The sequence below is a fragment of the Euleptes europaea genome, chromosome 6 (assembly GCF_029931775.1).
Source record: "Euleptes europaea isolate rEulEur1 chromosome 6, rEulEur1.hap1, whole genome shotgun sequence".
Taxonomy (NCBI): domain Eukaryota; kingdom Metazoa; phylum Chordata; class Lepidosauria; order Squamata; family Sphaerodactylidae; genus Euleptes; species Euleptes europaea.
The window spans coordinates 39,427,340-39,571,518 of NC_079317.1; the positions used below are offsets into that span (position 1 = coordinate 39,427,340).

General features: G+C 42.2%; 4 protein-coding genes across 5 annotated transcripts in view; 3 read left to right on the forward strand and 1 right to left on the reverse strand.

Moving 5' to 3' along the window:
• Positions 1-456: 456 nt before the first annotated feature.
• Positions 457-45,087, reverse strand: SRP54 (signal recognition particle 54). 2 transcript variants are annotated; one of them, XM_056851195.1, is made up of 17 exons: positions 45,069-45,087; positions 42,686-42,795; positions 41,577-41,668; positions 40,587-40,671; positions 38,667-38,771; positions 37,983-38,049; positions 37,841-37,898; positions 34,950-35,100; positions 33,081-33,229; positions 31,934-32,034; positions 31,728-31,814; positions 31,519-31,592; positions 31,221-31,329; positions 30,467-30,637; positions 29,214-29,309; positions 7,084-7,181; positions 457-706 (listed from the first exon to the last, which is right to left on the reverse strand). In XM_056851195.1, exons 2-17 carry the CDS (start codon positions 42,761-42,763, stop codon positions 494-496), a joined length of 1,734 nt encoding a protein of 577 aa, XP_056707173.1. In that variant the 5' UTR covers positions 42,764-42,795; positions 45,069-45,087; the 3' UTR covers positions 457-493. The 2 variants fall into 2 exon arrangements, with proteins under 2 accessions (XP_056707173.1, XP_056707172.1); XM_056851194.1 differs by lacking the exons at positions 457-706; positions 7,084-7,181; positions 45,069-45,087 and adding an exon at positions 26,174-26,629.
• A 1,264-nt stretch (positions 45,088-46,351) lies between these two features.
• On the forward strand, positions 46,352-65,004 carry LOC130479460 (uncharacterized). The gene is made up of 8 exons (XM_056851861.1): positions 46,352-46,448; positions 52,353-52,474; positions 54,861-54,999; positions 56,638-56,759; positions 58,387-58,497; positions 59,205-59,311; positions 60,885-60,975; positions 64,856-65,004. Exons 1-8 carry the CDS (start codon positions 46,352-46,354, stop codon positions 64,970-64,972), a joined length of 906 nt encoding a protein of 301 aa, XP_056707839.1. The 3' UTR covers positions 64,973-65,004.
• A 10,812-nt stretch (positions 65,005-75,816) lies between these two features.
• On the forward strand, positions 75,817-127,137 carry BAZ1A (bromodomain adjacent to zinc finger domain 1A). The gene is made up of 27 exons (XM_056850882.1): positions 75,817-75,935; positions 79,143-79,421; positions 82,160-82,303; positions 82,727-82,828; positions 84,595-84,682; positions 85,913-86,047; positions 89,495-89,597; positions 91,505-91,659; positions 92,601-92,696; positions 93,315-93,453; positions 94,586-94,732; positions 99,428-99,523; positions 99,643-99,867; positions 101,904-102,069; positions 103,282-103,392; positions 103,938-104,062; positions 105,638-106,246; positions 108,084-108,247; positions 108,724-108,878; positions 112,917-113,065; positions 114,926-115,006; positions 116,521-116,768; positions 116,847-117,070; positions 119,480-119,958; positions 121,930-122,072; positions 125,436-125,523; positions 126,282-127,137. The coding sequence occupies exons 1-27, from the start codon at positions 75,823-75,825 to the stop codon at positions 126,470-126,472; spliced, it is 4,755 nt and encodes a 1,584-aa protein (XP_056706860.1). The 5' UTR covers positions 75,817-75,822; the 3' UTR covers positions 126,473-127,137.
• A 13,239-nt stretch (positions 127,138-140,376) lies between these two features.
• The window catches only part of CFL2 (cofilin 2), a 4,196-nt gene continuing 393 nt past the window's right edge, over positions 140,377-144,179 (forward strand). Inside the window, exons 1-4 of the mRNA XM_056851679.1 lie at positions 140,377-140,382; positions 143,248-143,555; positions 143,643-143,719; positions 143,924-144,179. The exon at positions 143,924-144,179 is cut by the window's right edge and continues 393 nt beyond it. Coding sequence (XP_056707657.1) covers positions 140,380-140,382; positions 143,248-143,555; positions 143,643-143,719; positions 143,924-144,036 — 501 coding nt within the window. The 5' untranslated portion in view covers positions 140,377-140,379 and the 3' untranslated portion in view covers positions 144,037-144,179. The remainder of the gene's footprint in view (positions 140,383-143,247; positions 143,556-143,642; positions 143,720-143,923) is intronic.

The following is a 144,179-nucleotide window of genomic DNA, read 5'->3' on the forward strand; positions in this document are numbered from 1 at the left end:
GTCATCTAGAAAAGAGTTTAACAGGTATTAAAGACGCATTGCTATAAACTGTATGACTGAACACACATGCAACCGTGCCAATTAAACTGAGTCATAGAGATGCCTTGAGTTAGTTCTATTTAGTCTAGCAGTCTTCCACCAAGGTTTCATTAAGTAACATTCTAAATACAAAATGAACCTGAAAACACAAAGAAGCACAATTATCTGTCCACAACTGTCAACAAGGCACCAGATGTTCAGGAAAAAGACATATGACTTGTTCTGCATAGATAGAAATTAGTTTAGGACCAAAATATTTGCATGTTATATTCTAATAGACAGGTTAAGCAAAATGCCTTAGCCTTTATTAGACAGATATTGACCAAAGGGACCTTATTAATCCTCTTCCCCGGACCATACTTTTCAATAAATTACATCCCACTGAACATACATAAGACGACTTACAAACTCTGACAAATTAAGTAACATGGGATTATTACGCAACATTTTCATTCTAAGCAGACACTGGAGTGACGTCCTGTTTACTTTCCACAACAGGTGGGCAGTCACCTTCACTTTCAAAGTTGAGATTGACAAACGTATTACAAGTTGCAGCCTCTGGTTGATCAGTCTGAACTGCGTTCCCTTCCTGTGTCTGGTTCTGTGCTTCCTGATACCTTCTTTCTGCTTCCTCAGACATTTTGTTCTCCTCTTCCTCCTCTTCCTCCTTCAAAAAAATCCACACAATGTAAAACCCGCACTCGCTGCAGTTTCTCCTACAATATTAGTATTAAATCAAATCCCTCAAAACTTTGCACTCTTATAACTTTATTTTTGCCCATAATGTCATATTGACCCCAAGTCAACTGAAAGAAGGCTTTCTCCACATTACAGAAGTCATTCTATCCAATCCATTACTTCTACATTCTGGTAGAAGATCCTGATATAGCCGTAGCTCAGTAGAAGAGTTGGTTTTTAAATGCTTTCTCTACCACTTAAAGAAGAATCAAACCGGCTTACAATCTCCTTCCCCTCCCCACAACGGACACCCTGTGAAGTAGGTGAGGCTGAGAGAGCTCTAAGAGAGCTGTAACTAGCCCAAGGTCACCCAGCTGGTTTCATGTGGGGAAGTGGGGAAACCAGATTAATCTGGTTCACCAGATTAGAGTCTGCCGCTCATGTAGAGTGGAGAATCAAACCCAGTTTCCCAGATTAGAATCTGCCACTCCAAGCCACCGTTCTTAACCACTATACCACACTGGCTTAACCACTACACATGCTGGTAACATTCTGAGTTTGCTCCCCTCACATAGGGCTGGGCATGTACTGAAAGTCAAATGCCAAAAGACTCTTGGTCTTCAGCCCAGCCAGAAACGAGCCTTGGATACTCACTGTGAAGGCTCCTTCTGCTCTGGAATACGGAGGTCATCTGTAAAGTGGGTGTTTCCGTTCCTCTTGCTTCTGGGAGGCAGGACTAAAACTTTGACTTCCTGTCTCTAAGGAAACACCCCCTCATTTCCAGTTTGAAACTTTCCGAGCTATAGGGCACAAGAACGCCTAAATTCCCTTTTTTTTTTTTTTTTTTTTAAGGACAGGAAGATTTAAATAGAAGGAACAACAGTAACTGTGTGAAGAAAACAACAAGTATTAGTAACAGCAACTCAACTAAGAGCCGTGGCTCCATTGTGGAAAAGGCAGGAAGTTGCTAGATCCCCAAACGAACTAGCTAATCCTGAACAAAATGCTAAATTCCTGAGAGGTGGGCCAGATGACCTCCGTATTCCAGAGCAGAAGGAGCCTTCACAGTGAGTATCCAAGGCTCGTTCTCGCTCTGGAAGAGGAGGTCATCTGTAAAGTGGGACTTACAAGAGCTGTCCCTGGCCCGGGTGGGTTAAGAATTTTGCAGAACGCTCTGAAGGACTCTGCAGCCGAAGGCCGCGTCAGCAGAAGCGAACAGATTCAATTTATAATGACAGACGAAAGTGGAGACGGACGACCAGGTCGCCGCCTTGCAGATTTCCTCTAGGGAAGCCTGTCGATGGAGGGCAGCTGTGGTAGCGGCACTCCTGACAGAATGGGCCGTGATGCCTTGTGGCACGGCCAACTTGTTGGAGCTATAGGCCTGGGAAATGCAAGATCTGATGGTGTGGCTTATTGCCGTGCGAGACATGGGTTGCCTTTATTTGGGGCTGACAAATTGATAAACAAGGATTCAGAGGTCCTGATGCCCTCAGTGCGTGAGATGTAGATCTTGAGTGCCCTCCTGAGGTCTAAAGTGTGCCATTCTCTCTCTTTGGGAGTTGGGGGTTGGGGCAGAAGGAGGGCAGCACTAATTCCTGGTCCCTATGGAATTTGGTGTTAACCTTAGGGAGGAAGGACGGGTCTGGGCGAAGGACCCCCTTATCCCTGTGAAAGGTACATAACTCTTGTCTAACCGAAAGAGCCCCCAACTCTGAGACCCTTCGAGCCGAGGTAACGGCCGTTAGGAACAAAACCTTCATTCTCAGGTGTCTTAGGTCGGTAGAACGTAAAGGTTCGAAAGGTGCCTTGGAGAGGGCGGATAAAACCGTATGGAGACTCCATGTGGGAAATCTATGGGCCACTGCTGGGGAGGAGAGACTGACCCCTCTAAGGAAGGCCCTTACATGAGGATGTTTAGTTATCTGAGATCTTGGGAACTAGTTATCTGAGATCTTGGGAACTAAGGTGGCTATTGTGGCAAGTTGTCGGCGAAGGGTGGCTGGCTTGAGACCCTTGATTCGTCCATCTTGGAGAAAGGACAGCAGGTGAGAAACTCGGGGTTTTAAGGGGTTCACGTGCTTGCGGGTGCACCACCTAATGAAGGTCTTCCAGGTCGTGCCATAGATGCGACGCGTGGATGGACGCCGGGACGCAACGATGGTGTCCGCAATTTCTGGATTGTAGCCTAAGGCTAAGAGCCGTTCCCTTTCAACAGCCATGCGGTCAAGCGGTACCACCCCGGGTCCGGGTGGCATATGGGACCCTGTTTGAGTAGATCGTGTCGCACTGGGAGTCTCCAGGGATCGCAGATTGACATCTCCACGAGGGTTGGAAACCAGGGACGTCTCGGCCAAAATGGTGCGATTAGAATGATTGACGCTTTCAGAATCCTTACCCGTCGCAGGAGTCTGGGGATAAGTGGAAGAGGAGGGAAGGCGTAGAGAAGAACTTTCGGCCACGGAGACAGCAAGGCATCCGTTATTTCCGCCTGAGGATGATAGTAGCGGGTAAAGAATCTTGCGAGCAGGTGGTTTGTAGCTGACGCGAAAAGGTCTACCTGCGGGAAGCCCAGGCGCTGGGAGAGGAGAAGGAAGGTTTCCGGATGTAGGGACCACTCTGACTCGTCCAGATTCCGTCTGCTCAGCCAGTCCGCTTGTGTGTTGACTGTCCCCTGGATATGTTCCGCTGAAATGGAGGCGAGATGAATCTCTGCCCAGGATAGGATGAGCTTGGCCTCTCTGTGCAGGTTCAAGGACCGAGAGCCCCCCTGTGTTTATGTGCGTTTTCGCTGCCACATTGTCGGTCCTAATGAGAACGTATTGGTTTTTTGACCTGAGCATGAAAGTGTTGTAGGGCCATCCGGATGGCTCTGATTTCCAGGGCGTTGATGTTCATAAGTCATTCCTTCGAGTTCCAGAGGCCCTGCGCCGGTTGGTTGAGAAGGGAGGCTCCCCAACCCGAGAGGGATGCGTCGGTGAACAACTGGATAGGAGGAGGAGTGATATATTGAAGACCCTGAGAGAGGTTGCTGGGACAGGCCCACCATCGGAGGCTCGACTTGACAAATTCGGGTATAATCAAGCGTTTGCGAGACCTGAGGGAGATCTCCCTCTGATACGGGCGAAGGAACCACTGCAAGGTCCTGGCAAGAAGTCTGGCCCACCGTACTGCTGGAATGGTGGAGATCATAAGGCCCTGGAGTTTTGCTAGGTTGATGATCTGAGCTGACTTGGAGAGAAGAGTGAACTTGGCTAAGGATGAGATCTTGGTTACCTTGTCCTCTGGCAGTGACAGAGTGTTGGAGACTGTGTCTATGTGGAAGCAGATGCTGGGAAGGGGAAAGATGACTCTTTTCCTTGTTTATCAGGAAACCATGGACTTCCAAAAGCTCCATGACTATCCTGGTGTGGTTGAGGCACAGATCCCTTGATGACGCACAGATCAGAATGTCGTCTAAGTAGGGGTGCAGTCGGATCCCCTTCTCCCGTGCCCGGGCTATCAAGGTTACAAGTACCTTTGTGAAGACCCGGGGGGCGGATGACAAGCCGAATGAAAGTGAAAACGGAGGAATTTTCAATGGAGGGGATGGATCATGACGTGTAGGTAGGCTTCCTTTAAGTCGATGGATGTGAGGAAGTCTTGTGGTCGTAGAGCCTCTGTGATTGAACGCAGAGTTTCCATCCTGAAGCGTCTTCTGAGGATGTGTCTGTTGAGGAACTTGAGGTCGAGGATAGCCCTCCAATCTCCGTTTCTCTTTGGCACTGTGAAGAAATAGGAGCAGACTCCCGATGAGTGCTCCTGTGGATTGACTGGTTCGATGGCTTGGATGTCGAGTAGATGAAGGACGGCTTCTGCTGTTCTGAGTTGCTTTTCTCTGTTTGAGGTGCGAGTCGATGCTACCAGACGGTCTGGAGGAGTGGAAACCAGTTCCAGCTGGTAGCCCTGATGGATGACGTTGAATACCCAGGCATCTGGGTGGGAGGTTTTCCACCGGTGACGGAATTGGGTCAGCCTGCCCCCCACAGGCTGAATGGGAGCGTCATTGGTTTGATGGACGAAAGAATTTGTCGTTCCTTTCTCCCTGGAAGTTGGTAAAGCGTGAGGGTTTGGAAAAGCGGCCCCCCCTCCGAAAGGAACCCCTGGAGGAGCTCCACTGACTTCTTTGTTCCGGTTTGTACCTAGACAGGGTGTGGAAGGTGCGAAAGGAACCCTGGGAGGAAAAGCTTTTTTGTTCTTTACTGAAGACCTTGGGTAAGGCCTTCTTCTTATCCTTGGTTTCGACCAATATCTCTTCCAGCTTTTCCCCGAAAAGCTTCTTTCCCTGAAAGGGGAACCCCATTAAAACTGTTTTGGATCTGTGTTGTACTTGCCAAGGGCGGATCCATAATGCCCTTCTAGCCGCCGCCGTGGTTGCCATGGCTCTAGCCGCGAAGGACATCGTGTCTAAGGAGGAGTCTGCTAGAAAGGACACGGCTTTTAGAATCCTAGAGGCCCCCTCCAAGGCATTCCCGTCGTCCTCTGGGATAAGTTGACTCAGTTTTCTGGTCCAGACTATTGCCGCACGAGAGACAAGGGCTAAAGTGATGGAAGCTTGGATGGCCCAGGCTGCTGCATCGTGGGACTTTTTGCAAGCCAAGTCGGCTTTTCGGTCGACGGGGTCCCTAATAAGGCCCTGGCCCTCCTCTGTGACTAGGTCAGAGGTATGGAGAGCAGTGACTGCGGGTTCCACTAGGGGGACCTTGAATACATCAGCAGAGTTACTGGCTATGTTATAAAGCTTCTTAACCACTGCTGGAGGTTGGCGAGAAGCGAGGGGTTTTTCCCACTCTGCATTGATAAGGGTTAAGAAATAATCAGGGACAGGGGCTACATGTGGAGTAGCGTGGTGCATATGGAAGAACTCTTTGGCCCCTAACTGCTTCTCTTGAGGCTGGGAGTCAGAAGCTGCATTTAAGTCAAGGGCTGCTAGGGTCTTGGAAAGTAGGGATTGATAGTCATCAGGAGTAAATAACCTGAGTTGCTTTTCCTCGGTAGCGAGGTCCTCTCCTTCGGAGGAGAACTCGCCTTCTTCCCTCTCATCGTCAGAAGAGGCAGGGGAAAAAGTGACTGTGGTGGTGACTGATTTGGTCGGAGGAGCCTTAAGGGCTGCTTTGGTAAGCCACTGGCTCCCTCCCTCCCTTTGGGGTGGTTGGGAACTGGGTCCCTCCCCCGGGTCGCTAACAGAGAGTTCGGAGGAATCAAGGACGGAGGAGGTAGGGGAAGCGAGCTGCACCGCTCTGATGCCTTCTGCAAAGGCCTCCTTAATTAGGGCTGAGAGTTCCGCCTTAAGGGACAGCAGTCCCGTCGCCTCTATGGCGGCCAGGAGAGGGAGCGCGTTACCCTCCGAGGAGGGAGTCGGCGCCTTACCGGCTGGAGGGTTCTCCGAGGTTGCGGCTTGTGGCGCAGCTGGAGCCGTCGGGTTCTCCGGCCTCATCACCACGGAGGAGAGCCTGCGCAGCGCAGCCGCGGCAAGAGAGCGGGGGACAGTAGTTGTGCGAGCTCTTTTGTTACTTTTAACATGAGCCGCATCGGTTCCTTTCCTTTTAATGGAACCGTCTCCCCGCTTCTTCTTGCTCTTCCCCTTAGAACCACCGGAGTGGCTGCCAGGGGTTTTTTGTTGGACTTGTGGGGCTGGGACAAGCAAGCCGGGGTCCAAATCTTCCTGCGCAATAAAGGCGTCAGGAGGAGCGTCCGCCATTTTGATTTGGCGGGAAAGCCAAAAACCTGACTAAAAAGGCCTATACTGTGCAGCAGGAAGACAGAAAAAGAAACAGTACAGATTAGAAAATAGACCTCTAAGAGGAGGAAGAAAGAAATTTTAGAAAAGTAGACTTCTAAGAAGAATTAGTAGAGAGCTGCTGATAGAGCCTGCTCTCCCGATGCGAGGCAGGAAAGAACTGGAAATGAGGGGGCGTTTCCTCAGAGACAGGAAGTCAAAGTTTTAGTCCTGCCTCCCAGAAACAAGAGGAACGGAAACACCCACTTTACAGATGACCTCCTCTTCCAGAGCGAGAAGTTGGAGTTTAGAGCTAGGAAGAAGATCAGCTAGCAGAGACAGAAGGCCTGCTGGGCAGAATAAATTGAAAAGTATATATAAATGCAGTTTCTCCTATAGATACCCTGTCTGGGACTACTTTGCTCCAAGTTTCCCATTAAAAAAACTTATCCTGACAAAAGTACTAAGTCAAAGCAACATAACCTAGATTCATCTGCATTGGCAGAATGAGAAGAGAAACCGAAACATGTCCTTTTTAAAATGCACATTAAAAATAAGGCTAACATGTTGATAATGACCATACTAACAAAATGTAGAGAGACACACACCTCTTTCTTCATCCTGTAGTATTCATCTATGGCATACTGGTATTTTGGTGTACTGATTCCCAAGACAGAAGCGATCTTTTCCCCAAGAAAGTCACACACTGAAATTATGCAAGAAAGTCACACACTGAAATTATGCATGTTTAGCAAGACTAAGGAGTGCAGTTTCCTGTAGATCACACCTTAAACACATGCACAAAGGCACAAAACTGTTACCCCTTTAGATTATAAATCTATTTTTAAAAACCAAATTTAAACTACAGCCAGTCAAGCTTTCTTTGTTCAAGAGAGGTTTGTCCAGGCTTTTCCCAGAAGCTGCCATAGAAGTATATTTTAAAAATTACTTTAGAAATGTTCCATTAACGAAACTTAGAATGCAAATGAACCAGGTCATCTTACCTTCATTTTTATATGATAATATTAAACCAAAACCTCTGAAAGTCTCTTTAAAAGGTTCAGAGGCAGTGCATCTCTGAATGCCAGTGCTGGAAGGTAATATCAGGGGAACATCTTGGCCTCTATGGCTGTTTGTTGACCCTCCAGGGCAACTGGTTGACCACAGCATGAAACAGGACTAGATGGTGGGCTGGTCTCATCTAGCAGGGCTCTTATGTTCTTAACTCCCACACCATTATAACACAGTAGGTTCTTTGGACAGTGTATGGGGGCTATCCTGTGTGCTGTGCAGGCAAGGAAGGAAGTCATGCAGACTCAGTTCAAGATAAGAGATAATTCGCAAGGGTGATATAATGCTTATGTAGCCCCTCCCAACACCTTTGGCTAACTTGCCCTTACAATAAAAACGTTTAATACTAAATCTAGCCTATCTTCCTACAAATTAAATTCATGTATACTACATTGTTCTCTTGCACCCTTTTAAAAAGTATTTTATAGTTTCTTTACTATTTTCTCTAACCTATAAATTCTGCACAATTCCTCCCACATTTTCTCCTGAAACTCCCCCAGCGAGGCACTTAAAAAAAAATAAAGTAGGTAGTGGTAAAATAAGGACTAGAAATCTAGTTTGGTATCACAGTGCTCAATCTCATAACCAACTTGTAAAATTAGAAGAAAATTGTAGAAAATAAAGGTTGTACCAAACTGAAATAAACATGGCCCACATACTAAATCAATATTTATTCTGAGATCTGAAGAAGGCCACATTTGCAATTAACTTAAGCCAGAAGAGCGACATGACTAGAGTATGCCCTGAATACCACCCTACCTAGCATGCACAAACAATTATTTAAAACTGTGGCTGCATCCACATGATTTTCCTGGCACTTCTGTCCATAGCACAGGGCCTGAAGTTCACCCATCCTTCAATCTCTCCAGCAGCTGCTGTCTCAAAGTGGGGAGCACCTTACAACAAGCTCCACTGGGCAACAGCCTTGCCCATTTTCCTGAACTGTGGGGCAGGTGCCACATTTGGGCATTGTGTCATGTCAAAGAGCCACATGCAGCTCCCGCTGTATATCACTGTACTAGATTATGTTGTAGGCACTGAACTATGCAGACTGACTGCACAACCAGTCCGGGCACATGAATTTTGAGGAGACTGGTACATGGTACTTTCCACATGGGTTATTTGCCCCAGTGTTGATGCTGTTGCAAAGTGGGTTTTCCCTGCTTTCACAGAGCATCACAGTACATTCCTGAGATTCCACAACCTGTTTTGCTTCTAAGTTTTGTAAAAGATCTCAGCGAAACCTGGATTGATGAAATGTAGGCAGGTAAGTCTGGATTCTCTTGACCCATGTGTCAGCCATTTTCTCTACCCCAGTCCCTGCAGCAGCCACCCACCCCTTCCAGTGCCATCGGGGGCTTTTCAAGAGTTTTTTAAAATGAAAATTGACGTAGCAATAGAACAATATATCACTATTTCAATTACAAGTTGTAATACCTCAAAAACCCTAGTGTTGGGGGTGAGGTAGGGAAGGGAAAAGGTAGAGAAACTCACAATTTGAAAGCCCCGCTGCCACTGCACCACACTGACAGCCTCAGCAACAATGGGGCTTCCAAATGAAAGCATCATGTAGACCAGCCCTAGGTAAGCTGCATTACTTTGCAGAAATGGGAGCTTCCAACCCCCTTACTTCTTTCTGATGGTTAAGGAATTAAATGTGACTGGAGTTTTTTTGCATGCCAATATCCATCACAAGGGGACAGAAAAATGAAATAAAGCCACCACACACACAAATGCATGCACACTCACTTTACGAGATTTGGCTTGACACAATGTTTACATGGGTAGGCTAAATCAGGGTTCCCCAACATGGTGCCCACTGACACCTTACCTGGCACCCACCAAGTGCTTTCAGTAAGTGGGTGGGGCCATGTGGGGCTCCTGTGCAGCACAGCTTCTGACTGACCACTGACTATCTGACTGGATGTGCAGATGAAAACGTTGCTTTGGCGGTGGCTGCCACGACACTGTTGGTTTTAAGTTGGTTTCTCACTCCTTTTTTCCAGTGTATTTCTAAAATTACCCCTCTACTTGAACTTCCTCTGGGCATGAGTGTGGCATAGCCTCTCACAGCAGCTATTCTGTGGCTGGCTCTGCCTCCTGTGACAGCCATTTTGTGGTTGCACCCACCACCCCGTCTGAGAATTCCAAATTCCAGGCTCAAAATTTTTGGGGACCCTGGTCTTAAATATACAAACTGAATAGACCAATACCTGAGAGCGTTGACGTGGCAACTCTTAACATATGAAACCACAAGTAAGGCCCCCATGTAAGTGATGCCTGCAAAAAAAAGTAAACATTTAATTGTGTTTATTTGTGCTATTCATTTGACAATACATACAATATATTAAATGCATAACTTTGTTTTTCATGACTTGAGGAGACTATCCTTTGACAATGTGCTACAGGACTGAGTAGCCAGAGACAGCAGGAATGAAGTTCTAGAATCCTCTCCACCCAATGCAACACACTTATACTTTCATTCAGCAGAATGTACTGCTTGGAGTGCCAGACTAGGATCTGGGAGACCCAGGTTTGAATCCTCATTCTGCCACGGAAGCTCACTCACTGGGTGACCTAAGACAGTCATTCTCTCTCAGCCTAACCTACCTCACAGGGCTGTGAGAGGATAAAATAGAGGCAGGGAGAGCAACATAAGCCTTCCTGAGCTCCTTGGAGGTGGGGTGGGATTCTAACAATGTACAAAATAAAATAAACAATAATTCACAGAGGCACTAGAGTTACTCTGAAAAACTCTTACACATAAATGCAGTCAAACACACCCAATGCTGATAGTCTTGGCATGGCCTACACAGATTTTGGCTTGTAAAACTGAATCTCAACAAGAGACATCTTTCTCCCCAGATAACAAAAGCACAAAAGGCAGGCGCCCCACAAAAACAGAGAAACCACAACATAATTAAAAAACAATAGCTTGTGGAGCGTTTAAGAATGAAAGCAGTTTCTAAATTTCTTATGACTTATCCCAAGGTCCCAAAACATCTTTGCGTGTGCTGTTGACCACAGCACCCACATTACAAGTTCACTAGGTGCTCCACAGTTACACAACTACCTCCTATGCAGGACTCCAAACATCTGTGCCTGAAATAATGACATTATCTGATTATAATAAATTGCAGCCAACTAACCACCAGCACAACACATGCAGTTTTTCATTGCGTTCCCCTCCCTCAACAGTTCCTTTTCAGCCACATGAACAAAAAGCTATAAAGGTTCCCTCACCCATGCAGCTTTTTGTCCACCTGAGTCATGAGAATCCAGGCATAATTTCCCCAGGAATAAAAGAGGATCACTGGGGAAAATCTGCATTTGCAGGCCCATTCTACTGGTGCTTGGTTCAATACTGTCCAAAGAATTGAACCTAAAGCTCGTGTTACTGTATTTACTCAAATGCAAGATTAGGTTTCTTTTTCTGGATATGCTGTCAAAAAAAGGGAGGGGATTGTCTTAAATTTGTATGCAAGTTCCAATTATGTCCAATAATAAAAATATGTTTGAGGATAACATTTTAGGGGAAGGGGTGTCTTACATTCAGGGTCCTCTTCCTTCCAAGTAAGTATGGTACATCTTCACACAAGTTGCACCGAAACAGCAAATCTAAATAATCTTAAAATTACAGCTACAAGTACTTTATTAAGTGTTCTTCTTGAGAACACATAAATAGCCCTCTGTGGCCTTGGACCCTCATATCTGCAGGGCTGCCTCTCTTCCTATACTCTACCATGACAACTTCACTAATCTGAACAGGGCCTTCTAGAGGTGCCACCATGCAAATGGACAAGATCAACAACTGCCAATACTAGTGCATTCTCTGTAGTAGTCCCCACCTTATGGAATGGCCTGTCTCAGGAAGTCAGGGAGGCTCCCACGTTGGAGATTTGTGCAATCCTAGTCCTATTACATGGTTTATTTTATGTCTCCTCATCCTATCGATTGTACTGACTTACATGGTGTAATCTGCCTTAAAGCTCAGTGGACTATAATTAATAAATAAAAGTGGAAATATCAGCATGTATAGTCTGAGCACTGCTCTGGCTTGCACACAAACAGATTCATGCATGTTTAGTTAGCATGTGAAAACCTGAGCTCAGGAAGCAGGCAGACCATGTGTGAGTCTTGGCAGAAGAAAATTTCCTGCCAAGGGAAGCTCATGCAAAGAAAAAGAAAAAAAGAGGAAAAATAACTGCTCTTTTGACACAAAAGCACTCCATGCCTGTTAATTAAGTACAATGTTGGAAATTACTTTAATGGCCACAATTTTTGTGCTTGTTCAGCCTTCAAGAGGTCTGGAACAGATGTTGTTACAGGTGAGAAGAGACAGACTTTTAGAAATCAATGTGTCAAAGTTCAATTTTTAAGGCAGCAAACATTAACATTGGACAGACCAAATGATTTAGCCAAACTGCCAGCAAACAAGTACCGTAGCTACAATCCCAAGATACCATAATGTACCATGCTTCTTAAGTTACAACAATACAACAAGCTCTATGTAAGTGTACACCGGGGTGGCCAGAAATCTAGACGGTAAGTCTAAGATTTAGAATCCATTAACAGATACAAATATAACTGGATCCTTCAGCAGTGAAAGCAGGTGAAACGTGTACCAGTGTAACTAAAAAAACACCACTAAGCAAGTATGCAGAAGCAAATGCCACGCGATTGTAAGTAATTTGCTTTTATTGTTTACATGAGCTTCGCAAGCTACAGCAAAACACACAAAAATATAACAAAACAAACCTTGGAGTTCTATGAGTGCAGAAATCCCAACTTCCTTCCACCATCAACAACATGTTACATTTACCTTTTAGTCAGTTTGATCTATGTGAAGCTGCTTTGGGAGCCAACATTGGCTGAAAGGCAGATTTACACTGTTTTGTACTTTGCACATCATTTGCACTATTTTTAATTAATAAGATTACTGTTGAAGTCCAGTGCCTTCCTTTCACAAAAACCACTTGTACCTTTTGCACAAATGGGTCCTCTTAAATAGAAGCATACTTGCAGAAGCCGGCTTCTACATGTAAAGTGCCTCAGTGGGCATGGAGCATATATACGGTATGTACTATATAAAGAGTTGGTGTCAGAAAGCAATACTGTGAAATTTCCTGGAAGCAAACTGGTATTCATGTCATGTCTGTAGGGAAATAACTGAAACAGAACAGAACTGCAACCCCGCCCCCCACCAAGTGTGGAATACCTAAAAGCCCATTCATGGAAATCTAGATTACAGAAACCAGATGCACCAGTCCTTAGCTCACAGTCTTGTTTGCTCTCTATTATTGAACTACTTTTAAAGACAGTGGATCAAAAATCTACATAGGTAGGTAAAAAGGATAGCTATACAAGAGTTACACAAGACTGCAGTTACAAATAGATATGGGTTAGTACATGCTTCAAATGCTGTGGAATACTGGAGTAAACCTGCATTTACAGTGATAATCAGAGTTTCACAAATTATAATACTGATCAGAAGTAAAACATTTTACTTTAAGTTCTGTACATCTTAGTAGGGGTGCTGTTCATCTTAGTAGGGGTGCTGTAAAGAAGCCAGCTGAGCTCCAAAATGTTAAGATTCTGAATGTTTATTAGAAATATTAATGTGTAAGTATACCAAAGCAAATTTCAGCAGATGCTAGTCTGAATAACACGCCTTTTTATATTTACAACTGGAATAATGAACTGTCACCAAGGCATTATCAGAAAATGGACTATTTGCACATAAATCTTACACTTTTGCCAAGACATCAAAGCTCAGTTGGAGATCTTATTTTTCGGCAATTCATTTATACTGCTGGGATGCACAGAAAACACCCTAGGCAATTACAGTCCTTCTCCAGGTGATGTTATTAAAAGAGAGTTTCTCCTCTCAAAGAAGACCATAACAAAAGCAAGTTTTACAGATTTTAGAGATTTCATTTTATATCTTCATTACAAAGCGTAACAAGCACATTTTAACTTTGGCTCACTGTTTTAAAACGTTCGTGAAGTCTACTACAAAGATGTAGAAGAACAAATCATTTTTCTCCATGTGTTCTGAAAATAGTTGCATAGCAATATACGGTACCTCTCTGTCTACCTTCTTTATGCCACAATGTAGAGCAACAGCACCTCTCCCTGTTTTGAGGGAGAACCGCTATTCAGAGGGATGCCAAGCCGTGGCCTTGCATTTCAGAACACAACTAATGCAAAACTCATTGTATTCAGTAAAATATTTCCCTCCTGAGATTGAATAAACAAATGCATAAGGGTATTGGAAGAGTCCTGAAGACGATGTCCTAGTTTTAAATTTGACTGCTATAAACTCTCTGCATCACAAGTATTTTTGCAGAAGCATCCCCAAAAAAGACCCCTGTTAATAGTCTCCTCTCCATAACAGTTCTATACTCAAAATTCAGATCTTGGAGAACTGAGCAGTTTCACACACGTTATATAGTGGTACTTTTGTCTGTGAGGACACAAAATGCACTACAAAATACCCCTTTTTCTGCACACCAGAAGTTGTGTTTTTGGTCTACCTTTAAAGAATTAACCAAACTGTCATCTCAGCAATCACTAGCAACACTAGATATGTTTAACAGAACCAGAAAACATGTCCAGTAAAAAACTAAATCTAAATTCAGTATAGAATAACCATTTTAACAGTCAGAGTGTGTTATACATCTCTATTTTTATGAATAGTCACATTGGACATTTCAAGTGTTTTAGAAGTAACCTATTCTCTCAGTAATTCCTATCATGGTTTTGCAAAGAAGGAACAAGAGGTAAGGCAGGGTATAAAATGTTGACTGATTTTAATCTTCCCATATTGCTGTTTGTGGCTGAGAGGATACCGTATATACCCATGTATAAGCCGACCCGCGTATAAGCCGAGGTGCCTAATTTCTCCCCAAAAATGGGGAAAAATTAGGCACCCGCGTATAAGCCGAGGGTCGGCTTATAACCCCCCCCCCCCCGCGCGCAGGCTTACCTTCTGGGCTCCTGGCGGCGGGCCCGGCGGGGCCGGCGGAGTGGCCTCCCTGCAGCCGCAGGGGGCCTCTGGAGGCTGCTCCCGGCCTGGGAAAGGCGGCGGGGGCGGCTGGGCGGCCTCTCCGCGGCCGCAGGGGGCCTCTGCAGGCCGCTCCCAGCCGGGAGAAGGTGGCGGGGGCGACGGAGCGGCCTCCCCGCGGCCGCAGGGGGCCTCTGCAGGCCGCTCCCAACCGGGAGAAGGCGGCGGGGCGACGGAGCGGCCTCCCCGCGGCCGCAGGGGGCCTCTGCAGGCCGCTCCCGGCCGGGAGAAGGCAGAGGGGGCGACGGAGTGGCCTCCCCGCAGCCGCAGGGGGCCTCTGCAGGCCGCTCCCAGCCAGGAAAAGACGGTGGCGGTAAGTTCCCCCCTCCCTCCTCCCTCCCCCCTCTACCGTATTGACCCGCGTATAAGCCGAGTTTGGCTTTTTCAGCCCTTTTTTTGGGCTGAAAAACTCGGCTTATACGCGAGTATATACGGTAGTCAGTTGCCTAAGGCTACACAGCAGATTCTAGAAAAAGGTGGAATCTAGAACTCCTTCAAAAACCACTTGTGATACAATATAATAATCATTGCTTCTGTTGTTTGTTAAAATGGAACAAAATCAGAACAGATTACAAAGTAAGAAACAGATCACTCATCATCAAGGAAAATAACCTACTGGATCAATGGAAGGCAAGAGATCTCTTTTCTCCTGCTGCTCATCTTCCTCTTCATCTGTGCTGTATTCTTCCATGGTTTCCCCACTTGCAAAGTGAATGACCCTTCTTGGAATTTTCTTCTTTTTTCCTAAGACTCCAAGTTCCACATTCTCAAAGCCTCTATCGCCATTTGAATGCAACTATAATAGAAAAAGGAACTATCAAATGTAAAGGTACGCATAGGATAAAAAGAATAGGGAGGTTTTTAGGCTTTCCAAAGAAACCACAATTTCTCACACCCAGTACAAATCAGCTTCCTTAACTTTTTTAATTTATCTCACTAAACACAGTTTGAAGGAAGAAATTAAATTCTTTTAAAAGGTGAAGTTCCCATCAGAAGCGCATAGTGTATAAAAATGTATTTTTCAAAACTGCTTATTTTTATAATTAATTTTTAAATGAAGGGTTGATCTAGCATGCAAACTGTTTTACAAGACTTGTTTTAGGCTTCTAAATGATTTATGCTGTTTTTATGCTCTGACGGGTTTTAATTGTTAATTTTAATGAATGTATGCTGTTTTATTAAATTTTAATTTGTAAGGTACCCGAAGCAGATCCCCAAAAGAAGTGGCATATAAATTTTCTATTTAAGTTAGTTACATATGAAACCCCCAACTGAAATAATTTTAATACCGGTCATGCCCAATCCAGGATCTACCGGTAAGCAACTTCACAGAAATACCACTATCACCTTCATACTTGTATTACAGGCAACATTTTCTCTGCATTCATAACAAGGTAGAGGCTATTTAGTAAGCAACTGGTATATGATGAAACCACTAAGAGGTTTACCTGTATCCCCTAATGTGGTTGCTCTTCACTCAAGGGGGAAAGCATTCCACGAAAGTAAAATAGTTACTGATTGCAAAAAATTATGACAACAATAATAAAGCTCAGGATTTCAGAAACATGTAAACAACCAGTTGCCGGACAGGCCTGAGTTTCAAAGGGTACAGAGTTGTGTCAGTGCAGCAGAGTATTGTTGTGTTAAATTACAAGGACTAATTATGGATTTGCCCTGACCTGGATGGCTCAGGCTAGCCTGATCTCGTCAGATCTCAGAAGCTAAGCAGGGTCAGCCCTGGTTAGTATTTGGATGGGAGACCACCAAGGAATACCAGGGTTGCTGTGCAGAGGAAGGCAAATCACCTCTTTTAGTCTCTTGCCATGAAAACACCCAAAAGGGGTCGCCATAAGTCGGCTGCGACTTGAAGGCACTTTACACACACACAATTACGGATTTAATTGGGCCCTCTACTGCATACAAGAACCAACATTACCTGCCCCTCCTGCAGCACTGCCAGATGTAAAGACGTGGCCAGGATACCAACAGTCCCGTAAAGCAGCATTCAGACCCAGGAGGGCTAGTACAAACTTGCATCTAGGCTCTTTTGTACAAAGAGGCCACTATTTATACTAGTTGCACTCACTCTGCAGCTCACAGTAATTGCATCTACAGTTACCATCAGCCAAAAGAGCCAAACTAATTTCCACCCCTGGCATGAGGCCTACATTTCAGGGAGATTCACAGCTTACCTGTTTTTCTGATGATAACTGTTTCAAGGTGGGAACCACCTGTCAACCACAAGCCCCATCAATCAAGGACCTTGCCCACTCTCCTGAAACATGGGGTAAGTGACAGATTGGGGAACAGTGCTCAGAAGAGCCACAGGTGGCTCTGTGCCATTGAACATCACTACCTATTTTAACTGAACAGGATCGGTCCAATGTAACCCTGGCTATTCACAGTTCAGCATCTGAAAGTTGTTTAAACGTATATTAAATTTTAAATTAATCACCTGAAAGACCGTCTCCCAAATTCTGTGTAATTATTTAACATTGAAATTAACGTTGGGCACTTGTTTTGGCCAGAAGAAACAGAAAACTGCAAAAGGTCAAGTAACAACAAACCTGTGAATAGTTGCAAAGGCAGTGACGCAAAATACAATAATGGAACTTTAGCACAATTGAACAGCTCCTGTTTATTACACAAGAGTTCCCAGATTCAAGACAGACAGCAGCATTATATAGAAATGAAGAGAACATGGAGTAATGGCTTCTCTTTGGCTATGTTTGGGAAGGTAATTTGAGACCCAGTGGAAGAGGACATGACATGCGTCAATCCCTGATATCTCCAGTCAAAGAGATCCAGGCAGAGGAGGTATTTCCCAATACTTGCTATACAACACCTTTGAAAGCCACTGCCAGCTGAAGCTGTCAGTACTGAGCTAAGTGAACCAGCGATCTGATTCAGGGTAATAAGAGTTTCCAATATATAATATAAGCTCTACAGCAGGAATTATGCTGGATACACTTCCTTCAGGGTGGGGTTTAATTAAAAAAACAAAAGCTGCCTAAAAAAACCCTACTGTGGATCTGGAAGCCCTTTCCCCTAACCCCAGATTTGTGGGGCTGGTCAGTAGCAATGGAAAGACATTCTTGCTATGTACAACAGGGTCCAATTCTGCCTCCCCAAGATGTTTTAAATAGCAAACATCCTTGGTAGGAAGAAATATTATTCATTCAAAATCAATCCAAGGCCTTGATTTAAGCAAAAGGCTTGGGGAATAAGGATAAAAAATTGATACATTTTGAAGCTGGGGCCAATATATATAAAATTGTTTATCTGCATGGGAGAAAAAACAAATGCGCAACGGCAAATTCTCACTTAAAAAAAAACTGTAGATAGGTGTATTAAAGTTTTAAAAGATAATAGGGGCTATCAAGAAGGAAATCGTAAAGTATTGTAAACCTATCAGACAATATGGAACATAAATTCAAGCAATCAAATAAATTATAAATATGGCAATATAGAAATTTGCTAGTTTACTGTAAGCGATAACCACAAATTTGATCCCAAACCTCATGCATCCTTTATTCTGAAGGTTATGTTTATAATGCAGAGAATATTCCTGAAACTGTTAACAGAAAGTTTAAATGAACACCAGTTATAATTAGTTCCTATTTTGTTTGTGGGGTTCAATTTTTATTCCAACGAGGCCCTGAAGTTTTGTGTGCATAAATCTATATAAGCAAGTTAGCAGTGAAAACATTTGAATTTACTACAAAATATATTTAATTTACTAGCTTTCCAGAAAAAAATAAGTTACTAAAACCAGCTAACCTGCTCCATTAACAGTTTCCTCCAATCTTCTTCTTACCACTATTTTATACCTCAGGTTTTTTTTAAAGGACAAAGAGACCTATACGACTAAGACTTACTCAGAAAGTCTACATTTTTTTCAGACCCAGAAGTCAGAAGAATACAAAACAACTTTACTTCGCAAGCACCTTATAACATAGACTCTTAAGCATTATACAGCATGGTAACAGGCATTTCACAAAATTACAAACATGGGGCCTCTATGTCTGCTCCTAGTGCAATGGAGTGTAAGTTAAATTGCATAATACATTGCAGTTTAAATGTCTTTTCCTATAGCTGTACTAACAATTTCATCTCTCTCCCTCTTCACAATTGTAACTTAAAATATTTATATTATTAAACATCTACCAATGTTCCTGGAGCCAGGAACATCTAAAGTGGTTTAAACAATGTAACTACCTGTGATGGTTCAGCTGATATAATAAACGAGTGCCAGCCTGAGAAGCCCTTTTTAAAGACTTACATCTTGTCGGACAGCTGTATTTCAATAGCCTTGCCAAGTTTTCGCAATTAGCTGACAGTAAAGACCTGCCTTCATTTAATATTGAACAGACTGATTTGTAACAGGTATTTGCTTACAAGATGAGCCAGAAGAAATCAAGACAGAACACATGCATGTAATGCGAAAACATGTATCAGAAGAAGCCTGCATGCCTAGTAATGTGATGAAATAAATGGTAATTGTAAATTCATATTACATGAAAAACTGGGACTTCTAATGAGTTAATTTAAAAAATTTCATCAGAATTTTGTATAAATAATCAGTATTGAAATTTCTAGGTGATGGGATATTGTAAAATAGGTCTTCACCCCAAAATTTGTGAAAAGAACGAACAGCATATAAGGGAGACATTCACTAATTCCTAGTTGACTAATATTTCCTTCACCAATGGCCTAGCTGTTCTGTTGGGCAATAAGCAAAAGCCTATTCATGAAATCTGTCCCACAAAATAAAGAAGCTCCAGGGGTTAAAAAATGAAATAATTACACTTCTGTTAACTGCAATGCTTTGAGATTACATTGCTCCATTGTTAAAATTCAAATCAACCATGCGCATTAACTCCTATGGGCCATCTTCTACCTTTGAAGAGAGGTACCCACCAGCCAACAGGTGAGCAGTCAGAATTACCTGCAGTGTTGCCATAAAACTCCGTCCAAACTGTAGAGGCTGAATCACATCAAAGTACAAACACAGCAAAAGCAAGTGGCAGCTCTGCTGTAACTCAAAGTTGTCTATTAACCACACCCACTGGGAATTATGGGCTGTTAAAAATGCAAGGAAACAGCAGGAGAAAGTTTTTTTTTTCTTCTCCTTATGGTGAAGAATGCTTTTAGAACCCCAACTCTAAACAAGGAATGCCAGGGAACACACACACTTCACATGGATGTGTGTGAGTGAGGGGGGGGGAACAGGTTTTAAGGAATTGTTTAAACAACGGATCGTTTCAGAGGGGCAGCAGTGCTGGTCTACAGTAGAATAGCTAGTAGGATAGCTAGCACCTTAGGGACCAACAAGATTTGCGGGGTATGAGCTTTCGAGAACCAATGCGTATCGAGTCTAGCAGTTTAAACAACAGCATACAAGCAAGACCAGTTATGGTGCAATCCTGGATTAGTGTCACACCTTTCTATGGCCATTGAAATCAAAGGATGTAAGTCAAAGGATTGCTCTTTTGCTGGACAGTGAAGAAAGCTGATAGGAAGAAAATAGATGCCTTTGAAATGTGGTGTTGGAGGAGAATGTTACGGATTCCGTGGACTGCCAAAAAACAAATCAGTGGGTTATAGATCAAATCAAGCCTGAACTGACCCTAGAAGCTAAAATGACTAAACTGAGGCTATCGTTTTTTGGTCACATTATGAGACGACAAGAGTCACTGGAAAAGACAGTCATGTTAGGAAAAGTTGAGGGCAGCAGGAAAAGAGGAAGACCCAACAAGAGACGGACTGACTCAATAAAGGAAGCCACAGCCCTCAATTTCCAAGACCTGGGCAAGGCTGTCAAAGATAGGACATTTTGGAGGACTTTCATTCATAGGGTCACCATGAGTCCGAAGCGACTTGATGGCACTTAACACACACACACACCCAAACCAGGGGGGAAAGTGTTGGAGCCACTGACCTGAGTGGCCGTCCTTCCTCAGGCCCAAGATCTGCCTTCAGTGCCAGGCCTCCCTTGAATGTTTCTGCCTTTTCTCCCTGGCTGTCCCTGGCACCCTCTCTTAGGACACCCTTGAAGTGCTTCCCCCAGCCCTTCTAAAAGCCTACCCCATGATTCTGCTGTAGAGCATCTGATTGGTGTGAAGAAAGTCTGGAGCACCTTTGAAATACCTTTCCTATGAGGAAAAGCTGAAGAGTCTAGGACTTTTCAGGTTAGAAAAGAGATGGCTAAGAGTAAACATGACAGAGTTTATACAATTATGCATGGGGTAGAAAAGAGATGGCTAAGAGGAAACATGACTCCATAAAGGAAGCCCCGGCCTTCAATTTGCAGGATCTGAGCAGGGCTGTCAAAGACAGGACATTTGGGAGGGCTTTCATTCATAGGGTCGCCGTGAGTCGGAAGCGACTTGACGGCACTTCACACACACGCACGCTGACCGGCCCCCAGGCCCCTCCCCGCCCATATGCGACAGACCACCTCGGGACGGGGGCAACGAAAAGCCGCCCTGCGAGCAGCAAAACGCGGCAGAGCGACCCCCGCCCTTCCACCAGGCAAGGGACGGCCGGGGTCCCCAGGCAAGGGTGGACGGGTGGGGCGGAAGGGCGGCTTGCCAGAGGCGCGCAGGAGGAGGAGGAGGCCAGGCACAGGCGCGGGACCCACCTGCTCTTGCTCCATGGCGCAGGCGGCGGTGGCGGCGGCGGCTGGTGCGCAGTAGAGGGTAATGGCAGACAGCCCCTGCTCCATACTCCCCCCCCCCTTACCCACCGTGAGGGGAAACGAGCAGCGTCCCCGACGAGCGCAGCAGGCCCGCACCCTCCCCGCGGGCGGAGGCCCTGGGAAGTGAGCTCACAGCAAGGCCGTCCCGCCGCTCACGCCCCGCCTCAGTGTTGCTAGGATACCGGGGCCGGGCCTGTGCACTGAGGCCCCCTAGAGGTAGGAAAAGGGAACGACGCAGGCCCAGCGTAGCAGCAACGGGCGGCGGCTTCCCTGGAGCCAGGGGGACACAGGAACACAGGATGCTGCCTTATACTGAATCAGACCCTTGGGGCCATCAGAGTCAGTATTGTCTACTCAGACTGGCAGCGGCTCTCCAGGGTCTCAGGCAGGGGTCTTTCCCATCACCTACCTGCCCAGTCCCTTTAACTCAATGGTTCCCAACCTTTTTTTGACCAGGGACCACAAGGACTTTTTTGTTCAGTGCAGGGACCCCAAGGTTCAAAATAAAAATTCCGAGAATTTGAAAATAAACTTTAATCATAACTGTTAGTTAAACATTAAGCTTAGAATATTTGAATATATATTTTTATAATAGAGAACTTTTAATTGAAAATATTAATTTATTATGGGTTTATAACTTTGTTTCGCGGACCTTTAGTTCTCGTGGACCCCTGGGGGTGCACGGACCCCTGGTTGGGAACCAGTGCTTTAACTGGAGATGTCGGGGATTGAACCTGGGACCTTCTGCGTGTCGAACAGATGCTCCACCACTGAGCCACGGCAGTGCAGTTCTGTTCAGAGTTATTGTCGGGCTGGATCAGCCTTGCCGTCTCTGGGCAGTTAGATCTGGGGGAGCCTCGCTTCTTTCTACGCTTGGGCTCGAGGAGGTCGTGATGCGGAGGCAGGCAATGGCAATCCTCCTCCCAACGTCTCTTGCCTTGAAAACTCCACCAGGGGCAAAAAAACCCAAACCCTACGATTCCCAGGGTTCGTTGGGGTAAAGCTTAGTGTACATCCTAGCAGAACCCCTCCCCACTAGGACAAAAAATTGTGTGATATAAAGGGACAAAGGGGCAGCTGGCAAGTAATTAGTGGTTACAGCCTTTGAACGTAGTTGTATTATTGTAGCTGTGCCAGGTACATTTCTTGAAGGTAGCCACTACTCAATTTTTAGAGCTATGTAGACCTCTGAAATTCTCTTGCCTTGAAAATCCTATGGGATTTGCCGTAAATCAGCTGCTACTTGACGGCAAAATATATAAAGAGAAATGATTGACAGCACAATCCTGTACTTGTCTACTCAGACGTGCCATAACATTCAGTGTGCTTTTTTCCAGGTAAGTATGCATAGGCTTGAAACCAGTTAATAGACCTTGTACAAAAACACTGCACTTTAGCAATAGCCTGCTTCATTAAATGCATGCCATGCATGCCTAGCCTCTAGCTCTTTGTAGGTGATGGGATTTTTCTTGCAGTATTTGATCACTAATTATGCAGGGACCCATCTGGTTTCCTCAGATTAACACTTTTACTGTGGGAAAACAGTATTTTATTAGTAACACATACTCCAGTTATGAGTGATGCTAAAATGTCACAAATTAGCAAACAAGGTTTCTGCTTTTCCTGATAAAGAATTTAAGGGAAGGAGGAAAATAAATAAATTGGGCACAATAGAAAAGCCCCTCCCGCTGTCAATAGCAAAGGGCTTCCTTCCTTTGGAGCTTAGGAAGTGTTATGCAACTCCTAGCCACTAGGACACAAACTACAGTTAGTCTCGTCTGAAAAAATAGGGACCAGAAGTAATTGCAATCCCTCTACAGTCCTAGTCCACATTCAATTCCGTTGTATCATCTGTTATTTATTACCTGTTTTGGGGAACAAAAAGCCTTTCGATGCTGTTTTTTAATATGTTGCCTCCCTGGAGACAAACATGAGCCATCTTTTTCTTTCCCTTCACCTACTACAGACTAGCAGCATTCTAGTAGTCTAATGCTTTTAATGTTCTTATGTGGCACCTAGTGACAAAATAAAAGCAGTAGGTTTTATGCATTTAGCCTCCACACAGCTGCTTTTTCGAACACTAGCCTGGTGGAACTCTCTCCCCAGTGAGACCAGGGCCCTGAAGGACAGTCCCACAGGGTGTGCAACACCAAGATGTTCTGCCAGGCCCATGGTTGAGGGCAGCAATGGTTTCCAACATAGCTGCCCCCCTTCTTTCCATTTTATATGAGTCTTCTTCTTACTCTGCTAGGAACCTGACTGCTTTTCCCCGGCCCCACCATGGACCTGTGTGTCAATAATGGGGCACCTATTTGATTTGATTGATTTTATTATCTGGAGTATTTGGTTTTAAACTGTAATGGAATTATTGTATGTTGTATTATGTTTTAACAGATGTTACCTGCTCTGAGCCTTGCTTTGGCTGGGATAAAAATCTAAATAAATAAATAAAAATGCCAGGACAAAGTATCTCGGTTTGGGGGAAGAAACCATGTATATTTTAGGATGTTAGCATGTAACACTGTATTAATATCAATGTTACTTGGTTGTTTTTTTGCCCTGGCTTACTGAAGTTCTGATCAACAGCAAGCATCCACAACAATCATCCTGCAAATACATTACTAAATTAAAGAATGCGAATTTAATCTCCTCTATTACCAGAGGTGCTAGAATTACAAAAAATCTTTTCTACTTTACTTTTTTGGTAATTGGATAGCAGCAGCTCTTCTGTGACATCACCATGAAATTGGGATTGACAGGAAGCAGTTAACACACTCAAAGCAAAAGGTTATACCATCGATCTCCGCCGTAATGCTCACATCCTTCTTCCCTAAAACATCTCTACCTCAAAGCAAAAAGCCAATCCTGTTTTTTTCCACCTCATTACAGCAGGAAGTACTTCAAAACATCCCAGGTGGTAATCATAGTTGTTATGGCAAGGCACACCCATTCAGAAACTGCTGTCTCCCTCACAGGAAGATGCTTGGCTTAGAAACTCCCAACATTGTGTGACTAGCCCCAGCATTTTAGCAGCCATTTTGTGGTGATATCTGCTTTTTCCAAATTCCAAAAGTACCCACAGGTTCAACAAAGTCAAGGACTGCTGGGCTAAGATATCCCAGAGCATTTCCAAATAAGACAAGCATTTGGGTCACATGGGACTGTCTCCGCAGTCACGATGTAATTAACAGTTGCTTTTTGTTTTATGAAAAGTTATGAAAAAAGTTTATTTAAAGCAAGGTAACAAGTGCTCATTGCCTATCCTTATTTTATAATATTTTGTCCATAGCCTAGTGGCTAGTACCAGCTAGAATCTCTGGCTCACACTCATGTACACATCCACAGGGAAAAAAATGAAATAAGACACTGTTAATAAACTTCACAATTTGTGTATCACCACTTTGTTGACTGCGATTAATAGTACAGAGCTTAACTGTTTCTGATAATTATTCCTCTTTTTGTTAAGTCTGACTTTATGTAAATTGGCACGAATCCATGCATCTGCCCTACAGATTTGCCAAGGATACATGATTATGCAAATTTTCATCCAGTACAAGTACACAAGAATTTACTCTCATCATTCTCCAATGTCAGAAGCGTGCAATTACTTTACACTGCAGTTTTCGATGCAAATGAAAGCATTCAAGTACATGCATCTGTTTATAGAGTAATGATTTAACATTTTTTAAGCCTATTCTTGTTCATTGCCTCCATCTAGCAATGAAATCATCTCTAGGGGGAAAAAACTTTCTTCCCTTCCATATCTTGATACTAATATAGCTCTAAAAGGCTTAGGACAAAATGCATCAAACACAAATTATGAATGACCCACTGGGTTGTATGATAAACAACACTTAGTCTGGCTAATATTTATGCCATATCATATGTTAGAAAACTGAGGGGGTGGTTGATGCTAAACAATAGTATAGTGCATTGTGAACACTGAGACAAAAAACGGCAATGCTCTCCAGGACATGCTAGATTAACAAGCCGATAGACTTCAAGAAAATTGTTCTGTAAGAGATACTGAATGGAATCCAACAGAGGGCTGTGTGGGTTTATTTTACCAGATTCTTCCTTCCTACAGCAGACCTCTCATCCCCCTCCCCAAGCTGTTCTTGGGGACTCCCTGGCCCCCAGGAACACCATTTCAGAGGTCATTGGGGGGCAGGGAAGAAAAGATCCCTTCCATCTCTGGAAATTACCACTGGATCCATCCTATTATGTAGCCAAGTATTCAGTGCAGGTCTCAAAAATGGCCACATATCAGCTTCCCAGCCTCCCCCCATAGAGTTCGGTCACCCTGACAGTAGATCCTGAAAGTCAGAGCAGCATCTGACCTAATGCAAAGAGCTGTAGAATAAAGTGCAGATATGAGATGCTTGAATGTTGGCAAGGGAAACTTGAATGTGGACACAGGAATCATCAGATCTCACCCTAGATCTGATCCTGGACCTTGAGTCAGAATGTACCAAAAGGGCTATGTGAAATAATATCTACTGCGGAGGTTCTCTGAAATAGTGCAATATTTAAGAAACAAAATTTAAGCACTTATTTCTAGAAGGGTGTTAAAGTTTTACCAGCTTAGAAAGTTCCAGATTCTGCTGTGCAGAGCTAAGGGAATGGAGATGTTGCTTTTTAAAAAACAAACAAACGCATTGAAGTCCAGAGATGCCCAACTGGACACAACTGGACAAAAGTAGCTCCAAAGTAAAACCTGCATCAAGGAAAGAAGGAAGGAAAAGCCAATCAACAGCACTTTGATACATATTGGAGGTAGGTGAGAACTGGCAAATGCTTATTTCCTTGCTAGAAATTTATCCCTGAAGTCCAGTGAAGTCATCATTTTAAAAAGTCATAATTTACAACCACATAAGTTTATTTTACAGTATATTTGTGACATTGGCATTAACCAAAGATCTGGATTGTTTACAAATATAACGGCTACCATTTGAGGCAATTAAAAAGTTCCTCTAAATATTGTTTGTACATGATTTTAATTTTAACTTAAGAACTCTTCATGTAACATCAAAATTAAACAGAAAGGAACTAATTTAAGCAAAAATATAACCACTTTCTAGAAACAAATCTAGAAACTCTCAGAATTAAATTTCAGAAGTATCACTTGCTGCATTAATACTCTCCTCTGCTGTAAGAAGGAGATTCACTCTTTTAGTGGTGTTCCAGCAAATATGGTTACTCAAGTCAGTTTATTAAGGCTTCTTTTACATGTTGTTGAATCCCATCATGCCTTTCATGTTTCCAGCAGCACCCTGTTGAAACTGCCGCATCATTGACTGCAATCCTGCCATGCCACCTGGAAGAATAAACATGGACACCACAAATGAGTGACAATATTACAGTTTGAGAAAACCTCATAGTACAACACACAAAAGCCCTCCTTTTCCCCCCTTGAGTTTTAATTTGGCACTAAAATGTAAATATTATGAATGATCATTATATGCACATACAGCATTTTCAGCCTGATTTTGGTAAAAAACCTTTGGCCATATACAATAAACTTGAACCTTGAACAAAAGCCTTCCCATGCCACATGTCAAACCATTTTCTGACAATGGTCTGCAGGCCTGCTCTTCAACAGCATACTATCTGGTGGGCACCATGTAAAGTAGATTTTTGGATACTGATCCATATCTATCCAAATGAGCCAAGCGTGTTTGAACATTCTTGTCATATAACAATCCAGTCCCTGAATACTGTAAGATCGCCAATCACAATGAGGTGTGCTGTTACTGTTGTTTTTTTTACTTTATTGTATGTTCTGAATTCAAGATGGTAGCACTAGTTAGAAAAGCCCTCCTGAACTTCAGACACAAATAACTTGGGGAATAATAATAGAGCCTTAAAATAAAAACTGGGAATGTATTAAGGGCACAAGAATGGAATGTATAGGCCCTATATAAGTACGAAAGCCCTGACCTGGATGGCCCAGGCTAGCCTGATCTCGTCAGATCTCAGAAGCTAAGCAGGGTCAGCCCTTGTTAGTGTATGGATGGGAGAATACCAAGGAATACCAGGGTTGCTATGCAGAGGAAGGCACTGGCAAACCACCTCTGTTAGTCTCTTGCCATGAAAACCCCAAAAGGGGTCGCCATAAGTCGGCTGCGACTTGACGGCACTTTACACACACACACATATATATCAATCATCACCTTTATTGGCATAAAAAGGGACACACATATAAGTACGAGTAAATAGTAAAGCCGACAATAAAAGGAATATGATTCAGCTTTTAGTCAAACACAGAATATAAACTGTGGGACAGACTTTTAGAATAACAGCTGTTTCTCCATACACCCTGTCCAGCAAAGATTAAATGCTGAGTGTTGTATTCAGGGGTCAGCATCTGGAATAGACTGGAGATTGATGGGCATATCTTCAACTTCATTGCCCAACAGTCTCTCTAGCTCAGCTTATGGAGGGGTTTTTGGACCTGGCCTTGAGGACTCTTGCCCTTTTAATCTTGGGAGTTGTCAACATCAAGGCTGCCTTAACTGGCATGGCTCAGGAAGTCAAGTGTGCCACATCCACTAAGTCACTGCCCTTATGCACAAAGCAGGTCAAACTCTGGATCTGATTTTTTGAGAAAATAGTTGGTGTGGGGGGCAAAAATATTCTATGATAATATTCTGGTCATAGACAGAATTGCCACCTGGTGAAACTTAAGACTGTAGCACTAAACCTCTTTGGGGGTAGGGGACAAGTTTGGGTGACCCAGTCTTATTGATCAACAGATACAGAGAGATTCCAGGACAACCTAACGGACTTTTCTGTTGATATGACTGGCAATTCTGTTTGATGTCCTGGTTTATCTCTACAATACAAAGATGGCCAAGGTGGTAGACACAATTACTCTTAGACATTCTCTCCTACTAGCTAGAGCCAAATTAGCTCCCTGGTATACTAAGGGCATTGAAGAAACTGGAACAGGTTGAGTGTAAATGGAAGACGAGTGAACAAATCTGACCACAGCAAGAATCCATCTCAAATCTCCTTTGCGACGGAGAAGCTATTTCTCTGCCATCACTGTGGCTGCTCAATTCAATCCTGCAGAATTTTTCTAGAGGTTGATGAGGCTCTTGAATAGAGCCCCAAGGTGACACATCTAGAATCCTTGGGAGCTTGCTGTGTAATGTATACTAAGCAAATAAAATCGCTTGCATCCATTCCTGCTTAGACTGCAGGCTGATTACAGTGGAAATGCAGGATTAGTGCTACCACATCCTTCAACCTTGGATCACTTTCCATTGTTGCAGCCTAAGAATGCTGACAGGTGCAGCTACCACATTTACACTTGATCCTTATTCATGCTCACTGATAACTTCTATCAGGAGGGGTTGAAACATGGGTCATTGTATCTGGGAGGAAGTGAATAGTGGTTTTGGCTGCCTTGAAAAAGGTGGCTGCAAGATTACTAGATAAATATTTATAGGATTCAAAGAAGCTTTAACTATGTTTTCCTTTTCTTTTTTTAGACAGTGCTGTTATCTCCTTTAGCTCTGGGATTGAAAGTGTCTTGGTCACGCTGATGAACAACTTGTGTTCCGAGTGTTGTTTCTTCCATCCCTTTTATCTGCATCTGAAGTAGTGAGCTCAGACTTATGAAAGCTTATGATGGAATAAATTTTGTTAGTCTTTAAGATGCCATTTAACTCCTTAGGTATGTAGAGACCCTCACATTGTCTGTGGATGGTCCTGTTTTATGGCTTTTGTTATCCACATAGGATCAACTGGTTTATATAGTGAGGGCTACACAATTTTACCTTGCCAAAATTGTCCTCATCCTGGACTAAATTAAGCACATCTTCCAGAAGTACTGAAGCTGTAGTACAAAGCAGCCAGTCAAATTCTTGTGGTAAGTGGGAAATTAAATTAATTACCCATGTGATGAAGAACTCTGGGATCCATCATCTTTGCCATCTGTTGGTTCAATTTTGCCATCTGGGATGGGTTAACATTCTTTGACATATCACCTCCTGAAAAGGGGCCAAAAGAATAAGTGAGGGTGGTGGCAGCGGTAGCAGTGGCAAACATGCATATTGGAAGCATGACAGAACTTTATAAATGCAACATTTATAAAGACTACAAAACTGCCATGAATTACTATTTGTGTAAAAAACAAACCCATTTCTCCAATGAAACACCATTTCAATTGTAGCCAGGGAGATTTTTTTGCTGATCCCCCCCATTCCTGCCGCTGACTCCCACTTTGCTGCCCCACTATTCCTAGGAGTCCACTGACTCACAGGAACACTATTTTGGGTGGAGCACAGAAGGCTGCAGTGGAAGGGAGGAGGCAAGGAAACTGCCTTCCTTAAACACGACTCCACCTGCACTTCTACAGTACTGACTGAAGTGCCCTACATCAATATTGATCACTACATCACTTAACCGAAGCTAGGAACATTGCTTAATTCAAAGTGTATAATGAATTTTAGGAGCCCCGTGGCGCAGAGTGGTAAGCTGCAGTACTGCAGTCCAAGCTTCTGCTCACGACCTGAGTTCGATCCCGACGGAAGTCGGTTTCAGGTAGCCGGCTCAAGGTTGACTCAGCCTTCCATCCTTCCGAGGTCGGTAAAATGAGTACCCAGCTCGCTGGGGGTAAAGGGAAGATGACTGGGGAAGGCACTGGCAAACCACCCCGTAAACACAGTCTGCCTAGGAAACGTCGGGATGTGACGTCACCCCATGGGTCAGGAATGACCCGGTGCTTGCACAGGGGACCTTTACCTTTTACCTTTATAATGAATTTTAGTCCCATGTTCTCTTTTGAGAAGAGATGACCGTGGTCTTTTCATAGCCATCCTGTGCATAGCCTCCTTGCTCAGCCCGAGTCAATAATAAAAGAACTTTCTGAAGGAATTCTGAGAGGAAATGTTACTCAATATTTTTGCAGGGCAAGCAAGGATGATACATGTAATTTAATTTCTAGAATGTACCCAGATTACCAATTTTATACCATGTTTCTACATAGGGGTGTTCATGATATTCCTTTAAAAAAGCGAATCCGTAAGCACAAAGCAAGCAGTGTCGATGATTTTCACGTTAGCCTATAACTGATATTTCTAGAACTAAGCTACTGATTAGTTATAAAGTCTTAGCAATTCAGCTGTTACATACATACGATTCTCACCTTTGAAGAGTCCTTTGATGCCTCCCATCTTTTTCACCATTTGTGCAAATTTTGTGTACTGCGTCAGGAGTTCTTGAACATCTCTAGTTGAAACACCAGAACCTCTTGCTACTCTTTGGATTCTTCCTGGTTGTTTACTGAACACTTTGGCCCCGTCTGTACTATCAAGTTCTACAATCAGAAGCAAGAGTAAAATCAACTCATAATAATGTGACACTATTCAAATGCCTCAGAATTCTCTACTAGCAGTTCAGTGTCATCTATTTAATGTTAATGGATTGGATCCTAAGGCATTTGGCAGTGTGACTTTTCCCACTGCAGGAGCAGTCCTCCGCTGCAGAGTGCCTTTCTCCAGCATCAGGAGCTTCCATTCATGCCCGACCATCATCTTTCAATGAACCCAAAAGCACCCAACACCAGAGGAAAGCACTGTGCAGCAAAGGACCACTGTGGACAAAGAGACAAACAAAAGCACGCATTAGGATCCAAGCCACTTTACCACTATACTTTCAATAATAAACGCTACCGTGCATCATTTTAAAAAGTAGTAACTACCATAAGATATAACCAGGTTGACAGTTTATCAAAGTGTACATGCAATGTCTATTTAATATGTTAGCTAACCACCACATTTAGATTTAGTCTTAGTTGTGCAAGTATAAAGGTTCTGTTCACCAGCCTTTTTTTATCCTGACAACATAATTAATGCAGCCCAGCACTGATACATCTGTTTTTAAACTACTAGAAACCTTACCTTGATCATTCATACTGTCCATGATGGTCATCAGCTTTTTTAGTCTTGCCATAGATTCTTGTTCATTGCCTTTACTCATAAAATCTGTTCCAAAACCAGGGATCATGCCCTACAAAAATATAACACTGTTAAATACTACTTTCAAGCTCTTTGCAGAGTATTTATGCAACCTTTAAATACAGCCTGTTCTTTTCAGTATTTTGTTTCATAAAATATGGCACATATCCAATACAAGAAAAAATGAAACTTAAAATTGTTTTCTAAACTGGTAAGATGATAAAGCCTCAGCTAAAATTACCAAGATTTGACTGAAAGGTCCCATTTTCATGATGTTTTGGAACTGTTCGTACATATCTCTCAAAGTAAATTGACCTAAAATGCAACAGAAATGGGAAATCAGGTTACAAATGTAACAGTTTAATCACCATTAGGCGGCTTACCACCCATTATTTCTAGATGAGGACTGTTAAATTGCTCAACAGCATACTAGTTTTTGGCAAAACTTACCATGTTTTAATTTCTCTATGAGTGCCTCGTTATCATCTAATTTCAATTCATTTACTTTATCTATCAATCCTTCAATATCTCCCATACCTGGAAAACAAAACAACTTCCTTGAACCACAGACATAAACGTCATCCTTTTACGAGGCAAACAATCGGAAGAATCACTGTTTTGGAGCAAAACCCCAGTGTCACCAGCAGAATACATACCAAGAAGTTTGCTGATAAAGGGCTGTGTTTTAAAAGGTTCAAAGTCATCTATATGCTCTCCAGTACCAATAAAAATGATTGGACTTTTAGTGGCAGCAACTCTGCAAGGAAGAAGTTACATAGTAAGCCAATCAGGAGAAGAACACGTGATAAAAGAATTAGGGATTGAAAACTTTCAGACATCATTTTCACATTAAACTATTCCATTTTTAGAACATTAAACCATATGAACTAGCTCACAACCATATGCCAGCTTAAGTTCATAGTATTACATACAAATCAATGGCAACTTTTAGTGCTGCATGTCTGATACCTATTGCACAGTGCCAATGTGGCACTACAAGTAATCAGAAAATTAAGACATCAAAATGTATTCAGTTTAGAAAAGAGAAGCAGCCACCCCAAACACAATGGGCACTAAAGAGATTAAGCTAAAAGGGAACACAAGAACACAGACTGCCATGGGCCAGAGGAGCCTGTAGACAGGTGGAAGCACTACTTCTGCCAGCTGGCATCTTTGCCATTGATTAGCCCTGAGTACACCTGCAGTTCCTTCGGCCCACTCCTTCTGCAGGAAAGAAACTGGACTGTGCCATTAACTGAAAGTGGCCAGAGACTGCTACACACATGTGCCTAATTTGTTACGCTGTATTGATGAGTTTGATTTGAACTGTTCTAAGCTGCTTCAGGAGTCAACTGCGGCTGAAAAGCAGGTTATACAATGCAACAAAAACCAAATAAGAGGCAATGGCTTGGATCTTATACCTTTTTTCTGCTTATGGCACTTCTTCGCGGGTCACAGAACCAATCCTCCGCTGTAAGAGTGCATTCCTCTCATGATGGGAACCTTCTGGTTTCTTGAAAAACATTGGTCTTGCATGAGCAGAAGTACCTAGCACCCAAGGAACATGCACTCCACAGCAGAGGATCACCTTTGCAATGGACAAAGAATGCATGTGAAAAGCAGGTATGGGATCCAAGCCAACATCTCTGAATACATTTTTTCCACCAAAGGCAACTTTCAAAACAATAATGGATATAAAAGAAGAAACCAGGTTAGCCAAGTACTTTCAGAGCTATGTAAATGTATAAAGCTGGTCTTTAAAGCTATACAGATCACTATAGAGCCCTGCGAAATGACACTTACGCACTGAGAGCACCACCTCCCTTTGCGTGGCCATCAAGTTTTGTCACAATCACAGAAGCGACGTCCACTTTATCTTTGAAGGCCTTTGCTTGAGCTTCACAGGCTTGACCAATAGAGGCATCCATCACATAAACAATATTATCAGGTTGCTAGAGATGTTTGTATAGAAAACAGGAAAAGAGTTAAACTCTTCTTTCTTTTCAAATGTTCTAACCTCACTTTATATATAGTTCTCCGAAGTAGTTCAAAGTGACAAAAATCTGCTTCAAGATTCTATTGACTACTGATAACAAAGACAATTCATCTGGATTTTTTTACTTTGCCTATTTTTTTAAGTTGGGCAGTTTAAAATACGTTACTAAATTCTGAAACTGCTCTTCCTTTAAATTCTTAAACACTGGAAAGTCTCTGAAATCTTAAGTGCCTATAAAAGCATCTTCTAACAACACTTTGCTATTTAAAAAGGGCATTTCTCACCTACACCAGCCCTACTGCAAGTAATTTGCCTATACATAGCCATGCGCCAACATACCGAGGTTCAGATAATAGTTAGGTCATTTGCTCCCCACCCCCCAACATGAAGACATGAGAAGCAGTGAATATATCAAACCAAGCTTTTACTGATTGCTGATCTGTATGAACAGTTCATTTCAGTTAACATTTCTCTTCTGTGTGGAATTGGCTGCCTCCAGTTAAGATACTGTCCAGCTACCAACATCTCAGCAAAGCCAACCTTGCTCGAGTCTCAAAATGTCAACATGCCCCATTTTTCACAGCTGTCACACTGAAACTGCACATTGAGAAAGGCACAGCCTGACAACAGTTTCCTATCCTGGTCAACACTGAAGTTCAACTCAGCCCCAAGGGAGTTTCCTCACCAATTTCCTTCTAGCTTGTCAACTATGAATTTGCTTGGGTATGCTTCTCTGCATCACTCGATGCCTCTTACATTCTGGCCAAAACCCACACTAGCCAAGGCACTAGAGGAGGTTAGCTCTGTACAGCTGTAACAAGGAAATTCTTCTAAGTGGCAGAGGATGCATTGCCCCAGTTAAGTGTCAAAGCATTATAAGTCCCTGTTCACCATGACCCTCCACCTGCTGCAGCTTAATGGCTCTTCACCAAGCTCTCCTTTCTAGCATACTTGACTAGACAACAGCCAAGCATAGGCACCAATGTTGAACCACCTTCAGTTTCATTCATGCCTAAAAGCCACGTCACAGCCACACGGTCTAACAGGGATCGTTCTCATCAAGGTGAATCAGCAGGACTTGAGGGTGCTGACTGGCCTGCATGCATTAAGACAACAGAAAGGCACATGGTCACTGAGGGGGTGTGCAGGCTGCTTACATGCACCTCCTCTGATTGGCTGGGACACTCACGTCCCCCCAGCCTCACTCCAGTCTTACAGAGACATATGTTCCGCTCTCTTAAGTTGTGGGACAAAACAAACCTATGCCAGGCTCAGGCAGGGGAGTAGACCAACAGAGGCCATCATGAGGCAGTCAGTTTTTTTATTCCGCCAAGTAGTATGGAGATTTGTTCATTATTACCCATTTTAGGCACAAATGTTAACATCATTCCATGACACTTACATACAAGTTCACTATATGAATCTACTAACCAAGCTTGTAGATCAATCTATTAACAGTTCCAAGTAAAAAAATGAATTTCTAGTAGGAAATCAGAATACTAGCATGGCTATCTAATGAATTTTTCACAAGTAGGCAAAACATAGTTTCATATTGTTCACACTTAGCTGTAAGCAGCATTTATTATAGTTCAAAACTCTGCCTTATTAGTGAGCATTCAGGTATTTTACCAGCTATACATAATCCAAGAAAATGAACACTCCTTGTATTAACTTACTATGGCATTGGCAACTTGCAACATTTCTTCAAAAAGAGTGTCTTCCTGCTTGTGGCGACCACTTGTATCAACAATTATGATTTCAAAATTTTCATTCTTAAATTTTTCAACACCTTCTGATGCAATAATGACAGGATCCATCTCTGTGTAACTATTTCAAACATAAAACACACACTTTAAATTCCTATCCCAAGAGTTACTTTTTACAAGAACATTATTCTGCTAGTTTCCCTGTGCGCAAGCAGATGTCTGCGAACCTACTTTGGGATCTCAGACACTAGCCAGTTTTTAAAAAGGATTTCTTATAACACACACAGAGTCACACAAGGATGTGCTCTCTTTGAATTCCAGCCTAAAATAATAAAGGGAAAGTAATGTTGGCAATGGTATAGTGGTTATGGTGTCGGACTAGGACCCAGGAAACCCAGGTATGAATCCCCACTCAGGCCATAGAAGCTTGCTGGGTGACCATGGGCCAGTTAAACACTCTCAGCCCTGACCTAGTGTTTGGATGGGAGACCTCCAAGGAATACCAGGGTTGTGATGGAACCAGGCAATGGCAAACCATAACCTAACATCTCTTGCCTTGAAAAGAATACATACAGTGAGGGGGGGAAAGTATTTGATCCCCTGCTAAATTTGCCCGTTTGCCCTCTGACGAAGAAATGACCAGTCCATAATTTTAATGGTAGGTTTATCGTAGCTGTGAGAGACAGAATAACAGGAAAAACCCCAGAAACCCAGAAGACAAAAGTCAGAGATTGATGTGCATTATAATGAGTGAAATAAGTATTTGATCCCCTATCAACCAGCCAGGTTAGGGTTCTGCTGTCGACAGAAGCAATCAATCCATCAGATTCCAAACTAGCCACCATGACCAAGACCAAAGAGCTGTCCAAGGATGTCAGGGACAAGATTGTAGACCTGCACAAGGCTGGACTGGGCTACAAGACTATTGCCAAGCAGCTTGGTGAGAAGGTGACAACCCTAACCCTAACTGTCAACCTCCCTCGGTCTGGGGCTCCATGCAAGATCTCATCTCGTGGAGTTACAATGATCATGACAACGGTGATGAAGCAGCCCAGAACTACACGGGGGGAACTTGTCAATGATTTCAGGGCAGCTGGGACCATAGTCACCATGAAAACAGTTGGTAACACACTACGTCGTGAAGGACTGAGATCTTGCAGAGCCCGCAAGGTTCCCTTGCTCAAGACAGCACATGTACAGACCCATCTGCAGTTTGCCAATGCACATCTGAATGACCTAGAGGAGAACTGGGTGAAAGTGTTGTGGTCAGATGAGACCAAAATCGAGCTCTTTGGCATCAACTCAACTCGCCGTGTTTGGAGGAGAAGGAATGCTGCCTACGACCCCAAGAACACCATCCCCACCGTCCAACATGGAGGGGGACATATTATGCTGTGGGGGTGTTTTTCTGCTAAGGGGACAGGACACCTTCACCGCATCGAAGGGACGATGGATGGACCATGTATCGTCAAATCTTGGGTGAGCACCTCCTTCCCTCAGCCAGGGCATTGAAAATGGGTCGAGGATGGGTATTCCAGCATGACAATGACCCAAAACACACGGCCAAGGCAACAAAGGAGTGGCTCAAGAAGAAGCACATTAAGGTCCTGGAGTGGCCTAGCCAGTCTCCAGACCTTAATCCCATCAAAAATCTGTGGAGGGAGCTGAAGGTTCGAGTAGCTACACATCAGCCTCGCAATCTTACTGACTTGGAGAGGATCTGCAAAGAGGAGTGGGACAAAATACCTCCTGAGGTGTGCGCAAACTTGGTGGCCATCTACTTGAAACTTCTGACCTCTAATTGCCAACAAGTGTTTTGCCACCAAGTACTAAGTCATCTTTTGCAAAGGGATCAAATACTTATTTCACTCATTCTAATGCACATCAAGCTCTGACTTTTGTTTTCTGGGTTTCTGGGGTTTTTCCTGTTATTCTGTCTCTCACAGCTACAATAGACCTACCATTAAAATTATGTACTGTTCATTTCTTCGTCAGAGGGCAAACGGACAAATTCAGCAGGGGATCAAATACTTTTTTCCCCTCACTGTAAGTCTATTGTGACTTGATGGCAAAAAAAATGCTGGCAATAACTTTACAATGCATGCTAAAAAGTGAAAAAGAACATGAGACAGTCCTGCTGAAACCCTGCTGTCCTGTTAACCAGCAAAAATGAAGTGAGGAACCAAACATTTTACCAGCCGCACGGGGCCATTAATGCATCAAAAAACTGGAATGTTATATGCAGAGACTGTTTTATTCTCTTTCAGAGATTCTAACAGTGCCATCCTAAACTCAGTTACAACCTTCTACGTCTGTTAAAGTCAATGAGCTTTGAAGGACGTAACTCGGCTTAGGATGGCACTGTAAAACATGCAAAGTCACAATGCATCAGCCAGAGCTGTTGCTTTGCTCTTTATACAGTGACAGCCATTTGCTCTAGGGCTAATGTGCCAGTGCAGTAATTCAGAAGATGTCTGGTCAATAGAACAGAAATTTAGCCATGCTAAGTGTAAATATGCACACCAACGTACATTTTACAAATTGCCTTTTGTAGATAGGCTTGCAAAAATGTATTTTCAACATATATCATATTGCAGGTGGGAATGCAGAGAAGCAGCACAGTAGCATCCTGACACAAAGCCTACTAGAACCCCAACAGGCTCCCTTCTGATTTCTAATGACACCAACTCAATGTTATTAAGCTCCTCTGTACAACCCTAAAAAGGTTTAAAAAATCACTATCAGCAGTGTAATGATTCAAGTGTATAAGTTTGTTGCTTTCACTAATTGAGCTTCTACGTGTATAATCTTAAAATGTGTCAACAAGATTTTTTCTTAGCAAAGTTAGTAAAGAAACCTACCTCCCGTAGAATGGAATCCTTGCTTTTGTTGCATTCTGTTTTAATTGGTCGAAAGCACCTATGGAATGGCAGTGTTGTTAGTCACACAGGACAATGCCAATTTTGCAAAAATTGAATGGCTAAAACTCAAGCGCTCATTTACCTGCTCTGTAAGTGTCTGCACATATCAAACATGTCTTCCAACCTTTCCTCTGGTAATAGTATGCCAACTGTGAATTTAAAAAATCCAAAATACTATAACATCTATTTAATATTAAAAGCCTCCAAACAGGGTTGCAAACTACTGAAAACATGATGTAATCACCAACATCAGGAATGAAATGTTGTGTCGAATCTATCACACTGCAATTCCACAGGCATGTTTACACAAGTGTTTAAAACCAGAAGCCCTGATTTAACATACCACAGGCAGAACTGGGCTTTCCTACCGCGCCCATTCTGCAGCAGCACCCAGAAAAGCTGCTCCAGGGAACTCGGAGACTCTCCAAACACCTTGGAGTATGACATGGAAGGTCTCAATAGCAAAAACAAAGGAACAAGCATAACTGCAATTGCTCTTGGTGAGCAATTACGGAAAGCTCATTCACAGGCCTAGGCATGATTCAGACATAATGGCAAATCCTGGTTGGCCACTGCTTGATGAAAGAGCACCAAGGCTTGCTTGATCTCTGGTATCATCCATTTCTTCTCCCACACATAAAAGATAATTAGTTATTTCCATTTTTCACGTAGATGTGTCATGCAATTTGATTTTATCCTCATAGCCTCAAAATTATACTTCAAAATATCCAGCTAAAATTTATACACTGTGAAAAAAGCATTTTACCTTTGAACAGGACGTCGTTTTGCCACTTCCCTGCAGTCCTACAAACATTATTATGTTCTGTTTTCCTTTTGTTGGTGTCCAGGCTTTGACTCCTGGATCTACAAGCTGCAAAGGAAAAGTATACATGCATGCTGAATAGCCGATTTTCAGAAGCAAGGAATGGCTGCCAGAACGTGGAGTCATTTACCCAGAATGCTATCAAAAGTTGTGAGTTTGCAGATTTCACATTTTCAGTTTATTTTCAGTTTGGTAACCAAGAGATCAAAAAAACAAGGAACTAGACAGCTCAATCCTCTCCTATGGTACACTTGCATTTTGTGATGATAATAAAATGTAAGTTGCCAGGTGAGGGGAAGGCTAGACTCTTAAATCCCCTTCCATCTTGCCTTTACTCTGGCACAACTATGTACAAATCCTAACTAAACAAGGCCATTCCCACAGTTCTTAAAGATACTGTGTTAGAAATGGTGGGTAACCTTGCCCCATCTCCCCAGAGTCCCTATCGTTGCCTTCTTTCCCTAATACTAATACTAACATTTGCTGTCTTGACAGAAGAGCAGAAGGTTGCTTGAGGGGAATGACCCCAAACCAGTATTGACAGTATTATGATCTGCCCCTACCACGCAAAGCAAAGAATTTTCAGAGTTCTCAGCTTCTTGGTCTCAAATGAATTATTCAACCTAGCATTCATTCATGACAAGCAATATCTACAAACACAAAAATGAGATTACATTCATCCCACCAAGAACAAAATACCAGATCAAGAGTATGGCCTACACAATGTGTAACACCAGTTATTACTTGAGACAGGCCCATGGTTGTCATGGAGACAATGACATCCTGAGCCGCTACTAACAAGACAGCCTTGACAGGAAGGTTGAAGTCCCCCAGGACAATCAGCCTAGGGGTACTCAATACCACCCCTGAGACCACCACAGTCAGCTGAGGCAGAAAGACTGCTCGGCAGTGGGTTGGGCAGTACACCAACAGAATCCCAATCCTGTCTCTCAATCCCCACATCAGGTATACAGCCTCAAAACCAGAAGTGTCCTTAATGGGGCATTGTGCTAGGGAGATAGTCCTTATAGACCACAGTGACACCATCTTCCCACATACCAGACCTATGCTGATGTATCACTGAGTACTCCAGAGGACACAACTGGAAGAAGTTAACTACTCTCCCCTCCCCTAGCCAAGTTCAGTGATACATGCCGGGTCAGCCCTCTCATCCAGAATTAAAACCAATGGCTGCTGCTTTTCCTATGACTGCGCTGGCATTAAGCAGCAGGATATTATAGCCTGGTGGGTTGCTGATATGGTTACCAACATGACTTTGACTGGAAGAAGAACCAGAAAGGGCAACAGCATACCAATGTCTGCTGTCCCTTCCCCTTTACCTGGCCTGCTCTTTTCCCACCACCATCTCTCCCCCTACCCCCACAACAGACATTGTCTCTGACCCCATTCCATCACACCAACCAAAATTAAGCTTCACAGACTATTGTTTGGTATTATGTCTTCACTGAGTTTGTATGACTTGGGTAGAGCATAGAAGACCTTGTATTAGTACGAATGCTACATCTTTATGCAAAACAACCAGCTTTTTGTAACATCATGCCTTAGTAAAAATGCAAGTACCCACAATCTAAGGATGACTTTTCCATGTCAGAACATGAACATGAAGTAGACACGGAAATTTTTTGGACTACCTTATAAGTTAAGATTATAGGAAGGCAGGGTAGAAAAAAATTAACTATAACTGATAAGAAATAAAAAGTGCTTGGCTGTATTATATATGATTAGGAAAAAATGAGACTAGCAGAGTAATTCTGAACTGGTCTACTCAAAATCCTACTCATCGGTGCTTGTTCCTCAGAAAAAGCATCCTTAGGATTCCTCTGTAAATGTCATACATTTTACCTTAACCAGTTCTTTAAAGACAGCATGCTGGATCATTTTCCTCTTGTTGAGACCAGAAGCCATCTCTTCAAGATCAATAGCAGATCTACAGGATAATACATACAAATCAACATAAGATCAAGTTGCAACCTACATATGCTAATCTAAAAGTATTGCTTAAATTCAAGAGCCTTTGGTAAACAAACTAACTAGTGTTAATAAAGTGTGATAATACCAAAATATTTTATGCACCTTATTTCATAGACAGAAGGCAATAATATTCACTCACATTACACAGTCAGACTAACATCTTTCATGTGTGCATTATGAGTACTTTTTGCATTCAGTTATTAACTATACAGCGAATGTTTCTTGCTTTCCCCTTTTCCTTGAAAAGCCACTCCTGACCACCAAAGAGCCCTCAGAAAGGGTGTGGGAATCTGCAGTTGGAAAACAAGAACTTATGTTGCATAAACAGAAGTAGACTCCTCAGTTGAGGAGGTCAGGAAAGAGGAGAGATGACACATGATGTCATCTATATTACTGTCTGTGAAGCTCCGCCTGAGGAACAGAACTTTCCTGGAACAGTGCTGGGCACATTGTGGGAGTCTGTGTTTTTTTGAAGGGGGGGTAGCAAAACAATAAATCCCACCCCAGTTGGCAGAAGTACTCTTTCACTGGCAGAAGATGAGGTTTGAAAACAGTTCCAGTAAGGTTAGACATTATATTATATAAGCACTGTATTGCAACATATGAACAATATTTTCATTTGCAGAGAAAGTCATTCTAGATCAGTGTAAGACTTCTTTGAGATACAAACCACTCGATAAAGATATCAAATATAACTGTTTTAAGTTAGGTGTGAAATCAAGAAGTGCAAAAAGCTGTGTGTGCTTGCCTCTGGGCAGGCAGGCAAGCATACAGAGATAAATGAACCCACCACTTCAGCATTCCAATTACTTATTTTGAGATAAACCTACATGAATATACTTTGTTGCTTAGTTGACTTACTTGACATTTTCTCTCAGTTGTTTCACTAACTTAATGTTGACATCTGCTTCCAATAATGCTGTACATACTTCTTTTAACATAGCATTTAAAACCTTGTAAGAAAAAAAATAGACATTTAAGAAAAAAGGCAATCTCAGCATTTATGTGAAGACTTTGGCAAAATCACTTAGGTGCAATCCTAAGAAGGTCTACTCAGTGGGGCTTACTACTAGGAAAGTGTTTTTTGGATTACACTGTTAGGCCTCCACTTCTCTTTCTGAACCTAGCTCTAATCAGATTAAACTGAACATGTATTCTTCCTGTTTATCCGTGCCTCCCCTCCATTTGTTTCTTTCATCTTCCAATTTTGACTGCTGTATCCTTCAGGAAGGAACTAATCCACTTGCACTCCATAAAGAAGCACAAACACTGGTGGCACAATAATAATAAGTAATTCCACGGAGTTTTCAGAGTGGACTGAAAAACAGCTGAAAAGAGGGCAAGATGGACTAGAAAGAAAACATTTGTTTAGACTATCCCAACAATAGGATTCAAGCCTGACCAATTATTCAATGAATTAGATAACTGGATGACATATATTCCTAGAAAAAATAGGTACCATGATCAGATAGAAACTAAGGTGCATAGAAATTAATGTCACTAATGATTAGAAGTATGCAGGGAGTGGGGAGGAACGCTAGCACAAGGATCGTTCATGTGGTGCCAAACAGCACCAACACACCATCATCCGCCATTAATAAGTATGTGTAGTGAGCGAAGTGCTACCATACATTTCTCTACTCTGGATTTCATAGAACCATGCAAGTTTGAGACTTAGGGAATGGCTTCAAGAGGTCATCTTCCGCATGCGACAAGAACTTCCACGAAGCCAGCTTTTAATCAATTTTCACATCATTAATAATTTGCTCAATTGACCCTCAGGGCTTCAATGCGAGCCACTTTTTTGTAGGTCAAATTAATCACGGCAGTGAACAGACCCTTATTTGATTTTTATTGTAAACCACCCTGAGCCCTGCTCCGGCAGGGGGAGGGCGGAATATAAAATATTATGGTAATTTTCATCTTCTAGCCAGTATTATAACTGTATCAAATACATGAAGGTTACATACCTCTTCATTGATAATTGTAGCATTGCTCAGTGAGCGCAACGCCGAGGTTATTTTTCTCCCAAGATCTGCTAAAACCATTTTGGCGGCTTCAAAGACAATTCAAATGTAATCTGTAAAAAAACATTAGAAGTACGTTGGTTGTTCCTGCTGTCTCCTCTCACATGTAAGGAAATATGTTAGTTTTAAGAACATAAAACTGTTTTCAGAACTAGCAAATGACTTATTTTGCATAAAACTAATTAACAAGAGTGCCAGTGAACTATAAGCCCTGGAAGCTGTCCTACCAATATTGCAATTTTTCATAGATAAGAAAAGCTAACATACTTAAGAGATGCTGCCAAAATTCATACTTGAAATAAGAACTCTGGTGGCTCATATTGCTTGTGTTCAATACAAAGTCAAGCATTACTGCTCCAAGCCTTCTTTGGCTTGGATTCTATATGGGCACCCTAAAGCTTTCCTCCCTCCTCGGTGATCACTGAACAATGACAGGAATATTTAATTAGAAATACCAGAAAGCAATTTCTTAGAGCCTGATCCATTTTTTCCATGTTAGATATAATGCAATAAAATGAATTTATTCAACATGCTGCTCCTGCCATGTAGCACACTGCAGGCTTTCCTTACTGATCAGCCAAACCAATCTCTCATCACCACTGGCAACTCTATCTGGACGCCCTCCGCCCCACTGTTCCACTTCACCACTGTTCCACTTCTGACAGCCAAGTCCCTGCTCACCATATAAGCTTGCTGTGTGCCCTTGACCCAGTCATCTGTCACCTGAAGAAACTGAGAGGAAGGTGCAGTACATAGAGAATGAATAGCCCTGACTTTAGATGTCCTTGCATTTCTAACAGAAAGAATCAACATTCTCTCTCTATAGTGTCTAGATTCAATAACATCTACACAGGGATGACTGAAGAAAGGCAAAGTCAACAAATAAGGCAATTCAAGTGTGCCATAAGTTAGATTGAGCTGGTATGAAAACACTTGCAATAGAACAACATTTAAAGATATTTCCCAAGTATTACTAGGGGTTAAACAAATGTTTAGGCAACATTTAACACCAAGTATAATTTGGAGTGCAACATTATAATGGCTTGTTTAAAACCACCAAAAGGAAAAATGATACCTCAAAACACAAAGCATTTTGACCCAAATGTTTTCCTCATTAATTATGAACTACAACTGAAAAAAGAAGGGGGCAACAGAAATTCAGCCAAAGTGAAAAATCATGTGCACACTTATTTCAAGGGCAGATCCTTTTAACATGCTCACATACACATGGGTGTATCTACCCGTTTGGGGAAAAACAAGTTGAAACTATGTCAACACAGAAGTAAGCAAAGCCCCCATTTCTTTGCAATTTCTATCAAACAGGAAGCTGCTTCAATATCTGCTTGCTTTTCCTTCTAGTGAATAGAACTAACAATCTCCATAAGTCAGTCATTCTTTGTGACTTACTTCCCTGTTGACTGACTTCACTACATCCTTTCCTCCCTTTATAACTGGTATATCTGTGAACATGAAGGAACTGACAGGATTGTTCACTAACTTTAAATAGTTGGTGAGCATTCGCCAATAAACTGAAACAGCAGAAGGAGAAATCAAAGCTTAATGTGGAATCTATCCTGCACATGACTTCTGCTTAAATGGATCAACACAGAGAGATCTAATCATTTGATAAAATTAAGTAGAAAATACAGGTCAGACTGTAGTTTCTGCCCCACAGTCAAGCATCCTGATTCCCCAACCAGAGCTAAACTAATGTTTGTCCTTGTACATAAGTATCTCTGTGTAGGAATAGCTAGGAACAGAATCAGTTGCAGGATAATTATAACAAAGACATAAACTGGGAATCCCCCACATATACTAATTACCTAACCAAATTAATTAAAAAGAAAAGAAAATCGAATTGCACATTGCAAATGACAAGGCACACTTCATGCAGGTATTAAGAAAAAGCATTATGAGAAGCCCTGTCAGCAACTCGTGCCTGCCTACAGCCCAGCAGAACGGAATTCAAAAATCTGCTTTCAGTGCCATACCTCACCCCTGAGTTATGTGAAGGAACATCTGCACGAGTTAGAAGAGTAACCGTAGCTGCAACAGTGTACATACTTTCATACCCAGGTTACTCCAAAGACTTAAAGCATCGCCGCCACGAAGAGGCTACTGTGCCTTCGCCCATCTACTGGGGCGGATTGTGGCGTCACAACAGCTGCTCCGGTGGAATTACAGGCACAGCTGTCCAGCTGTTACAAGTTGGCCAAAGGACTACAGGAAACACCTGGATACAAAGCGGGAAAGACTGCGGCCGAGCGGAGATCGCGGAGGGAGGAGCAGCGTCCCGCAACTCCCCCGGTCACGCGCAGAAACTCACCGGGGACAGAAGAGTTTCGCCTCTGAAGCGGCGGCCCGGCTCGGCCCCGCCGCGAGGGCGACGCAACAGCTAGTCTCGACCCCCTGAGCCGCCCTCGCAAAGCCGTTGGCCGGAGCCCAGCCAGCACCGCCGGCTCCCTCAGCGCGATCCCCCTTCGGCCAAAGACCCTAGGCTAACGTCACGTCACCACTTCACCGAACCGACGGAGCAACCATTTTCCTTTTAAAAAATAACTTCCGCTTCCGGGGTATCTTCGTGAGCCCGCCTACTTCGTGTCAAAGCCAAGGGGCGGGGGGAGGAGAGTGTCGCGGACAGCCAACACTTCAGGTTCTCCGTCGGAAACGCCCACTGAGTGGCAGGAGAGAGGATTTGACGGAAACATAGTCAGAAAGTAAAATTGCGTTGCTCAGTGGGGATTGTTCCCAGCTATGTGTGTGTGTGTGTATGGGAGTGTAGGCTAAGGTGGATGTTTAATACTGTTCCCTGTCAGAATTGAAGTGGGAAGATTGTTGTTGTTTTTTAAATATGAGGGGGGGTATGTTATGTCTGTTGAATAACGCATCTCTTAAAGAGACAGACACATGCCTATAGCACAGGGTATCAGCCGACAGCATACTCCAACATTACAAATTCAGTGTTGGACTTCATTTGGGGCGATCTCCTGGGCTTTACTGTTGCATTTCTGGTCGTTTTGCATCTTCTTAAGCTAGGGGGTCCCTGCTTTTACCTTCAGTTATCATTTTCCTCGGAGATGTGATGGTTTCCAAGAGCTGAAGCAAGGGTAGCCTGTAACTCAAGCGGGGTGTGTGTGTGTGAACCCCGCCAGGGGAAAAAAAACTCCTTGTCTCTGTAGTCATTTGAGCAGCGATATTATTATTTCATATAACACCCGTGACCGAAAGCCCTGCAATGGAAAGAAATCTCTACCCTGAATGCTTTATTTGAGAATTGTGGGTTTTCTTTTTTTACAAAGTGCTTTTGCTCCGCCTGTGGGGAAATCCTACCAACTACGATTTGGGTACAGGCTGTCGCAGCACATGACCGGCTCTCAAGGGGGGGCGGCGGATTTTGTTTCGCGCTATCCCGCCATCCTCACCAGGGAAAGAGAAGAGGAGCGTCGGCACAATGTTTGCAACTTCCCGTACAGAGAGAACTCCACGCATGCGTACACAGACGGGATGTCTGCGTAGTTCCTAATTCCGAAACTTTACTCCCGCCCCCGGGCTAATTATGCAGCCATGGCTGGTGTTGGGAGCATGCGCAGTAGGGTCAAGCCGATAAGCATGGATTTCTCCTCGGCTCGCCTGGCTATCTTGAAGGTGCTGGAGGGTGCGCGCGCGGAGGAGGTGCCCCGCCTCCTGCGCTGGATGAGTACGACCAGTAAGCGACGTTTCCCCTTTCTTGTTTCAGTGCATACCTGCTGCAAGTGTTTTGGGCTGTGCACGCGCGATTCGTCTGTAATTATCTTTTATTGCTGCTGTGAAACATGAATCACTTATTTTATGCAGTTTTATGTGGCAGTACTTTATCCTCATGCTGCTATTCATATTTGCTGGAACGTTTTACGATGCGTTTTGTTTTAAATTTGGATGGTTTTGGTCTGTCAGCTGGACGCTTTATTGTATTTCATTTGCAAGGCTGGAAAACGAATGTTTTAGAGACCGATCCTAAGCAGAACTACTCAGAAGGAAGTCCCATTGTATTTGATGATATACCCACAAAATATACTCAGGATTGCAGCCTATACTACTCAGTAGATCTGGGGGGGAATTGGAGGAGACTAACAAGGACTGTTAGCCTTCCAGCTGATGAAGCACTCTGTTGAATCAGGCCAATAGTCTAGTTGTCTGGAGGGCCAACCATGCAAGGTGTACGGACCAAGGCCTTATCTTCATTTTGCCTCCTAGCACTGGCATTCGGAAGCCTGCTGCCTCTGTATATGGAGATTCCCTTTACTCAGTATGGTTATTAGCCAATGATGGACCTCTCCTCTATAAATCTCTCCCTTTTAAAGCCATCCATGCTCATGACCATCACAACCTCCACTGGCAATGAATTCCTCTATTTAATCACACATTGAATTAAAAATTTTTATTCCTTTTGTCTGTCCTGAATATATTGATTTTCTACTTTATTGGGTGCCCCAAGTTCTAGTCTTTCAGAAGAGGGAGAAAAAGTCCTCTATCCACTGTCTTTCCCATGCATAATTTTACAAACCTGTCATGTTCCTCCTTGTTTGTCTTTTTTCTAAATTGAGAAGTCCCAAACTGTTTAGCCTTCCAAAGCACGTCCCTTGATACCAACTTCCACCTCCAAACGTCTCAACAGAATGGCACGTTAAAGGCTGCTGATAAATCCGATACTAACAAAGATGTGTAATCCTGTTTCTATAATTTGTACTTCTGTAAACGTCTTTATGGCTCAGTGTTGGTATTTTGCACCACCTTATATGCACCTTTCCCTATATTTGAAGAAGGCCATTGGCTTCACTGGTTTCACCACCTTAGATTTGGCAGGCCTACCAATGCTCTTGAAATAACCCAGCTTCTCTAAAGGCAAGTTTACTTGTGCATAGCAGTGACTGTTGGGTTGTTGGCTGGCAGCTATATCCTGCCATCTCCACTGGGCAGCTGGGTGGGGGAGTTATCCCTTGCCATAAACCAGCAAAAGGTAGCAGCAAAGACAAGGAGCAGCTTCGTTGCTATACTACAAACACCCAGTTTCGGAATGGCTAGCAGCCTTTGCTGATGTCAGCAGCCTGTCCCTGCACCAGGAACTGCTTACCACTCAGCAGCTTTAGAATGCTGACTGACCCATCCCTACTGCCTCCTAGTAGTTGCTGAAAAGGACAAATTTTCCCAACTACCACCCTTGGTTGCCCTGATGCACAGCAATATGCATGCTAGTGAATCCTTTTGCTGGATGCTGCTGCAAGGTAACTGGCCAGGTCATTCTTCTGTTAGCCTATTGCTCCAACCATGCCCTCCCACAGCCTCTGTTCCTCCCAAGTCTCAAATAGCAGACTGAATCTTAGCCTGGAGCTATGCGTGCAGCAAAATTAGAAGGAAGTGGCTTCATAGAATGGTCAGATAGAGGAAATGTCCATTTTGGAATACTGTTCTTTGTTAAATCCTTACAAAGTTAGGACAGCATGGTAAGACCTGGGTTATATAAACTTTTTGCCTGATGTGCTAATGTTCTTTTTTAAAAAACAAAACCAGGAAGGATATTTTTTAAAGTATCCACATCTTCCACTTCTTTCTGCTCTTGTAATATGTTTTTAGAATAGTTTAAAATAAATTACTCTTCCTATTCTTTGCAGTGTCATCAAAATAAACTCTCATCGCCTCTCCTCCACCACCCCAATCCTCCTCCAGACCAAAACACAATGCAAAAGCTTCCACTTAAGTTATTCTGCTCCTTTGACAACTAGGTGGTTTGAACGTTACGGATCGTTCTCTGATATTAGGAGTCTGTTCAGACTTCTAACAAGTCGTTTATCATAGCCAGGATGGAAAATGGTGGACTGTGGGTGAAGCCGGAAAATCATTTTTTTGTTTTTATCCTTACGCTGAGTATGAATCCATTGAGTGCTGACGTAATCCTTAGGTAGTTTGATCTATTAATAGGTATTCAGTATGCTTACCCTTCTACGTAGGTATGTGAGGATTATAACTTTTAAGTCCAAGGTACCAAGAACATTCTTACCAACATTGTGTGGAAGGATAAAGAAGTACAATTTTCGTGCATTAACATAACGAAAGAGTAACTTGTTACAACATTTCATAAGTTCATATTCTTAAATGTAGGCACTTGTCAACAGGTTATTGATAGAAATTTTACTCATTGATACATTTGACATCACACCTTTCTTCTACCATGGAACATAAGGTGGAGCAATGTAGAACTATTCCCTATTCACCTACTTCATCAGTAGTCCCACAGAAGTTTGATTCCAGGTATCCTTGCACAGATGCCTCTCAGAGCTTCATTGAAGAATTTCTCTGTACCAGAAGAGTAACTTATTTTTCTGACATAGGACATGTGCTTTCCCCCAAAATGTGCATTAAGTTTGGAAACATATGAACACATGAAGCTGCATTATACTGAATCAGACCCTTGGTCCATCAAAGTCAGTATTGTCTACTCAGACGAGCAGCGGCTCTCCAGGGTCTCAGGTCTTTCACATCACCTACTTGCCTAGTACCTTTAACTGGAGATGCTGGGAATTGAACCAGGGACATTCTGCATGCTAAGCAGATGCTCTACCACTGAGGCACGGCCTTCCCCTAGGTGGTACCAAAGTTATTGTACATTTGCGTGGTACAGCTGGTGGCCTACAATGAATATTGTAAGTTTTTCTCCATATCTTAATTGCGTAATTTTTTATACAGAATTCTGTAATACATGTTGAAGAGTCAATTCAAGAGAATGTTACTATTTTTAAAAAATATTTTTTTTCCTTTTCAGTCAAAATTGGCTCTTATTGTGGCTCAGTACAATACCAACCCAATACAAATATCACAAGAACTTATGTCAGGCCTGCTCTCACAAGCACTGCTCTCAGCAGCCTGCCAGACTGGGAATGTTTTGGTTTCGGTTCCACCAGATGCGTTTCAAGGCCAAGCCTGCTAACTGTAGAATTCCTGTTCCAACGCTATCTCCCATGGGAACAGCTCCTCGTTAGAGGGGGGCCGCCATGACCCCTTTCCCTTATAGGCCCAGCACTGTGCCCCCAGTTTCCATTTGTGCCAATTTACCTGTTTGCTCTGTATACCTGTGGTTTTCTAATAAATCAGCTCTCTTTTGGACTTCTCGTCTCAGGGTGCTGTTTGTGGGTTTACCACGGGGACAAATATTCTGTGGGGGAAGCTGTTATTAGCTGACCTAGATCCAGGTGTGATGAAGGGATGCCTAGTGCTTCCTGCCATCCCTCTGATGCCTCTTTGAATAACTTATTTGGAAGCAAGATTAAATTGTCCATGGATTACTGTAGTGTAACAATTCAAATATAGGGATAATTGCTGCAATAAGGATTTCATTGGTTAAAATATTTGAGACAGAAACAGAGATTCTTCCTTTTTTCTCACTTGGAATAAAATTGGGATACTATTAGGGCTTTTAGCAAATTATATAACTACAATTTTATATTATAGAAATACACCCTGCTATCCTTAAACAAGTGCTTTGCAACACCTTTTTAACTATTGTAAAATTGGAGTGCTTTTTCTACATGGTCAGGGTGACATATAAATTTACTATGTATGATGGCCTGAACTTGTTTTTCCTTTATTTTAATTTATTTATGTTGTTTATACTTTGTCTCTGGGACTCAGTAGGTTACTATAGTTTATTGAAGAAATGAAGTATAGCTCAGAAATGTATCACTCCCACAATTGTGTGGCTTTGTCAATTGGCAACACCTTTTTTAGATGTGTAACCCACAGTCTTCCTGCAACTGAGGTTAGGGCAGGTTGCTTCTATATCTTGTTCATCCTCTCGAGAATCTGTGCATTACAGACATTTTACAAGTGGGGATGGATCGTGAGACTGAGTTTTGCTGTGCCTCAAGAAAGTATGTGATCCCACTATTTTTTGCCCCTCTTGCCTGGCTTTTACTGGTTGCTGAGAGAGAGGATAGAAGCCTGGACCTTTATCATGTCATTCCCCCTGTTAGTACAGCAGGTGTCTTTCAAGTGGATGTAGTGGGGGAAAATGACACAGAACAGCTTTCTGTATAAAAGGAGGACTCTGCGGAGAATATCTTTTAAAACTATGAACCCACCCCTTTCAAACAAAACCCATGGGAACCAGGAGGTGTGCATGTGTGATACCCTCATGCTGCCAGCGGACATTGTCAAGTAAAGAGCAAGCTGCTTACCATTGCTTTCCCTGCAGGCTTGGGACCCAAAGGTGAAGGAAACAGTTGCCTTTTAAGAATGAAGCATGTCCTGGGAATTTGAGTTCCCCACCCCCAAATCCTTTAAGCAGCAAGATGGGCTATGCCCGCATGGCTTAAAGGATTGGGGAGGTGGGGGTTGGCTAGGTCTTGAACTGACAATTACAAACAGATGAGATAAACATAGGCTGGGATCATATGTGGTGACAGTTCTTTCCTGCCTTTCCACAGTAGCCCCCTGAGACTTCCAAAATACTGATGCTGGAGATTGAAGGACTGTTGTGGACAAACAGCCAAATGGTCCAGGGGACTGCAGGGACGAGGGGGCACCAGGGAAATTCCTCTCTTCAACAAAGTATCATTGAAACAGGAAGGGTGGGGTGATTTTTTTATTGCCTGGTTCCCTCTCCTTGCTATGTCCCCCTTCTCCAGGCAGGCCTTGTGCTTTTTGTCCACATGTGATCTGCATCCTCCAGCATCAGCATTTTATAAATGATGGGGAAAGGGAGAGGATGGAAAGGGACAGTTTCTTGAGTGTCCTTACACCCAGGCTCTGTAGGATCCAAGCCACAGTATTTTCTATAGCCATACTTAGAGTTATTGCCACTGACAGAGATGCATTTAATGTAAGCCAATTAGATTCCAGTTACTAGGTTTCTGGGTTTTGTTTGTTACATTAACACTAGGCAACCACAAGTTCTCCCCCCCCCCCCTTGGTCAATTTAAATGGTAAACTGGATGGGCCTGTAGGACTAGTCTTGCAATAGAATACCGACAGTACTTTCCATAAAAACAACAGTGCTTGGAACCAGTTTGCAAATTTCACATGGTAACAGAAATGGGCAATTCATAACCTTCTCAGTTTGTGCTGTACCCGAGTGTCATGTGCCAGAAACAAGCTGAAGATGCCTCTGTGCAGGAGACACAGATCTGTATTGAATTCAAGATATAACTGCCTACAGATCAAATTCTGACCTCTGGAGTTTTGATCACATTAATATTTCATAGTATTCCTATTGGTGTATATGTGCTTCTTTCTGCTCTACCATGATATTATCAATTTCTGTTCCAGCATATTTTGTTTGAACAAGATGTAAAGAAAAGTTGTGTGTCAAAAATGTATTAGGCAAGCAACTGCAAGTTTTTGATATTCTTCCAGTCATTCAAAAGCATTTTTGATGTTGAACTTGGGATCTCCTGCACCAATATTATGCAGTCTACCACTGAGCAACAGCCTCTCCCAGTTGGAAAATTTCCAGTTCCCAAGTTGGAAATTGGCCCTTCAAATAAGAATGCTCCATCTGGAACCGAGAATAAATCTCAGCTGTATTAAATGTCTATTGCTTGACAGCCCATATGATTATTTAGTCATCTTTGTTTTATAGATGACTTCGATGAATTTAGATCCACTAATGACGAGGTTCTTCTCAGAAGTATTGCTGAAGATCTTCGACATTTTTTGCCCGCTGACGCAATGCTTGGTTCTGAGCACTTTGCCATTCAAAAAGTAAGTTCAGTAGTGCTAGTAAAAGTAGCAGATGATTTTGTGATTTGTGCTACCTAAAGCTTTGGAGAGTCAGCATGTTGTGCTGGTTAAGAGTGGGGGACTTTAATCTGGAGAACCTGGTTGGATAACCCCACTCCTCCACATGAAGCCTGTTGCAGTTCTGTCAGAACTCTCTCAGCCCATGCAGAGGCTGGCAATGGCAAACCACCTCTGAATATCTCTTGCCTTGAAAATCCTACAATCCTACAGGGTCACCATAACTCACCTGTGACTGGACAGCATTTTACACCACCAATATTGAAAACTACGTGGATATTATTTATTATATTATTTTATTAAATTTCTACCCCGCCCACCCCAGCCTAGGCCAGGCTCAGAGTGGCTAATTCTAAGTTTTCTATTCACCAATTTTGTATCTGTTTCTTTAGATTCTTAAGAGTACATTGAAAGCTTTCATGGATTCAGTACTACTGGCAAAAGTGGACTTTAATCCACAAAATCTTATGCTGGAATAATGTTTTTACTCTAAAGTGCCACAAGACTCCCATTTGTTTTAGCCGCAGCAGATTAGCACAGCTGCCATTCTGGATTACCGCCTCTTGTCTCCCCCCTCACCCAATCCAATTACTCCTCTGTTTATTGTCTGTTGTAACCCATTTTCCTCATACCCTGTTAAACTCAGTAACATTTCTATTTAAATTCATAGCATTATGTTACTGTTTCTGAAATGCAAAATAGCAGTAAATATAGAGCTGATGCTTGAAGGGAAATGGAGAAGAGATTAAATTCTGCACAAAGATGATACCCAGTACACATAAAAGTGGGAAGCAGCTTATTAAAAATAAACAATTTTTTGAAGGAGTACCAGAAATTTAACCTACACTTAAGAGTAAATTATCTTGAGATTTTCCTTCTCTTTGGTTTCAGATGGGTAGCTGTGTTGGCCTGCACTAGAAGAGCAACATTCAAGTTCAGTAGCACCTTAAAGACCAACAAGATTTCCTGAGCATGAGCTTTCGAGATTGTGTGAGGAAGGGGGCTTTGACTCTTGAACACTCATGGCCTGGAAATACTGTTGGTCTTTAAGGGGTTACTGAACTTGAATCTTGCTCTCCTTTGGGGGGCTTTTTGAGGTACCAAGGCTGAATGAGGGACTCCTGAAAAAGTCTAGGGAACACTTGTGAGCTACTGCTGTGGGGAGGGGTCAACAGAGCCAAGATGTCATTGGGTGATGGAGATGTGATTTGGAGAGCCTGTCCCTGAACAGATGAAATGCTTTTGGAGGGGGGGTCAGGTCCTTGGCCATGGCCATCATGTGCCTGGGTCCAACTTGTATGATCCTGTAGCCATGTCTGAGGGATCCCTATCAACCACCTCTACACTGAAGCCCTATGGGTGTGTGGCCACACTCACAAGAGGTTGGAGCTGTCCCTTCCTGGCCACTTCCCTTTTTGACCCCAAGGGTGTAGCCACCAGAAAGATAATTGTCAAAGGGTTGGCTGTCAAAACACCAACTGACATTGACTGGCTGACTCTTAAAGGGCCAGCCACTATTGATCAGCTGATTGATGTGTGACTTTTAAGAGTGTCTGTCCATGAGGGTGGATGCTAAATTTAGGCCTTGTGGATGCTGCATTTAGTTCTACAGGGTGCTCAGGAGAAGGGGGGATCTGGAGTAATCCCCCCAAAAAAAGCTTTTGTGGGGTACTAGCCATCAACTCCACAGCCTCTAGAGATGTCTGACTTTCTTTAAAACTTCAGAGTTCATATCTTGCAACTGACAAAGATCCAGCCAGATGGAAGTAAGGCTTTGTGGAGATTTTCTGAACCCCACAAAGGCATAATAAGAGAGTTACCTTTTGTTTCCAGTTTTTAATTTCAAAAAGGTGCCCTGCACGTATTAGAAATCTTTGTAGAAAAAAGTTTGAGGTGAATATTAATCTATGGATATGGACTGTCATATGTATTTTTAGAAACTTGGTTCAGGATCACCAGATAAGTGACTAAATTTATTGATGAATATGATCTAAGTCCTAAAATATGGTGAACCATGAACAGTGCAGACCTAAGCGGAGTTATCCTAAATTCATTGAAATTAGTGGGATTAAAAGGGTATAGGATTGCACCATATGACATATCACAGCAAGTATCTAATAGGAGCCAGCCTTAAGCATTTGGGCTTCTCCCTATCCTTAGCCAGTTAGATAGCTAGAGGCTCTCTGTCTCTCAGCTTTCCTATCTGAAATGTAGTTCCCTAATAAACATTTAACTTTATCTTTAATCAGTGAGTCTGCCACTTCTGCGTAATTAGCACTCTGTCAAAATTATGTACAATGCTAAAATGGCATATTAAAATATTTGCTCAATGTTTATGGTTTTTCTTCAGCTGCATCAGCAAACAAAGCCCACTGTGCATGTTGATGCATTCCTTTATGATGATGAAATTATTGATTCCTTATGTGAAGAAGGAAAGATGAGCAGAAACTACTGCCTAACTTGTGGTTCTCATCAGACAGCACCATTAGGTAAGCATGTGATGCACTCAAAAGTAAGTGTCTGCACAGAGGATCCAGGAGGCTCCTGTATGTGGTGGGAAATACAGTGAAGCTGGAGTTTTTACTGCCAGAATACAATACATGCCTGTTCCAGGATGTACTCAAGCAGGGATTGTATTCCCTAGACCAGGGGTGGGGAACCTTTTTTCTGCCAAGGGCCATTTGGATATTTATAACATCATTCACAAGCCACACATTCTGGCCCTGCCCCCTTTAACCCCTCATTGTCGCCACTTCCGCCCCCAGCCCTCTTGTAGTACTGAGGGAATACGTTTCTCCATGGCCCGGGAGGAAAAGGGTTAACACCGTTTCTTGGGCGGTCCTAGCAGCTCCATAGCAAACGATTCTTCTGCAAGGGGGGAAAAGGGTTCCTTTTCTCAGCAAAACAAACTCACATCCTCCTTGAATAGAGGCTATTCCTGTCCGAGGGAGGGGGCAGATCACCAGTCTTAGATCCTTCTGAGCTACAGATCTGCCAGGACTCATGAAGGGCCAGACCAAATGATTTCACGGGCCTTTTACGGGCCCCGGGCCTGACATTCCCCACCCCTGCCCTAGACTAGGGCCTAGAGCCAAGTGATTTCTGGATTGGAATGTGCTTTGGAAGTTAAATCCTGTCATCAGGCTCCTGAACGTGGTGGGAAATAGGTAAAAGTATTGCTTCTACTGTCAAAAGTAGTTTGAAAATTAATGGATGGTAGTTGCCTTCCTTCTCTGTTAGAGAAAATCAACAAATACCTTGAACATAAAATGCATGCTTGGTGCTGCAACTTTCCATTCCATTCTTCCCAAAACAACATCTAAAAAAACGAAGCAGCGGCATCCATATTATGGCTCACAGGCCACTGCCAGCTTGTGGACCCTTTTCATCCAGCAATCAAGGAACTTAATAAACAAAAATGCAACCAAATCAGGGCTGTCAAGTATCCAGGTCATTGAAATTCAATGAGAACTTTTCTACACTCACATCAGTAATAAAACAGTGACAGGACACTGGCGAAAGAATGAAATGACACCTCAATTACAGTAATTGAAAAAAAGATTGAGCAGAGCAGCAGCTGCTTCCAGTTTCCAAATGGCAATTTAATTAATGTTTTTGCCTGACATCTAAAAACAACTGAAGTTGATCGTTTCACCTTAATGAGCAAGTTCTTAAGTCAAGAAGTGACGAGATCAGGCTTTAATGTGTATCTCATTTTGTACACTGACATGTTCGAATTGTGTAATATAAAATGGTTCCAAACCATTGTTTGATCTACAAGCTGAGGGAAATAATTCTCAAAGAATAATCCTCAAAGTAGGAGGTGAAATTGTGCAGTAGTGGATGAATTAAATTGCTTCTCCCCTCCCCACATGGCCTTGGTTTGAATTGGCGTCCTGGTCCCCTGAAAGTAGTATGGGATTACTTCCACTGACTTCCTGACAGTTTATCTGAAGTTACAGCACACTGCCGGGAAAAAGCTTGAAAACACATGGCTGGTATTGAGAGCATTCTTGTCATACTCTCAACAAGTGGGACATGAAATTCTGAAGGGAAGACTTGTTTCAATCCATATTTTACAGTGGTCAGCATTCCAACAGTACCTTTATTTTGTGCTTATTCCACAGAATTCATTTCCCATTCATTGTCCCTCATGGAACTGAAATTCCTCTACCGGCATGTTCTACCTGATTTGACAGGGAAAGTTGTGGTTGATGTTGGCTCCAGGCTTGGTGCAGTGCTGTTTGGGGTAAAACCTTGTCTGGGAATTTGTTTTTAAAATTTATTATGTATCTTTGATCTTTTCGGAGTGTTTTCATTCATCTGTTTTTTTGGCCTGCAGATTTGATGTACTGATCTCCTTGGTTCAAAATTTGTTTGCGATTATGATTCAAGCAGTAGTGGTGGGCTTTGTTCTTCAAGCCCAGAGAAGTGATTTTTACATTATGCATTCTTTTCTCCGTGTTGGTAGGCACTGATGCTTTTGTGTATCTCCGTTACATGGTATTATTACAGCGCAGTGTCACTTCAGCCAACCATGGCTGTCCAAAGTGAAGTACTATCCACATATTTTGATGAGTTTTTGGAAAATCAGTTATTTGAGTCAGACATAATAGTTCTCCCTAATAGTTAGCCTCTCTTCTGTTCAGGAATGTTATAAACCATATACGGTAGATTTTTAAAATTCTAGTTTGGTTTCAGTTTTTATTGCTGTTGTATTACCTGATTAGGCCAATATCTTTGTAAAGCTTGAGCTCTCCAATTATGCAGTGTCCTTTCCTAAAAGATTTGCAACAGGACTATGGGTCAGAGATGAGGGCACATTGCTTTGCTTGGAGAAGGTCCCACATTCGGTCCTTTCTACTCAAGATCCCCTCCAGGTCAAAGGATCTTGAGTAGAAAAGCCTGGAAAGATCTGTCAGGCCTTGAAGTGCCAGTTACAACTGACAATACTGGATTAAACAGACAGTGTCTGTCTAAGGCAGCTTCATGTTTTTCATTTTAGACTTTGTTATGAAAACAAAACAAAATAGAATGCAGCTTATCTAAATTATCTCTGGTTTTAAAGAAGGAAAAGATTAAGTAGATCAAACAAATAGGTAAGAAACTAGGATATGGTTGAAGTGGATTTAAGGAAGTACACAACTCCTGAAAAATAATAGGCTATCTTCAGTGGTTGAAGACATGGCAGGAAAGGATGTTTATATCCTTCCAGGCAAATCAGTCTTTCCCATGCAAGGTCTCCAGATCTTTTGCAGTCTTCAGGATACCTCTAGTGTTTTCACAAATATTTACTGCTGTACCATCTTTTATGAGATTTATCCTAAAATCAAAGCTAAAATGGATGAAACATCCATAAGATTTTAAAAATAGTTCTTATCATATTCTTTGGCTTCCATTACAAAAGTGGCAATTGGCCATATTTTTTATCTGAAGACAGCTTTCTTGCCAGAGGGTTAAAGGGTTTCAGAAAGCTATAATAATGAAAGCATGAGTCAAGGGTGGTGTATGATTTGTGAGTCTTATCTCACAGGTTGGGTTTTGTTTTACTTGCCCCGACAACTGTTAAATGCAATGTGTAGTATTCATAAGAGCTAATGATATGGATGCCTGTTAAACATTCCTATATGTTAAACATCCACCTAGTTTTTGTTAGAAATTCTCCTTGGGCATAAACTTCCTATGATTGGTCTAAGCTGTGTTTTAAGCAGTCCACCTGGCTCGTGGCCCTGTGTAAGGAAGGTGCAAAATTGTTAAAGATTCTTATAGCCACACTGTTTCTGAAGCAAGTCCTATTGAGAAATGAAAGCAAATTTCTAATGCAGTTTCGTTTTATGTCTTTTAAAAACCTCTTAGGCTTTTAAATTTTATTCTAGGGCTACTTTTACAGCTCAGCATCTCAGATCTATGGCGTTGAAATGAATGCAGATTTTTGCCACTTGCAAGAAGTTATTGTTGCCAAATACCAACTTGATGAAAGAATAAAGGTGAATAGCGTGTATCTTACCTTTTGCTTTAGATTCAGAAAGATTGCAAGTTAGCCTATCGACCGGCGAAATGCACTGATTTCAGTCACTCAGATAAGGGGTGTAAAACCTCACACAGCTGTTCTTCTAGGGAATATGGCTGAATCAGTCAGCTGGTTCTGAGCAACTGCATAATAGCACCACTCCTGTCCTGATCTCTGCTATTTTGGAGTTAAAAAGTGGCCAGAGGAAAATATAGATTCAGAATATGAGTAAGGGACTACAATTCAAGATGTAGTAGCTAGCAAGATTATTTTAAGGCTTTCCCATTCTTGCAATATTTCTGCTCTGTGCCTCATATGCTAATGTTACATACACGTTCTGAGTAGTGCCTATTCAGTGGAGATCAATCAGTGGGTAGCAACAATTTGAATTAGGGTAACTGGGATGGATATTGCACAAGTGCTATCCTTTCACCTTTTGCGCTCAATTCACCTTCAGCTTATGCTGATAGCATCCTGTGTTGTCTTTTGGCTGTCTTCACATGTATTCAGTTTTTCATCCCATTGCAACTCAAAATGCATCATCATCTTTCAGTATATGTGTTTGTGTGTAATGGCTTGAGAGTCTGATGCAGGTAACCCTTTTCTAATATGTAGGTGTTAGTGACGAAGACTGTCCGATGACAATCTTTCATGGTAATAAGCTGGGAAATGCTCTTCCTTCAGGTGCTTAATGCAGACATACGTACTCAGGCTTCACTTCTTCAGAATGCTGATGTCATTGTAATGAATAATGTCTTTGAATATTTCCTTGACAAAGAGGAACAGGCCAGGTAGGTTGCATGTTCTAGACTTTTTTAGGAACCAGAAATACGTGTTTGGCAATAAGCTAGCTAGCATTGCATTGCATGTTCTACACTCCTTTTTATTTTTAAAAAATAAGATCTGAAATGTATATCAAAATAAATTTTGAATGTTATTAGAGGCCATCTCAAGGGTCCTTTTTTAGGCTGAGAGGTTAGATATAAATCTTTTGAATAAACTATTATCTCCCCATTTGGATGCAACAAGTCTTGTTTCTGTACTTAGTGGACAGAGAGAACCAAGACCATCAACACATGTTTGGGTTTATCTTTTCCGGCTGTGACTATGAAAATGGCCTTGAAATTGAAGTACTTCATTTCCCCTCCATTATGATACTCAAAAGATCTGGGATGGTGTTTGTGATGAAGAAACTCGCTTGCCAGCTTCAGTTATCACAGAACTTTCAAATAGGAAACTCTGTTTTTGAAATCCAGTTATCTTTTTTGACATACTTTGCATGACAGCTCTTGATAATGTGAAATGTTGTTTTAATGTGACTAGGCATTTATGGGTTCAGTCTGTACTATGAATTCAGTGTTTTACTTTGTGTTTTATTTCAACGGGGTAAGTCATCTGGGTTTGCTGTAACAAATCCTATAAGGTTCTTTAGGTGTAACTTCTTGAATCGTATACTGAACAGCTTATACTGTACAACTCTTGAACTAGTGATCTTAACATATCTTAAGAAGCTTTATTAATATAAGTAACATGCTTTTTTAAAATAAGAAATTTATTTATGTAATTATTTACAGTAAGGCAAGGCTTGTCTTTTTGTCTTGTTTTTTGAAAGGTTTCTCTATTAATTTTTATTAAAGCGGTTGCATTTATGAAACTCCAATCAAATTTTTAAATGCTGTTATCAGACTTAGCAACTACAGTATCAGGAGAAGAATTTAAAAAGTCTGCTGAAAGGAAGAAGACAATTTACATCACATTTTAATCCCAATTGCATTATGACCTCTAGCTCAGTCGTATTTTTCTTACAACTAGGTAGGATTGAATAATCGCTCCAATTGTGTTGTACATGCCATCTTTCTTATAATCTTGGTCATAGATATATAAGGAAAATTGGTATGCTACACAGGATCAGCCCTGGTTAGTACTTGGATGGGAGACCACCGAGGGAGTCCAGGGTTGCTATGCAGAGGCAGGCAATGACAAGCCACCTCTGTTCATCTCTTGCTTTGAAAACCGTACAGGGTTGCCATGAGTCAGCTGTGACTCGACAGCACTTTCCACCCCCAGATGATCAACATCTCGTTCCTCAAAAGGGTCTAATCTTCCTTCAGGCCAGGCTTCTAGCATTATATTATTTCCCTTGGATTAGTGTGGGTGTTTAATTTTTGTTAAAAAAATATATTTTATTAATTTTTTAATCTACAAAGTGGGAAAGGAAAGAGGGTTTAGGAACAATTATGATATGTTATACAAGGTTGACATTCGGAACGGGTCCACACCATTGTCATCATTTCATTATAATTATTATAATCATGCTTCGTTGTCTACCGCAATCTAATATCTACCATTCTAAATTTTTCCTAGATCCTGGGAATTTATCAATCAAAATGTAAAAAAGAAAGGATCATTATTAGTCACTGTCCCAAGTCTTGAGGAATCTTTATCAAATCTTCAGGTAAGCAGCTATATTTGAAACCTGTTCACTCTGTCTTTTGATGTAAAGAGCCATTTTCATTTAAGTAAAATGCTAAGGAATTTGTTGGTGATCAGTAATTTGATCAGGTCAGCCGTATCAAGGTAAGGGGACGTCTTTTGGGCTAAGCTGAGTTGGTAGGAAGCCTGTTTTGCAGCTGCATTAATTTCTCCAGTAATAAAGCTAGATCCAGTAAGACCCCAAGGGTATTAACTGAGTCTGCGAGGGTCAGTTGAATTCCATCAACAGTGGGGAGAACAATGTCCTTCAAGACTTCCTCCTTCCCAACCAGCATTATGTCTGTCTTTTCAGGGTTTAATTTCAATTTGTTCATTTTTAGCCAGTTAACCACAGCATCCAGGAAGCTATAAATGACGGTTACCACATCACCAGGTGATTTGGATAAGGTATCCAAATCCAGGTATCCAGGAGCTGGGTATTGGCAGCCTGTTGATGACAACCAACCCACGAACTGCAAGTGATTTGACCTTAAAGCTTCACATAGAGATTAAGAAGCATGGGGGGAGGGGGTAGAATTGCACAAGATAGCTAGGTACCACTTTGATGATAACTGGTTTCTGATAGCAATACTTTGACTCCAATCCATGAAGAATGATTTGAGACAGTTCAAGGCACATCCTTTTGATCTACTTCTTTCTCCAAGTGCCTCAACAAGATGCCATGATCTACTGTATTGAAGGCTGCAAATAAATCCAATGAGAGCATCAGAGAGGATTGGCCTTTGTCTATACTGAGATGGAGGTCTCTGTCCCATAGCCTGGCTTGAAGCCAGACTGGAAAGGGTCTAGAGCAGATAAATTATCCAAGAAGACTAGGAGTTGGTCCACTACTGCTTTCTCAATCACTTAGCCCAGAAAGAGTTGATTAGAAACCAGGTGACAATTAACCACATTGTTTTTCTGTAGGGATGGGTTTTTAAGTAGTTGATGAATAACCACCTCTTTGGCCAAGGGAAGGTGCCCTGAGTTAGTTACTGATTTATAATAGATGCTAAGGGTTTGTTGATGTGGTCCGTACACAATTTTATCAGCCAGGATGGGCAAGGATCAAGTATAAGTAGTTGCTTTCACATATCCTAAGATCTTGTCCACATCCATCACGGAAACTGGGTCAAAATTATCCATATATAGCCAAGGTGGTGTATTAGGCCTTTCTTCTGGTATACCTATGTTATAATTGACATCTGCATCAGAGCGTATTTTCAATACAAGCATACCTTGGAGATATTGTGAATCACACAATTTTTTTTGTTTCCCAGTGCATATAAAAGATATGTTTACACTATACTGTAGTTTATTAGGTGTGAAAAAGCATTATGTCTTAAAAAAAAGGTTTTGTAATAATAATGAAAAAGTTTGAAATATTGCAAGAATTACTAAAATGGACCCAGAGACACAAAGTTAGCACATGCTGTTGGAAAAATGGCACCGATAGACTTACTTGAAAATGCAATATTTGAGAAGTGCAATAAAGCAAAGCGCAACAAAACAAGGTATGCCTTTATTTTATCAGAAAAAAGTGGCTAAAGTATCACAACTAATTTTCTGTTCCTGGGACATTAGAGGCTCAGATTTAGACATCAGCGATTTCTGAACTACCTTAAATAATTGGGACAAACATGAACTAGCTGATGCTGTGATAGTGGAGAAGTAACCTTTCTTTACTGCTGTCACCTCCACTTCATAGGTCTTACAATGAGCTCTATACCAAGATCTGTCAGATTCTGTAAGAGTTCTTCACCAGCACAGTTCTAGACATCTCCCAGCCCTTTTCGGATCGTCCAGCTCCATGGTAAACCAGGGGGCTGGGTTTCACCCCATGGGTGGGAGAGGTCGGCGAGGGCAACCTTGCCGATAGATAGCCTGAAGAAGTTTTCATTCCACATTTCCACCACAGCCTCAACAGAACACGTTTGGAATCCTAGAAGCCCCCAGAGCATTTTGGAACCCAGCAGGATTCATGAGTTTTTGTGGGCTGACCATTTTAACTGGACCTCCTCTCATGCAGGGTGTCTGGGCCACATTCACCTTGGTTTTAATTAGGTAATGGTCAGACCATGGTTCAGGATGAATCTCCAGCCCTGAAACCAAACGTTCCCTCAAAGGCTCGCTGCAAAAGATTAAATCCAGGGTGTGACCTCTTTCATGAGTGGGGCCAGTTATAAAGGCAATCAAAGATGCTATAAAATCTTGGGCTGGTCCCAATAAGATATCCTCAGCATGCATGTTGAAGTCCCCCAGAACGAACATTCTAGGAGTCTGCAGCACCACATCTGACAATACCTCTGCCAGCTCATAGAGGGTGCCCACTGGGGAACTAGGTGGCTGGTAGACAAGAAAAATGCCTCATCTGTCCTTAGTCCTTAATGTCCCTTTGAAAACTATAAAACAGTTTTTGGATTATCCAAGGACAAGAAGGGTTAAGATGAGGGTACATAATCAAAATAACTCCTTCCACTTAGAACAGCCATGAATTTCAGGTTAAATAAAGTATTTGTATCTACAGCTTGTTCTCTTTAAAAATATAGGGCTCCTTCCATTTGGGGGAGGGGGCAGATTGCTTATTGCATACCTGAATTTGGGTATTCCAGTTCTCTTCTTTCTTGCTTTCCCCTCTGAGCTGGCATTTTTACAATTCTTGCATTTTTACCTGTTGGGACACGCAAAGCATATTTCATTTGCAGATAACTCTGGCTACAACCAGCTCATTTAGTGATGATGATAACTTTGGCAGAGTTAGTAAAAGAACATTTCTTCCAGGTGTGCCGAACGAGTAATACTTACAATGCAACCCTGTGCAAAGTTACTCTAGTCTAAATTTACTTGAATCAGTGGGCTTAGATTGGAGTAGTTTTGCATAGGATTACAGTTAGTCAATCCTAGGAGATATAAAATCCATGGAATAACACTCTAAATAATTGCATAAAATAACTAAAATGCAAAAACAACAACTATTAAAGCTTTATTCTCCTTAGTCAACAATATTGAAGCGGATCACTGTTTGTCAGTGTTTAGGGAACCCCATGAAGTGGTCCTTATAGTTCTGAACCTTAAAAGCAGGGACAGGTATCCAGTTAAAATTAGTAGCTGTGATGACATGTGGGGGAGAGTCCATGTAAAAGATAGCCATGTCCATACTGTACTGTTGTTTTATTGCTAATACTTCAATTTTTACTGGGCGGGGGGCATGGGGAATTGATATAATTTCTAGGAAATGGTATCTACATAAAATGACCTGTGACACTAGTCCTAATTTGCTATGTAGACTCTTGCCACATTGTAAAGCAGTTCTTTTGTAACAGAGGCTGGGGGGGAAAGCTAACTGAATCAGTGAAAGAAGGAAAAAAATATTTTTTAGAAGTCTGGCAAAAGCGATTCACCAGCTGCATAGTATTGTAACTTGTAAGCGTCCAGATGAAAGAAAGCAATATCAGGGAAACATATGACTAAGTAGGAGGGTACATATTTTTGCATGCAGAAATTCCCAGGTTCAGTCCCTAGCAGCTCTGGTCCTAGGTGGTCAGCTGAGAGTTCACCTGACTTGTTGGTGAGTCACTTAGTTGAGCTAGATGGTCCAGAAGTCTGACCCTGCAACTTTGCACAGTTGTGTGTACATTTCCATGGCTGAGTGCCATCATGGATGTAGTTGCAGATCCTCACCAAGATATCCAAGCCTCCGTGCATATTTTGCAGACTTCTGCCTGTAACTGTTCCACCATGCAAGATATTGTTTGATTTTATTTCCTTTATGATGTGCCTTCATCATTACTGCAGGGTGCTGTATATTCGCAGGAGCAGATTCACGTATGGATGGCCTAATTTCATGTTGCTGTTTTTTTCAGGTGGACATTCAGCTCAGCCAGTGGGTAGAAGCAATGCCCTTACTCTATGATGTCTTCTTGGAGGAAGATGCTGATAGAGAAGCACTGAAACAAATTTACTTGTATAAGATTCTGTAATATAAAAACTGACTCAGATTATAGAGTTGTGGTTCATAACAGCAGTATTTTCTTTCTTTTTCAATGAGCAGTGTATGGAGCCTGCAGCCCTTTCTGGGGGGATAAAATGAAAAGGCAGAGAAGTGATATGCACACTTGGTTATGTTAAAGAGAATCTACTCAGTTCCTTTTAATGAGAAATCCTATTAAAAGAACAAAAAATGCTGCTGTGCTATTTTTCAACAGATTTTGTCTTTTTTTTATTCTTAGGTGCTGAATATGATTATGTTTAGTTTTGATGTGTATTTATGTCGGCTGTTTTATGGCTGCTTGCTTTTTTATAGACTTTTTAGATACTTTTGTTACCAAACTGTGTTAACACTTTTTGTAAGCTGCTTTTATAGTATTCTTGCATATATACATTTTAAAATAAATATTGTATACTCTAAAATATGCATCTGCTTTTTTGACAAGAATTTTTCCCTTTTCTCAGTGGTTCAAACTACTCTATACATCTAGTAGTACAGATGACTTTTTGGTGGGATGTGAAAGTTCTCCAGCACCAAATACCCTTGCAGGCTATCTCCCCCACACCCACCTTGCTAAGCCCTTGGACCAGGATTCAATCCAATTTTCCCTTCGTCTAGGGTCTGGCTGCAGGTGGACACTTAATTGGACAGTGCCTTCTTTGCCTCACTGAGAAAAGGTGGGTAAATGGGGCCCTCACATCCAACACCAAACAAGGTTGCCTTGAATGTGGTTCCTCTCCCCTGTAAAATATTCCTCCGAATGAGGTCCACCGGACACACCTTCATTACTGGTGTTTCAGTGCCAGGCAAAAAAAATAAAATCTTATTCTTGTAAGCTTATGTTAAACTCTTCTTTTGCTTGTTTTCTTGAGTGTCATTGTAGCATTATAGTTTGTTGTGATATTTTAATTGTAATTTTATAATTTAACAAAAATATATGTTCTTGGAATGCTGACTTTCAATAGGTTGACTTTTGGAAAAGCAAGATAAGAAGATGATAAAGCATGCAACTTTCATAGGAAGAAAAATAAGCAGATTAAGTGGTTGGAGCTTTTGGAAGAGATACAAGTAACTCCACTCATTCTTCCCCTTCATTTTTAAAGCTGCTGAACTAATGGTCTTATTCCTTATGAATAAATTTTGTTAAAGTATACCCTAAGAATGCCTAAAGCTGCATGAACCAGAGGGATGCTTCCATGTTATCAGGAACTCTGATGAGCCATGGTGACAAAATATTCTGTGAACTTGTATTAATCCTTGCAAACTTTAAACAGTTCTTATCAGAGGTTGGAGAGCATCTGAGAGTTCATACTGATGAAAGACATCCTATTGCGGTTGAAGAGATTTTTGTAAGAGTGAGCCAAAAAGACAGTGAAGCCAGTAAAATAGATACTTTCATGAAAATTAAACATTCTATTGTATCAATGCCAATTAAGATTATATTATTTGCCTGAGAAGGGAAACTTGAATTTTTTTAATACAACATGTATTTGGTTTTTGATTTTGAAAGGGATGGGGTGGTCTCAGGTTAGCTATATCTATTTATTAAAAGAGTGGATAATGTAATTCAGTTGTGCTATTCTGGCTAAAACAATTTCACTTCTAACAGGAGCCATAATTGCTTAATTTCTCACAGTTCACATTTGAGAATCACTGGGAGAGGCATGTTAGAGAGGGTTTTTAAAAATGTCATCAGTTTATAAAGGACCACTTTAGTAAATGTAGATTCTGTTTGGATATAAAACATCCATCCCCAGAAAAAGTCCATTTTAGTTTGCTGCATCCAAAACAGGGAGTCTTGTAGCAACTGAAATTCTAATAGATTTATTGTGGCATAAGCTTTTTGTGAGCCAAAGCCAATGAGATCATACGTTCCATTGGCTGAGAGACAGATGCCTGCAGCAACAAACTGGGGTGGGGGGTGTTACAAAGAGAAGCCAACAGGCCCCATTTCCCGGCGTATACATATCATTGCGAAGTACAGGTGTTTGGAGTTTATCTATGTCTCTGAAGCTTGCTTCTAGTGCTGGTACACATGGTCTAGTGGGAGGGACTTCTACAGATTGGGGTGATTCATATGATAGACTTTGTCACTGTCCAAGGCTTAGGGGAGGATCCACAGGTCCCAGCTGTGAGTAGAGTTAATCAGAGGCCATAGCTCTAAAAAATCAGACAGCAGCTAATGGAGTGCACGACCCCCAGAGCAAGTGCCCATAGGCAGATAATAGATGGAATTAAGTGGAGAAGTATAGTGGGGGAGATTGGGGGAGAGCAAGAGACAACCACAAAGACATAGCTTCTTTGCACAAAGCTCCTGTATAAGCTCAGCATTGGGACAAGAACTTTGAGTATGTCTCATGAACCTTCTTGCTAATGAGTTCTGCATCATTTTCAGGTAAGCAGTGTTTCTTATCCTTTAACACATTTAAACAACCAAACAAGCAACGAAAGTAGAATGCCATCAGGGTTTATCCAGTGTTGTGTAAAGAGAGCCACATATATGATTATCTGCTCACTGGGCAAAAATCATGGATGTATGCTCAATGCATCAAGCTCAGCCTATCAGGCAACACAGTTGTTCCCTTGAGGCTAGGGTTGTTGAACTGGAGAAGCTGGGAGAGGCAGAGATATGGATGAGACTTTCCAGGGACCTGCTATAACTGTCCCATTCTTGAGTTGACATCAACTTTTCTGATGTCAGGTTGGAAGGTGTAAGGCTGAAGAGGGCAGAAATAATCCCTTAGAAGGGACCTTTTCCTTGCATCAAGTCCATAGCCTCTTGTACCAAAGATAATTCTCTGGGTTGGGGGTATTGTGAAATGATAGAATGCTCTTGATGGCCATTCAGAGCAATTTTTGGCCTCTGTTTGAAAGAGGATGATAAAGTAGATGGACCACTGTTCTGATCCAAAGGGGTGATTCTTATGTACAGATGAAAACAAAATCCAGTTATATGGGTTGACTCAGAGTAGTGTGGAACACTGTTAATTTTGCATTTGTGGTTTTGAACAGTCTTCATGATAAAGGGCAAATTGTTTTAGTAAGAAAGGACAAACCTTGATAACTAAAACTAACGAACTGTCCACAATTCACCACTATTTTCCATTCCCTAAAGCCCCTAATTTCCAGATCAGGACTGTGGAGTCCAGTTCAACAAGTATGTTTAGTGGAATTACCACTAGGGGGCATTCAAAACATTACGGTCAGGGTTTCAAAAGTACAAATAACCCTGCTGGACAGTGACCCTTGCAGGGCACCTATAATACAGTATTTTTCTGCAACACTCTCTTTACTGAATTAATCTTTAGCTGAAATGTTGCTAGAAAGGACAGTATTCAAAACAGGATGCTGCCCGGCAGATAACATCAGACAGCATATTGGTGCAGAAAGCCCTTCATGTGTCTTGTGACTGAAGGAGAGTAACACAGTGTATTGGGTACAAGTTATCTCTGACTGGGGTGAATTCAGTAATTTTAATTATCTAAAAAGAGGTCTTTTGCTCACTCCCAAACCTGCCTGTGTGTAGACATCTCAGACTGACAATGAACTTTCTTCTTGTTCTACCTCATTTGCCTTTAACGTGGTGTAGTGGTTAAGAATAGTGGTCAGGAGTAGTGGATTCTAATCTGGAGAACGGTTTTATTCTCCACTCCTCCACATTAGTGGCAGACTCTAATCTGGTGAACAGGGTTGGTTTCCCCACTCTCACACATGAAGCCAGCTGTGTGATCTTGAGCTAGTCCCAACTCTCTTAGAGCTTTCTCAGCCCCACTACCTCACAGGGTGTCTGTTGTGGGGAGGGGAAAGGAAGGTGATTGTAAGCCATATTGATTCTTCCTGTTAACAGCCCTATCCTGTGTGAGTTTGGCACACCCAAGCCTTTACATGCACCTGACCTTTAATAAAATCCGGCTGCAAGTGATAATTTTTAGTACCATCCTAAGCAGAGTTCAAGTTGACCTCAGCGGACTAAGAATGGGTAGGATGGCACTGCCAGCAACAGTCTTGTAGGTGACTTGTCTCTAAATATTGCTATGCGAGAACTTGTGTTAAGTGCAGTCAAGTCACTTCCTACTCATGGCAGCCCTATGAATCAATGTCCTCCAAAACGCCCTTTAACAGCCTTGCTCAGGTCTTGCAAACTGAGGGCTGTGGCTTCCTTTACAGAGTCAATCCATCTCTTGCTGGGTCTTCCTGTTTTCCTGCTGCCTTCAACTTTTCCTAGTATGGTTGTCTTTTCCAGTGACTTTTGTCTTTGCATAATGTGACCAAAGTACGATAGCCTCAGTTTAGTCATTTTAGCTTCCAGGGTCTGTTCAGGCTTCATTTGATCTAGAACCCACTGATTTGTTTTTTGGCAGTCCACAGGATCCATAATACTCTCCTCCAACACCATATTTCAAAGGAATCTACTTTCTTCCTATCAGCTTTCTTCATTGTCCAGCTGTCACACCCATACATAGTAATAGGGAATACGATGGCATGAATTAACTTGATCTTGGTTGTCAGTGACACATCCTTACACTTAAGAATCTTTTCTAGCTCCTTCATGGCTGCCCTTCCCAGTCTCAATTTCCTTCTGATTTCTTGCCTGCAGTCTCCCTTTTGGTTAATAATGGAACCAAGGATTAAAAAGTCTTGAACAATTTCAATTTCCTCATTGTCAACCCTAAAGTTGTGTAATTCTCCTGTAGTCATTACTCTTGTATTCTTGATGTTCAGCTGCAGTCCTGCTTTGGCACTTTCTCTTTTAACTTCGGCTGTAGTCGTTTCTAGTCTTTGCTATTTTCTGCCAGTAATGTAGTATCATCGGCATATCTCAAATTGTTAATGTTCCACCCCCCAATGTTCACTCCACCTTCATCTAAATCTAATCAAGTTTTCCTAATGATATGTTCTGCACAAAGATTGAAGAGACAGGGAGATAAAATACATCCTTGACCAATACATCCTTGACCTTTGCCAATTGGAAACCATTCCGTTTCTCCATATTCTGTCCTAACCGTGGCCTTATGTCCAGAGTACAGGTTGCGCATCAAAACGATTCGATGTTGTGGCACACCCATTTCCTTTAAAACCAGCCATAGCTTTTTGTGATCCACATAGTCAAAATCTTTGCTGTCATCTATGAAACACAAGCTAATTTCCTTCTGAAATTCTCTCGTATGTTCCAGTAACTTACATAAATTTGTAATATGATCTCTAGTGCCACTTCCTTTTCTGAACCCAGCTTGAACATCGGGCATTTCTCATTCCTTATATGGTAACAGTCTTTGTTGTAAGATTTTGAGCATTTTGAGCATCACTTTACTTGTGTGAGAAATTAGTTTCTGCAATCTTTGATGTCTCCTTTCTTGGGAATTAGAATGTAAATGGATTGTTTCCTGTCTGTAGGCTATTGTTTTGTTTTCCATATTTGTTGGCATATTCTTGTTGAGATTTTGATGGACTCCATTTCTGGAATAGTTCTATTGATATCCCATCTGCTCCTGGTGATTATTTTCTCCCAGTTGCTCTCAGTGTAGCTTTCACTTCACTTCCTAAAACTGTAGGTTCTTCTTCAAAAGATTCTTTTTGGAAGGAATTTTTCATCCTTTCATCTTTTCTGTATAGTTCTTCAGTGTATTGTTCCCACCTTTGCTTTATTTTGTCCTGTTCAGTTAATGTATTTCCATGTTGATCATTCAGCATGCCTAATTGTGCTTTAAATTTCCCTTTGATTTCTTGGATCTTGTGGAACAGATGTGAGAACTTGCAGAAACAGTATTTTAGAATTTGAACTCTGCAAGTCTAGGGATTCCAAAGAGCTAATGCTAACAATAAAGCACCTTATAGCACCTTGGCGTGTAACACACTTCATGAAAGTTTCAAGAAGTGAAAGCCCATTTTGTCAGATGAATATATCCTGATTAAAAAGGTAAAGGTAGTCCCCTGAACAAGCACAGGGTGATGTCACATCATGACCTTTACTACTAGGCAGACTTAGTTTAAGGGGTGGTTTGCCTTTCTCAGTCATCTACATTTGACCCCCAGCAAGCTGGGTACTCATTGCAGAAAGGAACACCCCCCCTTTAATAATTTATTTAACAAAGTGAGGACAAAAGTTTAAGTAATGCAAGAGGAATTGGAAAATCCAATCAGCGTGGGCTGACTAATGATGAATAGACACATGATTAATGTAAATAAACTTCTCAAGACTATGCCATGACCTGGAGACCATTTACTTTGTATCCCAAAAGGGGAAAAGAGCCCTGTGCTTTTTTATGCATATGCAGCAATAGAAGTTCATTGTTCGCTAATTAAATGGTGGTATTTAAACTGCTTAAGATAACACCCTTGTAATGGACCCTGTTATTTTCTTGAGCTATGCACAGAAACCCAGGTTAGTCTTCATCTTAAAAGGTTCGTAAAACCTCACCCATCTTTAAGGAGGCTGAAAGGAATACTTTAGGACAGTCTTGCATTTTGGCAGAACAAAACAAAATTGTTCAAAAATTTGCAACTGGATAGAGAAGTAGTCAGGGGGAGGAGGTGGGAGTCGATAGATTGCTACCACTTGGAAGAACTGCTGAGGCTATGAGACTAGTAGTGCCTGACTGTGAGCCTTTATGCTTCCTTCCCGCTTAACCTGTGTATCTCATAATTATTTTTAAAAAGAGAGGAAATCACACACGTGTAGTGATTTTCCTCCCAAGAAAACTGACTCTGTAAAGTTTCCATGGAAATTCCTACCACATTGGAAAACTGGAAGCTTTAAACAGTATTAATTCAAAATCCATGGACATCACCAGGCAGCCAGTATAGAAATCAAAATAGATTATATAATTGGAAGCAAAAGATGGAGAAGCTCTATTCTCTCGGCCAAAACAAGACCAGGAGCCGATTGCGGTACAGATCATGAATTGGTAATATCGAAAATCAAGATAAAGCTTAAGAAAAACACCAAAACGTTCATAGCACCAAATCTAAGCAATATTCCGGAAGAGTTTAAAGACTATGTAAGCAACAGATTTGCATTACTGAGTTCAAGTGAATGTAAACCTGAAGAACTATGGGTGGAAACTAGAGATATTATCAAGGAAGAATGTGCAAAGACTATTCCTGTAGCCAAAAGAAAAGAAAAACCTCGATGGATGTCTGAGGAAAGTCTTAAAATTGCCAGAGATAGACGAGAAGCAAAAGTAGGTGACAGAAATAGAATCAAAAGTCTAAGTGCAACGTTCCAGCGACTCGCACGTAGAGACAAAGAGACCTATTGTAATAACCAGTGTAAAGAAATAGAAGAGAACAACAAAAAGGAAGAACAAGAGATCTGTTCTACAAGATCCAAGAAATCAAAGGGAAATTTAAAGCACGGTTAGGCATGCTGAAAGATCAGCATGGAAATACATTAACTGAACAGGACAAAATAAAGAAAAGGTGGGAACAATACACTGAAGAACTATACAGAAGAGATGAAAGCATAAAAGAATCTTTTGAAGAAGAACCTACAATTTTAGAAAGTTAAGTGAAAGCTGCATTGAGAGCAATCAGAGAAACAAATCACCAGGAGCAGATGGGATATCAATAGAGCTATTCCAAGCCACAGAAACGGAGTCCATCAAAATCTTGACAAGAATATGCCAACAGATATGGAAAACAAAACAATGGTCCACAGACTGGAAACGATCCATTTACATTCCAATTCCCAAGAAAGGAGACATCAAAGATTGCAGCAACTATCGGACCATCACATTAATTTCTCACGCAAGTAAAGTGATGCTCAAAAGGCTGTTACCATATATGGAACGATAAATGCCTGATGCTCAAGCTGGTTTCAGAAAAGGAAGAGGCATTAGAGATCATATTGCAAATATACGCTGGTTATTGGAGCATATGAGAGAATTTCAGAAGAAAATCAGCTTGTGTTTCATAGATTACAGAAAAGCTTTCAACTGTGTGGATCATGAAAAGCTATGGCTGGTTTTAAAGGAAATGGTGTGCCACTTCATCTGATCGTTTTAATGCGCAACCTGTACTCTGGACAAGAGGCCACAGTTAGGACAGAATATGGAGAAATGGAATGGTTTCCAATTGGCAAAGGTGTCAGACAAGGATGTATTTTATCTCCCTATCTCTTCAATCTATATGCAGAACATATAATTAGGAAAGCTGGATTAGATTTAGATGAAGGTGGAGTGAAAATTGGAGGAACATTAATAATTTGAGATGCTGATGACACTACATTATTGGCAGAAAATAGTAAAGATTTGAAACGACTACTGCTGAAAGTTAAAAGAGAAAGTGCCAAAGCAGGACTACAGCTGAACATCAAGAAAACAAAAGTAATTACTACAGGAGAATTACACAACTTTAAGGTTGACAATGAGGAAATTGAACTTGTTCAAGACTTTCTATTCCTTGGCTCCACCATCAACCAAAAGGGAGACTGCAGTCAAGAAATCAGAAGGAGACTGGGAAATCAGAAGGAGACTGGGAAGGGCAGCCATGAAGGAGCTAAAAAATATTTTGAAGTGTAAGGATGTGTCACTGGCCACCAAGACTAGATTAACTCATGCCATCGTATTCCCTATTACTATGTATGGGTGTGAAAGCTGGACAGTGAAGAAAGCTGATAGGAAGTAAATAGATTCCTTTGAAATATGGTGTTGGAGGAGAGTGTTACGGATTCTGTGGACTGCCAAAAAAACAAATCAGTGGGTTCTAGATCAAATCAAGCCTGAACTGACCCTAGAAGCTAAAATGACTAAACTGAGGCTGTCGTATTCTGGTCATGCAGGAAAAGAGGAAGACCAACAAGAGATGGATTGACTCAATAAAGGAAGCCACAGCCTTCAATTTGCAAGATCTGAACAAGGCTGTCAAAGATAGGACATTTTGGAGGACTTTCATTCATAGGGTCGCCATGTGTCGGAAGCGACTTGACGGCACTTAACACACACACAATTCAAAATCCCAATCATGTATGTCTGGAAATGTCTGGGTTTAATAGACTTTACTTCCTTGTAAATATGTTTAGGATTGCAATCAGCGGGTATTTAAAAATAATTTCTCATGTGAACACAGATGGGGTTACGTATTAACTACTTTTGTAATTTATTGTTATTTAAAAGAGTGCAACATCATGGAAGATGTCCCTCAGTGGAAGGAAACGTTATTTAGCAAAAATTTGACAATAGCTCAGAATTTTAGTTGTCAGTTCAGTCTAGGGTGAGCAACACTGAACATCGGTTGGCAGGCTATTTTAGTTTGCACAGAGATACCTGCTCCTCTGTACAAGGAAGTACATACCTTGCCCAACTTCTTCCACAGAGAAAAAAATAAGTATGCTATGGTAGCATATCTTTTGCTACATATCTTTTGGTAGACATGGCTTGTGACAGCACAGTAAACACTGGAATGGAAATAAAATTATTTGGACACGGTATCTGTATTCTATTTTGAAGTGACGCAGCACACCATAGAATAATCTCTGGGAATGTAGTAACAAGCTGGTGTATTTTAATAAACTATGTTAAATACTCCCCTCCAGCTCTCCCTTTTCATCCAAATCCCTAATGATGGTTACAGAAGAGAGATTTTTTTATTTTTAAATGCACATCTTTTATTCTTCTCTTATTTCCTTCTTTGCACACATACCTTCCACGTTTCCTAGCATCCAATTACACATTTATCTGCCTCCTAGGTACCAGGCTTGATGACGAAGAGTCTTGTACAGGCTAGGCCTCGGAGAGCCTCGACGCACTCCAGGCATCTTTTCAGCTACTAATTTAAAAATGGAGGATGAGCGTCTCATCCATTAATTAATAACGCAGCCCTCTTGTCTTCCTGTGTGTCACAAGCTGGAAAGGCGGAGAGCGGCCAATAAAGATGTAGGGGAAAGAAGTCGAAAGCTCCTCCCAACAGCTCTTCCTCATTGAGAGCTGAAGTAGTAGATCAAAAACTTCCGAGAAGAGAAAAGGCCGCGGGAAGAAAGGGTGGGGAGGCAAAAAAAGGGAGAAGAGGAGGGGAGCCTCATCAAAGACATCCAGGTGGAAGGGACGAGCGCGACACAAGTCAGGTAGGAGGAGGAAGGGGCAACCTTGACGTCCGCCCGGAGAGGGTCAAATCTGCCCCCCAGGCCGATCGGGGGAGACAGAAAAGGGCGCTCTCTGGACATCCTGACAGGAGGAAGCTCGTCCCAGCTGGGGAGGAGGAGGAGGGGTGGTGGTAGGGGTGGTAGCCCTCGTTAAATATCAAACTGGTGGGAGGAAACACGGGATTGAAAGGAGGGGGGGAGATAAGTCCTGACAGAAGCTGGGCGAGAAAGCAGATAAGGGCTCCAAGCGCTGCCCCCACCCTTCCCCTTCCTCCCTGCCCGGCCAGCCTTTCACGGGGAGCGGAACGAGGGGTCCACACCCGGCGTAGTCAGGTCAGAAGCCCCGCGGGGGACCGCCGAAGCGTGCTGGGGCGGGGGGGGGGAGAGAGACTCTCCCCTTCCCTTCCCACCCGGGTTGCCGAGCACGTTGTTGTTGGGGGGGGGAGGGGAGGAGGAGGCGGGTTCGAGTAATCGTTCTGGCTGCCGCCGCCTGCTGTTTGGCGTCATGGCCCCATTGTGAGGCGGCCTAGGGGAGGGGGGGGTGGAGAGACGCGGGGGTGGAAAGGAAGGGATCCACGCGCAAGAGAGCTCGTTCGGTCCCGGGCGAGGAAGCGGCGTGTCAGGCGCGCGCAAAAGGGAGTCGGCGGCTGTTACCGAGGCTACCGAGGAGGAAGGGGGGGGGTTTTCGTTTTTTATTTTTATTTATCTCTTTCTCCCCCCCTTCTCCCACCTTCCCGTTCTCCGACGCGGCCAGGACCCGGGCGATGCCGCTGTTACACCGCAAGCCTTTCGTGAGGGAGAAACCCCCCGCCGACTTGCGACCCGACGAGCACGTCTTCTACTGTAAGGTCACCGACGAGATCTTCAGGGATTACGAGTAAGAGGCGCGACTTCTTTCTCTTTCTTTCATCTCTCTCCCCCCACCCCCCACCCCCCACCCCCCACGTCGGCTCTGGCGGGCTAGTTTGAAAGGCGAGCGCGGCGGCGGCGGCAAACGGCTGACACCTGGCCAGGACTGGAGGAGGAGGAGGAGGGAATCCCCCTCCAAGAGGCCGGGGAAAACCCCTATCCGCCCCCCTTCTTTGGGGCGGGAGGAGAGGAGGAGCGGGGGTCTTGGGGCTGGCTGGCTGCGGGCCTCCAGCGCGCCCCCTCGGAACCCCCCCTTCCCCCTCAGGAGGAGGGAAAGTTTTATGTGGGGGGGGGGCAAGCGAGAGAGACTGGCTGTCTGGTCCGACCGCGATCTTGCCGGGGACCCACAAAGTTCGTCGCCTGTCGGCCGGGGCGACGACTAGGCCTCGGGGCGAGTCTCGGGGCGCGCGCGTGTGCGTGTGGCAGAGCCCCGCCGCCTGCGAGCCCTCCCCCGAGGAGACGAGGCGCGGAAACCGTCACGGAATCAACGGCCCACCGCGCCGTATAGGCCAAGGCTTGGGGGCTGCCTGCCTGCCTGCCTGCCCGCCCGCCTGATGGGTGTCAGCAGCCTCATGCTATTGTTTCCCCAGCAGCTGGAAGGACAGGGAGCGAAACGCGTCGCCTCTTTAGCCGACCTGGCGGCGGCTTCCACTTGCCTCGCTCGTCTCTTTTTGGGTTTGGGTTCAGAATCTCGACAGTTCCTTTTACAGGGCCCGCGGGGGGGCGGGGGGGCGGAGAAGGGATCAACAACAACAAAACCCAAATCGAACAGTCCTCTGGCTGCCGAATTTCCCCTCCTCGCGTTTGCTCCATTCGGGGTTTTCAGACGCGTTCAGCGTCTCTGTTTCTACTTGTGCGGACAGGAATCCGCACCTGTTCGTGGGGATATTGTATTTCTTAGCATTTCTGTAGCCCCCAAAAGATTTCTTGACAGCTTTGCTATAGTTCTGCTGTGGTTCGGTTGTAGGCTTTATCGAGTGAAAGAAGCTACACAACTGAATAACCATTTATGTCGGTGTTGTTGTTCAGTCATGTTCCAGAACTAAGAGATGCGTTGGGGTTGGCATGTTTTTGCTACTGACCTAAAGTGAAAGTAGAACAGCTGGTGTATAAAGTATTGCCCCTTTAGGTGGAGCTGTCAACCTGTGAGTTAATCCGTTAAAAGGAAGACTAATCAATCAGACTTCCAGTACTTTCGAACAGGCAATGTTTTTATGATATGAAACCAGGGTTGCCAACTCTGGATTAGAAAATCCTTGGAGATTTGGAGGGTAGATCTTGGGGAGGGCAGGGTTTGGGGAGGTGAGGGACCTCAGTGGGGTATAATGCCATAGAGAGGACCCTTCAAAGCAGCCTAATCTGCAGGGGAACTAATATGTTTGGAGAGCAGTGTAATTCAGGAAATATCCTGGCCCCATCTGGAAGTTGGAAGCACTATATTAAACAAAGGTAATAGTTAATGTCAACTATATTCCAAATTATGTTTAATTTTATTTACTTTTTCCGTGAAATGCCTTTAATTGCAATATAGCTTTCCCAGGATGTTTTTTTTTACAGGGGTCATGGTATTGTGTGTGTGTGTTAAGTGCCATCAAGTCGCTTTTGGCTCATGGTGACCTTATGAATCAATGTCCTCCAAAATGTCCTATCTTTAACAGCCTTGCTCAGGTCTTGAAAATTGAGGGTCGTGGCTTCCTTTATAGAGTCAGTCAATCTTTTGTTGGGTCTTCCTCTTTTCCTGCTGCCTTCAACTTTTCCTTGCACAATTGTCTTTTCCAGTGACTCTTGTCTTCTCATAATGTGGCCAAAGTACGATAGCCTCCGTTTAGTCACTTTAGCTTCCAGAGTCAGTTCAGGCTTGATTTGATCTAGAAACCACTGATTTGTTTTTTTGGCATTCCACGATATCTGTAACACTCTCCTCCCAACACTACATTTCAAAGGAATCTACTTTCTTCCTATCAGCTTTCTTCAATGTCCAGCTTTCACACCCATACATAGTAATAGGGAATACTAGGAGTGCAGTAAGTTACTTGGGGGAATATGTTCAGGATAAAACAGTTCTGATCTAGAATTCTTTGTTGTAGATAAGAAATGAGATTCCTTTTTCACTACTTCTTCCTTTTGCTCCCAAAAGGCTTGGGGCACAATCCTTTCACAGTGAAGCACTTTGAAATCCCATTTGTTTTATTGGAAGTGATTTAAGCATGTGCTTGGTTATCCGTTTTGATATAAATGGGCTTTAAAAGGACCTGACACTGACTGGTCTGTGATATTACATTTTTCAATATTTAACCTGGTGTGGTTTTATTGCTTTTTTGCAGTGTATAAAATTAGAGCACACCTTGCTATTCTCATGTATAGACTTGTCTGTAACTCACAGACTACATCTAGTAAAAATAATATTGAGTGCTGTTTGTACAATGTAGTCAAGTAGTCGTCTTAAAAAAACTTTAGCATATTTACACTGAGTCAAAAGAGACCAAAGTGAATGAGATCCCTGGAACCTGTTCAGTGTCAGAGGTCATCCCAGGGATAGGTGACACAATCCACAGCCTAACCTCACCACTGAAAAATTATTGCCAGATTCTCCTATTGGGCGGGAGAGACATCTTTGGGGCAAAATGTGTTGAGTCCTATGTAAAGTGAAGAGATAGTGACTGGGCTGTGGTTATCCAATAAACTTGGCTGTGTGGAGATTTGGACCCAGATTTCCTGAGCCAAGCCCAATCCTTGTCCACTATACTACACGTACTCTAAAGTTTGGAAATACATTCTGTTCTATGATCATGAGACTGAAACTTGCTTTCCTAGGATACGTGTTCGGATAATCACAAATCTCCTTTCCTAGGCAAAAAAACTCCTAACAGTAGGCTCAGAGATGCTATGTATTTGAGTACGGATCTCTAGAATATTGTTCTTCCACAATACTAAGCCCCACAGCTCCTTGGTAAATACTGTTGGCACTTGGCAAAGACCTTATTGAGGAAGCTAGGATTTCTAAATCGGTCTCATGACGTTTTGGAGGATAAATGCACATGTATGAATAATAATCCAGTGTATTTACTGTTATCTATGACACCCCAGTGTCAAAAAGTTATTTGGCTTTCTCACCTAATGTGAGTGGTAACTGGTGGAGAGGTCAGTTTACTTATTTTAACCTTTTTTGTTTCAGTGACTTTTTTGAACGAACCATTCTGTGTAACAGCCTTGTGTGGAGTTGTGCTGTTACAGGCAAGCCTGGACTCACATATCAAGAAGCATTAGAATCGGAAAAGAAAGCCAGACAAAATCTTCAAAACTTTCCAGAGCCACTGATTATTCCAGTTCTGTACTTGGTTACTCTCACCCGTCGCTCACGACTTCATGAAGTTTGTGATGATATCTTTGCTTATGTCAAAGACCGTTACTTTGTTGGAGAAACTGTGGAAATACTTAGGAATAATGGTGACAGGTAGGTTTATTTAATCTTTGCTAGTCTTAACAGATGTATTTGACAGGGTTAATTTGTGAACAGTTATTTTGGGGTGCATTTAGCTGCTGTTGATCGAGCTCCTTGTGTTCTTGGTTTAAGACGACTTCGGCAGATTCACCAGTTCACTGACAATGCACAGCATTATCCTAGTCAGTACAGAATATAGTTGTTCAGATTGTTTTACTGAGTTTATAGGAAAGGGGGATTATAAATCTACCTAAAAAGAATAATGGATGACAGAAAGTTTCCTTCTGCTTTCCAGTGTTTGCTTTAACCATGGTCTAGTATTATGTTTGCTCCGACACTAGTGTTAACTTCATTCCTGTGTAACCAGGGTATAGAAATTATTTGAAATTGTTTCAAACTCAGATGAAGAGTAGAAACCAATTTAGTGTAAACCAACATTAAATGTAGTGGACCAGTGTTTTTTTGGTTTTTAAAGCTGCTTTAAGCTGCCATGGTCAGTGGGAAAGGTAGTACAGGTTGAGTATCCCTTGTCTGGAATGTTTGAGACCAGAAGTGTTATGTATTTCAGATCTTTCCGTATTAGGGAATATTTGCATATGCATAATGAGATATCTTGGGGATGGGACCCAACTCGAAATATGAAATTCATTTGGTTTATATGTATATTTTATGTACACTTTATACACATAGCGTGAAAGTAATTTTAAACAATATTTTTAATGTTTTTGTGTACACTGAACCATTAGAAAGCAAAGGTGAGAGAGGCTTGGCGTGATACTGAGGGCCTGTGAGTAATGCCTGCATGTCGGCTCAAAACTTGCGGTTTTCGGGTCATTCCAGATTTTGGATATCTGCTTAAGGGATACGCAACCTTATAGAAATATTTTTATAAATTGGGCATTTGATGATGACGTATTTGGCAGACAGTAGTGGATGAAATGTCAAGACTCACTGGTTCATGCTAATACATTTAAAGCTCATGTCTCTTAATAGTCTACCCCCATAAAACTAAGTATTAGGCAAATTAAATAATATAAAATTTGAAATAAACTTGTCTGTTACTGTAAATTTTAATAATAGCTGAAAGAAGTGTTTTGCAAAGTTGATTGCTCCATTCGTTTCAGCTTGGCTGAACTCATTTTTATTCGTGTTTCATGGTGTTTTGTGTAATTGTAGATAACATGGAACTGAATTTTTTGCTTCTAGTAAATCTAATAATCAGAACTTAGTGAGTTAGAATACTTATCCACTGTAAGGCATTCCTCAAGAAGTTGCAAACAGTGATTGCAAACAGAGGAAATGCATAATAGTTCTAGAAATATATTTTTTAGTTTTCTAAATAAATATTCCTTTAAATAGAAGTAGGCTGATATAAAAGAATTCCCAGTGCAACTCCCCCTAAGAACTGGAGTGGCAACGCGGTGGAGATAAGAGGATCATAAGCAAAGCTGTTGCGGGCCCTATTGTCTGTTTCCCACCCTATTAAAGGAACACATGTATTTCAGTACATTGGCATGGAAAGCAAGTCCTGTTATAAAGCTGGGAAAGGCAAACCTGTACTTCTAGCTATGATAGGAGATCTGTAAATGCAGCTTCTAAATAGAAAAATTCATTAAACTGGACAATTGTCTTCAATCACATATTTTGGGTGTGTATACTTGCTTGAGTGATATGCATACATACCAGATGGAGGCTTAAATGTGTTGGGAAGTAAATGGGCCATTATCAAGATAAGATTAGATAAACAGCCATATTATCCTTACTTATTCAGGTCATCAAATATAATGAAGGAGGGTGAATTGCCAGTGTAGGTAATTAAACAGCATAAAATCCCTTGCATTTTTCCTCATTTCTGTAAAAAATAATCATACAAACTGTTTAAGCAACAAACCATACCTTAGACTATTTACTTGGATAAAACAAGAGGTGCTATGGTTAATACCAATAACTAAAACAAGTAGTTCAAAACCAGAAAGACTCTTTTAAAGGCATGGTTGCTGTAATAGACCATTGTTAATAGGGTAAATTTTATTATTGCTTACTTTATTTATTTTATTAGGTTTTTATCCTGCCCTATCCTTACTGAAGGTGGGCCCAGGGCAGTGTACGTCAACGGACCAAAACATATTCCAATTAGATCTATATCATAACAATAAAACATATAAAATTATAATCAATCTACAGTACAATATAAATTAAGCAATTTATTCTGTGTGTATTAATCCTGGCAACATGTTAAACGCTTGAAAGTGGAAACTCCCTTGAGCACTTGAAATATTTAATGTACTGGATCCAAAGGACTGGCTGTCTCCCGTATGGGGCAGTTTATTCTACATCTTGTACTACAGCATTGTGCAAGAAAAGTGAAATTAAAGCCACGTTCTTTCAACTGACAGAAGAGCTTGCAAAATCATGAGAACTGCTGAAGGACCTAACTATTATAGCACAGCATAAACTCTTCCACCTGCACTTGCTCAAGCATTTGCAACATATGGCTTGTGGGTATTTGTTTAGAACCAACCTGTAGTAGGTTATTGTAGAATTATGCAAATGTAAAATGAAAGTGAGATAATGAAGTTAAAGTTGCAGGGGTTAAGGTTTTAAATCTGATCAGCAAATTGATGTTAAAACACTCTTCCGCATATTTATTTTTGCTGGGTTAAAATACTGAATTGCAGAGTGTTTAAGTTACCTGTTCCATTAATGAAATCTGCCTGTATTCTAAAAGGACGGAATGTGCTTTATTTCAGGTTGCACTGTAAGATTTTGGAAGTTAAAGCGCCATTGCATCACAATGGAATGGCTAATGGCCATGTGAGCAGTAGAGATGAAGACACTATCATTATTAGTGATAGCGATGACTCAGACTTGGATACTAGTCCTGCACAAAATGGGTGAAGATTGATTTTCTACTTGAAAAGTGTGGATACTTGAGAAGTGTGGATACATTTGTTAACGTTTTCAAAGACTTAACATAATGTAGTTATTTCATGCTTGGTGCAATATGTCTTTATTTTGTCTAAGTAACAAAAGAATTGCAACTTTCCCAAATCTGATAAATATCATACACTTTTTGCTTTCATATCCTGAAACATGTTAATACATATTTCTGGCCATGCTGTCTCTGTGTAGGTAAATATACACAGTGAAGCATTTTTCTCCTTCTAATTGTGCTTAGGGTGACCATTTGAATTTGAAACCAACGAGACAGTGCTGTGTACTTTCTAGACATCATCCTGCTGCTTAATTTAATTTCCTTCACTAAATAATGCTTGGATGTTTTTATTTTGGAACAATGAAATTATTCTTGTTTTTAGGAAGAGAAAAGCCATAATTGATTCATCTTTGTTCAAATACAAGGTGAAGCCTTTAAAGAAACAGCTATATGAATCTGTTACAGTGAAAGCATCTCAGATATGGTGAGTATTACTGGCTATGATCATTCTGTATCTGTTTGCACATGAGAGTAACATTCAGTTCTGGAGTTGGGCTGCTTCCTTCCCTAAACATGCCTATCAGTGCAATCCTACAGAGTTACTCCAGGCTAAGACCATTTAAATTAATAGACTGGAGTAACTCTGTATAGGATTGTGCTGTATATTGGGTTTGTGGGCTCAAAATAAAGATTTTTAATAGGTTAGCATACAAGTAAAATACTGTCAGATGGACAACCATGTCCACAGCATATTTTTTTTAACTTATTGTAAGGGGAAGTACTTGGTGTGCCATCTGTACATTTTTACAGATGGTATTCTAATGAAAAATAATTTCTACATAAAGATTGTCATTTGTTTGATTATACCATTTTAATCACACTTGGTTTTTTTCTCCTAATCAAGTATTTGTTGCTGTTGGGACATAAAATTAACATGGAGGACTCTTACAAATTTTACGTACTAAATAGAAGTCAAACATGCTAAATCAGATCACACTATCTATGATATTGGAGACACTTCCCCATTCAGATTTTTTTGGAAAACCCCAATAATTGATTAGCCTTTTGTCTACTTAGCACAACAGCCTTTAAAACTAACTTTTTAAAATTGCTTATGGTCTTTTATTTCTGCTTTGCTTGGATTTCAGAACAATTGTAGCTGTTGACTCTAATCTTCCAGGATAAAAATTAAAGAGAAATTGTTCATCCAATTGTTCATGCTTCTGGAAACTATACTTAACATTGTTAATTTTTAAAACAAGTATAACTTTGTTTCACAATTATTACTAATTTGCTTTTGGAATTAGCATAAGCATCATATCTTTTGGCAGATTTTTTGGTTTGTTTTGTCCTTGTGAAGTTGGTGCTGTAAACCTACACATCAATTGACCATATCACTCTTGACTGGTCAAATGCTGAGCACCAGGCTATGGGATTGCAAAACTTCGTAGCAACAATGAAATTCAAAAACTAGCAGTATGGCTCATGGTTTCTGGCAGTGGGAGGCCTTATTCTGTGTTTCAGAAGTTCTCTGTGGTTGACTCCTAAAAATAGAACAAGTACCTTAAATTTCATCTCGATACTCAAGGTAACTTGCTTCTAAGTGCATGGAGTAGTTTTTGAATAGAGGATTGGAACGTGTTCTGTGTCAGGAGTAGGCTGCCTTTTTTGCCCGAATCCTCGGAAAAAATATAGCATCTACCTGTGAAGATACTAGTGTGCTGACAAACAAAATGGGGTGAAGGGGACACAAGGGTTGTATTAGGACATGGTTAGAGCAACCAAGCCCTAGTGGTTGTGCCAACTTCTCAGGGATTTGGCTGGGACTCAGCTGGTAGCTGTGTAGGTCTGGGAGGGTGATGACTGGCGTAAACTATGCCTCTTACCTCCTTCTGTGACACCGGCCTCTTTGTGCTCAGGCAGATATTTGACCCTGGATGCTAAGCAAAATTGTATGGTGTATGGTTCTCTGCGCATGTGCTGGGGTTGTCTACTCTTGTTCTGTATAATGCAAAGCCTGCTTATTTACTGAATGAGAACTTATAAACAGCTTCTGTTTTCTCCTGCAATAAAGCTATAGACTGGGTCAGCTTTGGAATGCGTCACTTGATATCTGTATTTCCTGTTAGAATTCCTCAGTAGTTGCCTATTACTGCTAAATTTAAATTTCTTTCAAAAACTGTAATAATATTGGTAATAAGATCTTTAATAATTAAGTTGTATTCCTTTTCTTTTTGGTCTGTACTGTAGCCGAAGAAAGCATCTCTTTTCTCGTGACAGACTTAAGCTTTTTTTGAAGCAACACTGTGTATCTCATGATGGCATTGTTAGAATTAAGGTAATCTAAGTGAGTTGAAATGTGAATAGATAAATGAAAATATTTATTTAATGAATTTGAAATGGGCTATATACAGTTCAGTGTTTTGATCTGCAAATTACTTGTCTAATAATACACCTGGCAAAACTGCAACCATATCCTACCAGGAAGTCCCACCGAGTACTTGCTTTCCTAAGTTGAATAGGTGTCCACTTTCCTGTAAGTGAGCACAGGATAGTAGCCTTAGTTTATTTGACTGAGACTGTAGATTTTTCTAAGATTCATAACTTCAACATGCTGCCATTGTCCATATAGAATTTGTGTGGCACTGACAGGAGAGGCAGCGTAGGCAAATCTTTGCCTCCTCTTCCCAACATATAGCTGTTAATCCATGATGGCCCCGCAGCCCCAGGAATCTACTTTGTAAGGCTCAGAAGGGATTACAGAAGTAGAGGAAAATGTGATTTAGAGTGCAATCCTAAAGGGGGGGACCCCATTTTAACCATTTAAAATTTTAAAAGGGGGGAAATGCCCCATAACGAGCAGTGAGGCTGCACCATTGAAAAAGGTGGCGCAACCACATCGCTGTTCAAGGGGGCGTTCCCAGGGACGAAAGGGCTGTGTAAAGCTGCCTAAAGGCAGCTCCATCCCCGGAAATGCCCCCCCCCAACTGGCAAAGGTTTTCCTTTCCAGGAAAGCCTTGCTGGCACAGCAGTGCCCAGACACTAGGGTGTTTGCCCCCATGCCAGTGTAGGTGCCACCTTATTCCTTGATAAGATGGCATATATGCTGGTGTGGGATCACACTAGTTCCTAAGGTGTTTCTGTCCCCCCCCCCCCTTCAGGAATGGGGTGAAAAAAGCCCATTCATTCTGTTGGTGATAGTTAGGATCAAGGAAGGAAAAGTTACTTATTATGCTGTTTTATTTATTTGCCATGAATTGTTCTCTAATTTGTGTATAGTATTATGTTTAATATAAATTGGAATTAGATTTGAGGCTTCATTGGTGGTATAATTTATTCTCTTGTATCACTGCATTTTTGACTACTGGAAAATAATAGTCTAGTCCTTGAGCAGTCTCTCTGTGATGCTTACTCAAGAGGGGTTCTGGTTAGTATAGATACCTCATGCAATGGACTAGGAAACCTTGGTAATAGGAGTAGTTGCTTCTTTGTCCTTCTAAAACAATGGCTTATTAGCTAGTGTATAAATGTAAACAACAAATTATTTTTTTCACCTTTCTTTACTAAGGCAAGATCAGTTGCAAAATACAAGATTGCAGAACAGAATTTTTCCTACTTCTTTCCTGATGATCCACCCACTTTTGCCTTCAGTCCTTCAAGCAGGCGGCGAGGGAGGCCTCCAAAGATGGCAACCGAGGATCAGGTAAGTAATGTGGTTCTTCCTACTTTTGAACTGTGCCACTTGCATTCTTCTGCTACCTTAACAATAATTCTTGGAAGTAAGTCACTGCAATGGGAATATGATGCTGAGAGATGGTAATTTGTCAAGATCCTTGGGCAAAAGTGAAGAAGAAGAGTTGGTTTTTATATGCCAACTTTCTTTACCACTTAAGGAAGAATCAAACCGGCTTATAATCACCTTCTCCTCCCCACAACAGACAGAGGTAGGTGAGGCTAAGAGAGCTCTAAGAGAGCTGTGACTAGCCCAAGGCCACCCAGCTGGCTTCATGTGGAGGAGTGGGGAATCAAACCTGGTTCTCCATATTAGAGTCCACCGCTCCTAACCACGGTTCTTCATCACTACACCATGCTGGCTTGTAACCTTCCCTCCTAGATTCAGGTTGATTACATAGTATTCATAATTGGTATTCACATTTGGAATCAAAGGAAATTGTCAAAGTTGGCTATCACAACAAAGGTCTTGGTCAGACCAAATTTCTAGTAGTATAATTACTCTTCCAATCATTTGTCATACAGATGCTAATTTGGAAGTGCTGTTCCCTGTGGATTAAAGCTTAGTACCCAGCAATTGGCTGGGAGGTTTGGGAGACCAATAGGTTCACCTATTGTTTGGAGAGATTAGGTCCATCCCCAGAACTGAACTATCTTGGCAGCCTTGACTAACTTGGGTGCCTGATACTTCTGATTTGGGTCTAACTTTTTAGGGATCAGTATTAATCAAAATCAAAGGGGTAATACTGAGAATGTCTTCACCCATCTCTCTCTGGAATGGACAGAGGCTGTACACAACACACCCTCCATCTTCCAACACCATAGCTCTCCTATCTCTGTGTTACTTGATTATGTTCCCTTGCAGAAACCATTCATTAGCCGCTGACATACATCTCACCAAACTTCAGAACCCTCAAATGCACTGGATATAGTTTCTGGACAGAGAAACATCCCTCAAAATCCAGAGCTCCAAACTGCAGGGACATGCTAGAGGAACGATGGCCTTAAAGCTTAGTTGATTAAAAATAAGATTCGAACTATATATGAGATGGTCTGGGAGGAGCATATTGACCTACCATGTATAAATGTGGCTGAAAGTTCTTGATAATATTTTTTACAGTTAGCTCTGACTGTGGATGTGGTTCTTTATCTGCCCTGAAATGCTGTTGGAGGACGTGGTGTCAATCATTATACATAAGTCTGTCCTTAATGGGTTCCTGGTGCAAATGGAAGCTGGCATTGATCTGTGTACTTGAGTACAAGGATGGATTAGGGTTTTACTGGCTTACTGTTCATTTAGCTTACCAATGGATGACATGGCTAAGTTGGCAGATGTAGACTTGACCCTGGTGTTGGGGATCCAGCAATTTGTTTTTCTGGAGTCTTCAACATCTGTGCCAAAGCAGCCTTGTCTCTCTGGCCTCTCCTGACTTGGATGCCAGATTAGATTAGATGTAGTTCCTATACCAGGGGTATCGGAAGCACCATCTCATATGATTTACTTTGGACGGTTTCAGAATCCTCTCTCAGGGATTCTATTGGGGTGTGAAGGTCACCACCTGTATTTTATAACCATGCCAGGGTGATGAATCTGTGTTTGACTAAAGGAGTTTTCCCAAGAATTTCTGAAATAGGCTGTAAATAGGACTTTACTGGGAAAGAATAATCATTTGTAAAGAGTTATGCATCCAATTGTAGACCAGTTTCAGTTCTGCCATTTCTGGGCAGTGCTATTGAATGGGTAGTGGCTAAGCAGTGCCAGACTTTTTTTGGACAACAACTGCCCTTGATCTATTTCGGACTGATTTCAGGCCTGGGTTTGGAATGGATACAACTCTGGTGGGAAATCTCGGCCTTCAGATGTTGGATATGAGTGTCCTTTGATGCTGTGGATCACTTAATTTTGTTAGCATGGTTGATGTTTGAGGTGGGCATTTGGGAAGCAGCACTTCGTTGGTGTCATTCATTTTTGTATGATTGAATATAGAGATGAGGTAGATCGGGGAGGGTAGCTTGTTAGTCTGTCAATAGCAGTAGAAAAGAGCAAGAGTCCAGTAGCACTTTAAATTACCAATGCTAATTTCTCCAGGCCTACTACCCCTCTGCATATCATACCTAATCCAATCACACATGCTAATGTCATTTACTTGCTTTTGACATTTACATTGCCATTGTGTGTCTAATTCACTCTTCTCTACTTAAGGATAGATGGACTCACATTCTAGTTGTATCTGAAGAAATGAGCTGTAGCTCACAAAAGCTCATACCCTGCCAGAAATTTTGTTAGTCATTAAGGTGCTACTGGACTCTTGCTCTTTTCTACTGATAGAGATCAGGGTGTGACATGAGGTACCCTATACATCAATTTTTCCCCTTTTGTGTTCAATGTTTATGTACAGCTTATATACAGTTTGACAAGATCGTCCATAGTTTTGGAGCTGGGTGTTACTAATATGCAAATGAAACCTATCTCTGTATTCCATTGTCTGAGCCACCTGAAGCAGCTTTCACCATTATACTTTGATACTGTGTCAAGTGGCTGTGGGGGAAAAAGCTGAAATGGAATTCAGGTAGACTGATTCTGGTTGGAAAAGCTGATATCTTGGAGGGAGTTGTGTTACCACCTTTAAAGCAGATTACTGCAGTCACAACAGGTTCTTTAGCCATCTATACTTAGCACATAGCTTGGGAATCCTCGTGAACTCATTTGATCTCTTTGTATTATCACAGATCAGCATAATTCAAGGCCACAGCATTATAATGTGTTCTGTGTGGGGCATCCCTTAATGACAACTCAGCATTTTGCATTGACATTTCTGAAGTTTGGTGATTGTATGACGTAAATAGTTCGACTTACACTCCACCTATTCCAAAGAATTGGCTTCCTGTTTAGTTCTGGGTTCAATTTAAAATGCTGGTTTTTATCTGGAAATCCTTCATGAACTGGGACCTACACATGTGAAACTGTGCCTCTCCTAGTATTTATGCACAGTCTACATTTCTTCCAACAACTTTTGCCGACTGTCTCCTCAGTCATAGATTGTACCTTCATCAACAGCCCTTTCCAAATCTTTATCTGTCATTGTTCCAACTTTCCTCAATGGGTTTCTGTTGGGAGATCATGCTGCCCTCTCCATCTTCAGAAGGAGCTGTTAAACTGCTCTATTCAGGAGAGCTTTTCTTGGCCTTACAAAAGATCTTAGTGGCTGGGTTTATGAGATTTTTTCCTCTCGAATCTATTATAATGTTTTTATTTTACATAGTGACTTAAGTCCTATATAGTATGGCTGTTTTATAAGTATTTTAATAAATGAACACAAAGTCTTTAATTTACAAAGTTGTGGAAAGATTTTAGGCTGTCAATTATTTGCCCATTTGTAATCTTGTGTTCCTCTCCTCACTCCCATCCCCCATCAAGGTGGACAGAGTTGTAGATGAGCCACTTAGTCCTAGTAACACAAGCAGTGCAGCAAAAGAGAGAGCAAGACTCCAAAAAGAAAAAGAAGAAATGAGGACCATAGGTAAGGTCAATTAGGAGTGATGCACAAGTTTTTTGTAGATGTAAAGTCAAGTATTTTGTTGATTTCTGCTGTGGCAGCAGACAAGACTCTTAGTGCATAATCTTCAACTGGAGAAATTGGTATGGGCCAGCCTTAACCATGTTTACTTGGAAATTAACAGCCCATTCCTGAGGTGGGGGGCTGAAAGTGGTCTGGAGGCAGTGTGACCCCGCTGCTAGTGTAAGTGGCCTCAGAATAAGAATCACTTAACACTGGTGGTGGGGGTAGTTCCGTTGGGGGAGTGATGGTAGTCATCTTCCAAAGCCCCTCCAGCCTGGGAACGTCCCCTTGAACAACAGCGTTGCATCGCTGTTTTCTTTGGGGGGGAAAGCCCCATTTTCTTATCTCTTTAAAAAGGGCTTTTTAAAGCCTTGCGGCAGCCAGGGACCCCCTTTGGAGGCACCACAGCAGTTCCTTAGCTATATTGTACCTGGCTGCTGCAAGGCTCAGGAATGTGTGTGTCTATGTTTGAGGCTGTTTCCTTGGCTTTAATAGTATTGGTAATAGATGGCCTAGTTACCCTTGTTTCTTTCCTTGCTTAATTTATAGTAATATGTTGCTAATATACAGATATTTTAAGAATTCTACCAATGTAAAAGTATTTATATTTTTTTAAATAAATCACAGGCACCATGCATGACCAGAAACGTTTGTTGGTGTCCAGGGATTTGAACTATTCTCTAGCCCTACTTTGCTTAAAATGAACTCATGCTGACCTTTGGATCTGAGCTGGTTAGATTTATGTCTGTTATTAGTGTGATCCGAATACTTGTGCTTAATGAGTCTATCAATGTCTGCACTATCTACTGTGACTGGCATCAGCTCTCCAGCAGCAGTCTTTCACACCACCAAATACCCCACCCTTATAACTGAAGATGCCAGGGATTGAACCTGTGACGTGTTGCAATCAAAGGAGATAGGCGCAACCCCTCCTCTGAATCAGGGGTAATCATACTGAGGCATTAATCAGTCAGCCCACTACAGATACTCTTTGCGTGCCTTCCCTGTTAAGCTCATGGCATTTTTATGCAGATATTCTTGTTACATTCTAAGCTGTCTCCAGTAGTGAAGTCATCCAGAAAACCCAAGTTCCTAGTGTGCATTGGCGTGCACCTCTAGCTTAAATTATACCCAAAGTATTTTAGTTAAGTTGCAGAGGCTGATTGCCTACTACTAAATCTTGTGACAGGATTGCTGTTTTTAGCCTCCTCCATAGCTCACAAAAGCTCATAGCCTACCAGAAGATATTTTTGTTAGTCTTTAAGGTGCTACTGGACTCTTGCCCTTTTCTACTACTGCAGACAGACTAACACGGCTACCCACTGTGATTTAGCCTCCTCCATCGTTCTAGTCCAGTATTTCTACAATGTTGTCTTTGTGGTATCCATTCTGTCTTGCAGCCTCAAAAGTACAACCCTATTTAATTCAGGGCTGTGTTCTGAAGGTTCTGCATGTGGCAGGTTCTATTAAGTACAGAAAAAGTTGCATTCTCCAGAATGCTGCTCAGTGTTGAACAATTGTATATTAAGCTGCTTTTAAACGTAAAGGGCCTGTAAGACTAAAAGGGACAATTGGGACTTGCCTGGTGACCTGTGGTTAATTCTTGTTTATTCCCTTGCCCCAGCAACCAGGTGTATAAGTTGAGAAGTAAAACATAATTTTTGCTGGTTTTGATATGAAGCATTTTTGAAACTTTTTACACCTGCTTGTTCTTATTTGCATAGCATTTTATAGATCAGACTGGGGGATAAAACTGATGTTCACCTGTTTGTCTTTTTTTGAAAACTTGATCTAGATGTACAGTTTCGCTGTGTAATGTAACCTTTTTAAAAACAAAAATAACTTCTCTTGTATATCCTTTGAAAAAGAAAAAATTAAAAGGGAGAAAGCAAATGTAGTAAAGTCTAAGAAGAGAGAAAGAGAAGATAAGGAAAAAAGGAGGGAAGAATTAAAGAAGATTGTGGAAGAAGAAAGGCTGAAGAAGAAAGAAGAGAGAGAGCGACTAAAAATAGAAAAAGAAAAGGTCAGGAACTCCCTATTGTAGTTTTTAATAGTTGTGAATTTGAAATAGCAGTGAGAACCCCGTTCTGCAGCTGTGTTTAGAGATTTCCTGCTGCTAGGAACTGAATCTGACAAGCAGCAGTGCTTTTTTTTCAGACTGGCCATGTGACAGAGTATGAAGCTTCTAAGGACTGCTCACCAACAGACCATTGTTAACCTTGCAGATGAGTGGCTCACAATTTAAAATATTGTTGTCCAGAACCACCTAGCTAGTACAAATTAAAATTCTAAAATGCAATGTAAGCCAAAGGTTTAAATTTTCAAGCAAATGGCATAATATATTTATTGTAATTACATCTTGGTATGAATACACATAATGCTGCCTTATACTGAATCAAACCCTTGGTCTATCAAGGTCAGTATTTTCTACTCATACTGGCATCAGCTCTCCAAGGGTGTCAGGTGGAGGTCTTTCATGTCACCTCCTTCCTGGTCCAATGCTGGGGATTGAACCAAGAATCTTCTGTGTGCTAAGTAGATGAGCCATGGATCCTTCCTCATGATGGATGCTATTAAAACTATTATATTACCTTTGTGTACAAGACATTCTCTGAGACTGATTAGAATAGAAATCATGTTTCTGTTGATAGTTTGCTCAGGTATAATAATAAGAAGCTATAGTTTAATCTCTTTGATATGTGTGTGTAATCTCTTTGATATGTGTGTGTAAAGTGCCGTCAAGTCACAGCTGACTTACAGCAACCCAGCAGGGTTTTCAAGGCAAGAGACAGTTTACCATTGCCTTCCTTTGCATAGCGACCCTGGTATACCTTGGTGGTTCCCCCATCCAAGTCCTAGCCGGGACCAACCCTGTTTAGCTTCTGAGATCTGATGAGATCGGGCTTGCCTGGGCCATCCAGGTCAGGGCAATCTCTTTGATAGTAGCTTTCAATTTAATTACAGGAAAGAGAGAAACTACGTGAGGAAAAAAGGAAATACCTGGAGCATCTAAAACAGTGGAGTAAGCGTAGAGAAGACATGGAATGTGATGATCTTAAGGTAACGTTGACTTATAGAAAGGTAGCCTATGGCTTGTAGGAGCTGATAAGGGTTGTGTGTCTGTGTGTGCTTTGATTTCTTCAAGTTACTACCACACCACTATGCTTGCCTCTAGTATGTTAGAGAAATAAAGCAGGAGGTCATATAGGTATCCTACATGCTTAGGAATATGTCCCAACTCTTTGAAATCTATGTAGGGATCTCTGTTCTCCAGGTCCCTCTTATGTGTTCTCAGGCCTGTTCTGAAGTTAGAGAGAGTTTTAGATGAAGGAAATAGTGATCATGTTCATTGCTATCTTAGGGCAGTTATAATGTGTTCTTCAGAAGGTTCTATGTACATGTTACAGTTAAGAACTTAAAGATTTTAGGAGTCTAGTAAGTATCCTGTAAATGGAAAGCTACCGAATGGAAAATGTTTGATATGACCAAGTAACTTCTTAAAAAATGAGAGGAATTATCAGAATGGTCAGATTGCTTCTGGATGCTTGGAAGCTACTTAAATCTACAATAATTGAAGTTCAGATATAATGTATACCTCAAATTAGGAAAGCTTATACTGCTGGGTATTACATATCTGAAACATGCAGTAAATATTCAGCATTTTTCTTTACACTGCAGGAACTTCCAGTTCCAACCCCAGTGAAAACCAGACTACCTCCTGAGATCTTTGGAGATGCACTCATGGTCTTGGAGTTCCTTCATGCCTTTGGAGAACTCTTTGATCTTCAAGATGAGTTTCCTGATGGAGTGACTTTAGGCAAGTTTCTTAATCTTTTTTCTTTTGGCTGTGTGACTTCTTACATGCTTGTTGCTGTTTTTATATTTGCATCCTAAAATATCAGTTGTCTGGTAAACCTTCAGGTTGTCTTTTCCTGTATATGATTTCCTGTGCATGGGATTGCATGATGAAGTCTAGGTGTAAACCTGGCTGTACTTGGAGACTGTTCATTCTCATGGCTGCAAAAAGTGCCATCATGATAATGCTATGACTGTGGGCTGTCTCCAAATTGCCCTGTTCCTACTGTGGGTTCTCCTTCTCAAGCAGCTGGCTCATTTGTGTGCGATCTGGCTAAAAAACTCATTTTTTATAATCTAAAACATCCTCCAATATAGCCTATTTGAACCTTCATTCTTGCAGTATACCAGGATCAGTAACCAGATTGACTTATTGGCCAAATAGGCTAGATTATGTCCTTCTCCAATACGTGTGGCTCTGTCATGATTCACTTTAGTCAGAAGTTTCAGATTTATCTGCTGTCAGTTCTAACTGGAAAAAAAATGATGCAGGGAACTTGAGTAGTACATTGTGTTGTGGGTTTTTCACATTTCTGTCCCTCCTAGAGGGTTGACTTAGTGCTAAAGGATTCTTTGTACCTATTTGTTAGGGCACAGATGGATGATGGCAATCAGCTATATATGTCTTTGGTGCATGGGCTTCTAATTGGCTATATTTATTTTTAGTGTATCTAATTAATTTTGTCCTTATTATAAGTATGCTGCTTACAGTCACCCTGATCTTGAATTTTTTTTCACTCAGATGCATGCACAGGGCTTTCATGTTCTCAGTTCTATTGATTTTGTTGGACAGCACTGACAATATTAATATGCTGTCCTACAGGATAGTGCACAATGAAAGTTGGGCAAATATAGGCTACGACTAGGGAAGTGCTTCAGGTAGAAGAGCACCATCTTCTCGAAGCACTCATGCCTGGGAAAAAATTTTTTGGATCGGGGCAAGTCTCCTTTTTGCACACCAGTTTGAAAATATCCCAAACAACGACTTAATAAATAAATTGACAGTTACATGGGAGGGGATCAACTTTCAGTTGTTCCATTAAATGGGCATAACAGTTTGACTAAGTGCACTTTGTCTTAATCATTCTTTACAGAAGTGTTAGAGGAAGCTCTTGTAGGAAATGACAGTGAAGGCCCACTGTGTGAATTATTGTTTTTCTTCCTGACGGCCATTTTTCAAGCTATGACTGAAGAAGAAGAAGAAGTGGCCAAAGACCAAATAGCTGATGCTGAGACCAAAGGTCAGATTTCAATTATATTGCTCAAAAAAGAATTTCCACACTAACTTGCTTGCATGGCAGTCTTTCTTCTTTTAGCTTTGCTTTGCTTTACTTTAGTGTGCTCAAGCAGTGCTTAGAAAGGGTGCATTTTAGGTGCAAGTTGCAGTGGTGATCCTGAGATCTTTAAAAGACAAATATTTCCACTATTCCATACACATTAAGAATTGTGTTCTCTTCAGAAATTGTCATATTCCTTTGTTTTCATTTAAAAACTACTTCAGCGCTACAGAGTCCAAAAGGTATATGCACTTCATCACCAGACATATGACATCTCTTAATTCTGCTGATTGTTCAATGGAAAACACCTACATTGTGGCCCAGCCTTGAATGCTACTGGCACACTGCATCAGCTAATTCAATTATGCCAAAGGGCACATTACCGAGACTAGAACAGTACATTTTTATTGGTTTTATATTTGGAAGCATAAATCCTAATGTGTTTGTACACATGAACACATGAAGCTGCCTTATACTGAATCTGACCCTTAGTCTGTGTAGACAGTACTGACTTAGATGGACCATCAGCGGCTCTCCAGAGTCTCAGGCAGAGGTCTTTCACATCACCTACTTGCCTAGTCCCTTTAACTCAGGGATGGGGAACCTCAGGCCCGGGGGCCATATGCTGCCCCCGAGGACATTTTTTGTGGCTTTCGGGAGCCACGCCGCGGAGGCAAGGCACAGGGCGACCCTCCCTGAGGGTATTCCTGGGGCCACGGCTTGGACCTCCTCTCGCCGACTGATGGTTGTTGGTCAGCAAGAGGAGGGGGAGGGACGCTTCCTCCAAGGCTGCCCCCTATATCTGCAGCGTGCAGGACCGCCAGGGCACACTGTAAGCCCCTCTTGCTGCCAGCTGTTGAGCAGCGAGAGGGGGGGGAAGAGGCCCGCAGCTCCCGGCGGCAGAGCATGCGCGCAGGAGCCGATCGGGCTTCGGGAGACCTTTTGTGGACTCTGGGGGTGGGAGGGCCTGGAGCCAGGTCGCGTGGGGCCGGCGGGGGTGTGTGTGTGTGGGGGAAGGCTTTTCTCTCTTCCTCTCTTTCTGTGTCTTTCTTTGTCTCCCTCCATCCTTTTCTTTCTCCCCCTCTTTCCATTTCTTTCTTCCTCTCTCCCTTTTCCTCTTTGTCTGTTTTCCTTCCTTCCACCCTTGCCGATCGACCATGGGCTGTGCCCCCTTGGCGCCTCGTTTGCTCGGGCCCACCGCTGGCTGCCCTCCCACCTGGGAGGGGGGGAGCCCTCCAGGCCTTCTCTGCATGGCCTCCCCTGGGGTTGCCAACCTCCAAGTGGTGGCCGGAGACCTGGCAACCCTAGCCTCTCCCCCCCACACACACACACACACCGGGAGATCTACACCTGGTATGGCCCCCAAATGATGTTATAAATGTGCAAATGGCCCTTGGCAGGAAAAAGATTCCCCACCCCTGCTTTAACGGGAGATGCCGGGGATTGAACCTGGGACCTTCTGCATGCCACAGATTGAGCTACAGCCCCTCCCCAATTAGCATCATGATTGGTACATACCTTACTTCTTGTAAAAAAAGGTGACTGATGTATTTTCATCTTAGTTCCAGTTCTGGATTCTCTTGCTTTGGGCCCAGTGACTTTGTTGGATTCGTTTTGAATACTAGAATGTGTCCTACGAGGTAGTCTGCACACAGCCTCTTAAGGTCAGAGTTGCTCATATGGTTGTAGAGTCTGGCCTGCAGGGAAATATTACAAACCATCAGGAAGCAGTTTTAATAATAATACTTAATGTCAAACTGCTGAGGTTGACATTAAGGATTGGAAGAGAGTGTAAGCAGCTTTTGGCTTGAAGCAGTTAATTTCATGTTTGTTTTTCATGCGAGATAAGGTTAATAGCGATTTTGAAATGCATTCCATCCAGACCCCAGGATATGTAATTCTTAACAGATAAAAGTAAATGCTACTAGGGAATAGTGTCGATCACAGCAGTTGCAGACTTTTAATGTTCTTTCAAAGTGTACTGTGACACACATCTATTTGTTTTGCTTGTCATCAACTTGTAGAAATAGTTCATAGAATGAAATTTGGTAGTGGCTACTTGCTATTTGTTTTTACCACATAATTCTCATATAAACCTTCACGTATGGTAACCTGTCACTGTGCTAGAAAACAACACAATAGGAAAAATTAAATTCTTCCTTTTCCTTCTTCCAAGAGCTGTTCGATTTGGAGGAACAAGGCACATACTGTTTTAGCTGTTCATGAGAGAGTACTTCAGGAGGTGGGGCAACTAGCTCAAAAATTGCTTTGGTTCTGTGGATAAGCCCTTCCCTCTGTTTCTGTGCAAACATGAGAGCTACAAAGTTGGTGGAAGGGGAGTCCTTGCTTTTATCAGAATATGCCGTATAATTTCCCTGAGTTAATTCATTAACATCTTAAAGCTAATAAATTTTAGTCTTATGCTGTCACAGAGTTGCATGCTATTCAGCTGTAATACATTTCACTGTTGTTGCTCTGGAATTTCTCAGAAAAGAGGCATATCTTTTCTCTGTAACCGACATGATTGCATCTATGGGCTCTAGATATTCATCAAAGGCTTATGGGCCACAGAAGAGAAAATTCTTTATAGGATTCTGTGGATAAATGTTCTTTTTAGTTCTACCTCATTCTTAGAAATATAGGGTTGATTGCAGAGCTAATCATCTGCCAATGAATGTGGGGGCATTTTTACAAAGGCCTTCTTTCTGTTGCAGACCCCTGTGTAGGTCCCATTGCTGTTTTTGCAGTTACTTTACCAGTGGGCACAATGTTCTGGGGAACATGGTAGGCTGCAGTAGGGGTGAGAAGGAGAACTCCCATTCTGTGAATTAATCTTTGCTCGGAGTACATTAAATCCAAAGTTTTCAGGGTTTCTTGGCTAGTTGATACTAGCCAAGAAACCCTGAAAACTATGGATTCTTTGTTGTGTAGGTAATAGGATTCAGTACTAAGTTGTTGGGACACCCACTTCCCTTTGGCTAGCAATTCAGATGTGAGGGAAATATTTCAACCAGCAATCTGTGCAAGAAATTACATTGTTGTTCAGAGCTAGAGAGCATTTATTAACTGTAATGTATGTAGACTGTTATAACACCTGTTGATAGCCATGACAGCACTGAGACCTATGGTGTTCTGTACTTTCCCACAAATCACTCTGGTGTAGAGAGAAAAGAGTTTGTTCTTGCTCGCTCAAAATATTGGTACTCTGTGGCCCTCAGGATGTTACCAATGATGGTGCTTCTTCACACAATACATAATTAACTTGTAGAATTCACTTCTAAAGGATGTCATGACAACCACTGGTTTAGATGGCTTTAAAGAGGATTAGGTATCTTCATGGTAGGTCCATCAGTGGCTATCAGTCATGATGGCTAAAACTCACTCTGTGTCACAGTGAGTATATCTCTGAGTAACAGTTACCAGGAGACAATGGGGGCACTATGGCCAGTCTCCAGTGGCTTGAGGGCCTTCCAGAGCATCTGGTTGGCCCCTGTGAGGAGTAGTATATAGGACTTAAAAGGACCCTTTCCCTGTTCTAGCAGGACTTTGTTTTTTAGCAGGTCAAACGGATTTTGATTCATTAATGTTGTCATTAGTTTTTGATTGCCTCAAAAGCCTCAATTCATTGTACAATGATTTATGAGTGCAGTATAGACATGCCTATTCTTATTAGGCTGATCTGGTGTATTCACATGAATAAAATCCGAAGGCATTAAGATACGTCGGTAGGAGCTGTTCACCGGAGTACATTAATTCTCTTCACATATTTCACTGAACAAGTTTCTCCCTGCACAAATGTTTCACTGAACAAGTTTCTCCCTGCTTCCTAAAGATGTTTTCTAGAAAGGGGTACTCTAAGCCATGTTCAAGTTGTCATAAGTGTGGAATTGTTTCTTCATTATTATGAACAAATAGTGAGAATATACCTCTTTTTTTCAAATTAACAAGGAATAGTTACTCTACTACTTCCTCATTTTCACTCCTGGATGAGAACAGGAGTGGACTAGGTGCTTTAAGGTCCTGTTAACATGAAAACTGTATCTGTGAAAGTGCTTGCTTATGGTCCACAATGGTTTGGAACTATCTGTTCTATATCGAAAACGTGCACCAAGTTGTATTTGACCCTGAAGTGTTATGTGGAAATTTTTGAGTTTTTCCTCTGGACGACCTTATTGGTAGCTGCATCTAACTTTCCTAAAGCTGCTCTAGAGTTGGTTTATTAGTGCTTTCTTGATCAGCTATCTAGAATATGGAATCTCTTGTGCAGTATAGCACAGTAAACTGTTAGCTGGGATCTGTGTTTATATTGGTTGGTTTTGCACTGTGTGATTATTGTATTGACAATTTGTAGAAGAAATGCAGTTGGGTGCAGTTCGATGACTTGATTGAACAGCTTTTACAAAAGCATTTTCTGGATTTAGCTTTTGCATGTGTGTGTGTATAGTCAATTTGTGTACTGTGTAAGAAGCTTTTAGTTACTGCTGCATGCTTTCTCTGGTGCTTAGGTGGCATGCCTCTAATTGTTTTGCACTGGAGCTTACATGAATATTGATCTTTATATGTTGTATGTCTGCGTTGCTTTAAAAAAAGGTTTGCTTGCTTCACCTCCCAGATGCAAGTGTTAATTTACACTTGAATAAAGTCTTTATTTCCTTAAAGATTTAACAGAGGCTTTGGATGAAGATGCAGACCCCACAAAATCTGCACTATCTGCAGTTGCAACTTTGGCAGCTGCTTGGCCCCAGTTACACCAGGGTATGTGTGGGTTTTACTTTTTTGTTATGTTTTGCTCTATTTTATAAAAAGTATATTTCACATTGTTTGCTGAATACTACAGGCATGTGAATAATCTAGCCTTAATCTATTAACTATAGGTTGCAATTTGAAAAACCTGGACCTTGATAGTTGCACTCTTTCTGAGATTCTCAGACTCCATATCCTAGCATCTGGTGCAGATGTAACATCAGCCAATGCCAAATATCGTTACCAGAAGCGAGGAGGATTTGATGCTACTGATGATGCTTGCATGGAGCTAAGGTTGAGTAATCCTGGGTTGCTGAAGAAACTCTCCTGTACCTCAGTGTATGACTTATCAGCAGGTAATGAAGCCAAATGAACTCAATGCATTTTTATTTAAAATAGTTATACCTTGCCTCACAGTATAAATGCTTCTAATTTCAAACAAAATATTACAATAGAAAGACTCAATCAAGGAATAAAATTAAACCAACAATGAAATAGTGTCAGCAGTAGGGTTCAAAATAATAGAACCAGAGAAGAGGGGTGGAGGGAAGATCTAACCAAACACCTGGGAGGAAAATCTTTTCTGAAACTTAAAACTTATTAAGCTTGGTCCCAGCTGAATTTCTGTGTGAGGGAATGCTACAACAGAAAAGGCTTGTCTCTGATACTCACCCATCTAACTTTTGACAGGGAGGCATGTAGAGTAGGCCCTTCAATGCTGATTTTTATTGACAGACAAGCTCACAGATAACCTGGTCCCAGGCCACTTAATACTTTGCATATTATAATTAGGATTTGAAATTGTGTCCTCTCACTTGGCAGCCAGGGGAGATCCTTCAGTACTGGCAAAATAAGTGTCTTAACTCACACCAGCAAGGTGTCTCACCACTACATTTTTCTACCGACTGAAGCTTCCAAACCAATTAGTGCTTTGCATTAATTAAACTTGGATGTGATCAGAGCATGGTTAAATAACCAAATTTTTCTTAAGAAAGGATTGCAGCTTGTGCACCAGCCAGAGTTGGTTAACGATGCAACTTGTCGCAAGAGAGACTTCTGCCTTTCTGTAGGCAGGGATGTGATGGCAACCTCAAGGTGCAAACCTGTCCAGAATGGACCGACTTTGCACTCCTTGGGAGGCTGCATTGGTGGCTGGTGGTGCTTTGGCACTGGCCCTCATCCATGGCTGCTTTGAGATATTGGTTTAGGAAGTCCACTGACATACATGAAGTGAGAAGTAGATTTGTGTGGAAACAGCATACTGATGGCATTTTACTCCACATACCCAAATTAAGCTCTCTTGGTAGCTTCATGTAAAAGTTACACAGAATAGGGTGCCTGATAGAACTCTGTGGGACCTGTTAGCACAGGTGCCACAGAGATAAGCAGCTGTCCCTAGCACCACTTTCCGGTGCTAGCCAGCTTGATGGGGATGGAATCATTAGAACATAGTGCTTTTGAATACCCACCTAAGGTAGTTGTTCCAGAAGGATGTCCTTCTCCCTGCAAAGGCCATTCCTCAGGGCAGTCAAGGTAGTTTCTGTTCCAAACCTGGATCTGAAATGGCCCCATTTAATCCCAGAAATTCTCAGACTGAGAAAGTCTTACAAGGATGAAGTCAAGAAAAACCTGTTTGTCTCTTCAAGCATTACTTAATGTCTTTTTTGCAGCAGTAATTATGTTCAGTGCTGCACAGAATGCCCAGAAGGTTTGCAGCCAGGCAATATGTAGTAGAATAAAAACAGTGAGACTGGGAATAGGTTTTTAACCACAACTTTTAATTACAAGGTAGACAGGTGCTTTAATGTGGTGGCGCTTGCTCTTTGCAGTTCTACTTTCACTTGAACTTATTCTTTCCAAGAGCCAGTGACTGAGATCCAATGAGCTACTTCAGGCACAAGTACTAAGGAATGCTCTTTGGAATTTTTGTTCCCTGAGCAGCTGATCCCCCCCCCCGCCCAGTACCAGTTACTGTTAAGAATCCTTTCTAGTTCAAAAGTAGTGGCATGGGAGTATTGCTGCTCAAGAAATTCAAGCTCTGACTTCTTGGTATGAAAGTTGTGCATTTCTTTGGGTCCTCGTCTATATGTGGAAAGGAAAATACCTTTTAGGAAGTTCAGATGACTATTAGAGGTTATGGTGGATGTTGTCCAAATGGGAAAATGTAACATGGAATGGCTACATTCTGCAGTGGCATTACAGTCCATTAATAAAAAGGTTCCTGCTTCTTCCTAAGCTTAAATTCTGTCAGTGGGCAGTATGATTTAATGATCAAGATACAACTTCTGAACTAGACACCCCATTCTCCAATAATGAACCCAACTAACAATGCAAAGGGAGATGCTCACATTACTTTAATAAGACACTACCTTTTTATTGTGGATTTTATTAGGGGAGAAGATGAAGATTCTTCATGCCCTTTGTGGGAAACTCTTGACTCTTGTTTCTACTCGGGACTTCATTGAGGATTCCGTTGATGTGTTACGACAGGCGAAACAGGAATTCAGAGAGTTAAAAGCAGAACAGCATCGTAAAGAAAGAGAAGCTGCAGCAGCAAGGTGAGCACAAGACACAAGAAGATTAAATATGACCAAGATAAAGTTAAGTTGGATCTCTTGTCAGAACCTGCCTTATATGTGATAGTCAAAGGCTGACCCCTGTGCATACACACACACAATGAGGCCAGTAATGGCTATAATTTAGGATTCTGCTGTCCCAGAGAGTAACCCCCAGGTTTGTGGGGAAATAACAACAACAACAAAAAACCCACACAAATATGGGGACTCCAAAAGTAATAAATGTGACATCTGAACAATTGACACAACCCCCACACACAGAGTTTGGGCAGCATCCACAATGCAATGCAAAATTGTGGTGGTCACCTGGAGCAGGCAAAGAGAAGAAGCTGGAGCTGACTGCTGCTTGGTCCTCTCCCCTCACCCACCACTTTGCTGGTGTATGGAGGTGAGTGGGCAGGCAGAAGGGCAGGAAGATGGAGAGGAGAGAAGGGAAAATTCAATGGGAGGAGTGGAATTTTCACTCCCCCAGGAGACATCACAAGTGCTCCTGTTTAATTTTTGGCAAAGTAAACTATTGAAAAGGTGGCATCCAATATAGCACATGGTCTTAAGGTCTTTCTAACATAGCTTAGATTTTATTTCAAATAAAAACCTATTACAGAATTTTGAAAAATTATTTCAGTATGAAAGTTTTGACTTACTGTTTTATTATTTTAACCTAACTTTGATTTTTTAATTCAGAGCTGATATTGTATCGAAATAAACTTGGTTTGGTTTGATTTGACTTAGTGAGGTGCCCATGAGAATTGACTATAAATATGGTGCATGTATTAAGTGCCATCAAGTCGCTTCCAACCTATGGCAACCCTATGAATCAATGACCTCCATAATGTGCTCTCATTAGCAGCCTTTTTCAGGTCTTGCAGACTGAGGGCCATGGCTTCATTGATGGAGTCAATCCATCTCATGTTGGGTCTAACTCTTTTCCTGCTGCCTTCAACTTTAGCTAGCATTATTGTCTTTTCCAAAGGTTGTTGTCTTCTCATAATGTGACCAAAGTATGATAGCCTTTATTTAGTCATTTTAGTTTCTAGAGAGAGTTATGGATTACACAAAGGTTTCTGCTTAATTCACATGTGTCCTCCATGTGTTACTGTGCCAAACTTTTCAGTGTAATGATGTGATCAGAAGAAATGGGTGAAAGATACCATATGCTGAAACTAATAGACTGCATGTATTATTTAACTCTAGAATCCGCAGGAGAAAAGAAGAAAAATTAAAAGGGCAGGAACAAAAGATGAAAGATAAACTGGAAAAGCTGAAGGAAGAGCATAAAAATCCTGCAGTAGAAGTATCTGTTGGGTATGATTAGTTAATATCTGTAGTTATGCTAGCACTCAGATGTAACCATGTATTCTACATTAAACTAGTGTAAGTGGACTTTATTTTTGATAGACAAGGGCACTGTCAAATTACCTACATATATCTGGCCTGTTATATTGACAATATAAACTCAAAAGATGAAAATGCGCACATGCGAGTTTATATTATCTTCTCTTCTATATAAAGCTAGGGGGAAATGTTTAAATATGATGCACATTTGCATGGACTCTTATATGAGTCATTTACAACTGAATTGTCGAAAGTGAGCTCAAATTGGATCTGTCCACACTTCTAGTAAATGCACAATACAGTAAATGCACAATCTTTTTCTCTAGAGTTCTAGGGTTGTGGGACAGCAATTAAAAGCAGTGCCTCTGCCTTGCCCATGGTACACAGATGGGCAAAACACAGCTTTATAGAATATGCCCAGTAGCATGCAACAGTGTGCTGTGCAGATTTGATCCATATAACTTTTTGATTATGCAAGTCTTGTTCTCTGCGTTTTGTTGTGCGTATTGTATCAGGGAGGAAGAACGGGAAGATCTTGATACAAGTACGGAAAGCAAGGAAGTTGAAACTAAGGAACGAGACCTAGATATTGCGTCAGATGATGAAGATGACATAGGACCAAACAAAAAGAGGAAAGGAGGTAAATCTTCATGCTCAAGTCTAGATTCATACTGGTGCAAAGTTTTATGTTCCTAAGGATGTTAATGGAAAGCAGTATCACCAGAGTTTCTATACTACTTGCTCTTTTGTCATGTTGGAGAGAAAGAAGTTTACATTTAAAGTTCGCTCCACTCATTACTCTGTTCATCATGTTGACTTCTTGATCCTTTCATCTAAGGGAAAAACACTTGTTACGATCCTTATGTTTCAAGAAACATATTCTGATTACTCCCTTATCAAAATAAGCATCTGGTGAAGCTGCCTATATTTCCATATTCCCCCCCTCGTTACCTTTAGGCTGGTTTTCTTTCCTCAAGTTGCCATCTGGTTTTTTAGTTCTCTGAAAGGGTTCAGAGACTATGCAACTGTAGCAGTAAGCTCTGTGCTAGTATTAGAATGTTTAATAAAGTTGCGTGTTTGGGGTTTGAGGCCTACCACCTGCTTGTATGATCCTTGCCCTTCCTGGCTAGTTAAATCTGCTGGGGAGAGGGCTGGGTAACTGAATCTGAGAGGTTGTTAATGCCTTCTTGAGAGAGGCGGTGGTCATCCCATCCTTGAAACAGGCTGTGGTGCATCCATTACTAAAGAAATCTACTCTGCATTTCGGTAACTGTTGACCAGTGTCAAATATTACATTCTTGAGCACGGTGACTGAACAGGTGGTGAATCATAGAGTTGGAAAGGGCCATATAGGCCATCTAGTCCAACCCTCTGCTTAATGCAGGGTCAGCCTAGAGCGTCCCTGATGAGTGTTCATCCAGCCACTGCTTGAAAGCTACCAGTGAGGGGGAGCTCACTACCTCCCTAGGCAGTTGATTCCACTGCTGAATTACTGTAAAAAAAAAATCCTTAATGTCCAGCCAGTACCTTTCCGCCCCTAATGTATACCCATTATTGTGAGTCTTATACTGTGCTGCCAACAGGAACAGCTCCCTGCTCTCTGAGTGACAGCCTTTCAAATACTTAAGGAGAGTTATCATGTGTGTCGTCGTCCCCCCATCTCCTCTTTTCCATACTGAATATTCACAAGTCCCTCAGCCTTTCCTTGTAGGACTTGTTTGCCAGGCCCCTGATCATCCTTGTTTCTCTACTCTGCACCCGCTCCATTCTGTCCACATCTTTTTTGAAGTGAGTCCTCTGAACAACACACAGTACTCCAGTTGTTGTGTACAGCAGGATGATGACACCTTGCGATTTGGATGTTATGACCCTGTTGATACACACCATTAGTCTTTTTTGCTGCTGCATCACACTGACTGTTCATATTCAGCTTATAGTCCACTTGTACCCCTAGATCTTGTTCACACAGTGTTACCCAGAAGTGTATCCCCCATTCACACTTCTCATTTGCACACTTCTCATTTTTGTTACCCAGATGTAGAACTCTGCACTTATCCTTGTTGAATCGGGTATATAATGCAGAAGCAACATGTATATGCATAAAATGTGTTATTGGTATATTTCTACCTATGCTCAAAGGACATACATTTTTAGGCTGTTTGCAGGGAATGGTACTGTGTATAGTCTTGTTTCCTTTGTAAACTGTCTTTTGTAGGCAGAAGAGGACAGAATGGCTTTAAAGATCTTGCAAGGCAAGAAGAGACTACTGTTGAAAAGTGTGAGCCACTTACTCCGGAAGAGGAAGAAGCCTTAAAACTGGAGCAGCAAATTAAAGAACGGGAACTTATAGAAAAGATTCAGAAAGCCACTGCCTGTACCAATATCTCTCCTTTGGGTCGTGATCGCCTGTATCGACGCTACTGGCTTTTCCCCTCTGTTCCTGGATTATTTTTAGAAGAAGACTATTCTGGTCTTACAGAAGACATGCTCTTGCCTCGGCCATCTTCATTTCAAAATAATGTACAGTATCATATTGTAGACAAATCTCAGGCAGCCACTAACAGTGGAGAGTTTATAAAGATGGAATCTACCTCCAATGGTCACCAAGATGTGTGTACTGGTGCTCCTGCACAGGTGTCAAGACCAATTTATAAACCAAACCGGTGGTGCTTTTACAGTTCTCAGGACCAACTGGACCAACTCATAGCAGCTCTCAATTCCCGAGGACACAGGGAGAGTGCCTTAAGGGAAAATCTTTTGCAGGAAAAGAACAGAATATGTGAACAATTGAACAGTTTTCCTGTGGAAAAATTCCATTTCTCAGGTAAATATGCTTGGTTTTTCTGGGTGTATTTATTTCAGTTACTGATAGCTATCACATGTTATAGTTTCAAGATAAACTTCAAGTTAGCTTCTCTCCTGTAGAATGTTTCCTTATATTAACAGTTTGAACTCATTCATTTTTTTAAAATTCTTTTATTAAGAGAAAATGAGAATATAACAATAAAAGAAAATGGAAATTCATTCATGTTCTTTATATGGAAACATGGTTTGAGTGCTCTTTGCTGTTATTCCAACCTCTTACAACCAAATATGGAAGATACCTTGCAAGAATAAAACACCTTTATTTCCTGTATGTCCTTTTTCGATGTACTTTGAAATTATCTTACAAGAAAATAGGAGATGTCTGTAAAATTCCTCCTATGTGTAAAACTATGCACAAGCCGGAGATCATCCCCTTAATAAGACTTGTCAGTTTTATTTGGTTTAGGCCAGAAGGTAACCAAAGCAGACTAGGATATGTCGGCTCAGTCAATAGACTACATGTAGTTTATGGTAAGATACTGTAAACATATATGCATTTACATAAATAAAAATGCATAATTATACATTCACTCAACAAATGCGTGTGGAGTACTCACAGGGCATAATACTCCCCCACCCCCAGTTGTACAGGCATGCAACAAGCCAATTTTGGCGGGTGGGAGGTTTGTGTGTGCATCTGGCATCCTCATCCAGTAATCCCATTGCCTCAGGATTGGGGCTGCCTGGAGACAAGGAAAGCATGGCCAAAGACCTCTCACTCCCCGCAATGACACGAAGAAACCTGCTTGTGCACCCAGAGATATAGCAGAGGGCACTAGAGTAGCAGGATTCTAATAGTTGTTATGGGCATCCTTGTCATAGGGGTACCAAATGGATTGTGTCCCTAACTAAGGCTTGCTGTGTTCAGTAAATCAGATATTTCAAGCCTCAAAGTTGAGATGTTGATTAAAATGTGGCCTCAAAAGCTGTTCTTTCTTCTCACCCTGATACGGTATAGGAATGTACCCTGGCTGAAGTAAGACAATATGATGAGCCACTATATTATATATAAATAAAAATATGTAAGGGTTTACTACATTTGTATCTTTACAAAGGCTGGCAGTAAACTGACTTTACTGGTTAAATGAATTTTTTAAAAGAACAATTACGGTAAACAAACTTTCTCTCCCTCAGTTGAAAAAAATTGCTCTATAGGTATGTTGCATCATCCCTTAAGTTGCAGAAATGCATCTGTAAAGAGGACATAGTAGAGATTGTTACCAGCTACGTTACTTTACCTGCTGCTCCTTAATCATGATTTTGCTGTAAATTTTTCATATTCTGAAAAATACATGTAAAAGATATGTTAGGTTTTAGCTTCTTAATTGTTTAAACAACTTTGCAAAGTGTGGTTTAATCTGAAATAGTTTTGGTAACCCATTCAATTCATTATTTCTAGGATTTTCCCCATGTAGCCTTATGTGTGAATTGTGGGCTTCATTTCTTTTCTTGCTCTTCAAGCGATCTGTAACACCTATTTTTAAAACGTAGTTTTCATCTGGGAAACCAAAATAATATCCATACATTTCTTTCTAATACTATTTTCTGAGTATAGTGGAAGAGTTTTCTACTATGATGCAGTTTTAACTTTTAGTACTTTGTCTCTTACTATTTGAGAAGATATTGATGCTAGTGTTTCTCTTTGAGGAGAGAGATTGGCATTTGGTTTCGATGATTACCACCTCAGTTTGTGAATAAACTGTTAATGCTGAAATCAGAGTTTGGAAATATATTTAGGTGGTATGCTTTTAGTCCAACTGCAATGAATAATGTTACAGTATTGATTCCTGTTCCAGAGAAGTCACAGAATGAAAGCAAGCCACTATCAGGGCGGGGAAAATCACAGAATCCCTATGACGTAACTCTAATGTCTGCAGAAAAGCAACTTGAACTGAGACTCAGAGACTTTCTATTGGACATTGAAGAAAGAATCTACCAAGGAACTTTAGGCTCTGTTAAGGTATCTTTTTACTTGTATTTTATGGAGGCATAGTACCCATAAAACTTCTGAGTTTGTTTAGTTGAACACATAGATATTTCCAACACAACGAGTGGCCTGCAGCTTGTGGTATGGAACATTCCATCCTCCGACTTGCAGTTCATCCAGACTCTGGGATCAAAGGACCCTCATGAACAGGACTTGGAGCAGAGTCTGTAGTGAGAGTGGGAATCTTTGCTCCTTCACTGATGGGAGGCATTCCATCTGCAGAAAGTGACAGTAAGATGTAAGCCAATGTGGGGAGTTTTGCTTGAAATATCAAGATGAAAATTGTCTTCAAAATGTACTTTGTGTGAGAATCCAATCAAATAATGTTCATCTTAGTCGCTTCTGAGCAGTCACACATGGGACTGTGCAGGCGCAGGCCAATGAGTGTGTGCACAGAAGACTACTCAATAAACAACAGCTAAGTGCAACCCTGTTTTCTATATTTACAGGTAACAGACAGGCAAGTTTGGAGGGCAGCCTTAGAAAATGGGCAGTATGAGCTGCTAAATGAGGAAAACAAGGAAAATGGTATATCAAAAACTACCACTGAAGATGTTGAAGAGATGGAACCTGATGATCCACCAAGCGTTATTGTAAAAGACAGGTAACAATATATGTTAAAAGCGAAGTTATTTTCTGGCTAATTTTGGAATGGCTGGCTTGTATTTCATCCCTAGCTACACATTTAAATTTGACAGAAGTTAAAATTGTTTATATAATGGATTAACTACTACTTCCTGTACATGATAGGTTAATGATTTTTATTAAATATTTCTGTAGAAATGCAGATTGACCAGAGTCTGAGACCTGGAGTATGGTGAAATTAGAGAGCACATTCAAGCAGTCACAATAATATCTGGTATAAGCAACAGTACTGACTACTACTAGAATGCCCATGTTAGAATGCAAATATACTAAATGTCTAAGAGGTAGAACAAGAGGGTAAGACCGGGCTGGTTATTGTTGCCGGGCTGGAAAGTTTCCAGGCAAATGATATGGATCCAAAGCAAGGGTTTCATAATGCCTGAGCAGTCATTAATCCATAGGGGTAATCCAAAAGGGAATTCAGTCAGCAGAGAGTGCACAACGTGTGCTAGGCTTGGATGCTCCTGTATCAGTTCTTGGGGATGATGCCAGCAGTAACTCATGCTACATGAGGCAGAGCCAAGCATGGCAAGATAGTGCTTTTTAGGTATGGGACAAGATAAAACAGAGTACCCCATAAGCTGAACATATTTAGGATGATTTAGGAACAGATGCTGGCTTCAGTTATCAGACTTGTGGCTTGAATGAAAAGATTCCTTTTCCTCCCCTGCCTTGGAAAAAGAGGAAGGGAAGCCAGGTGAGCTCACAAATATGCTCCCTGATTGTCCTGGGAACACTTCCAAATAAGGAGGGAGGAGTCTTGGGGTGTGGAGGAGGCATGTTCTCCTCAACCTAGCATTTTTGAAGGAAATTTCAACTGATCTTTATTGAGTCAGTATGATGGTGAGCTTTTTAGCCATGAATGCTGATGTGAGTCTGTATCTTTGTTAGCAGGAATGCTAATGGAGCAGGACTGATTAGGTTGGATCCATTGGGATTTTCTGCCAATGGCAAAGGGTATGATTTTTCACTCATTCCTTATCTGCTGCTGACATTTGACTCTCCCCGCATGCTGTTCCGGGGGTCCCCTTGTCTCTTCCGTGAGCAGCATTTCAGGGGCGTTAGGGGCTGTAGTAAGAAGAAGGGTGAGGATCCAAGCCCTTGTATACAAATGTACCTTGATTGATTGATTGAGGTCCTGATTAATGGCCTGGGTCTAGGAAAAGAGACAGGTTGCCTTTGTTTCCAGCGAACTTTATGGTGTTAGGTGGAGGTTTGCCTGATTCTGCCTCTTCTGCAAGACAAAGGCTGTTGGAGGTTAGCCCAGACTTGTTTTCTGAGCCTTATGTAATATGCAGGGAAGAGTTGGTCTCAGTGCCAAGATGGAGCCCGGAAGAGAGGCCAACAAAATGGAGACTTGATAACAACAGTATACTCATTTCCCTCCAGAAGCCACAGAATGTGGAGGGGCTGGGGAAGAAAACAGGGAAAGGGGAGATCTTTAATGGCTTATACTGTGTTCTGGAGGAGGGATGTTGGGGTTTGTGGACACATACTGTGAAGTTCACCCTTGGACTATAATTCCCCCTGCTAATACAAGATGTGGTTTTCTTTTAAAAGCTCTGATCATCTTGATATCCTACATCTAGGAATCTGTATGCTTTCTCCCTTACTGGAATTCCATATTCAGTTGGAAAAGCTTTGTTTCTGCTGGTTAGGGTTTTTTTAAAAAATTAAGCTCTAATTCCTAATTATCTTCAGTTTTTATTACTGAAATAAAAAAACTGTAGTGATGAGGAGCAAGATGCAATAGGAAGCAACACAAACTTTTTATACTTCCAGACGATACCTACCTACCTATTATTTTTAGCATGTGGGAAGAAGCTAACATACTAGTCTACTGAGGAAACTGGGACAGTACTCCTCATTTTGATGCATTGAAGCAATACAACCACCACAGTGCAACAAAATGGGGAATTTCACTCCCCTTGCTGATCACACTATACCTTATCTGATTGGCTGTGTGATGCTGTGACGCTGTAACATCATATTAACTGCATAATTCTTGGTAATCAGAATAAGTCAAAGGGGTGGGGAAAGGTGTCAAAGGCGGCAGACAAGGAAGTGGATGAAAACAGTAGTGGACAGCCGCAAAAAAGTTTTTAGGTGGGGTTCATGCTCCTCCAAAGCAAAGTTTTCACCCTGGATATTTGTTTGCAAAGTTTGAGGCCACCTTAGTAGAAACATTGAAGTAATATATTCATCACTTTGATGAGCACTCTATACAGATTTTTGAGCAAATAAGTCCTTGTTAATGATAAGAAATTGTGCTGTTGGGAAACAGCAATTTCTTCTCCATTTCAGGTTTTGTTTCTTGGAGCGATAAAATATTAAAGATGTGTTTGACTGCAAAATAATGGCCGCAACTTCAAAGCATCAAAAGTGTGTGCAACATCTGCTCTTTTGATCTGCTCTACTCAAACAGACCGGATCAGCATCTGGATGATAGACTTTCTAAGTCATTTTATTAAAGTCCCATTGTAGAGTTAATTTATCTTTTGAAGTTAAACACTAATAGAAATTAAATGCTTAAAGCCGCAGTATCCCTATTGGGGAAGGACAGGATAAAATTCCAAATTTAAAATTGTTCTGCATGTTCAAGAAGGAAGATGGCTTTTAGTATATTTTAAAGCCTTATGCGTGAAGCCATTACATTATAGAGCATCTGTGTATATGTGTGCATGCTATAGATTTTAACAATGAAATAATAGCCAAACATAAGTCGTTAAGTGGAATTATAGTTTTCTTTTGGATTTATAGTCTGTGCTGTTTGTGAAGTTTCTAAAGTTAATCTGGAAGAAAAGATTACATTTTGGTCAGTCACATTAAGAACTGAGCCTACTAAAACTCTGATTTTATTGGGGGGCTTTAAATTTCCAAAGACTTTAGCTTAAGTTTGTGGATTTCAGCCACAGTGGGACTCAGTGCCTCCATTTTCATTAAGGTCGCTCCACTTCCCCCCCCCCTGCACAACTCCTAAGAATTACTTTTTAAATAGATGTGTACTGTCTTCCACAAAGCAAACCAATTTAAAAGGCTTACACTTAATTTTAGAAGCCAAAGTTCATGATGGACATAAACTTGATTAATCTCCAGCCTCATGCACACCTCCTTCTCTTCTCTCTCCCCCCTTCTATGTGCAGTTCATTGGGATTAAAGTGTAGTTTATCCCCCCCACCCCCACTCAAAGTTGGCAGCAAAATACCTGCCCATGTGCTGGCAGTCAGGCATAGCACTAGAATGGAAAACAGAATAGCCAGCAAACAGGATCCAGTTCTGCTTACATAGGTCCAGAAAGCCCTTCCAAAGTCACTGACATAGTACAATGATTGGTAGAAAGTCCAATTGCTGTATACAGAAATACCTGTTGGCATGAGCCTCTTTGAAGGGAATGTCTGCTAACTTCTGATTGGTGGATGTCCCTATCACTTAGAGTATCTGCTGAATTACTGACCCCTCACTGCTCCTTCTGCTTCCACTTTGTGGAGCAGCACTGGCAGCAGAATTTACAGTGGACGTTTACAATGCAGTTATGGCCAGAATTCAGAAGTCACTTATAACTTTTGGCACTTGTATGTATTATATAGTCAGTACAGGACTTGAAACAGTTTAGTAAAATTCTTAAATATTGGTTTGATGTGCTTATTTCTTCCTGAAGTACTGTTTATCAAGTACACTGTAACTTTCAGTGAACAGAATGGCTCAGTTCAGGTGCAATGCCATGATCTGAGTGAGTCTGGGAGGTGCTCAGTCTTAATGCCAACTATGTCTTAGCAGAAATACCTAATTAGTATCCCATACGTGAGTGGAGGAGGATTTATCCCTTCTACAGACGGACATTCAAACAGGAGTAAGCTGAGGTCTGTAGTTACACTAATTGACTCCGTTCAGATGTATGAATTTGTCAAGTCCCCAAGTTTGTAAAAACAACTCAGTCAACAGTATATATGACTTAGTCCAGAGAGGGAAAGTGATAACATTTTAATGTTCTTTGTAGGTTGGTTGGACTCAAATCTGAACCGCCAAGTACTGCTTCAACTAACACAAGCACTCCACAGCCTGTGAATAACGTAGTCCGCTACTTGGCAGCTGCATTGCTTCAAATACAGCAAGGCATTGAACGCAAGTTCCTGAAAGCCCCACTTGGTAAGCACCTATTTCTAAAACCTGTGCTCATTCAACTAAATCTGATGCATGAAGGAAAAAGTGGGTCATGTCCAAAGGATGGGTAACAGATTGTTTAGTTATAAGTGGAAGTGCACATTCTTGAGATGTTCCCTAAAATGGCTACTCCTGGGTCATAGGTACAGTCAGTTACAGGTACAGAAAAGATGTAGATGGTTTGGATGTTGGCCATGTGAGCCCAAGGTTCACTTCTTTCCCTTACTATGAGTACGAGGCTGGCAAAGTATGACAATCCCAAATTTAGCATATTTAAACAAGTCAAAGGGGCATGTGAACCTATCCTTAAGGTAGATCATTCCTCTCATAATAGGAATTGCTTCTATGAGGTGGTCTTTTTTGTGGTTGCTGGACTGTGCTAACATCACTGATCTGGAGATACCCCTAATGAGGAGTGTCTAATGGCATCTTGCCAATTTAGTTAAGAAATGTTCACTCTGTCTTTGTCCTCATAGATTTTGTCCTCATAGACTATCAATAAACAATAAAATCCCAAACATTCAAACTCATAATGATTTCATTATAAATGCATGATAGAAAGCATATCATCATAAACTAACATCCAGGAGCTAATACAGGAAAGCTCAAAGTAAGACAAAATTGTACAAATTCTGCTTGGAGTAGGTAAATGGGTATATCACAGTCCCAACAGAGTAATAATATGATGAATAAACAGTACTCGCTGATCCTATGTGAGAAAGGTTGTTTATGCTCACACCTCTTTATTGCATATGTAGACTGATGAAGTTATCCTTCGAAACAGCAGATATCCGGTTCTCCATCTCTTCTATCAGCATTACTGTTTATTCATCATATTATTACTCTGTTGAGACTGTGATATACCCATTTACCTGCTCCAAGCAGAATTTGGACAATTTTGTTTTACTTGGAGCTTTTCTGTATTATCTCCTGGATGTTAGTTTATGATGATTAGCTTTCAATCATAGACTCAGGGTGGGTTAAGCTATGTCAGATATTCAGAGGTTATACAATATACCATTCCTAGCCATCAAAACGAGGCATTGGAAAGACTGTTCTCAATAACCCCATTTTACAAAAATACTGGAATGCCATCAGTGTGGCCCCCTTCCTGATGTATACAGAAAGGCCATTCCATAATACAGAAGCCAATGCAGAAAAGGTCTGGTTGGGTAGACAATGACCAAATCTGCCTCCATGTTGGCACCTCAAGTAGACCTTGATGTGAGGAACAGAGCTGCTGTACCAAAGTATATCAGGAGAGGTGATCTTGTGGATAAAGAGGGTCCCAGGTCTTGAAGGGCTTTATAGGCAATAACCAATGCATTGAATTGGGCCTAGGAACAAATGAGCAGCAATTTCAGTGCTCTTAAAGCTGGTGGGTGTACACATTTTGGGTTGTCTTCTAGGGCAGCCACATGTAGAACGCATTACTGTAATCCAGCCTTGAAATTACTGTGGCAGGGATGAGTGTGGCCATATTGGCTGAGTTCAAATTGGGCGCTAGTATCCACACTAGGTGAAGATGATAAAATGAGCTTTTCAGCCACTATAGTAACCTGTTTCTCCATCGGGAGGGCAGGATCCATCACCGTAATGAAATTACTAACAGAGTCAGGGAAAAATAATACCAAGGGATTTATGCTGTGAGGAACTGCTGGGTATCCAATGGAGTGGTCAAGCCATTTGAGAGCACAGGAGAATGCTTTATGTGTCAACAGAGAGAATGCCTATAATTTAGCTGCTTCTCTCTTATACCAACAGAATCAGTTAATATCTGTGTTAGTGAGAAGTTTCTGTGTATATCAAAACAGTGCTGAAATAACTTTGCACGTTTACTACTAGGTGATGCAGAAGGAAATAAGAGGGATCTAAAAGGGGATAAAAGGAGGAAGCGAGAAGATGATCAGTCTAGTCAGAAAGATGGTAAACAGTAACGTTCCTTCATATATAAACATTTTAAATTATATTTTTATATATATGTATATATATGTGTATATATATATGTATATAACTTTTTTTTATTATTTTTGCATACCATGTTCATTCCATACTCCCCCTCTTTAGTGTCGCAAATACAGTTTGAAATCACAGAATCAGACTCTGCATTTTTAAAAGGAGTCATGCATGAAAAGATTTTAAAGATAAAAATTTTTTTGATTCTGGTGTATTTACCTTTAAAATACAACAAATCTGACATAAGCAAGTAGCTGTTAACAATGTTACTGGAGTTTCCAGCTCTGTGGGATTAAATTTCACAAGATCTCTTTCAGTATTTTTTGCTTGAGTTATTTTTGGGTTTTGGAGTTTTTAACAACCCACTTTTTTATTTTATGGAGAACAACTCCCCTTTCTGCAGCTGGATCCATCATGCAGATGTTTTGATCCTTGTTCTGAGGCTGTGTTTACAGCTAGATATAGAAATAAGTGCAGTATGATAGTGGCTGTTACATTTGCAGTCCCTTCCCTAATAATCACAAACATGAGAATTTACTTTCATTGCTGTATTGAGAGTTCCATTGAATTATAAACCATGACTCCCAAGATCTCTTGCCTGATAAGATTCTACTAGTTCAGACCCCCTCATATGTGGTTAGGATTATGGTCCCAACATACATCATTTTACATTACTTTAATTTGCCATTGGGTTTCCCATTCATCCAGTTCAGGGAGGTTCTTTAAGAGCTCTTCAGTGTCCTTGGCTTTTCACCATCCTGAATAACTGGGTGTCATCCCAAACTTGGCCACCTCTCTTCACTTGACTTCAGGTCATTTGAAAATAAAATAAAGAACATTGGTCTCATAACTCATCTTTGAGGGGCCCTGCTGCTTTCTCCCCTCATTGTCCCAATCTCCCATCTCCTGTTCTGGCATTGGTTTCTGATCCGTTAAATGGGCTGCCCTCTTATCACTTGGACTACTAAATTTATTGAGGAACCTTCCATGAGGGACTTTCTGACAAAGTCCAAGTATATGATGCTGCTGTTCACTACTATCTACATGTTTGATACTTCCTCAGTTGGTTGGTTCTTTACGTTTTGGTGCTTTTCTGTCTGTAATGCTAGATCACATTCCCTCTGTAACAAAAACTGGATAAATGTTTATTATTTATTATAACTGAGAGCCAACGTGGTATAGTGGTTAAGGTGTCAGACTCGGACCTGGGAAACCCATGTTCAAATCCCCACTCGCGCCATAGAAGCTTGCTGGGTGACCTTAGGCCAGTCACACACTCTCATCTTTGACCCTGGATAATATTTATATGGGTGACCTCCAAGAAATACCATGGTCATGATGCGGAGACAGGCAATGGCAAACCACCTCCAAACGTCTCTTGCCTTAAAAACTGTAAGGAGTCGCCATAAGTTAGCTGTGACTTGCTGGCAAAAAAAAAACACCAATTATTATAACTGCTCTTTTTTTCTTCCTTCTTTTACAAGACACCTGTGATAGTAGCCGATCACATAAAACCGTCTTGGACCGGTGGCGAGAATCACTTTTAACTTCTGCTAGCCTGTCCCAAATCTTCCTTCACCTCTCAACACTGGAGCGAAGTATAATCTGGTCTAAATCTATCTTAAATGCTCGCTGCAAAATGTGCAGGAAGAAAGGAGATGCAGAGAGTATGGTGTTGTGTGATAGCTGTGATCGAGGCTATCATATATATTGTATCAGGCCAAAGCTCAAGGTAACTGGATTTTTTTTTTTTAATGTAGCTTTGAGTAGGAAGAGGGCATCTTACTAAAACATTCTTGCCTGTTGTTAGGCTGTTCCTGATGGAGACTGGTTTTGTCCAGAATGTCGACCCAAGCAGCGTTCTAGGCGTCTCTCTTCTCGACAAAGACCTTCTATGGAAAGTGATGAAGAGAGTGAAGAACAGATTGAAGAGGAGGATAAAATGAGTGAGGAGGAAGTGGGGCAAAGTGAGGAAGAAGACTATGAAGATGAAGATGATGATTACTCTGATTCTCAAGGTGATGATGAAAAAAGGTAAATCAGCAATTGTCACCCATATCCAAAGTGTGTACGGATCTCCCAGTAAGGAAATCTCTGTATTAGGAACAATTATTTCTACACAAAACCTCACCTACAAAAAAACTTCTCCAGCTATTGAAATGAGGGAAAGTTCCCATTGGTATAGGAATAAAGTACCCAAAGGTCAAGAAAAAATTCAAGGCCACAGATTATACAGTGTAAAGATTATATCAGTACAAAATATGTATATATTTATTACAGGCTAAAACCAAGGCTAAAATCAATAACATATATAAGGCTAAAATCAATAACATATATAAGGCCCTGCAATAGCCTACCCAACCAACATATCCATGTAAACATACAACACAAATGGACATACAATAACAGAAAGACTTTGACCAAATGTGTTTCAGCCAAATGACCTTCTTCAGTGGTCAAAACAGACCACTTTATAACTGCTCCGGACTTTGGGACATCTTTATGACTAAGATATTTGGACAACTTCATTTATGGCTGAAATACAACATCTGATTTAAGAGGGAAACACACACGGGGGTTACCGTATATACTCGGGTATAAGCCGACCCGAGTATAAGCCGACCCCCCAAATTTGAGGCCAGAAAAGGGAATTTCTTATTGACCCACATATAAGCCGAGGGTCAATAAGAAATTCCCTTTACCGGCAATGCTGCGCTCTAAAATGGCGGCCACCATTTTAGAGCGCAGGGTCCCTGCCTCAGGTCGCCCTCCCGCCGGCCTCCGGGCCCTCCCAACCCACTCCGACCCCAGTGCCATCCAAGGGGGGGAGGGGGAAGAGCCCCTGAACCCCCTACTTACCTGAAGAGGCGGCGAATCGGCGGCGGCGGCGGCGCGGTCTTCCTGGGCTGGCAGGAGGCCCCTCCCGGCCGGAGGAAGGCGCCCAGGCACGTGGCCGGCGGCGGCGTGGCCGGCGGGGGCCTCCTGCCTGCGCAGGCAGGCCCCTCCCGGCCAGAGAAAGGCGGCCAGGTGCGCGGCTGCGGCGGCGCGGCCGGCGGGGGCCTCCTGCCTGCGCAGGCAGGCCCCTCCCGGCCAGAGAAAGGCGGCCAGGCGCGCGGCCGCGGCGGCGCGGCCGGCGGGGGCCTCCTGCCTGCGCAGGCAGGCCCCTCCCAGCCAGAGAAAGGAGGCCAGGCGCGCGGGCGCGGCGGCGCGGCCGGTGGGGGCCTCCTGCCTGCGCAGGCAGGCCCCTCCCGGCCAGAGAAAGGCGGCCAGGCGCGCGGCGGCGCGGCTGGCGGGGGCCTCCTGCCTGCGCAGGCAGGCCCCTCCCGGCCAGAGAAAGGCGGTCAGGCGCGCGGCCGCGGCGGCGCGGCCGGCGGGGGCCTTTGCAAGGCCCCTCCCGGCCAGAGGAAGGCAGCCAGGCGCGCGGCCAGCGGCAGCGCGGCCGGCGGGGGCCTCCTGCCTGCGCAGGAAGGCCCCTCCGGGCCAGAGGAAGGCGGCTGGGCCCGGCGGCGGCGGTGATGGAGGTAAGTTCCCCCCTCCCTCCTCCCTCCTCCCCCCTCTACCGTATTGACCCGCGTATAAGCCGAGGTCGGCTTTTTCAGCCCTTTTTTTGGGCTGAAAAACTCGGCTTATACGCGAGTATATACGGTAGTTGCCCATTTGTAAGGAAGCATAAAACATGAGGAAGTGTTGCAGAACACAATGTGCCAACAGTCATAAAGATTTTTAGATAGTTACATACATTTGTACTCTGGAATTGTGACTGTTAGCCTGTAATAAATATATACATATTTTGTACTGATATAATCTTTACATTGTATAATCTTTTGTCTTGAATGTTGATTTTTTTCTTGACCTTTGGGTACTTAATTCTGTTTCTAGGGCTAAGTTTCCCCCCCCCTTTGTTGTTGTTCCATTTGTATAGGACCTCCTTATATTTTAGTACAAAATATGTGTCATCATGCAACTTTCTATTGTTATGTTTTGTGTTTATGATACTGCTAAATATTTATGATCTGGAACAGCTTTAAATCTCTGACTATTTATGATCTGGAACAGCTTTAATTCTCTATGAATATTTGCTCAAAAGTAGGTTTCGTTGAGTTACATGGGAATTAGTACCAGATAAGTATGTGTAGCATTATAAGAATAATTGTATTCGGATAGGATGCTCTCTTTTAGTTGCAATCGAGAGAGAGTTGCTATGCTTTTAATTCTCAGTTTGCAGGGACATGCTAGCATTCTAAAATTGGGTGTGTCTTTGTGCCGGTGAAGCTTTTGAAAAAGAATTGAACACATCTTCAAAATGCAAGTGAAATAGGAATGAATAAACATACATAAATACATGCAATATACAGATGATCACTGGTCCCATTAAAGGAAACAGTAACTTCACCAATGTGGTTCTCACTTCTTAGAAACTGATACTTGTGTAACTTCTTACAGCTTATCCAAATCAGGAAAAACTCAGGTAAAACTTTCATTACGACCAAGAGCAGCAAAGCTTAATCCCACCAATTTGAGTCAGTGCAGCCAGCGACAAGCTACAAGAAGGTACAGTCCTCGGAGTCAACAGAATACACCTAAGCAAACTGGATCTTCGTGTAAAGCCACTGGGAAGGGCATACGAAAGACAAAGTCTGCACCTCCATCAGTAACAAAATCATTAGGACTTAATAGTCGTACTACTCGTCAGAATCGAAGTTTGCTACAAGCCGATGCCTTTATTGAATTAACCAGTCCCCGAAGACGACGTAGAGGAAGGAACACCGCGGACAATAGTACAGAGAGCAGTCCTTCTAGTTCTCTTGGCTTCAGAATTGTTAATACAAACAATGAACTGAAAAATTCGCCATTTTCTACAGAAAAATGCTCTCCTCAAAATACTGAGCCTAAGAGGAGGGGTAGGAAGCGACAATCTGCTGGTAAGTAAGTTCTTATTAAAATAACATTAAGCCATATCCATCCAAGATTCACTGGAGGATGTCGGATCTTTGGTACATGGTAGAAAATTACCATTGCTTTCAAATGCTGAGCAGACTTATTGAACTTCATGCGGTTTCTCTGTTTGCAAAGATGTAATTAGCCCCAAGCTTGGTATCAAGAACTTTGATGCTCTGTTGCAGGGGTCTCCAACCTTTTTGAGCCTGCAGGCACCTTTAGAATTCTGGCACAGTGCGGTGGGTGCAACCACAAAATGGCTGCCACAAGAGGTAGAGCCAGCCACACATTGACGATCCTTGTGCTGTGGTAGCAGCGGCTGCCAAAGCAGTGTTTTTAAAAAAATGTGTGCAGCCAATCAGATGTTTTGCTGGGCAGAAGCCCCACCTGGCCCTGCCCACTTTCTAAAAACACTTGAGCATTAGGTAAGGTGTTGTTGGGCGCCATGTTGGGGACCCCAGCTCTACTGAGCGGCGCTTCAAGTGTTTTATAATTGTAACTTTATTGCCCAGCTTTTCTGAATCAAGAGAGCTTTTTCTTTGGTCCCTGTGCTATTGCCTCCCAATTGTTAAAAAGAGAGGGAGAAATATTAGGAAGCTGAAGAACAAATGGAAGATTAAAAGTATTGATTGATCCATACCAGTATGCCAGAAAGTTTCCTTGCTTGGGTACGAGGTGTAAAAGTGGTTGATTGAGTTGGGTTGCAGTCTATTTAACTGGAAAAAAAATTCAGTTCTGGTCTACTGACTCTTAATGGATAACTGGGATGGAAGTTTCTGTCTAAAATATTACTGTGGAAGCTAGGTTCTGTAAATGATCTGGATAGCCATAAGTGTCTGTAATGGCTAAAGAAACTGCTATACACTTGAGTACAACTTCGCTAAAAGAAAGAGTTGTACTTGTTTGTGCTTTGGTAGGATGGCTGGTAGCAGAAGTTGTTGGGCGTGAGATTCTAGAACACTGTTCCATTTTTTGATTGGAAGGCAGTTTATCTTATCCTGAAAACTAAGCCAGTTGATTTTAGAGCAAGTGAAAGTGTTCTTACTCTCTACTTGATGAAGGACTTTTAATTGTCAAAGTTCTTCCCTGCCTACCCCATTTCATTTACTCTGAGGCTTTATACCTATCTTGAGTGGTTAACTTTCTGTGTAAATGTATAAACTTGAAAACTGAATCAACTTTGGGAGCAACAGGTTCTTCTTGTTTCCAGGATAACCAGATTTGCAGACTGTTGATAGATATTATAAAATCACCTCCCCCCCCCCCCAATATCTCTCCATCTGTCTGTGCTCGTTGGCCATATGGCAAATAAGAAGCCACCACACACCCGTTAAAAAAGAAAGACAGAGTGCAGTAGCTTTAAAAAAGGGAGGGCAAATACAGTTAAGTCAAACATGATGTACGCCTGATTGAACAAGTCAAAAGCCTGCCCAAAGCATTGGTGGGAAGGAGAGTGAAAATATATATTGAAATCCAAGCAGCAGAAGAGCAAGGATGGGAAGGAAAGTGTATACTTGCTTGTAGAGGGAGGTGTGTGTTTGTGCAGTCCCAAGAGTCTAGTTCTGTGAACAATTGTCTGCATGAAACTATTTCAGGAGGTGGCAGTTTCCTTTTGCCTACCATCCTACCTCAATTAAAGATGCTTTTATTTTATTGGTACATTTTTATCCTGCCATTCCTTCAGGCAGCTTGGGGTGGGGTATACTGTGCTCCCCTTTTTCATTTTATCCTCACAACAACCCTGTGAAGCGGGTTAAGCTGAGAGTGTGTGACTGGCCCCAGGTTACCCAGCAAGATTCCAAGCAGAGAGGGGATTGAACCTGGTCTCCCAGAATCCTAGTTACATTATTTCTTCACTGCTTCAGTGAATTAGCTTTCCTTGATATGACCCTGTACTGTGTTTAAAGTTGGCATTATATATTTGTCAATTAGTTCTGTGATGCTGTTTTTTCCAGAGTCCTCTCAAATACCGTTAAATAGGAGGAGTTCAGGTCGTCAGGGTGGAGTTCATGAACTGTCTGCTTTTGAGCAGCTTGTAGTGGAACTGGTGCGTCATGATGACAGCTGGCCTTTCATGAAGCTCGTGTCCAAAATCCAGGTAACTGGGCTGGGTTCAGAGAAGTAAAAATTGTCATCAGTTGAACTTTACTACTGATTCAGGAATAGTCATCAGTTGAACTTTACTACTGATTCAGGAATAGTCATACACATGTAGCTGGAATTTAGAAACATAGAGCTAGAAGTAACCTCAGTGGTCATCTAGTCCAACCCCTGCAAAACGCAGAAAATCCACAACTATCTACCCCTCCCACTCCCCCAGTGACCACTACTCTATGCCTAGACGAAGGCAAAAAACCTCCAGGATCATTGGCCAATTTGACCTGGAGGAAAATTCCTCCCTATCCCAAAGTGGCAATCAGCATTACCCTGGGCATGTAACAAAGGGCCACAAGAGCTGAGCATAGACTCATAGAATCATAGAGTTGGAAGGGGCCATCTAGTACAATCCCCCCTGCTCAATGCAGAATCAGCTTAGAGCATCCCTGACAAGTGTTTGTCCAGCTGCTGCTTTAAGACTGCCAGTGAAGGGGAGCTCACCACCTCCCTAGGTAGCCGATTCCACTGCTGAAGAACTCTTGCTGTAAAACATTTTTTCCTAGTATCCAGCCAGTACCTTTCCCCATAATTTAAACCCATTATTGTGGGTCTTATCCTCTGCTGCCAACAGGAACAGCTCTTTGCCCTCCTCTAAGTGGCTACCTTTCAAATACTTAAAAGAGAGCAATAATGTGTGACACCCCCCCCCCGAACCTCCTCTTCTCCAGACTAAACATTCCCAAGTCCCTTAGCCTTTCCTCATAGGTCTTGGTCTCCAGACCCATCACCATCTTTATTGCCCTCCTCTGGGCATATTCCAGCTTGTCAACTTCTTAAGCTGTGGTGCCCAAAATGGAACACAGTACTCCAAGTAAGGTCTAACCAGAGCAGAGGAAATAATACAATCACTTTGCGTGATCTGGACTCGATTCTTCTGTTGATGCAGCCCAACACTGCATGTGCCTTTTTAGTTGCCGCATCACACTGCTTCTCAAGTTCAGTGTATGGTCTACTAAGACTCATAGGATCTTTAGCATGAAGTACTTCCAAGACAAGTCTCCCTCATCCTATAATGCATTTGATTTTTCCTACCTAAATGCCTTGTACATGGCCTTGTGGTTGTTTCTAGATGTCTAGAGACATCTGAAAGTAGAAACCTTACAGAATATCTGAGTTAACAGAAGTGCTAATGCACTTGTATGGATTTTAAATTAGAACTTGATGGTGACAATAATGGAAGTATGATGCAAGGGTTTTAGCACTAATTCATTTCAGAATTAAACTGAGCATTGTTATAACTTCCAGCAATTCCCTTGCCATTTCTTCCTGAAGTCTTAGTTATACTGAACACTTAAGGTACCGCCTACAGGTAGAGGGCAATGTTGTAGTAAAAAATATTCCATTTGCTATTTCCATTATAGGAAAGAATATAGTCACTCCTCACAGAAAATGGGTGTAGGAGATTGTCAGCACCATCAGATTGCCTGATCTCTGCCACACTGTGACTTCTTCATAGTCCTATGGATGAAATTTTATCCATTACAATGGGGGAAAGATCTATTACATATAGGAAGGACTTAAATAAAGGCATTAACTTGTGTTTTAGAAAGGATAGTTCTTTTATAGTAGTGGCTTAAAGCAAATGTTGATTGCTTTGACTTGCTACTCAAAAATATAAGTTTAACCAGCTATGGCTGGTTTTAAAGGAAATGGGTGTGCCACTACATCTGATTGTTTTGATGCGCAACCTGTACTCTGGACAAGAGGCCACAGTTAGAACAGAATATGGACAAACTGAATGGTTTCCAGTTGGCAAAGGTGTCAGTCAAGGATGTATTTTATCTCCCTATCTCTTCATTCTATATGTAGAACATATAATTAGGAAAGCTGGATTAGATTTAGATGAAGGTGGAGTGAAAATTGGAGGGAGGAACATTAATAAGTTGAGATATGCTGATGACACTATATTATTGGCGAAAAATAGTAAAGATTTGAAATGACTACTGCTGAAAGTTAAAAGAGAAAGTGCCAAAGCAGGACTACATCTGAACATCAAGAAAACAAAAGTAATGACTACAGGAGAATTATACAACTTTAAGGTTGACAATGAGGAAATTGAAATTGTTCAAGACTTTCTATTCCTTGGCTCCACCATCAATCAAAAGGGAGACTGCAGCCAAGAAATTAGAAGGAGATTGAGACTGGGAAGGGCAGCCATGAAGGAGCTAGAAAATATTTTGAAGTGTAAGGATGTGACTCTGGCCACCAAGACTAGATTAATTCATGCCATCATATTCCCTATTACTATGTATGGGTGTGAAAGCTGGACAGTGAAGAAAGCTGATAGGAAGAAAATAGATTCCTTTGAAATGTGTTGGAGGAGAGTGTTATGGATTCCGTGGACTGCCAAAAAAAACAGTGGGTTATAGATCAAATCAGGCCTGAACTGATCCTAGAAGCTAAAATGACTAAACGGAGGCTATCGTATTTTGGTCACGTCATGAGACGACAAGAGTCACTGGAAAAGACCGTCATGATAGGAAAAGTTGAGGGCAGCAGGAAAAGAGGAAGACCCAACAAGAGATGGATTGACTCAATAAAGGAAGCCATAGCCTTCAATTTGCAAGATCTGAGCAAGGCTGTCAAAGATAGGACATTTTGGAGGACTTTCATTCATAGGGTCACCATGAGTCGGAAGCGACTTGACGGCACTTAACACACACACACAAGGAGTTATCACTAAATGAGTTGTTTGAGTCTTATTAAAAAGCATCATGTAATTACACTATAAATCAAGTATTCAGATTAATCTGGATTTGTGAAGTGGGACAACTTGGAAAAGCTTAAAAATAAGCTTAAAAAAAAGACTTGGAAAAGCTTGAAAATAAACTGTACAATGTTAAGGTCAGGGGAGAGGTCAACTGAGTGCAGCAAGGTCAGTATTAGGTTCCAGAAATGGAGAAACTTGCCATCTGTTATTGGCAATGAAAAGAGTGGTCTTGATGTAATATTTCAGCATTTTCTGTTGAATTTGTAATTTAATCTCTCCTTTGAACATCAAGAGGGAACAATAAAAAGTGCATGCACTCTCCGACTATAATTCCATATTTCATATTTGAAAACTACTCTAATCTGTTCACAAGGGGGGGGGGCTGGAAACGTGTATCATTTGTGATTGCTCCCAAATTGTCCTGCCTGCTGGACATTTCTGGAATATTTTGCAAGGCAGATAGAAAAGATGTAACTATTTTGAGCAATTTACTAGTTTAGAAACTGGCATAATTTCTCTTGATAATATACAGTGTAGATTTTTTTGGGTATTGGATAACTATGAATTATAAATTCTTTGTGTGCTTTTTTTCAGGTACCAGATTACTATGATATTATCAAAAAACCGATTGCCTTAAACATAATACGTGAAAAAGTAAACAAATGTGAATACAAGCTAGCATGTAAGTAAAGTTGACTTGTTTCCTTATTCCTGTAAACAAAGTTTAATTTTACATAACATCTTAATGGCTTTATGATGGTGACGGAAAGTGCCAAGTGCCTTGTCTCTGTCAAGGCAAGAGATTAATAGAGGTGGTTTGCCATTGCCTTCCTCCATGTTGCAAACCCTGCCTTCCTTGGTGGTTTTCCATCCAAGTACTAATCTGGGTCAATCCTTCTCTACTTCTGAGGTCTGATGAGATTAGGATAGCCTGGGCCATCCAGGTCAGGGGGACTTTATAGTAGTGAACCCTTATTTTCAGTCAGTGCAGTATAAACTGCCAGTACACAATGAGAAATTTTGGGGCTGGGTCACTGGTAGTGGATGTTCAGTATGCAGAAGAGCACATGGCTAAGCAAAATTTACTTCTGAATGAAAGTGTGCAATGCTCAGCTGGGTTTCAAACCCAGAGAGAACTTCTCTGCTGGCTTCGCCAATAAAATGTTTCAGAATCATTTGCCCTCTGTATCTGTAGATTGTACAACGTGTCTATTGCATTTTTAACCCACCCTTTCTCCAAGGAGCACAGGGTGGCATACATTGTTCTCCTCCCCTCAACAATTTTGTGTGGCAGGTTATTTTGAGAGTCAGTGATTGGCCCAAAGTCACCCTGGGAATTTTCATGGATGAATGTGAAACAAGGTCTCCCTCATCCTACTCTGCTGTAATCACTGCACTATATTGATGTACTAAAGAGCTTATTTGCCTTTTTCCTCCTAGCTGAATTCATTGAAGACATTGAGTTGATGTTTTCAAACTGCTTTGAGTACAACCCACGCAATACAAGTGAAGCAAAGGCTGGATCAAGACTTCAGGCTTTTTTCCATGTCCAGGCTCAAAAGCTTGGGCTTCCTCTTGCATCTGGTAACATAGACCATGCTGCTCCAGCAGCCAAGAAATCCCGAATCTAGCTTCTTCCTTCTAAAGGACTTAGAGGAAACCTTTATAGTTTCATGGGGAATTAACCCTTTAAATCATGCAGCCATCGTATCTATAGAAAGCAATAACATCTACCACACTTTAGAAGTGTGGTCTGCACTATGTTCTCAATTTATTAAGCACTCAGGAGAATGTAGGAAAGATTATCTTTGCTACAGTTTTGTTCAGTATCTAATAACTTTGATAGATGTGTATTGAATTCCAGTACTGGTTTACAGTAGTTTTTGTACTTTTAAAGACCGTTTTTGTGTCCCAAATAACTTCCAGAAATATTTGTCTTCGGCACCAGATAATATTGTCATATTCTTTAGATTGTGTAAGAGCTGTAGTGTTGTATTGTGATGGTTCCAACTAGGATAAAAATCATCTGAACCAGTAAAAATGTCTAGAAGTTGCTTAAGTACCCTCTTTTGACACTACAAATTAATAAGTACAGTTTTATATCCTTTAAATTACTGTGCCAGTACTGGTTGGAGAGATTCAGTCTGACTTTATTAAGTAGATATTTATTTAGCATTCAAATTTGTGAATTTGTTTTTTATTTATAAAATTTTTACTATAAGGATAAAAAATCCCTTAATTTTTTTTGTTTGTTTGTTTGTTTTGGTTGTTACACCTCTAATGATTAGTTATTTCCTTCTACCTGGCAGTTCTTCCAGCAAAAAATAAAATAAGCGTTCAGACGTATGTTTATTTGTACAACTTTTGAGAGTAAAAATAAAGTTAAACATTTTTCAAAATATTACCTGCTTCTCTGTATATTAGTACCTGGTCCCGTTCTTGGATAAATATGAGAATGGATGACAGGATTTTTCTTTCATCAGGATCTTATCTTAAATCATAGTTTCTTTTATGTTGTCTGATCATCTAGCAAGGACTCTCCCAATGCCTGTCATACTATGCTGTTCCTGTGTCTGAGCCACAGCTGCCTTACTTTCAAAACATTTTCTAAAACATTGTCAATTTAGCTAAAAATCTATTTTCAGTAATACCTTGATGTCATTTTCTAAAGCTTTAATAATTCTCCAATGTTGAATAGTTAATAACCTCAATAAAATTGCTTTTGCCTAAACATCTTGGAGAATTGGTACATGTGTCTAGATAGGACAGATTTTTATATTGAGCAGTATAATTGCTATGGTGCCCTCAATATGAGTAGGCTGAACAACATATAACAATGTAGTAATCAAGAGCTAGATACTAGCTTTAAGTTTGGAATGGGTTTATACCAGAGACAGAGACTGGCTGGAGAATGAAGTAGGAGAAAATATGTATTTAAAAACTGGAATGTAAGTAAAGACTTAAGTAGCATGTTTGCTAAAATGTTCACTTCATCCCTTGGTGCCTTAAGGAATTACATAGAAAAGTATTGGAAATGTGCTGCTGAATTTTATTAGACCAAAAGAATGCCTCTACTGCTTTCTGGACACTATTTTGTGTAGTGCAAGGACACCTATAATAATTATGTTGGGGAATTCTGAATGATCCAGAGAAATGGCCTTAGAAGAAGGGTTGGTTTTTATATGCCAACTTTCTCTACCACATAAGGGAGAATCAAACCAGCTTACAATCACTTTCTTTTCCCCACAACAGACAGCCTGTGAGGTAGGTGGGGCTGAGAGAGTGTGACTAGCCCAAGGTCACCCAGCTGGCTTCATGTGTAGGAGTGGGGAAACAAATCCAGTTCACCAGATTAGCCTCCGCTGCTCATGTGGAGGAGTGAGGAATCAAACCCGGTTCTCCAGATCAGAGTCCACTGCTCCAAACCACCGCTCTTAACCACTACACCACACTGGCTCTCAGGTTTATAAAGCATGAACCAACAAGAAACATCTAAAATAAATTTGCCAATTTTATACCAGCACAAATTTGTTGAAATTTGTGATTAAGAACATTTGAATGAACATAAGAAAAGCCCTGCTGAATCAGACCAAGACCCATCAAGTCCAGTAGTCTGTTCACATAGTGACCAACCATGTGCCCCTAGGAAGCCCACAAACAAGACAACTGCAGCAGCATTATCCTGCCTGTGTTCCAGAGCACCTAATATAACAGGCATGCTCCTCTGATCCTGGAGAGAATAGATATGTATCATGACACGTATCCATTTCGACTAGTAGCCGTGGATAGCCCTAACCTCTATGAACATGCCCACTCCCCTCTCAAAACCTTCCAGGTTGGCAGCCATCACCACATCCTGGGGCAGGGAGTTCCACAATTTAACTATGCATTGTGTGAAATACTTCCCTTCATCTGTTTTGAATCTCTCACCCTCCAGCTTCAGCAGGTGACCCCGCGATCTAGTATTATGAGAGAGATATCTTACACCTCAATTCAGCTAACCTCCACTGAAGCAAGCAATTGTTGTGTTGAAAGATCCTTACCTCACCTTGCATCAGTGGACAGATCCTTGCACTGGAAAAAGTCATTGATAGGATAAAACTTTTTTGTGTTTTGTATAATGTTGCCTCATTCAGAGATGTAACCAAGAGTATTCATCTTCAGCATAAGTTCTTGTAATTTAGAAAAAGTAAGTTATCTCTCTTAAAAGCGGCATGCTTTCACTCACTGACAGGCATTATCATTGTACACAAAGGATTGTCTTCTGTTTATCACATTTATATTATTTTCTCCGGAGAGCTCAGGATGGCTGAAGTAAGAGGTCGTAGCAGATTACTCACTGGAAAAATGGGTTAGACTAGAAGCAGAGGGAAAAGGGAGAGGAAGTAAAGGAAAACAAGACTACTGCATGAGGCACCAGCTGAGGGGGGGGGAATAGGGGCAACAAGTGATGGGCAGGCATGACTTGGTAAGTTATTTTGTGTCCTTGTTGCAGGGTTCCTGTGCCTTGCAAGGGTGCATGGCAGAAATGCAATGTTATTGTGTATGGAGATGCAATAATGGGATAGGCCCTCACCTGTTACTCTTTCGGCTATCACACAGCTTTCAAAGGCCTAGTACTTGCAAGAATAATAACGAAGCTGGAGACACTACTCATGTGATGTAGTTAAAACTAAGCAACTGATAGTGTTCAATAAAATTTGTTACTGTGAGTTCTTTGTTCTTAGTATTAACAGATGGAGACGGCTTGTTTCTATCTCACCCTAGATGTCTTCAGAAAGGGGGCATATAATGAGGAAATGGAAGCCATGGGTTCATCTTCGATCATCTGTGCAGCACGTTGGGACTGCACTCGGGCAAGCCTGCTGTGGAGAGATTCATTTCTAAAAACTCATCTAGGGGGCACTTTTCCTCCTCGGAGCCTTTGAGATGCGTTTTCCCGCTCCAATGGTCACATACTGCGAGGGGGAGCCATCTCTCTCAGTTCCTTCACCACCACCAATGGTGTAGGTTCTTTCCCGCTCTGAGGGAAGGCCATCTTGCAGCTTGAGTTATTCTCGCCTGTTGCTCGGGGAGGCAGGAGTTAATTTTTCTAATAGCCTGTCTCCTGTGGGTAGGAATAGCCCAAGACTCCACTTTTTCTCCTGCCTCGCGCGGGGAGCGCACGTACTGGTAGAGCTCTGCTCTTTCCGCGGTTAATGAGGGAGAACCGCACACCAGTAGCTCCTGTCCCTGTTTGAAGACTCCCATTGGTAAGGTGTCCTTTCCCCCGGGTGACCCAGAGGGAGGGCAACCGGCAGCAGGGGGACAGGCAGCAACGTTAGAACAAGTGGCGGCCATGATTGCACAGGCGCTTGCCGCCCAAAATCAGCCCCAATCAACTTCTGCAAGTTCCCCGGGAATAATCAGTGGGAGAGAACCCTGCTGCAGCCATGCAGAGGGCATGGGACCCTGGCTAACCAAGGCAGCAATGAAATGTAATTACAATCAAAATCCACTTAATGTGATGCAGGATCATGCCTCAGAGTACTCATCTGAAGGCAGTGACAGAGAGGAGGGAGAATGTTCTGATACTGAACTCACAATGGTTGAAGGGAATATCCCACGTTTATTTTCTATGGAGGATTATCAGCCCCTCCTTTCTAAGGCTCTCTCTGCCCTGCAGCTTAATGATGAAGCCGAGACTGTGGAGGAATCTAAACCACAAGTCTGGCCAAAGGGCACTAAATTTTATTTTCCAAACATGTTAGTAGAGACAAGGGACAAAAAACGCATCATGCCAAAACCTCATAGAAAGGATTACCGACCTTTTCAGCAGTCCTTTCCAATCATGCCCTGCCAAGATTTAGCCAGGACCAAAGATGCCCCTTCTGGTCAGGCAACCGCCAATCCTTTCGACTACCTGGTCGCTTTTCATGTCCCTTCACAAACCAGAACCAACAATTTAGAGGGGACAAAGGGGACAAATTCCCCAGATCAGGCAAGCAGTGATGCCATCACTGTGCCTGTAGGAGGAAGATTGCAGCTGTTTCTCCCACAGTGGAGGCTCTCACAACCAGATGCCTGGGTGCTGCAAGTGGCGGAACAGGGATACCAAATAGAACTAAAGATCACCCCAAAGGATCGCTTTGTTCCATCTCCGACATCCCACTCCACTGCAAAACACTTAAGGACCATCAGTGCCATTACCCACCTGCAACAAATAGACGCAGTAGAAAGTGTCCCGCCAGAGGAACACCGAGTCGGCATTTACTCAATATTTTTCACAGTCCCCCAAAAGAACGGGGACTGGAGGGCAATATTGGACTTGAAGTACCTCAACAGGTTTGTGCAGACCAGGCGCTTCAGGATGGAGACCCTCTCATCCATCATAGAGGCCTTACAACATGGTGCATATAAGACCTCCATGGATCTACAAGAGGCATACCTGCACATCTTGATCCACCCAGAACATCGAAAATACCTGAGATTTGCCTACATGGGCCATCATCTTCAATTCAGGGCACTCCCTTTTGGTCTGGGACCCGCCCCCAGGGTCTTCACAAAGGTACTAGTGACCCTGTGGCGGAACTCAGAAAGGAGGGAATACAATTGCATCCCTATCTGGATGATCTACTGATTTGCACCCAGTCCCGACAGCAGTCATCTGCTCACACACTCAGGGTGATGCAAATCCTGCAAGAACACGGATACATCATAAATCGGGAAAAGAGTCAACTTATTCCAATGCAACGCATCCGTCACTTAGGTGCAATTGTAGATACCACCCTCGATCTACTCATCCTTCCAGAGGACAAGGTAGTCAAAATATCCAGCATGGCAAAAACCATCACCAAGGCCCGACAGACATGACTGATGACTTTGGCGTGTCTGCAAGGACTTATGGTCTCCTATATCCCTGCTGTGCCATGGGCACGTTTTCACTCCAGGCCTCTGCAGTGGTTACTCCGACCCTATCAGCAGCTCATAGCTCACAAGAAAGACAGAGTGGTGATGGTGTCACTTCCAGTCCGGAAAAATCTTTTCTGGTGGACTCAACACTCCAACCTCCAAAAAGGACTTCTGTTCATCCTCCCACAACCTGTGCAGGTGTTCACAGAAGCTTCCTTGGAAGGTTGGGGAGACACAACAGAAGGACGCATCGCTCAGGGATCTTGGTCTCCAGAGGAAAAAAGACATCACATCAACCTGCTGGAGCTCAGGGCAGTCTACCTGGCGCTCAGACACTTCCATCACATTGTCTCCAACAAATTTGTCCTCATCAGAACGGACAATGTAGCAACAAAGGCCCACCTAAACAAACAGGGTGGGTCCAGGTCATCCAAGCTACATCAGGAAGCCAGCAAGATTCTTTCCTGGGCAGAGAGAAATCTCCTGATCATCAAGGCCGAACATATCCAGGGAACACTGAATGTCGAAGCAGACTGGTTGAGCCGTCGTTCCATCGACAAAGCGGAATGGTCCCTATGTCCACAGGTGTTCAAAATGATTCAATGCCAAGTTTGGCCCTCTACAAGTGGACATGTTTGCCTGGCACCAGAACAGTCAACTCCCTCGCTTCTGCTCCCGTTACTTCCAGCCGCAGGCGGAGCAAACAGAAGCCCTGCTGGCACCCTGGCCATTGGGAACGCTCTACGCCTTCCCTCCTCTGCCCATCCGACCGAGAGTCCTCAGAAAGATCCGGGAACAGAAGGCTGCAGTACTACTGATAGCACCGGACTGGCCAAGAAGACCCTGGTATGTGGCACCGACGGCGATGTCAGTTCAGGAGCCTTGGAGACTTCCTTGTCCCTCCAACCTTCTCCAACAGGGACCCATTGTACACCCCAGCCCTGGCTGGTACAAGCTAACCGCATGGGTTTTGAGAGGCGACATCTAGTGGGCATGGGTTTAAATGAACAAGTCATAGCTACTATATTAGTAGCCAGAAAACCATCGACCAGGCGAATTTACGACTACACATGGAAAGTGTTTGTCCGATGGTGTAGACGGAAAAACGTGGACCCTGTGGCTATCAACCTTCCACAGCTACTCGACTTCCTACAGGAAGGGGCAAATCAACGACTACGTCCAGCCACGCTTCGCAAACAGGTGGCTGCTATATCCACAGTGATTCCTCTAATGGAAGGCATCCCCATTTCAGGTCATCCTCAAGTTAAGGCCTTCCTTAAGGGAGTCACTCAGTCAAATCCACCAGTAGTCCATAGATTTCCTACCTGGCGCCTTAATGTGGTACTTGCAGCCTTAGCAAGGCATCCGTTTGAGCCCTTGAAGGACATTCCCCTCCATTTTCTCTCCATGAAGGTTATCTTCCTCACGGCCCTAACTTCGGCCAGGGGGATATCAGAGTTAGGGGTGCTATCCATTCGCAAGGATCTCTGTCTCTTTCACAGGGATAAGGTGGTGCTTCGCCCAGATCCCACCTTTGTTCCCAAAGTGAACACGCTATTTCACAGGCAGCAAGAGCTCCATCTTCCAGCCTTTTCTGCTAATCCCATTACCACCAAGCAAAGGGAGTGGCACTCACTGGATGTACGTAGGGCTATAGGGACGTACATCAATAGAACAGCACCATTTAGGGAGTCCGAATATCTATTCATTTCCATATCAGCTCCAAATAAAGGTCGCAAAATGTCTCGTCCCTCCATAGTTAGGGTGGTTAAGCAATGCATTGTAGAGGCCTACAACACATCTAGGCTACTGGTTCCAGAAGGAATTACTGCCCATTCAGTTAGGAGCACGGCCACCACAGCGGCCTACAATAACAAAGCATCCATAGACGAGATCTGTAAAGCGGCCACTTGGTCATCAATTTCCACCTTTGTGCAGCATTATAAAATTAACACCCTCGCTTTTACTGATGCGAGTTTTGGTAGAAAGATACTACAGCATGTCATCGAAGTGGAAGATCAAATCCCACCTGGGGAACTAGCTCTTGGACGTCCCAAGCTGCAAGATGGCCTTCCCTCAGAGTGGGAACGGAGCCTTGTTTACTCACCGAGAAGGTTCCTTCCGCTCTGAGGTAGAAGGCCATCTTGCCCACCCGAACAGTTACAGGGTGGCACGCTTACCTGGGAAGTAATAATGTCCAAGTCAGTTATTGACACAGAATTTCTCTTGTTCAGAGTTACTTACCTCAGTTCAGTACCTCGTTATTACTGTTATTACTGTTATCTGTTTTTATCTGTGTTACCTGTTTTCATAACTCCTGTCTCAAGAAGTTTGTTTATAATCAAGTGGAGTCTTGGGTTGTTCCTGCCCACAGGAGACAGGCTATTAGAAAAATTAACTCCTGCCTCCCCGAGCAACAGGCGAGAATAACCCAAGCTGCAAGATGGCCTTCTACCTCAGAGCGGAAGGAACCTTCTCAGTGAGTAAACAAGGCTCTGTTTTGTTCGAGCTCTTACCACTGAGGTAAAACTTCTCTTGTGTCCTACTCATCAGCTGCCTTATCCTTTCTTATTTCCTATTATCAGACCATCATGGCAGCCTATCAGTTATTTTTGTGGCAGAACATAACACCTTATTTAGAACTCCTGTAAGAGGGCAAGAAATATCTTGCTAAGATCCTGCAGATGGAGGCGTGCAAGTTTTAAAAACAACATATTAATGCTGCACGACTGATTCTGCTTCCAGGGCAGTTGTATCCTCCATTGTTTTATGCCATCACATATGGCTCCGATCTACAGCACTTCCAGTAGAGACTAGACTTAGAGTAGAAGACTTGCCCTTTGAGAGTGCTACTCTGTTTTCTGGAAGGACTACCGATACCTTTTCGCAAACTAAGAAAAATAGTGACATGGCAAAATCATTGGGGGTAATCCCTGCAGATCCCTCTCAGTTTGGTCAGCTTTCCTTGTACTAGTAACAGTGATACCCTTTTCAGAGGGAAGAGAGATCATACGTGTGCTCCAGGCAGCAGTATCCTGCCCAGAGGCCCTTTTCTTTGCAGCACTCTTTTTCTAAGAGACGAAGGGGCTCTAAACATAAAACTGGACAGCAACTTTACTCTGTTAAGGAAACTCAAGCCCTCCAGCCTAAACCCTCATTATTGTTCAGTCCCTAAATTAAGATATGCTGTGTCCTTTTCTCGAGTACTGGCAAGGGCTAACTTAATAACACATGAGTCTATTATAGCCCATGGTTACAAGTTTCAGGAAATGTATTAACCTCTTTATTTCTTGTGAGTGTAAAGTGCCGTCAAGTCGCTTCTGACTCATGGCGACTCAATGAATCAATGTCCTCCAAAACGTCCTATCTTAAACAGCCTTGCTCAGGTCTTGCAAAGTGAGTGCTGTGACTTCCTTTATAGAGTCAATCCATCTCTCGTTGGGTCTTCCTCTTTCCCTACTGCCTTCAACTTTTTCATTTATTTCTTATGCTGGTCAAAATAAGGGAAAAGCAGTTTCGTCTCAATCCTTATCTCTTTGGATTGTTATGGCAATAAAGCTATGTTATGAACAAGCAGATTTGCCTTCTCCCCTTCATGTTCACACTCATTCAACTAGAGCACAGGCTTCTTCAGCTGCTCTTCTTAGAAGTGTTTTTTTCCTGGAGATCTGCCACTGGTCTTTGACTGATACCTTTATGAGGCAAGAAGAGAAGCAGAAGTGGGCAAAACAGTTCTCCAATATTTGTTCCAATGATCTGACAGGTGAGAACTTCACCCCACCTCTTTAAGCTTGGTAAAATCCCAATTTGGGACTGAAGATGAAAATAGGGTTGCGCTTACCTGTAGCTGTTGCTCATCGAGTTGTTTTCTGTGCAGGCACACATCCCCTCCCACCTGTCCCGCTGTGAGTTATCTTTTTATTATCTTATTGGGGCTCGGGCAGAACTGAGGAAGAGGGGGTGCCCCGCCCTGAGCTAGTGACCATGATCTCAATGGCTCCAAGGTGAAGAGGGCCCCCTCGGGTGACTTTTTAAGCTTAGAAATGAATCTGTGGCAAGCCTGCCTGAGTGTAGTCCCAATGTGTACCTGCACAGAAGATTGATGAACAACAGTTACAGGTAAGTGCACACCCTGTTGTTGTTTTTACTACACCCTATTAATATTGTGAGTCTGAATCTTATTCATAATGTAACCAAATGGGTAATAGTAAATGTCACAAATTTGTTTTTCCCAGGAGACCTTGAGCACTTCACTAGATTAAGCAAGGATGCAATGTTACCCAACAACCCAGATTCTTGAGGTGAAGCAGACTACTGTCAGAGTGAATCACTCTGGCCTACTGTCCAGGAACTTAAGTGAAAGAAATATAATTGTCCTTAATGACGGGGATGTTGTCCAGGGGTGGCCTTGAAACTGCCTTCTGTTTCCACCCTTTCTCTTGCATGTGTACAGTCACATACTTCAGAGTTGGCTGCTTGCTGTTGTTATTTTATAAATAAGTAGTGCAAGTGTACCTAATTCACCAGAGCGCTCTCACCAAACAGGACTAAATTTTGTAGAGTTGGTCCTATACCACTTAACTATGTCTAGAAGAGAGGAGTATGTAACAGTGATACTGTCATGAGCTTTAGCAAGTGGATGTTTTCCCCCAAACTCAATAAAATTAAAAATGCCTGTGTGCATATGTGTGTAAAGCGCCATCAAGTCACCTCAGATTCATGGCAACCCTGTGAATAAATGTCCTCCAAAGCATCCTATCGTTAACAGCCTTGCTCAGGTCTTGCAAACTGAAGTCCATGGCTTCCTTTATAGAACAAATCCATCTCATATTGGGTCTTCCTCTTTTCCTACTGTCTTCAACTTTTCCTAGCTTTATTGTCTTTTCCAGTAACTGTTGTCTTCTCATAATGTGACCAAAGTACGATAACCTCAATTTAGTAATTTTAGCTTCTAGGGACAGAACTACCCTCCTGTGTAATACTGCCTTGCCTTGGCATAGAAGGAGCAGTAATAACTACATTGACAACTAGCTGTTCAGAGCATATGAGTTTTCAAAAGGGATCTTGTTCAATGCCTTAATTTGTGTGATGCATCTGACAAAGGGGGTTACCGCACTTTGTATTCCCAGCGATGTATTAAGAGTTTGAAAATGTTGTAAAAAACATCGCTTTAAAAGGGTTTTTGGATACCACGGCTTATAAATGGTTGGAAGACGTCTTCACAGCTAAAGGGGCCAAACAAAGTGCGAACAGTATTTTTTATAATGTTTTCAAACTCTTAATACATCGCTGGGAATACATAGAAAGTGCGAACAGTATTTTTTATAACATTTTCAAACTCTTAATACATTGCTGGGAATACAAGTGCGGTAACCCCCAAAGTAAGCCGTTCCCTGTGCTACAATAAACCAGTTAGTTCCTTAAGTGCAAGAGTGTGTTTTGTGGCTGCTTTTCCAAAAATCCCTTCCTTGGCAATGGAGTGCCTGAGTTTTTCATTACTTAGCAAACCCATGTCTCTTGAGTCACTGTCTATGTGTCCCTGAAGCTGGTGATTTGTTAGGAGTTAAACATACACAGCCAGTTTCAATTTTGCCATACATCCTGTTGGTTATCAACAGCATAACTAATTCCTATCCAGATGTCTCAGCCTTTGATTGAACATATTGATCTACTTTGCAAAATATTAATCTCTTCAATTAGCTTCCCCAAATGGTAGTTTTGTTTGCAGGGTTACCATTTTTTTCTTATTTTAAGGGAGTACTCCCTAGTATCAGAAACTCAAAGACTGTGTTTCTTTTACCTTTCTTTAACTGCATGTCTTAATTAAATCCAGGCACCCTGCAGGCTAGGTTGCCATTCTGTCATTGGAATAATGCCTTTCCTGAGTTTGACCAGGAGGAAAAATAGTGATGGGCTATGGAGTTTTCCAGCAGGCTGTTTTAAGAAACAGGAGCTTGGTCAATTGCTATTTGCTGATTCTACAAAGTCTGTGGGTGGTGTACTGGCAAAATAAACTGCTGTAGAAGCATCTTCTTCCTATGTGAGAATGTGGGACTGAACAGCAGATGCTCTTGAGCTGCTTTTGTAGTAAATGTGTGGAGTTTGCCATTTCCCTGAATGTGCCAGTACTTGTTTTTAATAGCAGTAGGTTTGTAATTAGCAATGGGGCAGAAAGTGGCTTGAGCATGAGTGATACCTGGGAATGCCTTAGACACGGGTGAGTTTATGTATCTTTCTCTGTAGAGGATTGCCAGTGGCTATGGACTGGATGTCAGATCTAATATTTGCCTATTTGTAAGGCTTTAACAGTAATCCTTTCATTAAGCATCTGTACTGATATAAATGGGTAAGGACAGTCCAGTCTGGCTAATGTAAATGGTAGAAGGGCACTGTTGGACCAGGACAGAATATATCACGTTACAGGATATTAGGGTTACCAGGTCCCTCTTCGCCACCAGCGGGAGGCTTTTGGGGTGGAACCTGAGGGGGGCAGGGTTTGGAGAGGGGAGGGACTTAAATGCTATAGAGTCCAATTGGCAAAGCGGCCATTTTCTCCAGGTGAACTGATCTCTGTCGGCTGGAGATCAGTTGTAATAGCAGGAGATCTACAGCTGGTAGAGGTTGGCAACCCTATAGGATGTGCAGATAAATGAGCCCTTAGCTGTGTCTAGGCATGAAAAAATGGGCACAACTGAGATCCCAAACTGGAAGCATTCAGAAACCAGCGGGGGAGCACTTCAGCCTCCCGTGGGTGTTCAATAAATGGTAGAAGGGCACTGTTGCAGTACTTCAACAAGGAGCAAAAGGAGGCCCTGCTGAGGTATTGCTGTTAGAATTCATAGTCAGATTTGGCACTCCAGGCTCAATAGGATTGGGAGCAGCTAGCTCACTCATAAGTGATTGCCCTATAACAGGTTTGTGTACACTGTTCAAATTTTGTTGCTTCATGACTAGTTGGGAGTGGTTCCTTTGGCTGGGATGGGTCCAGGAATACAGGGCATTCTGGCCTCACTGTAATGCCTTCTATGATTACATGTGTGCACATACATGTGAGTTTACATCTGCTAGCTGAATGAAACAGTTCATGTATCATACAAAGTAGGTGCTGACTCATGTAAACTTATGCCACTGCAGATTTGTTAATCTTTAAGGTGCCACATGACTATAATTTTGGCTGCCGCACAGTTGCCCTTTTGGAATTATCTATATTGAGGTTTAATGAGATCTTGTTCATTTGTGTCTTTTTGACCTTGCTATGCCTCTTACATGTATCTGCAGAGGACATACTTCATGTCAAAAGTGTTAGCCACAATAAACATGTAAGTATTTATGGAACCAGAAGATTCTTCTTCATTTGATTTTTCTGCAACAGACTGACAGCTGCCACTCGAATTCAATGGGACTCACTCCCAAATAAGTATCCATATGCTTGCAGCTTGTGTGGTGGATGATGATGAATCCTATGCAACGCAACACAGCAGCCCTTAAATGTTTAGATTCTAGAAGGACCATGTCTGTTAGGGTTGCCAGCCTGAAGCGGAGAAATTCCTGGAATTTTGAGGGTAGAGCTTGGGAAGGGCAGGATTTGGCGATAAGAGGGACCTCAGTGTGGTATAGTACCTCAGAGTCCACCCTTTAAAGTAGCCTCTTTCTCCAGGGGGACTGATCTCTGCAGTCTGAAAGCAGTTGTAGTTCTGGGAGGAACCCAGGTTCCACCTGGAGGTTGGCAACCCAGGGCTGGTGGCAGCTTCTCTCTCTCTCTCTCTCCCCCCCCCCCAGTGCATTTTCCCAGAATGTAGCAGTGGTGACCTGCTGCAGTATTGAAGCATCCTCGCCTTCACTAGGGCTAGCAAGGCAATAACAAAGCCAGTCCTGGTCCCGAAGGAAAAAAATCGGTGCCGGGGCCCAGTCCCGGATCAAATGAAGTTTCGGGGCGAATTAATTTTTACATTAGGTATTGAGTTAATAATGTTGGATAGGATAAGAACAGGTTAATTAAAATAATATTGGGATTAGCTCCGTTAGCAAAAGTTTATACAATTCATTTTTAGATGGAAGAGGGGGAGGGGGAAGTCATTTTATTGTTAAATTAGAGATATCACTTGTCTGCTTGTTTTTTTATTATGACTATTCTATTGTTTTTGTTGATCTATTAAACGAAGAAAATTAAAAAAAATGTTTTTGAAAAATTTAAGTTTCGGGGCGCAATCTTTTTAGGCCAAGAAGCTCCCTGCCAGGGCGAAGGGCTAGGGTCAGAATCGGGGCGTGTTTGTGTGCGGGGCGGGGCCGGGGGGTCCTAGTCTTCCGCACGAGCCCCGTCCAGTGGGAGGCGTCGCGCAACTGGCCAGTCGGGGTGTTGCGGGGTGGGGGCGGCCTCTCTCCCCCTCCCCATTTTCTCCTTTCTCCGCAGGGCTGGGCGGGGCCGGCAGCACGTGGGGAGAGTAGGGGGCGCCCATGTGACCGGCCTCCTCGCCTCCCCCCCAGCCGCCTCCCTCGCCTCCCTCCTTTAGCTCAGCTCGCGCGGTCGAAGCGGTGCGGAGAGGAGCGCCGGTCAGATTTATTGTGTGTGCGGGGGGGTGTTTTGCGTGTGTGTCGTTCCGTAGGCAATCCCGGCCGCCGCCGCCGCGACAGGGACACCCCCGGCATCATGGTAAGGGCGGGGTGGCCCCGCCGGGCTCCCATGTGGCTCGGCTTCTGCGCGGGAGCGACGAGGCCCAGACCCCCGGGGGCGAGAGGGGCGGCGTGGGCCCCGCGGCCGGTGGCAGCCATTTTAGTCTAATTTTAGCTCCTCTTTGGGGAGGAGGGGGCGGCAGAAGCGGGGGGGGGGCAGGCCGGGGAGTTGCCTGACCTGCCGGGAAGGGGGGGGGGGAGACAGGCTGAAGCGGGTCTAGGTGAAGGGAGAGGGCCGTTGGGGCTGCCACCCCCCTCCCCGGCTTCTCTTTGATTCTTAATTTTATTCGATTCGCATTTTTTTTTTACTCTGTGCCCCCCCCTTGGAGAAACGCGCATCGGAAAGGAGGGGGTGTCGGTTTGGGCTGGCTGGCTGGGGGGCGGGTGTGGGGCAGGCCCTCGATGTGGAAGGGGATGAGAGGGGGTTCGGCCGACCTGACCGTGGACCAGATAACGGGACTTGGGGCGAAAACGCACGGGCGCCTGAGCCTCCTTTCTTCCCTGTTCCAGCCAGGATTCACCCGGGATCGAACGCACGGACGTTCTTCCCTGTTCCAGCCAGGATCGAACGCACGAACGTTCTTGGATCGAACGCACGGACGTTCTTCCCTGTTCCAGCCAGGATTCAGCCAGGATCGAACGCACGGACGTTCTTCCCTGTTCCAGCCAGGATTCAGCCAGGATCGAACGCACGAAGGTGCGTTCGATCCTGGCTGAATCCTGGCTGGAACAGGGAAGAACGTTCGTGCGTTCGATCCCGGCTGAATCCTGGCTGGAACAGGGAAGAAAGGAGGCTCAGGCGCCCGTGCGTTTTCGCCCTTGGTGTAGGCATGGTCGCCCTGCGTCCCTGGAAGGCGGCGGGTGGAAGGTCGCGGCTCCTGGGGACACTTCCCTCTCCCCCTTCCTTTGTATGGAAGGGATTCTTTCGCCCTTTTCCCTCGCCCGCCCATCCGACCCGAATAGAGCCATCGCACGGGTTATGATACCGGGGGGGGGGGGGAGAAGGAGCACGTTTATCTTCCTCCACTGGATTTGTTCAGGGGAACCAAACGGTATATATACTAAGGCTTGGGTCCTTTTTTTCCCTGTGTCCGGAAACAAATGAGTATGTTTGCCTTCTCTTTGCATTTGTGAGCGAGAAAAGTCTCCGAAATGAGAGGCTGAATCTACACTCCCATACGAAAAAAGGGAGAGATTTTCTCATCCAGTAGTCACCTTCTTCCGCTTCATTGCGATTACAATGTGTGTGTGTGTGTGTGTGTGGGGGGGGGGTGTTATGGGTAGTTGGGTTTGCCCCATTCTGCTGTGATTGATTATTGACATGATTGGTGTCAAGAAGGCAGGGAAAGAGATGATTGCTTCCTTTCCTTGCAGTGCTTTTGTTAATCATAATGAGCGGGCTGGGTGCCTTTCCTTGGAAAAGTGTGGAGCTGTGTGGCATTTCCCATCCATTGTGTGTAGCTACTCTGATGTATTATGCGTATTTGAGGGGTGTCTTTGCTTTCCCTGTGTCTACAGAGAAAATTGTTCATCTAGCTGTGTCAGACCATCATGAGCATGTCTGCCCTACTGTTCTGCTGCTGAAAACCCAGCAGTGGGAGAGGAATGCCCTGCCTGTATTTGGGCAGCAGTCCGTGCTATATGACGGTCTCAGAAGCACTAGATTGTATGGGGGGGGGGGCTTGGCTCCCTTTTGTGGTAGAAAAGAAAAAGGATAAAGGAACTATATTGTCTCATCATTCCATAGAAATGAGCTGCTTAAAATGTACCAGTACAGTGTGATTGGTGTTTTGTGTTTCTGGAGCAGAAAAACTTCTGAAGCTTTGGAATGAAAATCTAAACAAAACAAATGGCAAGTTTGTATGAGAAGCAGTACTTTTAGCAGAGAGACTGTTCTTACTCTACATAGGAATGAAAAATGAGAAACTGATAAACAGTGGCTTGAGCTTCTTACTGTTGCTTTGTTCTGCTGCATGCATGTGTCTTTCTTTAAAACCCCTGAAGTGCAGTAGCTTTTAAATATATTTTTTCAGTGCAAAGTGTTAGCTAAACTCAAAGCAAGATTGGTAATTATTAGAGGTCTTGAAGTATTGAGAGTGGTGGTGGGGAACCCTCAAACCCTTTTGTGCCATTTACATGTTAGAGCACAATGGGAACTTCTTTTTGGTGGGCTCGTCCCAGAGTATTGCTACAATAAAGATCCTTGATGATGTGAGCAGAGATGGCTGTGAAGCTCTTTGCTATGAAAATGTCACCCTTGCTTGCAAGTGGTGTAAATGTTGCGGTAACACCATGAGATGAACCCATGGTAAAGTGTCTCCCATGGCACTGCTGTAAAGTATAAAGGGCACCTTTGTCCAATCCGGATGTGAGAGTCATATTCTTTTAGACTAGGCTTCTGTATGGCTCATTGCTATTGGGAGGAATTGTACATTCTGTTCTTGATTCCTTCCTCATGTAGTAACTGCACTGGAATATTTATAGGGCAGCATTAAATAAAATCTAGGAATTTTAAATACATAGCATTAAACGTGACACAATCCAAAAGACATTTCTCCTGCTAAAACATCACTGAGCAAAACTAGGATAATGACAGGACTGGATCTGAATTACCGTTGGTGCTATTGATTTTTTCATGGGGAAATCCCTTAAATTACTTGCTTATCTTAGAAGTTGTTGATCATGTTAAATAGGAATACTAACTATCTGATGTTGTAATATGGCAGAGACCTCGTTCTACTCATCTAAATCTGATACATAGAGTTACATTCATTCCTGACATACTTTTTTCTTTGCTTATAGAGTAAGTTTATTCTAGTGAATGCTGTTTCACTTTGTTTTATAGGCTTCTGGAGTAACAGTGAATGATGAAGTTATCAAAGTTTTTAATGACATGAAAGTACGAAAATCTTCAACGCCAGAAGAGATTAAGAAAAGAAAGAAAGCAGTTCTCTTCTGTTTAAGTGGTGACAAAAGACAAATAATTGTAGAAGAATCAAAGCAGATACTAGTTGGTGACATTGGTGACACGGTGGAGGACCCGTACACGTCCTTTGTGAAGCTGTTGCCTCTGAATGATTGCCGATACGCTTTGTATGATGCAACATATGAAACAAAGGAGTCTAAAAAAGAAGACCTGGTATTTATATTCTGGTGTGTAAAACAAAGGATTATTGTTAAAACAGAATTTACTATCCAAACCTCAGTGGATTGAATAACAGCTTTTCCCCCCGTCTGTAGGGCTCCAGAAAGCGCCCCTTTAAAAAGCAAGATGATCTACGCAAGCTCTAAAGATGCCATTAAAAAGAAATTCACAGGTATGAGCAGAAAATATTCTATAAGGACAGAATTTTATTCAAGAAAATTGGTCAGTGGAGTGATAATGTTTAAATCACCATTGAAGTAAGCAGGGTGTGTGCTTATATGTATTTGGTACGTTTCACGGTGGCTATTTAAACTACTTTCCTTCTAGGGACTGAAAGTCTGAACAAGTGTACCGTTTGTTCATTTATCTCTTTCAGGTATTAAACACGAGTGGCAAGTAAATGGCTTGGATGATATTAAAGATCGTTCAACGCTTGGAGAGAAACTAGGAGGCAATGTCGTAGTTTCACTTGAAGGAAAACCGTTATAAAAGGACAGACAAGTGCCATCTGGAGCTTCCATTTCTGCAGCTCATTCAATTGGAATAGCATTAGTCCCTTTTACCTCACCCGCCCGGACCCTGCACACCTGAAGAAGATATCATTAAATTAAGCCGTCTACCAATGATTGCCA

Excerpts from the sequence above, each read along its gene's own strand:
- SRP54 (XM_056851195.1), bottom strand. The coding sequence starts at position 42,763 with ATGGTTTTAGCAGATCTTGGGAGAAAAATAACCTCGGCGTTGCGCTCA. Across the intron at positions 33,230-34,949 it reads TGCAAGTTGCCAATGCCATA|CAACCTGATAATATTGTTTA; the intron begins GTAAGTTAATAC and ends AAACATCTCTAG. Across the intron at positions 30,638-31,220 it reads GGACAGTATGAATGATCAAG|AACTTGATAGTACAGACGGG; the intron begins GTAAGGTTTCTA and ends TTCTGATTGTAG.
- LOC130479460 (XM_056851861.1), top strand. The coding sequence starts at position 46,352 with ATGGATTTCTCCTCGGCTCGCCTGGCTATCTTGAAGGTGCTGGAGGGT. Across the intron at positions 46,449-52,352 it reads GCGCTGGATGAGTACGACCA|ATGACTTCGATGAATTTAGA; the intron begins GTAAGCGACGTT and ends TTTGTTTTATAG. Across the intron at positions 55,000-56,637 it reads TCATCAGACAGCACCATTAG|AATTCATTTCCCATTCATTG; the intron begins GTAAGCATGTGA and ends CTTATTCCACAG.
- BAZ1A (XM_056850882.1), top strand. The coding sequence starts at position 75,823 with ATGCCGCTGTTACACCGCAAGCCTTTCGTGAGGGAGAAACCCCCCGCC. Across the intron at positions 79,422-82,159 it reads CTTAGGAATAATGGTGACAG|GTTGCACTGTAAGATTTTGG; the intron begins GTAGGTTTATTT and ends GCTTTATTTCAG. Across the intron at positions 93,454-94,585 it reads TCCTGATGGAGTGACTTTAG|AAGTGTTAGAGGAAGCTCTT; the intron begins GCAAGTTTCTTA and ends CATTCTTTACAG.